At 43.4% G+C, this 127,046-nt stretch overlaps 2 protein-coding genes and 1 pseudogene across 8 annotated transcripts; 1 reads left to right on the top strand and 2 right to left on the bottom strand.

Moving 5' to 3' along the window:
- Positions 1 to 38,264: 38,264 nt before the first annotated feature.
- NFE2L2 (NFE2 like bZIP transcription factor 2) lies at positions 38,265 to 68,045 on the top strand. The gene is made up of 5 exons (XM_066612317.1): positions 38,265 to 38,504; positions 63,615 to 63,884; positions 64,021 to 64,116; positions 64,318 to 64,512; positions 66,199 to 68,045. Exons 1-5 carry the CDS (start codon positions 38,484 to 38,486, stop codon positions 67,387 to 67,389), a joined length of 1,773 nt encoding a protein of 590 aa, XP_066468414.1. The 5' UTR covers positions 38,265 to 38,483; the 3' UTR covers positions 67,390 to 68,045.
- A 1,140-nt stretch (positions 68,046 to 69,185) lies between these two features.
- HNRNPA3 (heterogeneous nuclear ribonucleoprotein A3) lies at positions 69,186 to 84,661 on the bottom strand. 7 transcript variants are annotated; one of them, XM_066612308.1, is made up of 16 exons: positions 84,481 to 84,661; positions 81,559 to 81,657; positions 79,193 to 79,315; positions 78,947 to 79,093; positions 78,632 to 78,842; positions 77,933 to 78,022; positions 77,750 to 77,851; positions 77,578 to 77,664; positions 76,692 to 76,829; positions 75,422 to 75,547; positions 74,491 to 74,592; positions 71,787 to 74,404; positions 71,641 to 71,703; positions 70,004 to 70,072; positions 69,578 to 69,686; positions 69,186 to 69,317 (listed from the first exon to the last, which is right to left on the bottom strand). In XM_066612308.1, exons 2-11 carry the CDS (start codon positions 81,619 to 81,621, stop codon positions 74,510 to 74,512), a joined length of 1,170 nt encoding a protein of 389 aa, XP_066468405.1. In that variant the 5' UTR covers positions 81,622 to 81,657; positions 84,481 to 84,661; the 3' UTR covers positions 69,186 to 69,317; positions 69,578 to 69,686; positions 70,004 to 70,072; positions 71,641 to 71,703; positions 71,787 to 74,404; positions 74,491 to 74,509. The 7 variants fall into 7 exon arrangements, with proteins under 7 accessions (XP_066468405.1, XP_066468404.1, XP_066468410.1 ...); XM_066612307.1 differs by having other exon boundaries at positions 71,645 to 71,703; XM_066612313.1 differs by having other exon boundaries at positions 71,645 to 71,703; positions 74,491 to 74,571.
- A 965-nt stretch (positions 84,662 to 85,626) lies between these two features.
- LOC136637186 (5S ribosomal RNA) lies at positions 85,627 to 85,743 on the bottom strand (annotated as a pseudogene).
- Between the last annotated feature and the right edge of the window lie 41,303 nt (positions 85,744 to 127,046).

The following is a 127,046-nucleotide window of genomic DNA, read 5'->3' as shown; positions in this document are numbered from 1 at the left end:
CCCCCTCGCTTACCTGGGGTCCCCATAACACTTGGAAAGCCTTCTGAGCCTCCAAAGGGCCCTTAAACAGTACTTCTGGGTATCTGAAGTACAGTTTAAGGGCCCTTTGGAAGCTCAGAAGGCTTTCCAAGTGCCCTAGGACACTGCGCAACACCTCACAGCCCAGTATCACATCCCGCCCCCCTTGCAATGCCAGGGATGCTGCAGTTCAGACCTGTATATATAATAAGGGACTTCATTTACCTCAGCAAGTGATCCAAGGATCCCATCCTAAACTTGCTTTACTTGCTTTACTGTTCTTTTCTGTCCGACCTCTATCTGAGGGTGAGGAATTTCCTGTGGAGACAAGCTTTAAAATGCCTGTGGCTCCTGAATCTCGATTCTCTGTAACTCCCAGATGGGCTTGTAAAGCATGGCCTTTATTTTGGATGGAGAAAACCTTATGTGTAGGGACGCTGTCACGAAGGCGCTGGCAAACCACGCCACCCGTGATTCAGCCTCCTTGCCTCAAACCTAATCAACAAAAGGCAGACGTGGTGTGAGAGGATTAGCTTGTTTGATTAGGCAAAGAGAGTGTCTGGAATGAGGGGGAAGAGGGGATAAAAATAAAGAGCTCTGGAAAAAGAGCAAGAGATCTTGCACCAAGCCCAGCCCTCGTCTCTCTTATTCATCTCTATTTGAGATCCCATATTCTGTATTCATCTCTATTGAGATCCCACATCTGGTGACCCCGACGTGATCCCAGAACCCAACTTACCTCGACTGGAACAGTCTTCGGTATACCTCAGCTTCGGCTCCCTGGTAAGTATGGGGGATTCCTTGTCAAAGGAACAGAGCGAGCATGCTCAAGAATTATATATATTGGTCAAACAGACCGGCGAGGGCTCGGCTTCAGTGCAAGATCTTCAAGATCTTGTCAGGGAATTGGACACCTCTTGTTCATGGTATCCGAAACGAGGCAGTCTTCTGACTGCGGATTGGGGGAGGCTGGGGAAAAATCTGCAGGCAGAACCCCGGATCCCCATTGCTCTAATTTTAACCTGGAAAAAGGTATATAAAGCTCTGTGCCAACTTAATCCACCTGATAATATGCTTCTGAAAGGTACTCTCCCCTCTGCTACAGGGCCACCCCTATATCCAATACTCCTTCCAGCAGCGCCAACCCTCGAAATAATTAAATCGCCTCCCGTGCCTAGTGCTCCTTCGGAGCCGCCGCGGTGGTCTCAAATAGCCGCCCGCACAGCAGGCACCCTGGATCTGGCCGACCACTGGGAATCTCCTGCCTTTTTTCCTCTAGAAAAGAAAGAACCTCCAGAAACTACCCCTCACAGGCAGGCTTCAGTCATGGAAGGCATGGCCAGAGAGACCCTGAAATCAGGAGATTTAAAAGCAGGAAAAAAATTCAATGATCTGCCCTGCAGGGGCTGGCCAGAACACACAGGGACAAGCCATCCGAGTAGATCAGTTTCTGAATGAAACAGACAAGCAAGTGCAATTAGGAAACCCTTAACCCACTATCCCATTCCATGTTAATTAATAAATATCCAAAACTCATAATGCATCATTTTATGGAAGATATATTGATAGCAGGTCCCCAATTAAATTCTTCTCTCCTGCAAGACCTATCTAAAAATTTACAACAGTTTGGTCTTCACATAGCACCAGAAAAGGTACAGCAACAAGTTCCTTATTTGTATCTAGGGCATAAAGTATTAACAACTTATGCTGCGCCTGCAACCCCAGAATTAAAAATCTCCCAATGCCTGACTTTAGTACAATTGCAGCAGTTACTGGGACATATTCATTAGGTACGTATTTTAAGCTTTCCACACAGCTGTTAAAGCTAGTATTTGACCACCTTAAAGAGGGCCAAGACCCCGCAAAGCAAATCACCCTCTCTCCAGAAGCTTGTAATTCCATACAAGAAATATAACAAATCATGAGACACTAATTTGTAGATTGGCTCCCATCTTTTGTGGCTAGTAATTCTACTCTCTGACCCATACACCCACCTTTGTAGCTTAAAACAGAAACTCAGATATACATTCTTGAATGGCTTTGTCAGTCAGCCAACCCATCCAGGAATGTGTTATCTTATCAGAAGGCTATCACTGCTCTCATTCACAAGGGGCCAGAAAGAGCAGTGAGGCTCCAAGGCAAGGCTGTAGTAAAAATTAAATTGCCTTTTACCAAAAAATGAAAACCTTCATTTGTGGGAAATTTCCACTTCTTATCAGATTATCGTGTTGGAGCAAAGACTAAACCATGTATATGTTTAAGGCATTTTAAAACCTATTAAAAGGTCTTAATAACATTTTTGTTTCCTTGATGCTAGGTTAATAGATCCTGCTGGCCAATGGAACTCCCTGCCACTGTAGCCAGCAACAGAAGTTTGAATAATAACTTAGTGTTTCCTTAAAACTTTCTAGGTTTCTCATGTATGCAAGGCAAAAAGCCAATGCATGGTTCCTAAGGGAAAAAAAAAGCAGAAGGACCTCTCCTAATCTTTGTGCCTCAGAGCATGCACAGAGTGCAAAATATCAGCAATCTTTTGTTTTAACCCTTTTTGTTTCAACAAGAAAGAACAGGAAAAGAAAACATTTGCTCTCAAGAGAAGGACTAAAGATTACTAAACCTTGTTTCTTTTACAGGACATATGTACACATTTTATTTTGCTTGATATAGCAACTTTTTGTTTCAGCAGCAAGTAAGGACAAAGAAAAGAAAAAAGCATTTGTCCTCCAGAGGACAAATTTACTTAATCTCAATTTCCTTTACAGGAATAAGCAGTGATCCTATATCTGTATTTTTAATACTAATGAAGTATTTCTTTTCTAATGGAAAAATTGTCATGACAAATTCTTTTAATTCTACTTATGTTCTCTGCTTATATACATATAAATACTAAAATGTTCTATATGTTCTTTGGATGTGTGTGTGTGGTATGAAAGAAGCGCTTTGTCTGTCTTTGTTCTTGTTTGTCTTTGACTTATAGTGAAGTCTATCTGAAGTCCACATGACTTCCTTTCTGTAATAGGCCTGATATTCGTTGCAACAATTTTTTATTATTTTTGTATATTGAGCTCATTATCATTTTTGGTACCATGATTTTTTTTCTATCTGCTTTTAAAACCAATGTGTTTTCTTTTCACACACACCCCCATCACCAAAGATGGAAGAAACATGCAGAATTTGCTTCAAGACTGGACCCAACCTTATTTTGTAGCCCACATCGTAATCACAACCCCCTTCCAAGGCTCTTATCTAAAGGACAAAGCTGATCAGACTCTCAGGAGCCTCCCTTTTTCATCAGTGAACTCCCTCCCTGTTCTCTGATCCAATAGCTAGTCACTCAGGGAAGATGGTAAACAATTTTCCATCCCTTTTTCACAAGTGCAAACACAAATTATTAAAACCTTTTTATTAAAACAAAAAAGGGAGATATGATATGAGACTATTTGGGCTAACACATATTTAGGAAACACTCTATACTTTATCATATTCTATACTTTATTATATACTTAAAATTTTTAACATTAAATGCAGAAAGATTTACTCCTAATGAAAGACATGAAGGAGTCAGGAAACCATTACCCAGCCCCATTGGTAACTTGGGGGCGAGGCTATGCTGTTATGCTTACTCCTACAGGAATGCTTTAGGTACCAGCGCAGTGTGTGCAGCCAGCCAAAGATGTCACCAGGGCCTGGAGAATCCGATCCCCAATTTCCAGATGACCTACCCCCAATTTCCAGATGAGTCCAGCTGGGACTACAGGAGCAGCCAAGGAACAGACAGCCAGCCAAAAGACCCAGACAGGAAGCTCATCCCCTAACCTGGGGAGATCTGAAGGCGCTGACACTCTAACACTCCACAGTGATTGTGATACAAATGTAAAATTGTTAAGCAAAGCTGAGTATGTTTCACTGGCAGCCTCCCTAGTAGTAATCCTAGCATTGGTGGTGGACAACTCAAGACAATTGCACAAATACAACAAGATGTAAACTTTGGTGGATTTTGGGATTGGCTTACAGGATGGCTGCCGGACTTTGCATGGCTTGGACAGACTTTTGGACATGGGATTTTTTGGGATGGTTGTTCTGATCATTATCTGTTGTTTTATTCAATGTATCCCCTCCTTGTGTCAATGTATCCCCTCAGTTGTGTCTTTAGCAGCCAGTTTAGTAGGCGTCCCTGGCCTTGCAGTGAATAATGCAAAAACTATAGGCCAGATGGCCTGTTTGTTAGCAAAAACCATCAACGCCACTTCTACAGCCATTGGTCTCTTAGCAAAAGAACAGCACGAACTTCACCATGCTATTCTAGATAACCGAGCTGCTATTGTGAAGCAGTAAAAGATATGTGTTGTTTTAACCTAACAGACAATAGCAACCGAATTCAACAACAAATTAACAAACTTAAGAGCTATGCGCAGAGCATACATCAAGACCTGCATCCCTGCATGGTAGGATGCCCTTTGGTCTTGGCTTCCCACTGGCCTGCTTCGTACCTTAGTACAATATGGTGCACTAATTTGTATTGTTTTAATCATAGGATGTTGTTTTGTACAATGTATTCCTAATTTGTTAGCCCTCTGTATCCCTTATTGTCGGCCGAAAGCCTTAGTGTCCACTCAACGACAGATGTATTATGCATATCAATGCCTTAAAACAAGAAAGGGGGAGATGTAGGGACGCTGTCACGAAGGCGCTGGCAAACCACGCCACCCGTGATTCAGCCTCCTTGCCTCAAACCTAATCAACAAAAGGCAGACGTGGTGTGAGAGGATTAGCTTGTTTGATTAGGCAAAGAGAGTGTCTGGAATGAGGGGGAAGAGGGGATAAAAATAAAGAGCTCTGGAAAAAGAGCAAGAGATCTTGCACCAAGCCCAGCCCTCGTCTCTCTTATTCATCTCTATTTGAGATCCCATATTCTGTATTCATCTCTATTGAGATCCCACACTTATGTTAATGCAGAAGTCTCTGTCCAGGAAGCATAAAGTGAGAACATTAAAGTAAACGGAGCCAGCCTGATGATTCTGGGGGCCTTTGGCAAGCTGTCCTCAATGGGCTTTCACTCTCTTACAAGGGTGGACCCAGACAGAGTAGCTGTCACAAAACCTGCATGCAGGTTGTCTCAGGGGTCAGCAGTAGACTCTTCAGAGAATCCTGGGGCCTTGGCAGCTGCCCAACAATATCATCCCTGACACTCGCCCCAGTGCTAGCACTAGGTTGCTGGGGACCATGGGGCAAAGCCCTGCCCTGGTGCCCCTCATTCATTCCCTGATGACACATTAGGAGCAACCATTGCCATCAGTGCTGAAGACTCAGGGGTCTGTCTGGCCAAGTGGGCCCTCTGGCAGACATGGGTCAGGACTATAGCCAGCATGAGTCCACTGAGTGCGTTATTCTGCCTACAGCACTACTTTGCCAAACCTATAGTGTTTTGAGGAAAGTGGCCAATTAATTTGTGATATAACTGCTCCTATTTAAAGAATCAGAACTTGTTTTAAGAACAGAAACAATTTTAGTTTTATATATGGCACTTGGGTGTTCCCTCTTAAAGTGCAGTTGTGCTCCAAATTTCAACCATCTGAACTGCATAGCTCTGCTAATTCAAGATTTCCCCCAGCTCAGGGTGGATTTTTCATTATCACAATCATCCTTATACAAGAGATCCTAAAGCAGCAAAAAACCAAAAACACCATGTTAGCCATTATGATAGTGAATGGAACAGGGTGCTTGGAGTAAGAGGCAGCAAGGGGATCTTGAAAAATGTCTACCCTAAATTACTCATTATAAGTACCCTGCCGTACTCACAATCGTAGCGGCTAAAAGGGTGCTGTTTTCAGGAGCATTTAAGGATAGTAAAAGAAGAAACACATACAAATACACGTATAAATGCTAGGCTCTCCCCAAACACACACAAAACTACATTCCACATCATAGATACCTCCTCTCTACATAAACAAACATGCACATAGTACACAGCTCCCCCTCCCCCCAAACCATCATCCTGTTGTAAGCCAATATAGCTGGTGACAGCAACTGCTTCGCTTTCTTCTTACTCCTGGAAAATTGTACTGCTCCCGTTCCCCTCCCACATTGAGGGCCCTTTCCAGTCCAGGTGCAGCTGCAATGCAACCCTGAGGCAAGGGAACAAATGTTTCCTTACCTTGTAGAGGCCTCTGTAACTACCCTCCCACCATAGGATGCAGCACACACCCCATTGGCATGGCTACACCAGGGCTGGAAAGTTGGATAGGACTGGGGCCCTAAGTCACCACTTCTGCTGCACCTTGCCATGCCCCACCACTCCACCACCTCTTCCCACTCCTATAATTTTAAAAAGCGGAATTGTTTGGGGGAGAGGGAGAATCATGGAACTACATGGTAAGTCTAGTTCCTCTCTCTGAAGCACCAGTACAGTACAGTGTTTCCAATTTGATGGCATGCATTTCTTTATGCATGGAGTTGCATTGGAGTTCAAGGAACATTGAGGCACATCTAGAGGATTTTTTAAAAAACAGGGGAAAGCAGAGGGTATAGGCAGCATGGATTTACTTGTTGCCAGTGCTGTTACTGCCACATTGCTAAAACTGAATAACTAAGGGTGCAATCCTACCCTGGCTGGAACAGGCAAGCCAAGAGGCTTGTGCTATATCCAGCGCAGGATAGGGGCTGAGCCAACGCAGAACTGGCTGAGCCAGAAGCGCCTTGGCCCCTATAGGTCTCCTCGGATCCGTGCCACCTCTAGAAGTGGCGCAAGTCAGAGGAGAGCGGAGCGACTTCAAGCCACTTTGAACTCCCTGGGAACAAGAGGTGCTTTGTGCCCCGCTTTTAGTGAACATTCCAAGCCTCGGGGAGTGCTATGCAGGGCTGCGCAGTGCTCCCTGCACCTCTTGCAGCCTGCTGCAGCCCTGCCTTCTTGAAGTAAGTGCAAAGCCCCCCCTCACCTCCCTTAGCGACGTGATCCTGGGGATCGCATCACTGCCCTAGCCCTTCCTCCGCAAGAATTTACTGAAGGAGTAAAGCTCCCTCAAAATTTGAGAACCTCTGCTATACACACTTTCCTGAGAGTAAACCCCAGTGAATACCATGGCCATGGAACTTACTTCTGAGTAAGCATGTATAGGATTGCACTGACGAGCATGTAGCATTTTCTCTCCTGTACTTGTTTAGCTTCATGCTATCAGACATCCACAGCCTCACTTCCCGCTATGGTCATGAAAATCGCCATCCAAAATTGCCAGTTTCTTTTCCCACATAGTCTGTTGTTTGCATCTTGCACTCTCTGTCTTCCAGAACTCTGTTTAAATTTTTTATTTTTCCAGCGTTCAGCAGAGTCACCTGGTTGGACTGTGGAACTCATTGCCACAGGATGTGGTGATGGCATCTGGCCTAGATGCCTTTAAAAGGGGACTGGACAAATTTCTGGAGGAAAAATCAATTACAGGTTACAAGACATGATGTGTATGTGCAACCTCCTGATTTTAGAAATGGGCTATGTCAGATGCAAGGGAGAGCACCAGGATGCAGGTCTCTTGTTATCAGGTATGCTCCCTGGGGCATTTGGTGGGCCGCTGGGAGATACAGGAAGCTGGACTAGATGGGCCTATGGCCTGATCCAGTGGGGCTGTTCTTATCAGAGTTTTAGCTCTTGGGGCCTTTTTAAATGCTCCCTCTCCTTAGCAATTTCCTATCCTCTTCTTCTTTTCTTTGGACCGCTCTCCTGGTACCATGCACTGTTCTTCAAAAAAGAGAGTCAGGACTGCAGATTATAAACAATCCTTTGATATTTATTCAACATAATGTTAACAGTGCCAGGAAGCCTCTCACCACAGCCAAGTCCCATCTCCCCACCCCCCACTAGCTGTCTCAACATGTTCTTGTTATCTTCAACACCAAACATTGCTCAAATCTTAAAGAGACAAGGTACTACTCCCACACCATTTCACTTAACTCATGGCTCAAAAATGGTCTCCTAAAGCAGTGGTTCTCAAACTCTCTGGGAGTTGAGCCCTGCCAGACGTTGCACCGGGCTCCCTGCATCCCAGGGAGGCTGCAGGAGGCTTGGGTAAGTGCACCCAAGCCCCTGCAGCCCCTTGAGCCGAACAATCCTGGGGATTGCACTGCTGCCTCCCCCCCCCCCCGCTTCTAGGCTGCCCCCGCCCCTTAAGGGGGCAGAGACCAGGGCCCTCAGGCTGGGGCATCACGACGCCCCAGTTGAACAGCACTGTCCTAAAGGTTGGAGGCACTGGGGTGAGTTCAGAGAGGGGTTGCATGATGGCATCTAAAAAAACAATAAGAGGCAAGCTGAGGCATCTACTGAGTTCTGGCTGATATACTGTGCACAATGATTGATTTGGTCAGTGGGCTGTAGCAGCCTAAGAGGGAAGCTCCCGCCCTGTTTGCTACAAGGGCTCCTACAGAGTCAGGAAGTCTGCCAGAGGTTGACTGGCAGTGCAGGAAAAAGGACTAACATGGCTTTCATGATGATGAAAGCCCTGGATTGCAGAGAGTGTTCTTCTCTTGTTTGCTTCCTTGCCCCTTGTCAGGGGCTCCCTAGCTGAAAATGCTGTGCCTGCCACAACCGAGAAAAGATGTGCACAGGTATGACCAGGGTCATTGCTCTCATTAGGACTGCCTAAGGCACAGACCTCAGGGGGCACTGTACTGACCTTTGAGGGGTATCAGTTTTATACAGATTAGATTTTTTAACCCATATAAAAAATGCAGTCGCCATAAATGCAACTGCAAAAAATGCAATAAAAATATTTTTAAAATTTTAAGACCAATAGCACAACATACATAAAACGTAAGTGTGACTTCACTAGAGAGGTCAAGGGTGTTAGGAATTGTTAGTGGAACAAGAAGAAGGGGCAGGCAAAGAATGCACTAGCTTGATACCATAAAAACAGGTGCAAAGATGAACATCCAACAACTGAAAGAAGCCGTGCTTGACAGGATAGCATGGAGAGTTCTCACCTATAAAGATGTCAAGAGTCAGATATGACTAAATGGATAAAACAGGCAGGCAGGCAGGCAGGCAAACACACACATACAAATACAAGCTGGTCTCTGTATCTGCAGATACAGATCTGGGGAGGCCCTGCGCCCCCTGCCCCATTCAATTACCTTAGTTTTTGTGTACTAATGTTGGAAACGCTGGTGTCTCTTTATTAAACAAAGCAAAACTGTTGCTGAAATGAAGAGCGACTGAAACAGCCTGCATGCTAGATGGTGCTTAACTGAACATTAACAGGAAGTTTCTCCTGTTAATACACTGCAGGGCAGTGATGTTACGATGTCACTTGACATTGTTGCACATCATGTCACTTCTGGATTTTCCTCAGAGGAGGGGCTCTTGCTGCAGTGGCTGCACACCTCCATTCTTTCTCCACAGGAAAAAGAATGGGGGTGCAAAGCTATCAATATAACTATGGTGGAGACCGAGGGCAGTCATGTGCCACCCCTTGGCATAGCGGCCAGGGTGAGTGCCCCTCTGCCCTAGTTATGCCTATGGTCTCCTGCCTATAGTGTGCAGGCTTGTTGACTGTATATCAATCTTCAGTTCAGCAAAGACTTCACTTTGTTTAAGAAAGAAACCCTAAAACTAAAGCAATGGAATGGGTGTGGGGGCATGTGGGAACTGTTTCAGTATTTGACTAGCGCCCCCCATATCCACAGTTTCAGTAGCCATGGTGTATGTGTGTGTAAGTAGTTAGCCTTGCATGGGGCACAAAATAGCCTGGCACCAGCTCTGGGTGTTCCTCAATTATGCCTGTTGGCTGGACAAATGGCAGATCTTCTCTTCCTGGGAGTCTTTCTCAGAGGTTGGGCATATGCACAAGCCTTTGAGATGTTTCTTTCTAATATTAAATTTGATAGTGTGGTGGGTCATGACTTCATGGCGTTTATCTCAGCTCCAGGGGGGTCTGGGAAGGTGACTCAGACATCCAGCTGCATCTTCAATTGGGGCTTCCTGACAGGCTTGAGATTTCATCACCTGCCAAAGACAAAGTCCTGCTGAAAAAGCAGAGTGAGTCCAAGGATATTTTTGACAAACGAGATTGGCACCTAGTGGACACAGAGATATACCGGGCATTAGAACTCCAACTCAGTGATGAGCAGAAATGAAGCAGAGCTGAGCAACTTCCCTCTTGCAGCCCTTCTTCTTTCTCAGTATATCTTGCAGAACATGTTGCTGTAGTTTATGATGGAGTAGATCAATTATGCAGCAAAGATGAGACAAAGGATCATGTGCACTGATGTGAGAAAGCAAAAAAATCAGAGAACCTTCCACTTTCCATTAGGTCCCTGCCTAAGAGAGAGGCTGCTCACCAGTCCATATCTCTTTTGAGTGCCTGATTGTGGGGCCACAAGCCTGTTTCACAAATGGGAAAAGAATAAAACATTGAGGACATGTGGGAAAGCAGGACATCTGGTCATCAAATTCATGTGTTCTTTATGAACAAGAGGCATATTTCTATGGAATCTGATTAATCTTAACACCTTATTTTTATGATTAAGGCTGCAGTCTTATACACACTTTGCTGGGAGTAACCCTCAGTGAGACTTACTTCTCAATAGACAGTCATAGGATTGTGCAATATGTTCATTTATGATAGGACATATATATAATCAGTGCTTTTTTTGTAAAAAAAAAAAAAAAGAAGGTGCAGGAACTCACAACTTGTTAATCTTTTATTTATTATTTTATTTATTTTTATTTCTATTAGAAAAAAAGCCCTGCATATATACATACGTGTACATATATATGTATACACACACGCAAACACACACATAAATATACACACACATACATGAACATGCAAACATACACCTCCAAACACATACAAACAACCCAACCAGCCCCCCAGACGTCCACCAGCCCCCCCAAAGGAGACGGCTCACACCCTGCTCGTCTCCCGGGGCAGCTGGCGCTGAGGGCAGGGCTGCCCCTGCCCCCCGCAGGTAGACTGCTGCTGCCCAAGGAGGCTCCATTCTGGCCTCGGTGGCTAAGCGCTTCCCCTCAGCAGGACGCGGTGTGCCTGCCCCGGTCTGAGGCAGCCCATGAGCCACCGCCCTTCTCACCGTCGTGCCACGGCTCCTTCGCGGCCCTGAGGCAAGACCCGGGCCTGGAGGTCGCCATGGTCCTCTCCGGGAGCGTTTAGCAACCAACGCGTGCCACCGATTGGCTCCCTGGTTGCCATGGGCAGGGCTCCCAGCCCGGTCCGACTGCCCGACCGCAGAGGTAGGAAGGCGGCTACACTCACCCCTCCGCTCTGGTCATGGCCTGATCAAGAGCTTTCACGGTGACATTCAGGTTAGGTCGAGACTGGTCCTGGCTGGCAGGTGGCAAAAGCCTGGAGAAGGTTGTTGTCCTTGGCACTGCTCCTGCTCATCCCCATGGCTGCTGGCTTATTTATCGAAAAAGGTGCCGGACCGCCATTCTGGTGCGTTCCATTAGGAAAAAAGCCCTGTATATAATGTTTTTTTCCATCTTCCAGCTGCGTCAAGTATTGTGAAATACCTTTATATTCTATCTGTACATTGACAATATCTTTACACTGAAGTATCTTTACATTCTATTATGTGTAGGATGACATTTTATTAAATAATCCACACAGGGTGGATCCACACAGGGTGGATTAAACCAGGGTGTGCCGTGGGGTTGGAAGATTGCTGTATGCCTCTCTCCCTTTCACTTGCAACATGGAATGCACACAGGGCCTTTTATTTGACTTGGCAAGCAGCTTAACGCATTTCTGCCCAACGTTGCATAAACGCTACAGGGACCAAATGTTTACACCTGTGGGCTGGGCAAAAATGGCTTAACTGAACTTTCTGTATTACAGTCTGTCTGATACTGCCTTGGGTGCCTTTTTTTTTCCAGAAGGGGAAAAGCTGCATATAAATGTTTTAAAATAAAAAATAGGACGTTAATGAATTCCATGCAGAACTTTACTTTCTGCCTCCTCCTAACCAGACCCAAAGGCAGGGAGGCCTCAGGTAGCCAGGTAAACACTCCTCAGTCTGATTTGGTTCTCAGCCCTGATCCAGGGACAAGTAACTGGCATCCAGAATAGTCCCTGTCACGGGTTGATCCCCAGTCCTGACATGTAATTTACTGGCTGCATAGTGGCAGGCCTGAAGCCTTGGCCAGAGCAAGCCAGCACAGCACCCTGGGAACTTGGAGCTGATGCAACATCGGGTGATGTGCATCAGGTGACATAATGTGAGTGTGTGTGCGTGTGACTGCACCTGCATAGTCAGCATGACTGTGCAGTATTTCCTGCACTCTGATTGGTCACAAGAAGTATAAGTTCCAGCAGGGGCAAGCAAAGTTGTGGGAGATGCAGAGTAGTGTTGAGCTGGAGGCTACGTCCGTTGAATTGAGAATCGTGTACTGTATGTACTATCTGGACTGTAAATATTTGTATATAGTAAAGAAGGAGTGTGGTGGAGAACTTCTGCCTTTGAGTCCTTCTTTCTCGCCGGGAGCAGAGAGCGCTCCGACCTTGGGAGATAGGCACAATAACAACTGGGCAGCTATCTGCGTGCCACGCCATCGGCGGAGCTCCAGCGGCAGATATCGGAGTCCCAGTGGCCTGAGCACAGCAGCTCGCAACAGTCCCATAGGTCCAGACTGGGGGCATCAGCATTTCCCAGATCTCTGGCTCCTTAGGGAGAATATTCATAGAAGTGTTGAATTTTGGTGGTCTTTTAAGAACAGGTTATCAGTGCCAGAGTCCTGCTTTTTCTCTAGGCCAGCCATTTTCAACCACTGTGCCGTGGCACATTGGTGAGCCACAAATGGTCCCCACGTATGCCGCTGGAATTTGGGAGAGGGTCATTTATTAGTAGGGCTATTGGGGGATTTGAGCTCCCATTGACAGCACAGTGTGCCTTGTCAATTGTCAAAAAACTGATGGTGTGGGGGGGCGGAGTTAACACTCAGTGAAGTAGCAGGGAACCTTGGAGGGCTTGGGGGGGAATTGCTAAATAGATGTGTCTTCCAAGGACCTCAACAATGAGGTACTCTTCGTTGCCAAGAAGAAGGAACGAAGGCTGAGAGCTTGAACGGGGCAGTCTCCTGAAATAGCGGTTTCAGAGATATTTCCTCGATTGCTCTGTGCTGAATCACATCGTATCCCGGACGCCATCTTCGGAGATGATTTGGACAGCTGAGGACTCCCCCCCCACGGCCTAGATAAAACATGATAGCGAACAAAGCCTTTAAATGTGAGTAACCAGTTCATTAAAAGGTTATAAAAAGAATTGCCATCAAGAGTTTGGAAGGAGGGAAAGACAACTTTAAGATTATTTACGTTGGCTTGCAGCCACCCAGAGGGGAAAAAGAGCGAATGTGGATTTAAAAAGCCCCTGTTGGAAAAGTTTTTTTTTTCCTTCTTATTTGTAACAAGGATGATTGGAAGAAAAGAGATAAAGGATCACCCTGTTGGAATGGTATGCATGAAAAAGAAATTAACAATTAATCTTTAAAGTATGGAACAATTTTCACTTTTGTTTTTTTGCGGCAAAAGGCTTGACTCAGGCCTGAACAATTAAAAGTATACTAACTTAATTTGACAGTGCTATTAACTTGAATTGGATTACTGACCCACCCCTGTTGGGTATAAAAACTTAAAGTCTATCTTTGACAAGAAGGGATGCAAGACAATAAGAATTGGATGACTCTTTAATTGTGGGAATCTGCTTGATTTGATACTGATAAAAATGATATCAAAAAATTTAAAGGATGTTAGCAAAAGCCAGACCTCATTAATGGGGATGTTGCGAGAATTCAGAAATGAACTGAAGCAAGAGGTTGGAAAACTATCTGAACAAATGAGGCAAATAAACTCCTCCCTGACAAACTTACAAAGAAAAGTATGGAGGGGATGGAAAAAAGAATGGACCAAATGTCAGATGAAACTAAAGAATTGGAGATTTTTGTAATGAGACAGGAGATGGAAAAAGCAGCATTTATTATTAGAACTCAGAATTTTCAGGAAGAAAAAAGAGGGAACTCTCAGAGAAAGAGAGTGTGTCCTTTCAAGAAGAAGAAGAATTTTTGGATTAAATTCAAAAAGAATAAAATGGAGAAAATGGAAGAAGAAAAGAGAGGGATCAAGAAATATAAGGGAGTTAAGAGGATGAAGAAGGAGTGGAAGGAGCAGTGGGAGGAGCAAGAAGGGAAATATCAACAAGACAGAGAACAAAGAAAATACTAAGACAGGAAGTGAAAATGGTTGACTAACAAGTGGAAATTTTTTTGCAGATATTAATGGATTGAATTTTCTTCAGAAGTGAGGAGTATTCCATTAATTATGTCAAATTAAGTAGATGTAAATGAAAACAAAGTTGGAACACAAATATTAAGATAATTAAAGTGGTATTAAGATAATTAAAGCAGTATCTTCTAAAAAGAATTTATATAAATTGTTTTATAATGATATTTAATGCCAGAGGAAGTAGCAAAAATATACCCTGGATCATCAAATAATTGTTAGATATGCAGAGAATGAGGGAATTCTTTATTATATGTGGTGGTTATGTGGAAAGTAAAGAAATATTGGAAAATGATATATATTGTTACAAGAGATATTGAATTGTTAGTAACATTCAAACTGGAAATACTCCTTTTAAATGTGGTATCAGAAATTGAAGACCAATATAAGAAACATTTTATTGTACATATCAGTATAGCAGCAAGAAGTGAAATTCTATGTGCAAAATTTGAAGCCTTTTTATGATTGGATAAATAATTTTAGTTAAACAATAGTGATTATTTAGTTAAATCATTAATTAGTATAATGACAAATAAGATAATTTTTGTATCAAGGATTTTTTTCCCCAGTCGTCGTTGATTTCTTTTTTTGGATTAAGACATGTTGTAATCCAGGGGTGCTCACACTTTTTTGGCTCGAGAGCTACTTTGAAACCCAGCAAGGCCCGGAGATCTACCAGGGGGGAAGGAAGCGTCTGACAGACACCCCCTTTGATGTATGGAGCCCCTGCTGGACCAGGTCAGAGGAGGCCCACCAAGTCCAGCTTCCTGTGCCCCACAGTGGCCCACCAGATGCTTCAGGAAGCACACAGGAGGCCTCTCCTCTCTCCCCACCCCACATACTGGGGGCAGCCACAGGTCCCCCCAAGAGGCACATGCCCAGCCTTGCTGCACTACGGGGGGGGGGAGGAGCTCCTCACTCCCCACCCCCCCAAACTCTTTGTGGCTGCGCCCCGAGACCAGCAGGGAGAGGGAGGCGTCGCAGGTCCTCCTTGGAAGGGGCGGGGGGCTTCCCCGTTTCCATGGAGAGGGGCTGCGCATGCAGGCGGCAGGGGGTCATCTCACCTGTCAGCCCCGAACGAGGGACTGGAAGGAAAGGGGATGGTCACTCGGGGCCTCCCACGGCAACCGCCATCAGAGCGACTCCATCTCGAACTCCCGCCCCCTGAAGAGCAGCTAAAGTGTCAGTTTCAGTGTCAGTTTAGTGTCAGCTAAATAGTCACTAGACAAAACTGACATATTAACAGTTTGGAGAGACAGGCCTCCGTGATCTACTCATTTTGCCTCGCGATCTACTGGTAGATCGCGATCTACCTATTGAGCACCCCTGTTGTAATCTATGGCCAATATTCTCACGTGTAACCTATCTAGTCCCAGCCCTAAGTTTAACCCAGTTTCCTTACCTGTATCTGTAATAAATAAATAAACTTTGCACCAAAAAAAAAAACTTGATGGTGTGCCTTGACCATTTTAGTGCCTTGCCAGTGTGCCCTCAGATGAAAAAGGTTGAAAATCACTGCTCTAGCCCAGGGGTGTCCAAAGTTTTTGGCAGGAGGGCCACATCATCTCTCTGACAGTGTCGGGGGCCAGGGAAAAAAAGAATTAATTTACATTTAAAATTTGAATAAATTTACATAAGTTTACATAAATGAATATATTAAAGATGAACTTATATGAATGAATGAAAGTCTTGCAATAGCTCAAGGCCTATAAAAGGCCTTGCACAAAGCAAGGCTGGCCTTTCCTTTGCTGCTGCATCACAGACGTGAAACAGCAAGCAGCAGAGGGAGCCCTCATCCCACAGCTCATGCGAGAGGTCAAACAGTTGCCCTCATGCTGAGAGCAGTTGCATTGGGGTAGTGTGGGCTCCAACAAATCTCTGGAGGGCCAGAGGCTCATTGGAGACTGGGGGCTCCTTGAGGGCCACATTGAGAGGCCTCTAGGGCCGCAAGTGACCCCAGGGCCGGGGTTTGGGCACCCCTGCTCTAGGCCTATCTTGGTCTGACACCAGGAGACTGTTGTTGCCCAAAGGGGAAGCCTTGTATAGATCTTCCTGCTTGAGAGGGATCAAAGGTCATCAGGGGTAGATGGGGCCATTCCCAAACTATGGGAACACTTTACCACCAGTCAAAATGATACAAACTACAGTTCTGGTACTTCACTACCTGAGGCAGCTGAACACAGAAACAAGGGCCCTGGTTCTAGTTTCCAGTGGCTCCTGACAATTCTGAGCTACATGGAGGATTAATTCTCTTAATAAGGATTAATTCTTATAATGGGATCAGTAATTCACACCCTACATGTACAGACTAGGAGTGATACGAGGTAAGAGATGCTCACCTGTCGCTTTTGCAGCATCCTTTTGGTCCATCTCTCTCTGTATGTTAAGTTAGAGTAAAGAGAAAAAAATGAAAGCCAAGCAGTAGGCTGGGACTTGGCCACATGCCAAGTTCTCTGCAGAACAATGTTGATACATTTGCATCAATAGGTCTTTGTTTTAACCAGAAGAAGAAAAAATTGTTGTTTGTGCTTTTAAAATCAGTCTGTCCTGCTTTTTTTAACACACAGGCTCAGTATCATTGCTTTAAGCTCAGAGACTTCATATATAGGCATATAGGTATGTAGCTATATGACTATCTCATATAGAAAACACTAGTCAACTTAGTTTTTCTTAGTTTTTTTCTTATTCTTCATTTTAAAACCAGTTTTGGTGCATAAACAAGTGTAACTAACATATAGCACATTATTTTAAGTAAGTTTTAGTGGTCTAACTGCATTAGAAGGGTTTAAGAAGACATCACAGCCATTTCCGGTTCACATCAAAGCTATTTCCGGTTAACATTGCAAAGGTCAGGTTCCCAGAGAAAATGCAGAAGGTTGTAATTTTTTTTAGCTGAGCCCGCATATCTTTCCAGCGGCAAGAAAGTTGCATTTCACAGCTACAAACAGAGGCCAAAGTAAGTCATGAGATGGTTATGAGATGAGGTCAGTAAATGAGCAAAATTGAAAGTGCAGTACCACTTACTGACTGCTAAAATCTGTAAATTGTATATGATGTAGGAATGGGATCGCTTTTTGAAGAACTGGTGATTTGTAACCGACCAATGAAATGTCTCCAATGAGAAATGTATGTGTTTCAAGGAGGGACCCCATTTTGTAATAAAAGTGAGCTGAAGAGGACGCTCTGGGTTCTTCTCTGCTTCCCACTTCTGACTCTGACACTCTCTCAATGCTTGGAAATGTATCCCTTGAGAGGCTAGTCGATGGATTTTACAATAAACCTTTGGCTTTGATCACTACTGCCTACAGAGTTTGCTTTTGAACCTTGGAATTATCTTGCAACATCTGGGATTACTCTGCAACATTTGGGATTACCTTGCAACAGGAGCAACAGGGCTGCAACCAGGGAAGAAGACTAGGAGCCCAATCTTATTCAACAGCCTAACCATTGCAGCCATGCCAAACTGGCAACACTGCATTCCATAGTGGGGGGGGGGGGGTGTAGAAGCTTCAGCAGGGAAAAGGAATTTTAAATCCCTTACCCCTACATAAACCCCTGACCTGCAATGGGTCTCTTCAGATCTGTGCCAGCAAATTTGCCAGTTCAAGTCCAAAGAGAGAAAGGTGGCAGGGAGGCTTCTGCTAAAGGGGTTGAGATCTGGCATGGGCCATCCATGATGGATCCTCTTCCTCCCGTGGCCTCCCCACCTCTGTTATGCCCCTTCCCACCTGGTTTCCCCCCCTCTTGCCACCTCCCTCCTGTTTCTCCTGATGTTTTATGTGCTGTGGCAAATGGTGACCTCAGCAATGGCATGGACAGGAAGGCGCAGGCCTTCCTGCTGGTGGTCCCAACAGCATGTTAACTCTTGTGCTGTTATTTTCACTTTAACAGCATTCACCACCATTGGGTGGCAAGGGAAAGATTGGGCTATAGGTGTAGCAGCTGGCCCCAAACAAGGTACAAATAGTTCTCAGCACTAGGGTTGTCAAACTGTTTTTCCCAGCATGACACAATGACATTATGAAAGGGGATACTCTTTGAAATCTCCAGATTGCTTTTAGGATACACCTGGATGCTTTCCAGGAAGCATTTCCTGTATTAGATTTATTACAGTCCATTATGCTATATGTATGCAGGCCCTTGCGTGGGAAGTGCAAAGCCCCTGGCCAAGTGACAGCCCTTCTGAGATCTGACCCTCCTATAACACCTTGCTATCAGGTACCTGTACTCATTCGCACTTGGTGGTCCTGTTACAGATACCTGTACTACAGGAAGTTAAATGAGGGTAGTGTGATACAATCAAATATCCATTAAAAAGAATTACTGAATGGCCTTACTTATATTTCTGTCTTTCTAATAATTGTTTATTGAGGTTTGTGCTTGTGTTTCAGCTATTTGCCTTAGGATCAATGCAGCACTAATTGACCCATAATTACTTGAGTCTGTCCTGTTGGCAAGAAAATATGAGCTAATTTCTTCCATATTCCATGATTAATGTCAGCAGACCAGATCCTTCCTAAGGAAGTTCTCGGAGAACCCCTGAGTGCAAGATACACTGATTGAAAATGTTTCTTAGTGGGCACTGCTAAGTATCCTCCCTAATTACTGTTGGATCACAAAGTAGTTCATCATCATTATAAGGCATTATGAATGCATTATTTTCCTTCTTTCCAAATGAGAACGGAAGTATTCATCAAACCTTCCTTCCTTCTCTGCAACATAATTTAAAATTCACATGCCTATTCAGTAATGACCCTATATATAATTATTAAGATTTCATTTGTACTTTGAAAAAATGTCACAGGTCATTTTTATTGTAGAAAGCTGTTGGGTTATTTCAAAATGAATGAGGTGGGTTTTTCTGTTTTGTTTTTTAAAAGATAATTTTAACACAATGTACACCAGGGCTCTCCAAACTATGGCCCTTGGACTGGATCCAGAATTTGGAGAAAGCCCTCCCCTTCATGAGCAGCGCTTACTGTTCCACTGCGCTGCTCATAACCTCCATTCCCAGTCTGGACAAAGCAACATTCTGGGCAGTCACACCTTCCCAGAAATTCAGCTGCAAAGCCTGCTGGGGCAATGGGCAACAAATGCAACTGCCCACAGCATTGCTTTGTCCAGATCGGGAAGGGAAATTACAAGCAGCGAAGCAGAGCGGTAAGCACCACTCCGAATGGGGTTGGCTTCTTCACTGCACAACAGTCCCAAGTTTGGTATACACCACAGCCTATTTGGCTGACAAAAATAACAAGAGAACATCACCTGCTGGTATTGTAAAAGAAGATAATTATTTGATCCAGTAATGTCCGGGACATTAACTAAAACTGCAAGGAAGTGAGAAAATCCTCTCAAAGGAGCATCCTATTTTATACACACTGGAGAGGAAGAAACAAGTTTGCAACTGAAGGCCAAATCAGAGAGTAAGGAGATCCCATGATCTCATGCTTGTTTCAATTTTGTTAAAAACCAGAGCAGAGGGAGCGGACTTACATCAGACTGCAGTACTGTACTGCGGCTGGAGGTTTTTACTCCTGAGCTGTTTTCCTGATGCAAGTCATCTCTCCCCCTACCCAACCCAATAGCTATCATCTGCAAGTCCCTTGCACCAGCCTGGTCATCTGGGTCTGCACAAAGACACGCACCAGCCCGCGGAAGCCAAATGCAGACTGGTGAGTTCGTGCCAGCCTCCAGCGTTCCAGGGCAAGGGGAGGGAGGGCAGTGGGCAGTCCAGTCCTAGGAGGTGGGTGGTGACAGGATCCGACACTTAGACTGCAGCTGGCCTTACATCGATTTTGGTGGTGCAGATCCAAATAGCCCTGTTGGGGCAGCTGCCATGTGACATGGAGTAAGGAGAATTAATTCCCCTTACTCTGCGTTGTGTGGCTCCCAGCCCTAGCTCTGGGCTGGATACGGAGCAGGCCAGCTGGCCTGCCTGTTCCAGTGCAAATTAGGATTGGGTTGTAATACATTTATTGTGGCACAAGCTTTGTGAACTAGAATCCACTTCATCAGGCATGCACACATGTACATTGAAAAACCATGTAAAAAGTTTTTTTCTGCACCATGGGTGTGTGCATGTGTAGCTATATCTATTTCTTTTTAAAAAATATTTTTATACTGTCCTTTCTCCAAGTTGCTCAGGGTTTCTTTCCTCCTTATATCCTCACATCCACCCTGTGAGATAGATTATGCTGAGAGATAGTGACTGGCCCAAGATCACCCAGGAAGCTTTGTGAGGATTTGATTCCGGAATCTTCCAGGTCTAAGTCCAACACCAGAACTACTACACCATCCTGGCTATATCTGTACATAGTGAGGCTGAAATGTGATTTTGGCTTTGGCAGAAAAATAGCACATACTTTCATAAAACACAAATGCCTGCCAGTGGAGAATAACACTTCATGAACTGTACAACAGTGGGCTCCAGACTACAAAATTGTGAGCCACCGTACACTTGCTAAAGAGCTTTAAAGGGCTCTTGGCTGTTTGTGTTGCAACACACTAATTTGGTTACCCTACTGCTATCCGTTTTAACTGTACGTTTAGAAAATCTTAGGTGCTTACGTTTTAAAAACTGAATGAGCAGTCTCCACATTTTCCCTCAAGGTGGCGCTTTTGAAGCAAATTTATTTCATTTTCTGAGAACTCAATCCATAATGTTTAACACCTGGAACAATTCAGTATCTCCCCCAGATTGAATTTTCATTGCTTGCTGCACTCACAATAACCTGTGGTTGGGCAAATGTCACAGGCAATACAACCTCCTCATCCATACCAGTGCCACTTTGGGAATCTTTTGTTTTATGTTTAATCATTTTTCAGGTTTGTTTGTTTTTAATGCTTTGGAGCCTGTGCATAGGAGCACATCTAGCAAGGTGTGTGTGTGTGTGTGTGAAATATGCTGGTAGCAAGATTATCTCCCTCATGTCTTACATGCAGGCAGAACATGGTCACTTAGAAGATCTTGTGGAATATCACCCCACAGCTAAAATGCATTTGTGATACCTTTTGAGTGATCATGCAGAACTACCCTAAAGGCAGAGAAGCAACACAAGCTTCCCATTATTTTGATAGGGAGACAGTCTTGATCACATGTATGGACAAATCTCACTTCAGACAATGCTAGCTCCTTCCTAAAGCATGTGACAAGATTTGCCTTCACACAAAAAGCAAACAGCCAGTGTATTACTAAAACCAAGGAGATAGATAGCAATGCTGAAACAGATAAACTTACTGGCTATTCAGAATTTGAACCCAAATCACTAACAGTCCCTTCATTTTGTTGGGAAGGCAATTTACTGTTCCATATCGTGCGGTGACATTACACAGTGACAGTGGGGTGGGGAAAGAGTTAAAACAGAAATCCTTATATTGAGCATCAATACTATTGTATTTATAGACTGCAAACGAAACAGTTCCTTTTGTGTGCACAGATTCCTAACACTAAGAACATAAGAACAGCCCCACTGGATCAGGCCATAGGCCCATCTAGTCCAGCTTCCTGTATCTCACAGCGGCCCACCAAATGCCCCAGGGAGCACACCAGATAACAAGAGACCTCATCCTGGTGCCCTCCCTTGCATCTGGCATTCTGACATAACCCATTTCTAAAATCAGGAGGTTGCGCATACACATCATGGCTTGTACCCCATAATGGATTTTTCCTCCAGAAACTTGTCCAATCCCCAACACTGCAGTACTGGACAACAAGCAAGGAATACTTATGGGGGGGGGAAATAAAGCAGAAAACTACACAAGTACTGGATTTTAGATATTTCAAGAGAAACAGCATTACAGCTCTATCAGCCCAATCCTATCCCCACCATCTTCCTCCATGCACTGACAGTGTGCACTGCATGCTCTAGTGCAGGGGTGTCCAATGTTTTTAGCAGGAGGGCCACATCATCTCTCTGACACTGTGTTGGGGGCCAGGAGGGGGAAGAATTAATTTACATTTTAAATTTGAATAAATTTACATATGTTTACATAAATGAATATATTAAAGATGAACTTATATGAATGAATGAAGATATTGCAATAGCTCAAGGCCTATAAAAGGCCCTGCACAAAGCAAGTCCGGCCTTTTCTTTGCTGCTGCTACTGCATCACAGACGTGAAACAACAAGCAGTGGAGGAAGCCCACAGCTCATGCAAGAGGTCAAACAGTTGCCCTCATGCTGAGAGCAGTTGCATTGGGCCAGTGCAGGCTCCAACAAATCTCCAGAGGGCCAGAGACTCATTGGAGACTGGGGACTCCCTGAGGGCCGCATTGAGAGGCCTCGAGGGCCGCAAGTGGCCCCAGGGCCGGGGTTTGGGCACCCCTGCTCTAGTGAGAAGGGACAATCAATCAGACAGTCAGTGGGAGGAAAGTAAAAATCCTTTTTATTAACTTCCTGGTAGGCCACCTCATTGCCTATGTGTCTCCTTGGACCTATGCCAGCTTTTTTGCTGGCCCAAGTCTGAGAAGAGGAAGGAGTGGGTTATAAATTGAGGCATGGATTCAGCAGGCAGCTTTGCTGCAGAGATCCACCTCTTCCAGCCTACTCCCTGCCCCATGGCCTTCCCCCTCCCTACCCAAAACCTCCCCAAAACCACCCCCTCCACCACCTAACCTGGGCTGGCAGACTCTGGGCAAGTCTGGTGCACATACAGCATACAACAGCAAAATATTAAGGCAGGGGTCCTTCACCCAAGGAGATACATGAGGTGCTCCCAAAACTCAGAAACATTTTGGTCTTGATATACAGTACATTCATCTATGATTGAAATATAATCATATTTCCGCATCTCAAAAAAGACATAGTGGAAATGGAAAAGGTGCAAAAGAGAGCGACGAAGATGATTACGGGGCTGGGGCACCTTCCTTATGAGGAAAGGCTATGGTGTTTGGGCCTCTTCAGCCTAGAAAAGAGACGCTTGAGGGGGGACATGATTGAGACATACAAAATTATGCAGGGAATGGACAGAGTGGATAGGGAGATGCTCTTTACACTCTCACATAATACCAGAACCAGGGGACATCCACTAAAATTGAGTGTTGGGCGGGTTAGGACAGACAAAAGAAAATATTTCTTTACTCAGCGTGTGGTCGGTCTGTGGAACTCCTTGCCACAGGATGTGCTGCTGGCGTCTAGCCTAGACGCCTTTAAAAGGGGATTGGACAGGGGATTTTTCTGGAGGAAAAATCCATTATGGGGTACAAGCCATGATGTGTATGCACAACCTCCTGATTTTAGAAATGGGTTAAGTCAGAATGCCAGATGTAGGGGAGGGCACCAGGATGGGGTCTCTTGTTATCTAGTGTGCTCCCTGGGGCATTTGGTGGGCCGCTGTGAGATACAGGAAGCTGGACTAGATGGGCCTATGGCCTGATCCAGTGGGGCTGTTCTTATGTTCTTAATTTAAGTTCCATATTTTTGCCATATAATTTGGATAAATCATAACAAAATAAATGAACAAAAAATATTGGGGGCATATTATCAGTAGTTCAAAATTCTTCTGGGTATGCATGAGGCACATAGAATCTCTTCATTCAGGTTATTAATATGGCCATTATTAATATACCCTTTTAGAGAAGGGTAGCTCATATAAATTTTGCTACTCTGCTTGAAAATTCTAGTATCAGTTTGCTAGCAAAAGAGCTATACAGTTGTCCTGTTTCACCTTAGACCTGAGTAGTACAGCTGCTCAGATCTAGCAAAGTTTATATTTTCAAAAGAGCCAGAAGGACCTTGTGCATAGTCTTTTTTTGGTTCTAGCAGCCTAAATATTGCAAAATGTTTTAACTACTGTAGCTTGTAGAAGAGTTGACCAGGAAGGTGTTTCAGAATTGAGCTCTAGAAGCCTCAGTTCCCACATGATGTTATTGTAATAGCAAACAACAGGGTTTGAGGAAGCCTCTGAGAAGGTGAGGCTGATCAAAGGACAAAATCAAGAGATCAGAGTTCAAAGCAAAAAACAAAAAAACTTTTCACTTAGGTGGGTGCCTCCTGCTGTGTGAGAATCAGAGCAGAGAATTCAGCAGGCTTGTGTGGGCCAGCTGAAAACTGTGACATTGTATCTTTTAAAGCTGACTACAGCTTTTCAAAGGTGGGGGAAAAAAATCACAGTACTTCTTTTATCTATCCAAAAGCCTACTGATCCTGATAACAAGACAATAAAATATAAGCAGAGGCTTGCTAGCTGTTTATGGCCCTGCAGATGGGAATAAGAGAGACCGTTTGTTTACAAAACTCTCCTAATTTGAATTCTAAAAACTAATTTCTTTTGTACTCAGGGAATATATTCTCCTTCCCATGGGGAAACTTCTGTTTAACTTAAAAACAAACAAACAAAAAACAACAAAAATGACAAACCAGTGAGGGATCATTTCAGTAAAAAGCATTTCAGGCTGTGTTTGTATTACAAATCAGGAGGTTGCACATACACATCATGATTTGTAACCCGTAATGGATTTTTCCTCCAGAAACTTGTTCAATCCCCTTTTAAAAGCATCCAGGCCAGATACCGTCACCACATCCTGCAGCAAGGAGTTCCACAGACTGACCACACGCTGAGTAAAGAAATATTTTCTTTTGTCAGTGCCAGCTTAAAAATGTGCACTTGCCTGCCAGTGCCAAATCCATTCCCCGTGCTGGCCCGCACAGGTACCCATCAGTGCGGAGGAGTTGGAGAGGGTGGCAGGAGGGAGTTTTCGAAGGTGGGGAGGGGTGTTTTGGGCAGGGGAGGGTGGAATAGGAAGCATCTATTTTGTGCAGCTGGTGATTTGCTGGATTCAGTTATGAATGGGAAATGAATGCATTTATGATTATATAAGACACTCAGTTAATTCATAATGGACATGATTTGTCATGATGCAAGCCCATCACTAACCATTTGTAGTTAGGAAGAACAGCTCCTGTCTGGTCTTAGGATGATAGTGAGTTTTTATTTCATTCAAGGAATTGTTCTGTTTATGCCTTTGCTCTTCCATCACAGATTTCTAGACTCTTTTCATTCAGTTGAACTGAGGCTGCAATCCTAAGCAAACTTACCTGAGAGTAAGCCCCACTGAACAAAATAGGACTTACTTCTGAGTAGACCTGGTTAGGATTGTGCCCTGAGTTTTACTTTACTCTCTCTCCTGAGCTCCCCCACCACCCATAAACTCACTTGAACTTGATTGAGTTTACAGTGAAAATGTTTCCAAGGAAACACAGTCAACATTCCAGAAAACAGACTTACGGTCAATGACATTTTCAGAGTAAACCTAACTTTGTTAACCAAAGAGGGGGCAATGAGCCTGGAGTTGGTTCCCGCTTCTTTCACAGAAATCAGGTTGCCAGTACATGCTAAAACTTGAATGGCTGCATATTGCATAGGGACTGGTAGATACATAAGACAAAAACATATGCTGAATGCACTGTCGGACATAGGGCGGGGCAAATGGGCAGATGCCCCAGCACTGGGGCGCCTCACCCCCCTTGTCCTTTTCTTAAAGGAGAAGAGGCACTCATTATCACTGCTGGAAATGCTCGAAGGCCCTCTAAGCACCCCCTGGACTCTTCCCCTCCTCCTCCTCCAGCCTTGACCAATCCCAGGATGCCCAGGGCGAGGTGTGAGCTGGGAAATGTAGCCCTTGGGGCGAGGTTGCACATGGAGAGACAGGAGGGGAAAGGGGAAGCAGGTGCTGGTTGTGTGAGGTGGATGAGGGAGGGAGGCTGTACAGAATGGCCCATCACTGGGGGGGGGGGATTGTTCCGAAGGACTCTCCAGTGGCTGAGTATCAGCCAAGCAGCTGATCTGCTTCTGCAGCCCTGCCCCCCTCAGCCAATTTCTGTCTACTCAGAAGTAAGTCCCATTGTGTCCAATGCATCTTACTCCCAGATAACTACATAGAGCCGAGGTATTCAATTTGTGCGTGGGGCCTCCCTAGGGAGGTGTGGCTAGCTCCCAGGGGCGTCCTGAGGCATCTGGGGGAGAGATGTGGCTGCAGCTGCTCAGCTGCACCTGTTGCCTCCCTACTTGCTGCTTTTCTGTGAAACTATGCTTTTGACATGAGAGAATCCCAGTCTCTCCAACCTTGAACTTAGATTCCCATAGCTTCTCCCTGGTGCAAAAAGAACAACTGAATTCTTGCCTGTCGTAGAATGTCACTTGTTAAAGGCATAGGAGACATGTGGGGATGGGACCCAAAGCAGGCTCCCACAGTAACTGGTATGGCCTTGCTGGAGAAGCAGAAATCTGGCTAAATGATCCTGTTTGCCTCCTAACCTGGGCTAGCCCCGGAGTTTCCTGCCAATTTCATGAGTGCTGTGAACATTTTAGGAAGCATGGCCACTCTGCCAATCAAAGCTGTTTGAGTGATTAGCTGCACCTTTGTTTTGTGTCTGATTTAAATATCATATGAGGGCACAGTCATTTTTCTGGGCATATTTGCTTAGGAGAGATATGTGTATTGTCAAATGCAAAACTAGAAACATAGGAAACTATGCCCCACAAAAAAAGGTTGTGTTTTATGACAGGCTTGCAGGATTAGATGCACTGATTTTAGTCCCTGAAAAATATTCTGTGCAAATGCACCATTCTGAGCACTACAGATTTCATATTATAATGATAACAAATGGTATACCTATGGACCCAAATACCTTTACCTTGTAAGTAAATTTAATTTATTTCAGTGTTTCCAAATAAATGTGCTCAGGATTATGATTTATGGGCAACTTCTTACATTGCATTTTAAAGAGACAGAATACTTTAGGATGCAGTTGTCTCTGCGAGAATGCTTTTGCTCAGATATTTTCAGAGTTCATAATGCTACTTAAGACATAACTGTATGTGTGGGAGATGTGCCAAGATTGTAAAATATTCATGACCCTGTGACAACTTAGGGCCCAATCCTATCCAATTTTCCAGTGCCAGTGCAGCTATGCCAGTGGGGCATGCACTTCATCCTGTGGTGGGGAGGCAGACACAGAGGCCTCCTCAAAGTATGGGAACATTTGTTCCCTTACTTTGGGACTGCACTGCAGCTGCACTGGTGCTGGAAAGTTGGATAGGATTGGGCTCTAAGGCTGCAATCCTAACCTCACTTTCCTGGGAGTCGGAGCAATTGAACACAATAGGACTTACTTCTGAGTACACTTGCTTAGGATTGTGCCCTAACAAAGTAATGTGGCACAAGTTTTTGTAAGCTAAAGTTATTTCATCTACCATTTTCACGTTGCTATCTTCTATAATACAGTAATAATAATAATAAATTTAATTAATTAAATCATGGGGGGGGGCAAAATGTTAGTTTGCCCCGGGTGCAGATGGGCTAGATACACCACTGGCTGAATGAGACTAGAATTCACCTTCTGTCTTTAGCAGTGACCCAGGAAGCTCATGAGCAGGCTATTTTGCTGGAGCAAGCTGTTGGTCTTTCTCTGTCATTTGGCAACCATAAGTGATCTGCTAGCCCTGAGAAGAGGGCTTCTTCCAGAAGCCACAGCCAACAGCCATTGATAGACCTATTTTTAATGACTGCATTTAATGTGTTTACTTTCTAATGTATTCATTTACAACTTGTAAAACGGTATGAAGCTACACTTTTAAAAAAAGTCCAGATTTCCTTCCCAGAATATCTATAATCCAGTGGTTCTCACATATTTTGCAGCAGGACCCACTTTTTAGAATGAGAATCTGTCAGGAGTCACCAGAAGTAATGCCATGACCGAACGTGACACCATCCATCAGGAACATTTTTAACAATTCTAGGCTGTCATCCTACCCACACTTACCCAGGAGTAAGTCCCATTGACTATCATTGTTAAAAGCATATACAGAGTAGCTTGTTAAAAGTATAGGTCTGTAACATTTCCCCAAATGCAGTCACATACCATGGTAGCATCAAGTCTAATATATTAAAAATAAAATTGAAATGAATGGGGACCCACCTGAAATTGGCTCGCAACCCACCTAGTGGGTCCTGACTCACAGTTTGAGAAACACTGCCATATGGGAAAATAAAGCTGGTGTATGCTAGTGTCTACCATCATCTGGATAAGCCTTGACAGGGTTAAGAAGCAATATTTACCTTAGATTGGGAGCAAGAAGTAACAAGCTGGAAGTTACCGGATCAGATGAACACAACCTTAAATGCAGTTCCATATCTACAATACACAGCCACCAGGGCTTCTCAGTTTGTGATGTATTTCCACACAGACATAAATTTCACTTAGTCATGCGCAACTGCAGTAGGTACAGATAAATATTTTAAAGATATTTCTAGCAGACTCTGTAGACTGTGGAATGTATGTCCAGAGGGTCATGCTCTGAGATAATCCATGGTAACACTCTCATATATACCCAGTGCAAACAAAATTAGGATTCTAGTCAGCTCAGAACCACAGACCAGGTCATATATTACCTGCAGACACTGGGTTATTAAAACATTCAAGCTATTTTTTTCGCCACCAACCAGTGAATGAAGTAATTCTTTAATACAATTACCTTTGTATAATTGAAAGTTAAATCAAGGATGACTGTATGACTTGAATATTAACTTAAATAATTTCATCCTTATTACACTATTTCGTTAGTTCACTGTACTGCCAGGCAGGTTATTCATTTTCCAGTTGATTTTGATTTGCACATGCACAGTTAAACAAAGGAAGACATACCAAGCCCCTTCCAATCTTCTAGAGCAGGGGTGCCCAAACCCCGACCCTGGGGCCACTTGTGGCCCTCGAGGCCTCTCAATGTGGCCCTCAGGGAGCCCCCAGTCTCCAATGAGCCTCTGGCCCTCAGGAGATTTGTTGGAGCCCACACTGGCCTGATGCAACTGCTCTCAGCTGAAGGCAACTGTCTGACCTCTTGCATGAGCTGTGGGATGAGGTCTCCCTCCACTGCTTGTTGTTTCACATCTGTGATGCAGTAGTGGCAGCAAAGGAAAGGCCAACCTTGCTTTGTGCAAGGCCTTTTTTAGGCCTTGAGCTATTGCAGGACCATTCATTCATTCATGTAAGTTCTTTAAAATATTCATTTATGAAAACTTATGTAAATTTATTCAAATTTTAAATGTAAATTAATTCTTCCCCCCCCCGGCCCCCGATACAGTGTCAGAGAGACAATGTGGCCCTCCTGCCAAAACCTTTGGACACCCCTGTTCTAGAGGGCCAGTGGCAACCTTTTAATTACTTGGGCCACAGTTCACGAATGACTTCTTCATACCCATCAGGTGACACCTGTCTGTGTAATAAGCAGAGGTGTGATTTTTCAGTGATAATAAACATAACTGCTTTCTGCACTTGTCATTGTTGTAAAAAAAACAAACACCTTAAAAATCTGTAAAAAAAAAATGTCTGGGGGGGTGCATGAATAATGTCTGTGGTTGCATCTGCTGACACTAAGCCACCTGCCAACACCTACCTAGTACACTTTTAAAGCAATTATAACTTATGTAATTATAATAATTATATAATTTATCAGTCTCACAATTTTCAGCTTACCAGAGGCTTGGGGAGCTCTGCAGAGGCGTCTGCAGGCCTCCCCTACACCCCCCTGGAGACTGGCGCTGGCTAAGGAAAGTGGAAACCCCCCCCCATCCCCAGCAGTGACCCTGGAGATTATGTTGCTGCCATTCTCTCTGCCCCTTAAGGTTATGACCCACCAGTCTGGGAACCACTGTTGTAGAATCAGGGTTCCCTTTTACAGACTCACAAGTGGATATTTCTAAAAAAGTAAAAACCAACAACTATCTATGGAGCATTCACCTGCTATTAAACATGCTGATGGGAAAAGTTTAATTGAAAGGAGTCTATGCTTCCCAACACCACAGGGTGAGAGCTGGAACTGAAGTACACAGGATGTTGGCAAACTCCTCCCCTCCCACAAGAATATTGTTTATGCTTAAAATTAGAAAAATGTGCTCCATCCAGTTTGTTAGTAGGTTTGTGCACTCCTTTTCAGTTCCAATAGAAATGGATACCAATGGGCTCTTTTTTGTCCCATTTTCATTTGTTCTGAACTGAACACACCTCCAGAATAAGCTGAGAAATAGGGGTCTCACTTTTGGAATCTCCATGGGAATCCCCAATCGCCATGATGGAATACTCATCATTTTCAGTTTTTTTAAATTAAAGAAACAATTTTTATTACTTGTACCAAGTTGCTCCCAGATGGAGGTCCACCACACTACTGGGTTCTTGTATGTCTACGTTAATAATCCACCTGCCCTGGAACACAATGTCAGAGCAACAGAATGTGGGTAAAATATGCTGCTATCATAAAAACCATGTGCCAATCAAATGAAAATAAAATAAAAACAAACATCCCGTTACCTGGAGGTCTCTGTGACTGCCCCCCCCCCCAGAATGTAATGTGTCCCTCGTTGGCATGGCTGTATCAGTGCTAGAATGCTGGACAGGAGTGGGCTGTAAGTGTGTGAGGTAGATTAAGCAACCAGCAATCTGTACCACAAAGACCACATGGCATTTTTGTTTATGCTGGGACCTTATACTTGTTGCCATCTTTCTAGTCTTTCATCTGGTATCAAAAAACACAAACATGATTCCTCTGCAATCTTCTGAAAATCTTTGCAGCTGTTTTCATCACAGTATTTCTGTATGGTAGCTGAAGAGTCCCAGAAAGCTGCTTCAAAGTCTTGCTCAGATAGGAGGTGATGAACATGAGACAACCAGGGACTATAAATGGGACTATAAGTGAGAGTGATGAGCCACTGTTCTTGTTGTATACCATTAGGTGGCAGAATTGAGGAGAAAGCCAACCCCCCAAAAATGCACAATTAACAAGTCTTGTTTTCAGGTCATCAGGAAAAAGGCAGACTTAAGCCTATGCTACATAACATGAGGAAGTAAATCTTTACTGTAAGTCCCATGAACCACGTACTAAAAGGGTATAACACAGGAAGTAAACAGCATTTCCCATTACAAAATCCTAGTAGCCTGGGTTTTAGTACAGTCCAACTGATTTCCACACTTCCCAATTTCATATGGCTCATATCCGATCAGTTTTGCAAGAGTCTCAGTTCCTTTTATCCAAGTTCCTTACTTTTATGTTTACATTTTCTCAGTCTGGTGGCTTAATTCTGCCCACATATTTTCTGCCAATTGATTTATTTATATTTTTAAACTGTCAGATGCACATGACAATGAAATATTTCCACTTGATATACACTGGCTCCTTGAGTTACAAACATTTGGATTATGGGTGGCTGCACTGCTGCTTTTGCTTGGGCATGGTCCATCATTTAGAGGTGCTTTTGTACAGGCTTGATAGTGCTGGGGGGGGGGGAGAAAGCTGAGTGTTTCAAGATACTTACATTTCAACTTTCATACAGACCTCCAGAACCAAGCTGGTTTGTACATAGGAGACTTAGGCCCCAATTCTATCCCCCCCCCACCAGCACCAATGCAGCAGTGCCAAAAAGAATGGCTGTATCCAAAGGTGGGGGGAGCTACCTGAGGGCAAAAATGGGATAATGCTTATGGGTCTCCTTGGATATACACCACCTCTTTTGATGGCATATGCCCAAAGACGGAAAGGGGAGGTTTTAAAAAGAGGAGATATGATCTGGCATGCACCTATGCTGTGGATCCATCCCCTCTAGCCCCTGCCATGGTTTCTTCCACAGAATGCCCTGATCTCATCCCCACCCATGATCTATGTTGGAGGTTCCAGGAAGGCTGCTGCCTCATGGCTGAAGCTGCTTGCCATTTCTGCACACTGTACTGTGCCAAATTCTATGGTGCTGAGTTAGGCTGCACTTCTGGAATGTGAGTTCCAGCAACACAGTCCATTGATAGGATTGGGCTGTTCATGTATACACCATAGTAAATGAGAAGCATTATGGTGCCCTAGTATGCGCACTCACATAAGATACAAATGCCTTTCCAGTCACTCTGATCCACCACTATCCCACAGGCCTCTCATCACTTCTACTGTTGTGAACACGTGATTGTCTCTCTCCTCACTCCACAGGTCCATCAGAAATAGCTCTTTATATACTGACCTTTTTAGAAACATCTCAGGACATCTAACCTGCATGGCTGTATACTAAGTATAATGAATCCTTTCCTAACTGACAGAACATAACATTTCTGTGTTTGCTCCCCCATTTCCCTGTCTCCTTCACACAGCACCCCCTCCACTTTCAATAAAATACTGATCCCTATAAAAAATGCACCCAGAAATCAACACAAACACACTTTATGGCCTCAATACCCTAGCAGCAATTTCAGTTAAATAACCTAATTCATGCTATTTGTTCCTGTATATATTATGGTACTCAGCTGAACCGTCTTTGACAGAACTACATGTAGTTACATGTAGTTTTAGAATTGTTTTCCCCAAGGACTCTCTTTTATCATGAAAAGCAGTGCTGGTGGGTGGCTTCCGATAAAGACTAGGGGTAGGAGGAGCTGTTTCACTTCTCAGAAGTGCCTATGAGCTAAAGTGTGACCCTAAGACTATGCTGTTTGGATATACTAAAAGCTAAATATTATTAAACAATGTAACTAGTTAATCTAGTGGTCAATGTTCTTCTACACTACTTAACAAAAAAGCTGTCTGCACCTTCTCTGTCCCAGGCTCTGGGCCTATTCATACAAACTGTATTAGCAAAATGAGAATGCAGATTGAGAGGATATGTGCAGAATTTTGGCATGACCTGAAGCTGTCTTTTGATTGTTTCACTGTGTACCCACCTTGCAACTCAGTTCACATTTACTGTGCTGCTGCTTAACCCAGCAGTAACATGGTAGACATAGGCTAAGAGAGAGGGTTGGACACACCATAAATCAATCACAGGATGACTCCTCCATGATTCCACTCAACCTGTATTTGTAGCATGCCAATTAAATAATCAAAGGTAAACTACACATTACACAAATGTGTAAGTAATGAAGCTCTGTAGGCCTGGAGACTGTAAAAACTCACCATGGCCTTAAGGTCTCTGAACTTAAACAGAGTTTTAGCATGTTTCAAACAGGGTAAAAGGCCAAAGGGCTTGTTTCTCTCAGCTGGCTAGCAGCCCACATTCCAGTCCCAACACTGCCTGCCACGAAGAAGCTTTTATCAGCAAAGTAATCTAACCATGTTCAAGAGTTTAGTTCAGTCTTTTGTTGCCTAGTTATCTTTGTTTGCTAGTTTTGCCAGGCTACTGCTTTTGTTACATTTTCATGTAAATAACTTGCAGCCCAAACCTAATCTACACTGGTGCAGCCCCCAGTGGAGGTTAAGAGGCAGTTGCAAGTCTCCTTGGGGTAAGGAAATATTTTCCCTTACCCCAAGGAAAGCTGCCTGACCCAGGAGGGAGGATTGGATACAGTAGAGGAGGCATCTGCTTCACCTTCCTTAAAAATGGATCCCATTGAAATCTATGGGAATGTTCTCATTTGTAAACACAAAACACTCATTTGTAAACACTAAAATATTACTTCATCCCAAGTTGTATCGTTTTAGTTATTACTGCTCTAAGTAGTATTGCAGCACATGACTGACTGACTATGGGTGCAATCCTACCCCTTATGTCAGTGCTTTCCAGCACTGGTATAGTGGTGCCAATGGGACATGTGCTGCATCCTGCAGCTCTGTGTCACCCACAGAGGCCTCCTCAAAGTAAGGGAATGTTTGTTCCCTTACCTCAGAGCTGCATTGCCCTTATGTCAGTGCTGGAAAGCACTGACAAAAGGGGTTAGGATTGAGCCCTATAAAGCTTACAAGCTCCAACTGCTTTCATAACATACATGAAACCTCCTGCTGATTTGAAGGGGATTTCAATGTTCTAAAAACAGCATGGCTGAGTCACATGGCATGTGAAAAATCAGCTTGAGCCAGACACTTGCATACTGTGGTTAAAGCAGAAGTGTTTGAAACTACTGTATACTAAACCAATCATACAGTTTTGTCCCATTTTATCATTAAACTATTACATACTTAATTACTGATAGCTAATCCTAATGAATTTTTTTTTAATAGTTCCTATCTCTTAAGCTAAAATTCATCATCAGAACATCAGAAATCTGGAAAATGCTTGAAAAATCCTTTATGAGAACATGATGACTTTGGCTGCAATCTTATTCATACTTTCCTGGGACTAAGCCCCATTGACTATAATGGAAGTTACTTCTGAGTAGCCATGCATAGGATTGTGCATGTATGATATGGAACCAGAACATTATATTCTCCACTCTTCTATAATAATCAGCCATGTGAAGAAAGGCCTCTACTTTTAACTTGTGACATTAAATTGTTAAGTTCAACATTCCATTTGAGTTTGTTTGCCTCTACAAAAGCTTGCTTGAAAACCAAAATATAGGCTTTGAACAAAAAATCCATGCCCACATTCAGGGCCAGGGTGACCAGATGTCATAACTGCAAAAAAGGACAAGGCAGCCCAAAATGTAGAACATCCAAGAAAAATGTAGGAAATGACAGAATAAAAGCTAAAAAAATGCTTGTTTATTGATTTCATTTGGTTAATTTAAACACTATTACTTACCATTAAACTACACATAATTTATTAATTACAAGAAGGTATGTGCTGCCCACAGGGGCCTGCTCACAGGGAAAAGGAGGACATTTAAATTATTTTCCAGAACAGGAGGCTAAAAAAGAGGTCCTGGACTAGTTAAGAGCCCAATCCTATTATGCACATCTTCTCCCATTATAGTCAATGGGGCTTACTCCCAGGAAAGTGTGGATAGTTTGGAGCTCAAGACTGCAACCCTATGCACATTTCCCTGAGAGTAAGCTCCACTTCCCAGCATCAAGATCACACGCAGTTATCAGGGTGCTGCCTGTGACACTGACCACTCCCTGGTGTGCAGCAGAGTGAAACTGCAAACAAAGCTACTGTATCACACGAAAAGGGAAGGAAGACCTCGCATTGATACGAGCAAGACCCGGGATCAGAGAAAAGTGGAGGAATTTGCATGAGCGCTTGAGGAATCTCTTCCAGGCCCGGTCGATGCAAACGCATCCAACAGATGGGAACATTTCAAGAATGCCGTTTACAACACCGCCTTGTCCATATTTGGCAAGAAGACCAACAAGACAGCAGACTGGTTTGAAGCCCACTCTGAGGAGTTGACACCAGTCATTGAGGAAAAGAGGAGAGCTCAAGCAGCATACAAGGCCTGTCCCAGTGAGCGCAACCTGCAGGTCCTCCGAGGTGCTCGCAGCAAAGTCCAGCAGACTGCCAGGAGATGTGCTAACGACTACTGGCTCCAGCTCTGTTCCGAGATACAGATAGCAGCTGACACGGGCAACATCAAGGGAATGCATGATGGTATCAAGCAGGCCCTAGGTCCAACACAGAAGAAAATTGCCCCTCTGAAGTCTGCAACAGGCGAGGTCATCCAGGATCGGGCGCAGCAGATGGAACGCTGGGTACAGCACTACTCTGAGCTATATTCCAGAGAAAATGTAGTCACCGAAGAAGCGCTGAACAACATTGAGTGCCTGCCTGTGCTGGAGGAGCTTGACAGTGAACCAACCCTAGAAGAACTTCACGTGGCCCTGGACTCCCTTGCCTTTGGCAAGGCACCTGGAAAAGACAGCATCCCTGCTGAAGTCCTAAAGTGCTGCAAAGAGATCATCATCACTGAGCTGCATGAAATCCTTTGTCTCTGCTGGAGAGAAGGTGGAGTACCTCAAGACATGAGGGATGCAAACATCATCACGCTGTACAAGAACAAAGGCGACAGGGGTGACTGCAACAACTACCGTGGCATCTCTCTCCTTAGCGTTGTAGGAAAGTTGTTTGCCCGAGTTGCACTAAAGAGGCTCCAGGTACTTGCAGAGAGCGTTTATCCAGAATCACAGTGTGGATTCCGAGCCAACAGGTCCACCACTGATATGGTATTCTCCCTTAGACAACTGCAGGAGAAATGCAGGGAACAACGACAGCCACTCTTTATAGCCTTCATAGATCTCACGAAGGCTTTTGACCTGGTCAGCAGGGATGGCCTCTTCAAGATTCTCCCCAAGATCGGATGTCCACCCAGGCTCCTCAGCATCATCAGATCCTTCCACAAGGACATGAAGGGCACTGTTGTCTTTGATGGCTCCACATCACACCCCTTTGACATCCGAAGCAGCGTGAAGCAGGGCTGTGTTCTTGCACCAACCTTGTTTGGGATCTTCTTCGCTGTCCTGCTGAAGCAGGCCTTTGGAACTACAACAGAAGGCATCTATCTCCGGACCAGATCAGATGGAAAGCTCTTCAACCTCTCCAGACTGAGAGCAAAGTCCAAAGTCCAGCTGAAATGTCTGCGTGACTTCCTCTTTGCCGACGATGCAGCTATCACTACCCACTCTGCCAAAGATCTCCAGCAGCTCATGGATCGTTTTAGCAAGGCCTGCCAAGATTTTGGACTGACAATCAGCCTGAAGAAAACACAGGTCATGGTTCAGGATGTGGACTTACCTCCCTGCATTACAATCTCTGCACATGAACTGGAGGTTGTCCATGACTTTGTGTACCTTGGCTCAACGATCTCCGACACTCTTTCTCTCGATACCGAGCTAAACAAACGCATCGGTAAAGCAGCTACCACGTTTTCCAGACTCACAAAGAGAGTCTGGTCCAACAAGAAGCTGACGGAACATACCAAGATCCAGGTCTACAGAGCTTGCGTCCTGAGTACACTTCTGTACTGCAGCGAGTCATGGACTCTTCACTCACAACAGGAGAGGAAACTGAATGCTTTCCACATGCGCTGCCTCCGACGTATTCTCGGCATCACCTGGCAGGACAAAGTTTCAAACAACACAGTCCTGGAACGTGCTGGAATCCCTAGCATGTATGCACTACTGAAACAGAGACGCCTGCGTTGGCTCGGTCATGTCGTGAGAATGGATGATGGCCGGATCCCAAAGGATCTCCTCTATGGAGAACTCGTGCAAGGAAAGCGCCCTACAGGTAGACCACAGCTGCGATACAAGGACATCTGCAAGAGGGATCTGAAGGCCTTAGGAGTGGACCTCAACAAGTGGGAAACCCTGGCCTCTGAGCGGCCCGCTTGGAGGCAGGCTGTGCAACATGGCCTTTCCCAGTTTGAAGAGACACTTGGCCAACAGTCTGAGGCTAAGAGGCAAAGAAGGAAGGCCCATAGCCAGGGAGACAGGCCAGGGTCAGACTGCACTTGCTCCTGGTGTGGAAGGGATTGTCACTCCCGAATCGGCCTTTTCAGCCACACTAGACGCTGTTCCAGAACCACCTTTCAGAGCGCGATACCATAGTCTTTCGAGACTGAAGGTTGCCAACGCTGGAAGCTCCACTAAAGACAATGGGACTTACATCTGAGTAGACAAGCTCAGGATTGTGTTTTTAGGCTGCAACTCTGTCCATGATTGTGGGAGTAAGGCTGCAATCCTAACCACACTTCCCTGAGAGTAAGCCCCATTGAACAAAATAGGACTTACTTCTGAGTAGACCTGGTTAGGATTGTGCCCTAAGTCACGTGCCCTTTTGTCTGAGTAGACAAGCATAGGACTGTGTTCTTAGGCAGCAATCCTAGCCACACTTACCTGGGAGTAAGCCACACTGACTACCATGGGACTTACTTGATTTTAGAAATGGGTTATGTCAGAACGCCAGATGCAAGGGAGGGCACCAGGATGAGGTCTCTTGTTATCTGGTGTGCTCCCTGGGGCATTTGGTGGGCCGCTGTGAGATACAGGAAGCTGGACTAGATGGGCCTATGGCCTGATCCAGTGGGGCTGTTCTTACGTTCTGAGTAGACGTGCACAGGGCTGAAGCCCTACTCAGGGGAATGGCACAGAGGAACAGAGCCTGCCTGAGGAAGGAACAGTTTGGCGAGCAGGCTGGCACTGGAGGCCGACACCCCCACCAGGCGCCTCCGGGCCGGCCTGCACCACTCAGGTTTCCCCAAGGCTGGAGCCGGCCCCGCGAGGGGCTGCCCCGTTCTGCTGCTCCGGCCCCTCCCTCCTCCCCCGCCAGGGGCCTGTGAGTGGCTCGGGAGAAGGCGGAGCGAGGCGGGGAGGCGGCGGCCGCTTGCTCGCTTGCTTCCTGGCCGGGGAGCGCGTAGGCAGGCGGGCAGAGGCGCCGGCGACAACCAGGGAAGCGAGGTGCGCGCCCGCCAGAGACCTCGGCGCCCTGCCTGAGCGCACCCAGCGGCTCCGCGCTGCTGCTGCTCCCTGCCCGCCGCTGTCGCCGTCGTCACCGCGCCAACCGCCGCCATGGCCGTCGAGGTGCCTCAGGTGAGACCCGCGGAGGGGGAGGGGTGGCCCCTCCTCGCTCCCCACAGCTGGGTGGGGGTGGGGCGGAGCAGCCTCCTTGCCCCGCCCACACCCCCGCAGGTCTAAGCCCCGCCCCCGCGCGGTGTGACGTCACGCAGCCAAGCGCTCAGCCTCAGTGGGGGTGCTGCCGGCTGAGGAGCTTGGGGAGGCCCGAGGTTGTGTGGCGCCGCCGCCGTGTGTGCAGCGCCTTCGTCATGTGGGCAGGGGAGGCGCGGGGGTGCGCTGCCCGAGAGCACAGTGGAGCCTTTGACGGCTCCAGCTTATACCTGTCTACTCAGAAGTAAGCCCTATTGTGTTCAGTGGAGCTTACTCCCAGCAAAGTGTGTGTGGGATTACAGCCTCAGAGCCCAATCCTATGCCTGTCTACTCAGAAGTAAGTCCCATTTAGAGTCAGTGGAACTTGCAGCTCAATCCTGTGCCTGTCTACTCAGAAGTTAGCCCCATTGTGTTCAATGGATCTTACTCCCAGGAAAGTGTGTGTGGGCTTGCAGCCTTACTCCCATGTATGTGTGGATAGGATTGCAGCCTCAGAGCCCAATCCTATGCATGTCTACTCAGAAGTAAGTCCCATTGTAGTCAGTAGGGCTTACTTCCAGGTAAATGTGGATTGCAGCAAAAGAGCCCAATCCTGAGCTGGATGTGCTGGCTCACTGCCAGTGGTAGCCCAGTGCTGGCCAGCACTGGGCGAGCGCCAGAGTTCAGCTGCTTGCAGTTGCGTGGGCCGCTGAACAGTGGAGAGGTGGGGAGGAGGCATTCTGGGGTGGAGGGAATGGCAGGGAGGAGGTGTGCCAGAGGGAGGGAGTGGGACGGACCGGTGGAGTTTTGCTCCACCAGATCCTGAGTCTCTGATTTGGGCTGCTGGCCTGACACAGAGGATCAAAATTCTACACTGACCTTGGGTTGGCATGGAATCAAGTAACTCTATTGCAGGGGGCTTACCCCGGGGGAAGGGAAGGAAAGTCCCCTTCTCCCAAGGAGCCACCAGCAGTGCCAGCAAAGCGCACAGGATGCAGTGGCAGCCATTTTCAGCGCTGCTGCAGCGATGCATGTGGGCAGCTCAGGATTGGGCTGTAAACCCTGGGTAACTTGTTTTTGGCTGCAATCCTTGTCATCTTTTCCTGGGAGTAAATCTCATTGAACACAGTGGGACTTGCTTCTGAGTAGACATGCACCGGGTTGGGCTGCTTGGGCTCCAACAAATTGGGCTCCACAGTTAGAGGGAGGAGCATGTAAAGAACTGATCATGTGCAGAGCTCTGCTCCTCTTTAAATAGTCAAAATCTTTCCCACAAGTTTGGGATCAAGAGACGGGACTCCTTGTACAGCTTCTACAGAGATCTGAGCACTGGCCTTTATTTAAGTCTGTTTTAATCCTTTGAGGATTTCTGGCAAAGAAAGTGAAAGCAGAGCAATTGCATGGCGCCTCTGCAAAACTGGAAGTGGAGCGCAATTACTCCACTTTCACATTTTGAAGGCTGGGGAGCCCTGTGGAGGTCACACAGGGCTCCCTGCACCCTCAGGAGGCTACTGCAGGGGCTGGTAAGTAAATGCCAGTCATTGCAGCCCCCTTAGTGATGCAATCTCCCCCCTGCCCCGCCCCTTAAGGGGAATGAGTCCAGGGTCCTTGGGTTGGGGTGTCACAACGCCTCAGTTTGAGAAGCCCTGACCTAACCTCTTGCTGGTGTCAACATGTGAAGGAGGGGCCAGAACATACATTTTGTGCATGCTAACCACCACACATACAGGAAAGGATTTATGAGATTAACGTAAACTTGAAGCCGCCCTGATATAATGTATTGTAGACTTTGTCTCCGAGTTTAAGGATCTCTTTGTAGTGACAAAAGGAGACTTGTTTTACCCTATTTTTGTAGGCACACACTTCATGAATTATTTCTCTCTGTACCTCTGAGTGATGTTGTAGCAGGTTTGGACTAAAAAATGTCCCCAGATCCTAAATCTGACAGGAATGTTAGGTCTCTGTCCTGTGGGTTTCTGTACCCAGACAAACTGCAGGCTGCCACTTTGTACTATTATAGACAACTGCTGCTCTTTGTTTTTAGATTCTGTGTTCCTTCTTTTATGTCTTATATCCTCATAGTGGGAACAAGTGGTGTTCATGGTGAGAAACAGCACTTTACTATGGTCTTCATGAATACCAGGTGTGGTACTCTTATGACCTGGATACCATTAATTGGTATACCACAAACTTCCATCACAACACTGGGGTGCAAGACTTGGAGCATAACAAAAGTCCCTTGCCATCTCCTGATGTCTGTTTCATAATCACACTTTTTTCCTTCTGTTCTGATCTCTCAGGGCTTGGCTCTGTACATAAAAGGTGACCACAATATAGCAACAGAATCAATAAAAATTGGTGGCACCTAGATAGGACTAACACTACTTACTTTTATCTGCAAGTCCAAAGGTTGCCAGTTTCATTTGCTGTATGGGAAACTGAAGGGTGAAGGGGAAAGAGGGGCATATCTTAGATTTCTTGTGAGTTTGGAGCACTACTGCATGGGCAAGGACTGATCACAGTCAATATTTCTATGTAAAGTGAAAGTCAGTGCCAATGAAAAAGACACAATTGATCGAGCTTTCATCCAAACTATTTACTAGGCTGTATGCCAAGTGGGGAGGAACAGATGTTGCTGGGCATGATGGAAAGCCCAAATCTACAGTTTGTAATTGTTTATGATGCAGTGAAGGTAGTGTTGTGTACACTAAATACAGTTAGGCCATTCTTGGTGCAAAAAGATGCCAAGTGGGTTTAAAAAGAAAAGTTTTTTTTTTCTTTGCCTTCAAGGAGGCACACGATGACTGCAGCTTTGGAGAGCTTGACTGTGTAAATGACTTGTGTTCCAAAAAAAATTGTGTGCACATTTCCAGTGGTTTGAGAAAGTTTGTAAAATTGCAACTGTGAATAATGGCAGGAGTTCACAGCACTCAACATTGCAGGATATTCATTCCAGTGGAGATCATACATTCTTTTGCGGGGTTTAATGAAAGGTGGCAGTTGTCTGTCAGTATTTCCCTCAAAGGGCCCTTTTCGTTCTTTAGCGTGCAAACTCTGGTGCTCTGAAAGTCAGAAAGAAGTTGGGAGTTGTGTAATGATTTATTTTTCCCCAGGGCTGCTTTGTTTTTGTAACTGGCCTCAGAGCATAGTTCTAGCAGTCAAGATATAGTGGTTATTATGGGTAAGAAATTAGAGGATCTAACCTATAGTTACTGAAAATTACGTTGTGTGACAAAAATGGGACTTTCCTCTAAATTTTTGCCTCTCCTAACAGTGTAACTGTAAATCTTAGTATTCTCTCCAAAAGATGCCCCTTCCAAAACACAGAAGTACAAAAATGTGTCAATATATTTTGTTATCAGAAGAAAGTGGAACAAGGGAAGTGAATGTAATTCCCTTCCCCCTCTTTTGAAGACTGCATATTTTTTCAAGGTCTTGATGGTCTGTGTTTTTTTTTAATTTTAAAAAAATCTGTGTTCAATATTAACATTTAGTTGAAGTACACATATATGCACCATTTAGCGATGAGGATACATTCTCCGATCCCTGTTGTTATGTGATCAGGTCATTAAGTGAATGTTCAGTCCAATCTATTGCCTTGTTGTGTAAACAGACACTCCCTGTCAGACACTAGCTGGCTGCACAGGTTACTGAAGTTAGATTGCCTCTTCTTTGCATTAAGAGCCTCTCTGTTGTGTAAACAGACACTTTGCTGTAGGCTATAGGAGACAGGATTGCCTCATTAAGTGCATCTTGGTTGTGCTTTGGTTACTGTCATATATATGATCTGTCATTAAGCGAACTGTTGTTAAGCGGCAGACCCCTGCATTGTTATTCAGTTGTGAAGGATTTCTTATTTGGATATGTATAACCATTTAGATATTGTGGCAAATGTCTTGCATTTTATTTGATTAGCATTAAGATATTACCCTGACACATACAATCACCTAGGTCAGTGGTGGCGAACCTATGGCACATGTGCCAGAGGGGGCACTCAGAGCCATCTCTGTGGGCACTCACTGAGCCAGGCAGCCTGGAGAGGGGCGCTGAAGCTGTGTGTGTCATTTTAAGAAAAGGGAGGCTTTTTCCCAGCCTGTGTGGGGAGGGCAGGCTGCTTCCCTCTGCCCCCTGAGCTCACTGCCCTCCTCTCCCTTGGCTCTGTTGCTGCCCCCACCTGCCCTGCCTTTGTTTCCCTTTTAAATTTTGCCCACTCTGCAAGCTTAAGGTCCCTGTTTTTTCCTTTCCCCAAGTCTCCAGCAGGCTCCTGGCTTTTTCTGTTGGAATGACTCAGGGCCCTTCACTGGCTGACCACCAGCCAATCCTGAGCCGCCCTCCTTCTCAGCCATTGCTAGCCTCTGCAGCCCACCTTTCCTGAGCAGCTCCCCACAGCTCCAGGAGAGGCTTCTCCTCCACAGTACAGCTGGGGTGAGTAATGCAGCCAGAGACAAGTCCTGTGTATCTACTCAGAAGTTAGCCCCATTACAGTGGATGAGGCTTACTCCCAGGAAGGAGTGGCTGGGATTGCAGCCTTGGAGCCTGCTCCTCTGCGTGTCTGCTCAGAAGTAAGCCCCATTACAGTGGATGAGGCTTACTCCCAGGAAAGAGTGGCTGGGATTGCAGCCTTGGAGCCTGCTCCTGTGTGTGTCTACTCAGAAGTAAGCTCCATTAGAGTCAATGAGGCTTACTCCTAGGAAAGAGTGGCTGGGATTGCAGCCTTAGAGCCCACTTCTGTGGGTGAGGCTTTTAAAAAAAAAATATTTTCTTGTTTGAGAAAATGAGCAGTGGCAAGGTCTTGCAGCCACCCGCTCCCTGCCAATATTTCTTTCCCCAGCATGCAATTAGTCTGTGGAACTCTTTGCCACAGGAAGCAGTGATGACAACAGTGATGATAGCAGTGATGGGCAGGAGGTCTGGTCTAGAGGGTAGAGCCTCCATTTGCCTGAAGATTAACATCCACAAGGTCGGCAGTTCGAGGCCACCGGCACCGTGCGACCTTGAAGCAGCTGGCAAGCTGCAGCTGAGCTGTTCCATCTGCTCGGAGCGTGGGAGGATGGAGGCCAGAATGTTAAACCAGATCGGAGTGTAACATCTTGAATGTGGTGGTTCTTGAAAGAGAGAACCTTCTTTCAATTTGTAAAAATCCCTGCGTGGATTTAATAAGCCTGCCTGTGTAAACCGCCTTGAATAAAGTCTTGAATAAAGACCAAGAAAGGCGGTATATAAATACTGTATATTATTATATTATTATTAACTTGCCTGGATGCCTTTAAGAAGGGATTGGACAAATTTCTAGAGGAAAAGTTCATTACTGGTTACAAGTAATAGTAGGTAAAAGATGTTAATGTGTGAGTTATTTCTAAACTAAAACATCAGTATTCAGGTTAAATTGCCATGTTGGCACTCTGCAATAAATAAGTGGGTTTTGGGTTGCAATTTGGGTTGCAATTTCGCCATCACTGACCTAGGTGATAACAAGAACAATCCAAACAGATTTCCTCTGTGTCTGTGAACAAAAGCAAGAAAATCTTGAAGAGTAGCCATGCTACAGGTCTGTTGAGGTGTGAGGTTTATAAGATCAATGGACAGTGCAAATGGTGGATGTGATATGTGCTCATGGGTCTGTTATGCACAGTAAGATTAGGAGCCGAATCCTATGCATGTCTTCTCAGAAGTCCCATGATAGCCAATGCAGCTTACACCCAAATAAATGTGGATTGGGTTGCAGCCTAAAAGATCCATGCTCTAAAAGTGGAATCACTTGAAAATCCCATGGTCTTTACATATGTTAAATATCTCGTCACTTTTCTATATTTAGTTATAACTACTCGCACAAGTTTGATTTTTCTTATTTTATAACTAACTTATCTATCTATATTATATGATTTAATTTCAAGTTTCACTGAGGATGCAGTCCTAACCTGCAAGCTCATATAGCCAGGCTGCAGTGGACATCCTGTGCAGGTTGTGAGGCTGGTGGAGGTCATCTTGGGGTAAGGGAATATTTTTCCCTTTACCCTGAGTCAAACCCCAGCCTTCCTTATGGGGCTACTCAGATCTGTGCCAGCTACTTAGTTGACCTAAATTAAACATTGATCTGTGGTATGTGTGATTTTTCAGCCAAACTGAAAAATAGACCACAGTTTAACAGCCTAGTTAAACTTTATTTTGGCCCCAATTACCACATTCCATTCCAAAACAACCTTCAAAAACATAAAACACTCTGAAAACTTGTAATAATTACATTTTAATATTTCTTTCATTTTTATGACTAAAACTTGCTTTGGAAAATATTTGACTCATTACAAGAAAGTATACTGCAAAGTACAAATTTTAGGTAAAAGAATAAACATACACTAAGATTAATGATCTATGGAAACAGTTTCCCTGCTGCTTGTGCAACTGACCAATTTTGTACAGAGAAAAGTCAGGCAAAAGAAAACTATAGTGGAAACCTGATTCCAAGGTCCTGATACTGAGAAATTGGATTTGGTCAACCCAATAGCTTTATTATATGCTTGTTTTAAGAAGATAAGCAATGTAATTGGCTAATAAGAGAATTAAGGTAGAGAAAAATATATCATGCTGTAAAATTGCACTCTGACACTGTTCAGGGTGCAAAGGTATTTGCTGTGTACTTTAATCCTTTGGTATCCAGAGCCAGATTGCACCATATCAAGTAAAACAAAAACAACTCACTAAAGTGAGTTTTTAAAATAATTGCTAAGACCCCAGGTGAGAAATCAAAAGTAGGCTTGGGCAGTGCATGACCTATTCATCCTGAACAGCTTGCTACTGGTCCCATACTTCTTTCCCATCCCTATATAATCGTCATGCCCGTCTGGTTCCTCTACTTGGCTTTTACCTTCCAAGTCTTTGCTTTGATTGTCCTCATTCTGGCAAAACCAAATAAATCAAAATATCAATTAACAGATCAATTCAGATTAGTAATAGTGGCATTATTTTCAGTAGAACATTTTTTCCCCGTTTGTATACTCGAGGGATATCCAGGTCTGATCTTAATTCTAAAAATCACTTTGCCATTTTTGTCCTGATCAGTGTATTTGTGCAGTGAGTTTGTGCAGGCAAATGTTCTGGATGCCACTATCTGCAAGTAAAATGGACATAGTGTTCCAGTGTGGATGTGCTTTGTTAACTGAAATGAGGGTTTCTTCAGTGTCAGACATGCTGATTCTGTAGGGCCATGCCATGCCTATGCTGTTGAGTGCTTTTAGTCCGAATGAGAAGCTGGGTTGTAGCAGCATCAAAACAGGTATCACTGCCTGAAAGAATAACTGTTTTCACTGTAGTGAAAAGACCCTATACAACCTAATACTTTTCCTTGCACTTTTAAATGATCACTGCCCTTGCATCATCTTGTGGGAAGCTGCTATCTTAATTCAGCCAGTGTGTGTAGCTGAGGTAGAGAATAGTTTTTAAGAGAGTGACAGGGATTTGGTTGCATTGCTCCTTGCCCATGGATTAGATACTACTTTTGTGCATGTACAAAATTGTAAGACTGATTTAGACTGATTCTGCACATTTTTTAAGCACTTTAGAGGAGCCTAGCAAGGGCATGAAAGGTTATATATAAGTGTATGAAGAAGAGGAAGGCTCAGCAGCAAATATAGTTAATCTCCCCTAATAATAATTTAAGGACATAGTTAATGTCTTTAAATGAGTAATACTGTATTATAATTTCCTTTCTAATAATCAGTTCTAATTATTAATGTAATTGCAAGGGTAGAGGAGTGAATTTACAGCAGAGGTGTGTTTTAGATTATCCCTAAATTTCAAGAGAAAACCAGTGTGAATTTGCTGAATATTATCTGGCTGCTCTAGCAGTTTGGTCTTGTTGGCACCAATTCTTATGCAGTGTTTGTTCATGAGTTGTTTTTTTTTTTAAGTGAGCCTGGAACATGTAAGATGTTGCTAACTGCATAATTTTTTCAAAATTACATCTGTGCCCAAAACCAGGCTGAAATGTAGGATCTTGTTCTGCTCTGGAGATATTTTGTGGATAACCAAAGTGGTTTAGTGTAAACAAGGTCAAGGCCAAATATGAATTAACCACTTCCATTGAACAGAACAACTTCAGTAATCATTATTGACATTTTTGTAATGCTGTTGAACAAAATATGTGTTTATATGAAAGTAGGGGCTGATTTTCCTGTGAAATACAATTTCTGAAAAACACATTGAAAAAGAGGGGGAGGAGGACATTTAATTTATTGTCTCTGGTGCAGGATTACCCTGTATAAAGATAACATCAAACAGAAATATGTTCAACTTTGAAATGTTGACTTTTAGGCACATGCAAAAGAAGCACAATTATTCTCTACCTAGTCTAAGTTTGAATAGGATGGCCCATATGCTGATTGTATAGGGTCTAGGATTGTGGCAAATGGTTGACCCCCAGCTACCCAAATAAGATCAGTTGCCTACTTCTCATGTCTAAAGGTATGTGGAATTCAGATGAGAAGAAACCTCTACTCTTGAACAGAATGGTACTGGAATTGCTTGCTATGAAAGTATTTTTTTTTAAAGATAAACGGAGCACTGCAGGCCCTGAGCATCTAGTAAGGTTGCCGAGAGTTCCCAAATCTCTGGCATCCATACTCATAGAGAAAGAAGACTGTAGGAGGTGACAGGACTAGTGGGTTATTTTCATTTATACAGAATATTTTAGCAATCAAAGTGTATTACAGCACTGTTTGCCATCTACTATAGCTGGACTTACTTGGACTGCCTACCCAGATCAAAGAAGAGCTAAACTTTGATATATGAAATTTTGATTGGGCAGCTCTTACTATACTCTGTTCTTGACCTGACCTCCCCCAACTTCTGAGGAAGTTAAAAAAATTTTTTTTTAAAGGCAATGTTTACCTGATTTTAGTGGAACACCTAAGTAAATTTTCCTGCTACATGCACAAGGTTGAACTGGTTGCCTTTGAAGGATCCTTCAACACTATGATTCTATCAAATTTGCTTAGGATTGAAGTCTTCGCCTTCAGTACTGGTAAGGGAGTACTGACTAAGTACTGCTCTTTCATAGTACTAGTCAAACTGAAGAGATTCCCACATGCTTTAAAAATTTCTTCAACATGTCTGGTGCATGCTCAAAGAACTTTTTCGGGCCATGATATATCCTGTTGTCCAAAGAAGTTGAAAAGCACTGCTTTGCAATCTCATATACTAGTGGTTCTCAAACCGTTAGCACCAGGACCCACTTTTTAGAATGAGAATCTATCAGGACCCACTGAAAGTGATGTCATGACTGCAAATGGCATCATCAAACAGGAACATTTTTAACAATCCTAGGCTGAAATCCTACCCACACTTACCTAGGAGTAAGTCCCATTGACTATCATTATTAAAAGCATATACAGAGTAACCTGTTAAAAGTACAGATCTGTAACATTTCCCCAAATGCAGTCACATACCATGGTAGCATCAAGTCTAATATGTTAAAAATTAAATTTTGAAATGAATGGAGCCTTCCTGAAGCTGGCATGTGACCCACCTAGTGATTTCCCACCCGTAGTTTGAGAAACACTGTCACATCAATCATGATTATTTCCTCTACAGGTGATAGAAATGAAACTGAGAGAGGGTGACTTGTTTAAGAATTGAATCAACCCATTAAATGCTCAAAGAGTTGCTATCTGGTTTTAGTGAAGAAAAATGGCAGTTTAAGAAATGCTGAAGAAAATAAAAGTTGTAGTGAAACTTTTCACTTATAGAATTGATGTGCATGAGTTTTGAAACAACACTCTGATCTGGAACAGCAGATTCAGATCCCAATAAGGTAGCAGCACTCATTTGCTGTAAATAGCACGCACAATTGTACTTTTTGGGGAGTACTTGAACAAGTACAAAGGCCATCTTTCTGAATGTTTTTTTGCATGCTGGTGAAACTCAACTAATATATCTCTGCTGTTGCACTAAAGCTTTGAACCTCACTGTTTCACTGAGCTAGGCCTAAAATGGGCTTACTGCAAACTTTTATGCAGTTGTAGTGTTCTAACACCTCAATCCTATGTATGTGAACTTGGAGGTAAATCCCATTGTTTTTAATGGTGCTTACTCCCAGGAAAGTGTGTATCGGATTGCAGCCTAAGTGTTGATGAAGGCTAATCACAAAGGCTTCTCAGTACAAGATAGTATGATTAATTTACTAACATTAAGACAGCATTTATGCGAAGCTTCCTGAGTGTTCCAAGTCCTTTAAATATAGTTCATTTCCTTGTAATCCTTGCAACACCTCTGTAGGGCAGCGGCTCTCAAACTTTTAGCACTGGGACCCACTTTTTAGAATGAGAATCTGTCAGGGCCCACCGGATGTGAAGTCATGACCGGAAGTGACAACATTAAGCAGGAACAATCCTAGGCTGCAATCCTACTCACACTTACCCAGAAGGAAGTCCCATTTGCTATCATTATTAAAAGATATACATAGTAGCCTGTTAAAAGTACAAATGTGTAACATTTCCCCAAATGCAGTCACATACCATGCTAGCATCAATAATATATTAAAAATAAAATAAAATATTGAAATGAATGGGGACCCAACTGAAATTGGCTTGTGACCCACCTAGTGGGTCCCAACCCACAGTTTGAGAAATACTACTGTCGGGTATACCAGTATTATTGACTCTGTGTGGTGGATGAAAACTCTGCTTGCTTGAGGCACCTACTGTACTGAGTTTGTGGCACAAGTGATATTCTAACTAGGGACTTTCTTTCCGATTGTAAAGCAGAGACTGCAATCCTAGCCATGCTTATCTGGGAGTAAGCCCCATTGACTATAATAAGACTTACTTCTGAGTAGACAGGCATAGGATTGGGTTCTAAATCTCTTATCAGTTCCAGTATCTCTATTAGTTGCATTATGTATTTTGTTTGACATTTGGTTAAGTGTAGTAATTCTTTGCATAGTTTGAACTTTCCTTATGCTTACCTTTCAAGTTCAGAGTCTATAATGCAGAATGTGGCGGCCCATGTGGTTACTGGAGGTAGGCGGTTCAACCCTGTCAGTCCGTTTCTCCAGCGGCTGCATTGGCTGCCCATTCGTTTCCTGGCCCACTTCAAGGTGCTGGTTTTGACCTTTAAAGCCCTATACCGCTCTGGGCCAGGGTATCTTAGAGATCGCCTACTCCCGTACAATCTGGCTCGTCCTCTTTAGGTCATTAGAGAAGGCCTTTTTACAAGTGCCGCCGCCTACGTGGGGCGGCGGCAAGAAATAGGGCCTTCTCAGTAGTGGCACCAACGCTATGGAACTCCCTTCCCCTTGACTTAAGAATGGCTCCCTCTCTTGAGCTTTTTCGGCGAGGCCTGAAAATCCTTATGTTTAAACAAGCCTTCTGAGTTCTTGACCTTTTTAACATCTTTTTAACATCTTTAATATTTTTACAGGCCTGATTCTTTTATGATTTGTTGCTGCTCTATGCTCTTTTTACCGGACTATTTTTTATCTGATTGCTGTCTTTATGATATGTGTTAATGTTTTTATTTGTTTTAAATTATGTTTTTAATCTGTTTTAACCTGTTGTAAGCCACCTTGAGTCCCTCAGGGAGAAAGGCGGGGTAAAAATAAAGTTGTTGTTATTATTAATGTGTTCAAGTTGAAGTGAGAGGACAAAGTCACCTGACTACTGTGTTCACTTCAGTGTAAGAATACAGCAATACCTTCACTTTCATCACTTTGCTCTTTCAGCTGTTTTCAGTTATCACCACATTCCAAATTTTGTCCATGTGCTTTCCTCTTTCCTGTGATTTCATCCAACCTTCTGTGACTAATTGATGTTCTTATGTTTTTCTTTTATTTATGTTTATTTTGGTTTCACATGCATTTGTATGTGTTATGTCGTTATTTACATTTTTTGCCAACCAAACTAAATTTGCAAGCTAAATACGGCTATGCTTTGACTTTCATCCATTTTTTGACTTTCATTCATGCTGTGGTCCCTAATCAAGTGAAAGTGCAAGGTATTGCTGTACATAATTGTCATGGTTTGTTTTAGCTGCAGCATTTTATTTACACAGGAGTTTGGAATCTTTGGGGTATAAAAGATGAGGATGGATATTGAGTGCGGGCAGGATATGCATCTGTGCAGGGCCATGTCTCTCCATCTGCTGTAATTCTTGTTTAAAGCTTTATAAACACTTTTTATTTCTTTGGCTGAAATCCTGTTTTATTTAAGTCCCTTTGGAATTAATGGGATAAAAACATTGGACTTCAATGGACGCTACCCCTCCATTTTTTACACCATCATCTTGAGGGCTATTATCAACTTTCTTTTCACTGTTAGCACAAAATTATAATTTCAAACAAGTCATGCTCTCTGCAGTGTGTTGTGCTGTATGGTGTGCATGAAGATACATAGAACATGCACAATTCTGGAAGTAAGCTTGCAGTAAACACCAGTTCTCTAGGTAGACTTCCTTTCTCTAATGTTCAAACTAGTACTATCAATCAATTGTAATGTATACAAAGCTTTAATCATGTTTAAATTTTTAAATTATTATCTGCCGTTCTTCCATTTGAGATGATAACGTGAGATTCTACTTGTTTTTAGTGATTGAAAAAAATAACTGTATTTTGTACAGTTTGGAATCTTGTTAGAACTACAGGACCTTAGATGCTGATCCAGTGTGATCAGTAGAACAGAGCAAGTTCCAGTGTGTTTTTGCCTGTGGGTTGATGGCAGTTGGGCTATGGCTAAGTTCAAGGTATTTCATTATTGCATTTCCTTGCCCTACAGGTTTTGCTTGTTGTTAATAGTGCTAACAGCAGCAGATGAGATCAGCCTAAGTGATAGATAATGCATATACTTCTAGAACCTACCCAAATCCACCTTTGGAGAGTAATAGGGCTGCAAAAAGCCATCCACATATATGTATTTATACATAAACTGGATTTATATCTTGCTTTTCCATGGGCCTGTTCAAGCAGCTAACAGAATTATCATTGCATGATCCCGTTATGATAATTAAGTATAAAAGAATAAAACTATAAACATAATACTGATTCCTGATGGAAACTTGGGATGTGGGATTTGGCCCCTCCCTTGACTGCTATCACTTAAAAGTGATAGGAGAAATTATGGAAAATGAGGGCTGAGTTTTGTCTTTGCTGCTGGGGGGAGGGGGGAGAATGGCACTTAAAACATTGGACCTAACAATTGTCACCTGTTTTGCTGTGATGACAGGATCAGGGATGAATGTGTTCAGTACCCATCTGGTCATGTTATTATGGGTTCATTTCAACTGGTATTGCCAGGAGGACATTGACAGGTTTCTTCTAGCTCTGCCCCCCTGCTGTACCCTCGCCCTTCCTGGCTAATTAACTCTGCCAGAGCAGGACTGAACATATCACAGGTAGTGAGTGCTTCCCTTAGGGAGATGGTTTGTACACCATGAAGTGGTTCATCCTTTTGGGGGGGGGGAGGCATTCCTGGATCAGGAATTTGAACAGTTATTGCTCAGACTCAAATTTGCCATTCCTTGGCCATGACCTGGAATTGGTGGTCGTATCTCAGCTCCACGTGATTCAAGATGAGGTAGATCATTTGGATTCATTCCACTCTGGTTCCAGACCTGGCTGTGGGATAGAAGCTGCCTTGGTTGTCCTCGTGGATGACCTGCACTGGAAACATGCTGGAGGAATGCAATCCTCATGATTCTCTGGAACTTCTCAGGGACTTTCGATACCATCAGTACCTTCTGGACTGACTCTTGAACTGACAGTAAGGAGCACTACAGGTACTCCCTGACTTATGCAAGCCTCAATTTGCGTAATTTTGATTTCAGTAAAGTTTGGGCAGTGCAAGAGGAACCATCCATGCTCTCTGCTCTTTAAAGCTTGTCTCTCCCTTTGCCTTGTAAATTGGGATTGTTCCCAGCATTTCCGCTTTTATTTAAAGAGGCAGCACAGAGGAAGGGGTGAGATTGCTTTGTTCCAATCCTCAGAGCAGAGCAATCTGACCCTTAGTCTTCCCATTGGAAGAAAGAGCAGACAAGGAACTGGGAGTGCCTACACATCATAGTGGCTCTGGTTTTATCTTGAAGGTTAGTGTGGGTGTTTGGAGACTATTCTTCCCCATGACCCTTGACATCCAGAGGGTTCCATTCTGACCCCATGCTTCTAAACATCTACATGGAACCACTGGAAGAAGACATCTGGAGATTTGTGCTGAAGTGTCTGCAGAGGATTAAGTATCGCCACTCCACTGTACATTTCCACTCCCAGTTACTCTCTCTTAATGCTTACCCCAAGGAATTGGTCCATTAAGCTTTTCTTACACATGACATGGTTGCATGTAACATGTACATTTGTATTTACTATAACATTTCTTCAAAAATGTGTAACTGAATCCTCAAAGTAACTAGAAGATAAAGAAAGTAGCTTGAATGTAATATGTTAACCTTCAACTTGCTATATAGCTGCAATATCCTTTGTAGTCTCTTGTTCCTTTATGGAAATGCCTTAGCTGTATATTCACAGGATGCAGTTTGGTGTGTTCTTTTTCCCACTCTTATTACACTTTTAGGTGGCATTTTTATTTCTGACTTTGTCTCAAAATTTCACAGATGAAAACGGACATACTTTTAATATCCTGTTCTTTTACCAAAGATCACTTTGCACACCCCATTCCCATCACTGTTATGTATTGTTGACCACTGCTAGCCCACCCATGAAGCCACCTAAAACAGCTTGCGTCAGAAATCTTGCCTTGCTCTTAGGGCAGGGAAGAGGCAGTCATTGGTGCCCAGTCAAAGCTATGCTAACATTTTGAATTTCTCCATTATATTTTATGGACAGGACACACTTCCTCCCCAGGGCAGAAAAAATCCCTTCCAATAATTCCAAACAGGAACCAGGAAGTTCTGTCCTGAGACAATTGAGGAACAAAATGTGAGGATTCCTTCTGGCTTGATGAGCTGAGGTGGCCCAGTGGAGTTATTTTTGCGTTGTTTCAAAATAAGTGATTTAGAGAGGGAATATTTTAGACCAAGGTCCACCATGCCTCTTTTCAGAATTGAGGCCTGATCTGGACATACAGCAGAATTTGAGATGGAGGAATTCTGAGATGGATGAATCTCAGAATGGACTGATTCAATGAATGATCCAGTAAGTGGACTGATTCATTGTATTGGGCTGTGGGTGTGGGAATCATTTTGATTGCTCCTCTAGGTTTAAAAAAATGTTCTGCAGTCAGAGAACTAGCATAGAGAGGAGTGGGCAAGCTTCCTTCCTATAACCTTCCTTCCTGACGAGTTAGCTTGTTTTCTTGTTGGAAGCTTGGTACATAGAAAGCAGTCCAAAATAGGATCCCCCTACTTGCAGTCTGGTGATACAGTCCACTCTACGCACTCATGATTCTGCCTGTCCCTCCTGCTTCGTGTGTGGACCAGTTGTGAGCTAAGGGTCACTTAATTTTCCATTCTCAGATTTGAAGGTGCTTCTTCCCCAGTTAGACCAAAGACTGCCTCATGTCTCTCAGTTGAATAACTGAGTTTGCCTTGGGGGCAGCAGAGTGGAGTTTGATTTTGTTTTGTTAATAAGCATGGGAGGGTGGGGAGGACACAAGGGGGGGTCATTAGTGGTCCACTTGAGAGAGTCTGTTCTCCCAACTTTTTATTCCATACATTCACATAAAGATAATATAAGAATCTAAATATGGGGCTGCTGCCTTTCTCCTTTGTTTATCCTAATGCAAATATATTTGCTAAAGAGCAATCAGAGTTAATAGTCAAACTTTACAATGCACGCAGAGAGTTTCACATAAAATGTAGAACTGACTACACAGATGGCAAATGTTGATATGTAAATCTAAAACATGAAATTTTCCATTGGGGTCCAGATGGCGGCTTAATGTGCATTGTCTAACATTTATGTTTATCTTATTAAAACTGCCTTTATAAGTCCAGACTAAGCTAGCAATGTGGTTTGGAACAGATTCTGGAAGAGCATATCAGTAAATGAGGAAAAGCACCAAATGACAGTCAGCGAGTTGTTTCTAAAGGGAGAGGTGATGTGGCCCAAGCATGCTGGGAATCCATGTTATTTGCCCTGGAAGCCCTCTGGAACTGTGGGGATGCCGACAGGTACTGATTCTTCATTGGTGAGGCACAGGCACTCTCTACATGCCCAGACAGATCTTTCTTTGCTTTTTTCAGATTCTAAAACTCAGTCCTGGTGCTGAAAATGCATTCCTTAAGATTTATTGAAGCCCTCTATGATTTAAGTCCTGATGTCAATGAAAATACTGTCCCTGAATTTTTGCATTTGCCAGAATAGTTAGTTATAGCTACCTTCAATACATTTATATTCATGCTTGGATTGGTCTTTTTTAAAAAAAACAAATGGGCACACCCAGCTCCTAGTCCTGAACAAATAACTAGGATTAAATCCCTGCTCAGCCTTGAGGCTCACTGATTGACCTTGGAAAAGTCATTCTCTCAGTCTAGCGTACCTCACAGGGTCAATCAGGATAAAATGAGGGGAGAAACCACTGATACCACCCTGAGTACCTTGTAGAAAACGCAATAAAAATGTAATCAGTAATAGCAATTAATGCATTGAGACTTGCAATCTGATGCGATAGTATTTAATAACAAAAAGGTTTTATCACAGGGATTTGTTTTGGCTCATCAACATTAAAGCAATGTTTTTTCTCTTGGCTTTGATTGGCCCAGTAGTTCTATTCCTGAGCTGAAGAAACATGTGTTGGTTGAAACCTCCTCTTGAGCAAAAGATTAACTTTTACAGGTGTGGAAAGCCTTAGGCTGTTTCTTTGGGTATTCCCCTTTCTTGGATTTGCTTCCTCTGACCTAATGTGGGAACCTGTTGAACTAAAAGGAGAACAAAAGACTTTTTGCGGGCCGAGTCACATGATAGAGTAACACCATGTCTTTATTAGCAGTAAATGGTTCTTAAGGATGTGGTAAGGAGTGCTCTGAAAAGCAGACATGTGGAATGTGCTATGTACCATTTTGCACTGTTATCAACACATTCAGCCTCTCTTTGATGTTAATATGGACTTGCAGTTGGTATCAACATTTTATGTAATCTTTAAAAATGTCTAACCAACATATTTGTAGAAAATGGTCTGCATGGAAATTCACACATTAAACATCTTGTGAAAGAAGGAAAAATATCACAACTATTGGTAATTCAGTGGTTAGCATGCCTGCAAGCTGTCATATGAGACATATTTCAATGAATGGAAAAAAGTCATTAGTTTGTTACATTAAAATACTAGGTGTTTTAAAGGGTGTTGCTCCCAAATATTTCAAATATTGACTTTGCTTATTTTTTTCACTATTCTGCACAGGTTGTATAACAATTTTTATGCCAACAAGCACCTTACAGTTGGAAAAAAAAATAGCTGTACAGTAGTGCCTCGCAAGACGAAATTAATTCGTTCCGCGAGTTGTTTCGTATTGCAAAATTTTTGTCTTACGAAGCGCGATTTAAAACAAACCAAAACAAAAAAATGCAAAAAAATTTGTCTTGTGAAGCACGGCCATAGAAAAATTCGTCTTGCGAGTTTTTCGTTGCGCGAGGCATTCGTCTTGCGAGGCATATTTCTGCCATAAAGTGTTTCTATTTTAAACCAGGCTGCTTCTTGCCTGGCCTTTTAGAGTTGATTTTTACTTTCTATTTATTTCTGTTGCAATTCAAAACTACAAGTTAGAGAAGACCTGTAGTTGTCTAGCATGTGAAGGACTATAGAGAAAGCACTTAACTAGGTAATCACCTTTTTGTAGCAGGAAAACCCTTAGTAATGACACCCTGAAAATAAATAATTTAGAAATGGAATCTAAAATCCAGATCCTGCAGTTTTATCCAGAACATATTGTAAATGCTCAGAGATGAAGCAGCCATTTCAAATCTGCTATGAGAGAAGGGGGTGAGCAGCTGGTAAACTACTGGCCCTTAATGAAGAAGCCTTGCCATATTGCAGTAACTTCAATTACTGCCAGACGTAATTAGTTCATCTTACCTTGCCAATCTGTAGGGACCAAATTCTTGTCGTGGGCAACCATAGTGACTGTTTTAATTCTTTATTGTTGCCCAATATAGTGAAATTTGGCATCTCAGTTCAAGAGATTTTAAATATACTTTAATTGGAGATATAACGTTAATTCCTGAATTTTGGTGAACACAGGCATGCACATAAAAAAACACATAAGAATTAGCTTGATTGGATGAGACTAGAGATTCACTAGGTTCAGCAGTTATGTTTCCAGAAGTGACCACATATACCTCTGGAAAGCATAACAGGGCAGGAAGATACCAACCCTTCCCTGTTGTTTGATCCCACTACCTGCATGCTGCCTCTGAGCATGGAACTTCCATGTAGCAGTTATGACTAATAGCTGTTGACAGATGGTTCTTCTAGGAATTTGTCTCAGAGCCCAGTACTACCCAGGTTTCCAGCATTGATGCAGCTGTGCCATTGGGTGAGAACTTCATCCTGGAGGAGGCAGTCATGGAGGCTTCCTCACAGAAAGGGAATGTTGTTCCTGTACTTTGGGGCTGCATCGCAGCTGCATCAGTGCTGGAAAGCTGGATAGGGTTGGGCCTTAAGCTGCCTAAGCCAGCATTCATCACAGTATGTAGTGGTAACAAATTACATTCATTAATGATACATTTTGCAACAAAGTTCTTTTGGTCCCTCTCAGACTTACTAGCAATCAATTTCATTGGGTGATTTTAATCACTAGAGGGACCATCGGTGACCACACACTGATCCAGGGCGGTGGCACTTAGTGCTTAGCTCACACTCCCTTCCCTTGTTTGGATACACAGCTTGCCAGGGTAAGCCTTGGTAGCTTGAATCTGCTGTCACTAGCCCAAGTGATCAGGGGCTCCCCAGGCAGAATGCTTCTCCTACAATATTGAACCTCAAGGATTTCTATCAAAATCACTCTTGCACTAGTGCCTGCATAGCGAAAAGCCATGACAACCCACTGATTTTTCCTTAAAAAAAGACTTGGAATAATATGCAAAAAGTTTATTAAAATACTGATAAAAGAAAAAGGAAATAACAAAATCAAGTGAGCAAGAGAAAAAGGTAAAAAGAATGGACTTTTAGAATTCTGTCATCATACTAGATACCAGCTGATGGTGCTGAGGCACTGTGGAATCTCACACATGTGTGATTTAACTTGTCTTTGCCGGGAATTTTAAAAGAGCTTGTAAAGCAACAGCATGGTGTAAAGAAGACAACATTAAAATCCACATAAAATTAACAATTCTGATTAATAACTGGCCCATCATTGCACCTGGATGGAACTGCCAGCCCTTGTCCTCACCTCCACAAGGATGGTAGGCTGTCCCTGCTGCTTTTCTCAATGGCCAGAGGAAAGAAAAGGAGAGTCCCCATTTGGTCAGGGTTTTACCCCTATGGCTGAAGTGACACAGGGAGCAATCCTAACCCACTTTCCAGCACTGCATAAGGGCAACGCAGCTCCGAGGTAAGGGAACAAACATTCCCTTGTTTTGAGGATGCTTCCGTGAGTGGCACCCAACTATAGGATGCAGCACATGTCCCATTGGCACAGCTGTGCCAGTGCTGGAAAGTTTGTTAGTGTTTGGGCATAATCTGTTATCTGATCTCCACATTTACCCTTCCTGGAGAGCAGCCAATCCAGGCACTGGCTTTTCTTGGAACTCCTCAGAACCAGTTTTGCTGGTTTGCAATTTACACTTCTTTTCCTTTACAGGCAAGGAATGCATTCCTTTTCATGCAAATTGTCTGTAAATAGCATTCCAGCTCTGGATCAGATTTGCATATCTCCCCCCACTCTTTCCTAGCAGCTTCTGCAAGGTTTATCAGAAAAGCTGCAGAGGGAGGGGTAACTGCACCAAACCATGAGGAACACACAGAGAAACAGGCAAAAGAGGACTTGTAAACTCAAAGAAATATAGCTACTTCATAAGTAGAGGTGTTTGAAAATGGTGTTACTTTGTTTACTCAGAAGTAATCCCATTGTGTTCAGTAAGACTTAGCCATACTTCTATCTTACCAGAACTTCTCCCTGTGATTTTTAAACCCTGGCTGCCCATGGTTTTACAATATGGAAAGTCTCCCCATGTTCCATACAGCCCCCCCCCAATCCATGGATCTCATATCTGTAGTTTCACTAATCCTCTGTTCTCAAATTCCCCCTTTGCACTCATGACACATCTGTCTTCACAGCAAGAACCTAGACTTATAGAGGGACTCTACAGGAGGTGATAATGAAAATGTTAATAGGAAGTCCTCTGCTGTCCACTGCCTGTAAGTGTTCTCACCATCACATCCTGTAGTGTTCCTCGCAGCCTGCTTCATGTTCCAAAGCGAAAGGAAGAGAAATCTTCCTTTTGCAAACAAAATAAGGTGAGTGATGAGTGTGAAAGGGGGAATTTGAAAAGGTTTCATTGCTATTGGTGGTTTTGGGTATCTGTGGTAGCAGCAGGAACCTATCACCCTTGGATATGGGGTGGGGAACACCTCCACTTGTCTCTGCAGACAATCACTCAATACAGGGATGCGTAGGGAACATGGCTAAAATGTATGCCATCACAGGCTAGTTGGCACACTCTCCATTTTACCCAGCACAAGTCCATTGTATTTATTTTTTTATTTAATAAATGTGTGCCCAGGTTTAGAATACTTGAATAAAATTTTTAAAATTAAACATTTTTTTGCCTTCTCTGTAGCCACATATATTTATACCTGTCTATTGAGGCTTTCACTTAATTCCCGATATGACTGTAGCCCCAAAAAGCTTTTTCTGGATTTTTTTTTTAAGTCTTTAAGGTATTACAAGACTCTTTGTTGTTTTTGAATAGGATTAGAAACTTTTCTCCATCTAGCCTTTCCCTGTAAATGCTGACACTCCCAGATGATCTTAGCAAATATCCAAAAACTCAGGTAATATTCGTGAATGTTGACAAGGATCTCAACGTGATGGTGAGCATTCATCCATGGATACCTGAAAAATGGGGAAGTATCTATATTTTGGTAGTCACAAAATTAACCCAAGTCAGCTTCCATGTGTGAATGTCAACACTCACTGTGACCCTGTTTTGTTCTTGCCTATTTTGCCTTATTTTTGAACTCTACTAACTCCTCCAAAGCTTGAGTAGGTTCAGCAGCCTAAGAGCTGCTGGGACAGCCTTCTGCTATAATAGGGCTCCATGCACTTGGTGGTGGTGGGAGACTTTAGAGGGAACACTGGTCCTCTGTAGACTACGTGTTGGACGACTCCATGCAGTTGTGCACTGCCAGACCAGAAACAGAGAATAAGAAAGGCAAGTGTAAATTGTTCAGAAAGGGGCAATAAAGAGGTCGCTGCTTGGCCTCCTCAGTTAAAATAAGCTAATAAAATAATTACTTTTAAAATGGGAAATTTAATTATTCTTAGTTCCAAGTATTGGCGCTATGACACAGGGGAGCATTTAATGACCTTGAATCTAAAACAGTGGTTCCCAAAGTTCTACTTGGACATTGGGACCACAGATAATGTGTGTCCCAACAACACTGCAGTGATCATGGAACTGTGGGAATCTGGGTGTTTTTGCCTTACCTGGAGGGTTGAGCTGGCCTCAGGGAGGGTCCAGAAGTTCCACAGCCCCCTCTGCGGGACTCTCTGATGCTAGAAATCGCTCCATTTGAGTTTTTGCACAAAAACTGGAAGTGTGCTCAGAACCCTAAATGGAGCGATTTCTAGCATTAGGGAGATCTGCAGAGGGAGCTGCGGAACTTCCAGACTTTCCCTGAGGTCAGCATGGCTCCCCCAGGTAAGGCGAAAAGCCCTTGGGTTCCCACGGTGTAGCAATTGCTGCAGCACCTTTGGAACACCTGTTAGAGATAATTGGGCAAAACACAGAGATAGCAGAAGCGCAAACCGGCAGCTGCAGTGTGTGGTGCTCAGAGCACAGGGAAGAACGCCAAAAAAAGGAGGCAAGACCCAGGGAAGTACCAACACCAGAGTCTATTTACAGGCAGTATTTACAGGTAGAAGGCAGTTCCAAAAATCAGCAAGCAGAGGCAGTCCAGCAAACAGTCCAAGTAGTCAGTAAATCAGGTATCCATCCAGCAGAGATTCATTCAGCAACTCACTCCTACAACTCACCCAGTGGAGTGTGCTTGTTGGCCATTTATACTCCTGTCAGCCAATGGGAAAGGCCATGACCTCATCCCTGAGGAATGTCATTGCATCATCCTGGGTGGGGATTGCATTAGTTTTTCCCATCTCTCCTTGTTCTGTGCAATGACTCAGCACTTTGCCCTGATTGGTCCTTGCCCCATTGTCTGACAGGTATGCTTACATTTGCTTATACACAGCAGCAGTCTGGTAGGCCTGCCTTATCCAGCCACCAAATTGCCTTGCTGTATGGGGCACATACTGTAACACACCCCTTACTGGGCCACTCTCCTTAAGGGGGAATGGACCAGTTCTGCTTTCTTATAGTGGAAAATTTCGGAACCACTGGTCTAAAACATTGTCTTCACATTGGATACTGCAGGAAATTAGGTAACTTTTTTCAAAGTTGTCCAGTGAATTGAAGGCAGAAGTGGGATTTGAACCTAGCCACTCTGTTGTATTGTACTTGAACACTCCTGTTACAGTTGAACTCTGATTTCAGTGGGATAGAGCAAAATATGTACTTAAATGATTGGATTGTACCCCAAGTTAATAGACTTTAGCTACAAGTAATTTCTTGGAGTGCAAGAAAAATATTAAGATATCTTCTAATGCGTGCAGCTGCTTTGTAGCTTCCATGGATCATGGGCAGTTTAATTCTGTGGGGAAAGTAATGCCTATATAGGATGAATAATATTGTAAAAGTGAGCTTCCGTTTTTAATAAGGTAATTAGAAAGTTCCAAATGATGAGTTAGGAGCATTTTATGATCTTTGGTTTTGGTCATATTTCAGCCCTGGAATCCATTGAGTAGGAGAATAATTTTTTTTAACAATTATGAAATAAGAGTACTTATAAGATAATCAAGAGGCAGTTTGTGAATAATTAGCTGAGATAAATCTGATTTTTACAAATTAGCTGAACTTAGAGAAGAATATCTGATCTCAGACTATTTGTTCTTTGTGAAGATCACTGAACGGTTATGACTTATGAGTTAGAAATATGAAGATCTATTATCCTGTTTATTTTTTAACTAAAAGCATTTGGGAACATTATCTGTAATAGAATTGCATTTAAAACTATGTATTGGTGCTAATTACTACATCTCATTAGTACATTCCTTGGAAGCTGTAATGTACATGGAAATTAATCCTATTCATGCTCACTCATAAGTGAACCCCACTAAATTTAATGTTTAGGATTACAGTCATGCGACCCAATTTAAGCTATATTAGTCTGATGCAGAAAAAACAGTTTTGTGGCACATTAAAGATTAACAAATTGATTGGAACATAGCTTTTGTGGACTATAGTCCATTTCATCATATGTATGAAGCCTTGTCCTGGTTGGTAGGTCATAATTTTTATTTGTACACACGGAGGACAAATTACACAGGACAGTCAATGACCATGATTTCATTTTATTTCATGGCTGTCTGACCCAAGTATTTTATATTGTTGTTCTTTTTCTCTACTGCAGTGGTTCTCAAAACTTTTAAGCAACAGAACTCAATATTTTAGAATGACTATCTGTTGGGACCCACCAGAAATGATGCCATGGCCAGAAGTGACATCATCAAGCAGGAAAATTAATGCCCCCATACAACAAAATCAAAACTAAGTAAATTAAAAATTTACAGTAAATATAAATAAAAATTTATTTAAAATAAGAAGAATCCTCCTAACTCCTCCAAGCAGTTGCTGATCTTTTTAATTTCCCAAACATCCCAAAGGCTGCAATCCTATCCATGCTTACCCAGGAGTAAATTCCATTGACTATCATTGTTAAATCCATATACATAGTAGCCTGCTAAAAGTACAGATCTGTAACCTTTCCCCAAATGCAGTCACATACCACTGTTGGCAACCTTCAGTCTCGGAAGACTATGGTGTCACGCTCTGAATGGTGGTTCTGGAACAGAGTGTCCTCTCCAGTGCGCGAAGCCTGGGTAAAGTAGGTATGGAGGATAGGCTGTTACCCATGCAGCAAATCCCCCTTCTCCACATCGCTGAAATGGTCCAATGGAAAGGCAGAGGCCAATACGGTTGGTTCCAGCGGCGTCGCAGGAGTTGCCAGAACATGACTGTGTTCAGCCATGAACTGCCTCAGGGACTCCGGCTCCAGATTTTGCCTTGAGGTTGACTCCTGAAGCCTTTTCCATAACTGGATGTAGCCACAAGGCAGTGGAGGTTTGGGATCAGAGTTTTCCTTCTCTCAGATGAGCTGCCTTCCCAGGCTGACAAGTCCCATCTACCTGGTGGCTGTTTAGTCGCCTCTTACGACAGGTACAGGCAAACTGAGGGCCTATTCTTATCCCCAGCCCGCAGGGGTAATACCATGGCAGCATCAAGTCTAATAGATTAAAAATAGAATACACATGGAAATGAATGGGGGCCCACCTGAAATTGGCTTGTGACTAATCCAGTGGTTCCCAACCCACAATTTGAGAAACACTGAATACATTCCAGGTTTTGTGAGGGTGTGTGCTTAACCACCTTTTTTAATTCTTAGGGTACCACAAGACTCTGTTGTTTTTGAGTTTAACAGTGCTTTAGCTATGGAAGCTGCAATGCTAAAGTCACTAGGAAGTAACAAATTCCTTTGAATTCAATGCAACTAGTTTTCTGGATAAACATGCTTATTGTGACACAAGTGTTCAAGCTTGCAGCCTTGATGACGTTTCCTTAGTTACTAGCTGCCCAGTGTTGTACTTAAAACGTATTTTTCATTAAATAGAGATTTAAGGTATGCTTTGGGCTGAGACTACAATTTCTAGTAATAGCTTCTGGTCCAACAGGATGCCACTGCTCATGGATCTTGTACTTTTAATTGTAATTGGCTTAGACAAGATGGCAACTCTTCAAAAAAATGAAAAGTTCAAACATCTAACTTTTTTTCTGTTTTATACACACAGGATATGAGTCTGATTGACATTCTCTGGAGGCAAGATATAGATCTTGGAGCAAGGCGTGAAGTTTTTGATTTCAACCAAAGACAAAAGGAATATGAGTTTGAGAAGCAAAAGAAACTTGAAAGAGAGAGACAAGAACAGCTCCAGAAAGAGGAAGAAAAAGCCTTCCTAGCTCAGCTGCAGCTTGATGAAGAAACAGGGGAATTTGTTCCTATCCAGCATGCTCAAGCCCTTGAACCAGGGAATGCAGGCATAGCCAGTAAATATTCACAGGTGACATTCCCCACTCTTCTTTTCTGCATGTGGTGCATTTTTCTTGTTTTAATAAGGATAGAAAAGTTCCGATTTACTGAAGCAGAGTACTGTATACTTTAAGAAAAATCTAATTGTTTTAATGTTTCCTATACAGGATGTACAAGTTTCCATACAAGATGCAGATGATTTGTCCTTTGATGACTGCATGCAATTTTTGGCAGAACCTTTCTTGTTTGTAGATGACAATGAGGTAAACCATCAAATTGAGCTTTGATCTAAATATAGTGTCCTCAGCTGCAGTGTCCTTTTTGCTGTTAATATGCCCATGCTCTAAGCCACTGACTCATTGAATGCTGTGAATATGTTTTGAAAGACCAATGGCAGGGTTATAGGTTAAGAACCTACTGGGCTTCAAGCATAACTGATAAAGATCTGTTTCATTACATTCCAGTCTTCCTCAGTGGAATTTCAGCAAGTGTCACCTGAGATTGATAGCAACCAAGCCTTTGTTGATGCTAACCAGATGCAGACACTTGATTCTTCTGTCCTTCAGTCCACCATTCCAGAGGCAATGGTTGCTGATGTTGAGTGTACACAAGACATAGAACAAGTGTGGGAAGAACTCTTGTCTATTCCAGAGCTACAGGTAATAGCTACAGTTCAAGTATTTTGGACAGATGCTTATTGAAAAAAAATGACAATCCAAAGTTTTCACATTTCTGACGTTAGGTTTGAGAAGCCCTCAAGTAGTGTTCACACAGCAATTCACTAAAACAGATTGTCAAAACTATCTTTTAAAGATAGAATTTGAGAATGTTCAGGCAACTATGAGAATTACTAAAAATAATGGATAAATGCATTTTCCAAGTTTGTTTAGGGTTGTTTATTTACTTAAGACTAAGCCCCACTGAACTTACATTTCTGCCACAGGTGTACACATTTGGTTCCTGCTGCGTATATGCAATGTTGGGCAGAAATAGTGTAATGGGATTTCTGTGTAATCATGCTTAGAATTGTACTGTACATCTTGCTTTCTTTTCCTAAATATTTCTTGGGGCCTATTAAAGACAATGCACTGGATATTTAAGGAAAAAAAATCTACATTTAAAGCACTTACTAGATGTTGAACAGAAACTCAGATTTGATATGTAGTTCTATTCTCGCAGTACGCCCAAGATAGACCCAATAGGCTGTCCAGTCCCTGCATAAAATTAGTAGGGTGAATAACCTTTCACTTTAATCCAGGTGAGGCAATTTTTTGGTAGCAAGAAAAGCAGAACTCTTGACACACCACTATTAACTGAGTGCAGTTAATAGTTTTATTAACTGAGATGCAGTGACATTCATTCTCTAAAGCAGGGGTTTCCAAACTTTTTGGCAAGATTGCCACATGAAATATCTGGCGCAGTGCAGAGGGCTGGGAAAAAAATGTGAATAAATAAATTGAAGATGGAACTTAGATGAATGAATAAATGGGCTCACTCACTCAGCCTCTCCAGCCTTCAGAACACCCTCCAGATACAAGAGTACAGCTCTGGTCATGTTTAGTTGAGTGGGCCAGAGGCTTTCAGGGGACAAGAGGCTTGCTGTGGGCCGCATCTGGCTCCTGGGCCGGGGTTTGGAGACCCCTGCTCTAAAGAGTAGTTTTTAAAAGCCTAAAAAGATGGCATGAAAGTGGAAAATTGTCACTTATTAGCAGGCAGTGTCCATGACAATTGTATTCTGCTGGTTTTCAGTATGAATGAGCATAGTAATTAGAGAAATACTATTTTCCTAAAAGGCACAATATTCTTATATGCAGGGAAAATGCAAATTGTAAGACACATATGCTCTCTTTCAGGAAGCTGTATTGAGTGCTTGGAAGAACTTTCTCTTTAGGGATCACATACTGTATATTGTGTTTGCATTCAATCCCACTAAAGCTCTAGGCCACTATTTCTCTTACACAAAAACTGACAGTTTGTTTTCACTGTGCCAGAACCCCATTGGCTATTTTCATTGCAGTGTCCTGGGCAATTTGTTTACTAAAGTGCAGGTAAATGAAAAAGCAGAATACTGAAATACTTTGCAACTCTCCCGCTCCCCTCTACCAATTCACACTCTTCATAGAAGATTCTAGAGGGTAAAAGGAGCACTGAAATTACCAAAATCCCTCCCCTGCTTTGCCTAGACAGGTCCTTTAGCCTCAGCAAGCTATAAAGGGAGAAGACTTGAACAGCATCCCAGGCCCACATATCTAGAGCACTAGTGTTGCATGGATAGAACAATTGTACTGTATGTAGCAATGTAAGCTTGTATGGTATTGAACTTCTTTATTAAACTTTCTTTATAGTGTCTTAAAATTCAAAATGACAACCTGGCTGAAATAACTTCAAACATATGCTCAGAAACCACACCATCAGAGGCCGATATTAACTTTACATTCTATGATTCGTTACCCACTATGGAAAAAGTAGCTAACTGCAATTCAGAGTTCCTCAGCCCCTTGGAAGTTTCCTATGCCAACATTTTACTTCCTGATCATAGTCAAAGTAATAGTTCACCTCCAAGTACAGATTTTTGTGAAGATTTTTACTCTTTTATGGATGAAAAGATGAACAGCAGCATGTCTCCACCAACAGATTTTATGGAGCAGGTATTTAGCGGCTTTTTAAATGAACCAATTGACCTCTCTGATTTTGCTCAGTGCAAAGCATTTAAGCATGATCTTGAAGAAAATGCCCCAGAATGCAATGATTCCAACTCTGGCATTTCACTCAACACAAGTCCCAGGATAACATCTCCAGCTCATTCTGTTACATCCTCCTCCTTCTATACAGATACAGGTTTTGGATACAGTGATTCTGAAATGGAAGACACAGAGAGTGCCCCTGGAAGTGTGCAACAGAGCAGTGCTAAAATGCATCCATTTCAGTTACTTGGTTCAGCTTTTCCAACTCCTGGCCTAAATCCTCAGCAGGATGACTTGCAACTCAGCCATGCACCCAAAAAAGAGTTGCCTGCAAGCCCAGGTCATGTCAAAGCTCCATTTATGAAAGACAAATTCTACAGCAATCCTGATGCCCATTTCACCAGAGATGAGCTTAAAGCAAAAGCTCTGCATATCCCTTTCTCTGTTGAAAAAATTATCAACCTCCCTGTGGATGACTTCAATGAAATGATGTCTAAGGAGCATTTTAATGAAGCCCAGCTTACTCTTATCCGTGATATACGCAGAAGAGGCAAAAACAAAGTGGCTGCTCAAAACTGCCGTAAAAGAAAACTGGAAAATATAGCAGAGTTGGAGTATGACTTGGACCATCTTAAGGATGAGAGAGAGAAGCTCCTTAAAGAGAAAGGAGAGAATGACAAAAGCCTGTGCCTGCTGAAAAAACAGTTGAGCACTCTCTATCTTGAGGTCTTCAGCATGCTCCGGGATGAAAATGGGAAGCCTTACTCACCCAATGATTACTCACTGCAGCAAACAAGAGATGGCAGCATCTTTCTCATTCCAAAGAGCAAGAAGTCAGAGACTAAGTTTTGAAGCTCAGGGAGATGTTTCTCAGAATTATTTTTCTAGTAGTAGGTCTTCCAGAGTGCAAAATGCAGAATTTGTCCTATTTTCCAAGTGATCATATCGAACCATTTCTTTAGAGTTAAGTATATGTATACAGTTAATCATTACTGCAAGAGAAATGTATGCGCAATGGGCAACACTTTTATAAGACACTTTTATACAAATACAACCCAACTTCTTTCTGCTCTAGTGTAAATATTTAAAGATCTTATTTATATAGTTATATAGAGTTTCTTATAGTCAGATATGTATCATTGATTTAAGATTTGTAATCCTACTTTATCTACAAGACCAATGTTTCCAGTTATACCATTTTATAAATATGAATGAAGTTTGCTGTTTCTTATAAATTTCTATTTTCTTTGCTTTAATATAAAAGCTTGAACGTAGTGTAAACACACATAGTTAAAATTATGGCACAATCCAGCCAATGTTTAGCACTTTGAAGGCCCAGTATTTTCAAGGGAAAAATTAAACACTCCTGTTGAAAGTAGTGGAGCTCCAAGGTGCAAAACTTTGGCAATTCAGTGCCCTTAAAGTTTAGTTTTGCATACACATGTATGCTGCAAGTAATGCTAATCTTTTGATTTCATACTTTTAAAATAAAAGTGTGTATACTTCTAGTACAATTTGTTTCATTAGAATATAGTATCTCTTTGGTTTATCCTTAAACAGACTAAAGCAGCGGTTCACACATTTAGCACTGGGACCCATTTTTTAGAATGAGAATCTGTCAGGACCCACCTAAGTGATGTCATGACCAGAAGTGACATCATCAAGCAATCCTATCCACACTTACCCAGGAGTAAGTTCTATTTACTATCATTGTTAAAAGCATATACATAGTAGCCTGTTAAAAATTCAGATCTGTAACATTTTCCCAAATGCAGTCACATACCATGGTAGCATCAAGTCTAACAGATTAAAAATAAAATATTGAAATGAATGGGGAACCACCTGAAATTGCCTCCCAACCCACAGTTTGAGAAATACTGTTCTAAGATCTTTGACTATGTTACATGTTTAAACAAGTTCTCTAGGCAACTAATGGAAAAAGGGCAAGTCAACATTATCTAAAACACAAGAACCCCCCTGCCGAATCAGGACATAGGCTTAGATCAGGCCTCCTGGGTCCCACAGTGCTCCACCATTGGCTTCTAGGAAGTCTACAGGCAGGAGAGAAAGGCAGACTTTTCTCCTGCCATTGCTTCTCTATCTTATTATTCAAAGGTATACTGTTGCTGAACCTGAACCACAGTAGCCACTGATCTATCCTCCACAAATTTGTTCAATCCACTCTTCAAGGCATCCAAGTGAATAAACATCGCTACTTACAGCAACAACTTGCAAAGACTAACTATGCACTGTGTGAAGTATCTTTTTATCTGTCCTAAATCTTTTGCCAGTTTCTAATTCCAGTTGCCAACTGAATGACCCCGAGTTCTAGTAGTGTCCGAGAGGAAGAAAAACTTTACTCTCTCCACACCAGACATAATTTTATAAGCTTCAATCATGTCCCTTTTCCTGCCTTTTTTGGACTTTTTCTAGCTCTACAATATTCCTGGTGTGGCAATCAGAACTGAACACAGTATTCCAAATGTGGCTGCACTATACATTTGCATAGGGGCAATATTAACTCTTATCTTAAAATAAGACACTCTTTATACTCCAACGAATAAATTCTGGAAGCTGAAGGCCATAGTGAAAAATCAGCCAAAGCAAAAACCTAATAGCCAAACTATTAGAAAGATTCATAACTCATGTCAAATTATGACACTTTTATTGTGCTTGAAGACAGGTTTGCAATTACAGACTTCAATAATTTCATCTGTGAAAACGCAGTATTCACCAACTGTTATGGAGAGGGTAATGTTTGCTTATTCAGGATTATCATCCTAGAAGAGAAACAATTAAAAACATTAGCATATTAGTTTAGTATTATCAAGGAATAACCCAAACTTGTCAAGTTAGAGAGGGCACTCATTCCCTGTTCTGAACCCTACAACTCTCCCCAAACATGCACTCAACTAAGCCCCATTTAACAATGGACGGTACTTAGCCAAGTGCACAAATGACTTTGGTTCCCTTTCCTTGTCAAAAAGGGCCAACAGTTTTGATGTTTGGTGAAGGAAAAACTAGATGTACGTGCACTCACCCCACTTTTGTCTTCTGTTGGAAAGTGCCAAGATGAGCACATATATAGCTTGACTTTGTCCCTGTTTCAGAGAGGGCCAGCAAGCATAGGTGTTGTTTGCCTTAGATGCCTAGGGATAACAGCAAACCACAATCCATAAATATACTCAAGCAATGTTTTAGAATATTAAGGATATTTGCAGGGAAAGCCTGCAACTACCTCCCCTGTGCAAATTCATGGTTGAGCAGAAATGAGTGTGTGATGCTCACATGGACAGATAATCTGGAACCATGATCCTACCTTTTCAAGCATGCAGAGCTAGGACATATATAGAAGGCAGACATGCATTTTTTTTTCTTGGATTAACATTCAGTTAAGAACACAACTATCAAAGAACCTTTACAGTTGTAACCAGCAGGAAATCTTTCTCAAAGGAATGTGTATTACCTGAACAACAGCCAATGATCTGGATGGGGATCACACATTCAAGTTCCTGAGGAGTAAATCTGGAGTTCCCTGAAATTCAGTAAAGCAAGTTAGATTATCTGCAGAGCAAAACTGAGTTCTTCCATTCCACCCAATCCATCACTTAACTTGATTGAAAACCACGTGTGCTTAAGAGCATGGCTGAAGGGCATAGTCACACTACTCACTATTACCATAATTTAGACAAAGCCAGTACAGTCAGTTCTCTTTACAGGCAAGCATTGCTTAGTGAACGTTGTAGTGAACGCCACTTTCCAGGTGAACATCATGATGCCTCTGAAGCCCAGGAGAGCTGTGCTCTCCTCACCTCTGTCGGCTTTTCTGAACTGCTTCTGCGAAGCTCAGAATGGCTGTTTTGGCCAAAAAGATGCAGCTTTCCTTGAGAAACCAGAAGCGTTTTCTGGGCTTCGGAATGCCTTGCAAGGTGAAAAACGTCCCTTTTCAGCCAAAACAGTCATTCTGAGCCTTGCACAGGCAGCACACGGATGCTTGCAGAGGCAGCAAAGTCCCCGAAGGCAACTCCCCTTAGCTTTGGAGGCTTTGTTTAATGTCAGGGGAGCAGGAACACATCCTTCTCATTAAGCAATGCATGACTGTATATGCAAATTTGCTTATTTGCGAGGGGTAGAATTGCCACCTACCTCTCTATCTACCAATACTGGGCTGGTGTTGCATCAAATGTGCATTGGTATTGGCCCACTGAAGATTGTCAGACACATTTGTGTCTGCTTCCAGACTTGCACCACCTTGGGGAACTCCAGCTGAACCTTCACAAACCTGGTATGATGGGAGGTTTCTGGAAGGCTACCTGAGGATGCCTCAGGGGCAGGGGCAACCCCAGGGAAGAAGCCAAGAGAGGAGGGCGACAGGTGAAGCAACCTCCTCCCCCCTGCTGAACTCTGAGGCCTCCATGTTGGGTCAGCAACCCAACAAGTTGAGGGATAGCCAGCATGGAAGAGGAATCATCAGATGTTGAGATGTAGATGAGCACTTGCTATCACCCAGCCTCACACTTCAAGTTTAGATTCAGATTCATGAAGTTCATAGTGTATATAGTAAAGAGGGTCCTCTGGAACCTAACCCTATTCTCCTCATAAGCTAAATGATTCAGAATCTGTTAATTCAGTATCTATTAGGTTTTCCAGAATCCTAACCCTAGTGGATAACGAGAACTGACTCTACTTGATTACATTCAGGAACACGGTATTTTTACTTTTTGAAAGCCTAATCTTCATGGCTACAAATGAACGAAAACCTCAGTTTGCCTCATGCCTAAGCAAAGAACTCACTAGAAAGCCTCAGTTAAGATTTTCCACACCAATCTGCAATACAGGATTCTCACAGTTGTGCTTTCCAGGGTGGTTGCAAAGTCTGAAGCACTCTAAAGTGGTATAATTGCTAAATATTATTGCCAGTTACAGGTAATTTCTCCATAAACCAGCAGACGAAAACTTCAGTCTTAAAACCAGGTCATAGCTTGGACATAGCATAAGTCAAATATAAGCACTTATTAAATATTTGCATTTTGTTCTTGGCATGGACAGTGGATTTTTCTTACAGAATACAGAAAATTTTTTTTTTTACTGCACAAGTCTTACCAACCCAGGTTTTATAGCATGTGAGAAATCCACATCTTGTCAAGCAGATGTTTCTTCAACAATCTAGAAGTCAAAGAGATTTTTCTTATCTTGTTCAGATAATTGCTACTCTTTAATTCATGAAAAGTGTTAGAGACAAACCTTACCTATTCTTATTCCCCTTCCTTTCAGGTCTAAATGCTAGACCTATGACTTTGGGTCAACTGAAGTAGCTATGACTCAGGGAGGTTCCAATTGGTGAAGAACTCTTGCTAGACTTTCTTCGATATTTCAGCAGTGATAGGCAGATTTAACTAGCTTTTGGAAAGCTGCTCACTATCAGCACAGTACAGTATCTTATGCTTTCACTTTTCTGGAAGTTGAAGCTGGTGCTGTCGCTGCCTTGTCATTCTTTAATTTATGCTGACTCGTCCACATACACAATAGGCTGCTGAAGTCCTGTCTGAGTGTCCTTTGATCCACACTTTGGCTAAGAAATACATCTAGAGTCTTCAAAGCTGGTTAATCACAGTCCTCTGAGGCTTACATTTTTCCACATTCACAGAGAACTACATCTAAGTCACTGGCACTAACAACTGGCAACTTACGGATTTTATATCAAGGATTGCAAGGTAAGTGACACTATAAAATTCAGTTGCTATACAGCTGTTAATTTCTTGATGGAGTACGCTGTCAAGTCTCCTTCCCCCCCATTAAAAAAATTCCATCATCCAGTTCAGCCCCTGGAATAAACAGTAGGCCTGAAGGGATGCTTGAGGTCTACTTTATCCTTGAATGAAATTTGCCCAACTGTGTTCTATCACAATACAAAACTGATGCCCCTTCAACAGTTCTGCCAACCGTCCTAAAGATAGAAGCAATATGCTGAAAGGCCAGACCCCCAATTTCAGCCTCAATACATCCCAACAGGACATTATGGAGCTTCAGCAGTATACTATGCCATGACCAAAATTGAGATTGAAACATAATTCTATACCCAACAACCTTGAGTGGGCTTTATCAGGCCAGAATCTAAACGTTCAGATTTCAGACATCTTCTACAACCAAACTTGTAGATTGATTGGTTAACGTTACAACAGATCGAGAGCAACATGTTGTAATGTTTGACAATCCATTCCTATACTGGAATTGTGTTTTACCTTATACTGTTCATTGGCCTAGAGAAGTAGTACAGGTGAGAAATTCCAGCATCATACTGGTAAGTGTCTGAGTTTCTTCTACTCACTGTGCCCTACTCTTCTGGATGTGTATTGACAGAAAGCACTGCTCTGGCAATAGTTAAAAGAGAAGTCTGATCAGATTGAGCAATTATTAGGGAATATGGTTGTATGCAAATTTGGGTAAGTGAAGGAGTAAACACACCCACTCATGTGAATCTTATCACATTTGATCACATTGTTCTGATGCATAAAAGTCTTAATTATATCCAAAGCCACAAGACTGCTATTAGTGACAAACACATCATATTTTCAACCCTGATATTTCCTATAATTAGACCAGTTCATTTTCACTTTACCTTCAAGGCCTAAGCTGAGGGCATTAGAAGGCATGTGAAAAGTGTTGGTTTATTCATGGACAGAAAGTGTACCCTGCAACTTCCTCCAGGTAAGGAGGGTGTCTTGAAGTACCCACAGTAAAATATTAACCATTACATTCAATGGTTATGTATATCCTCTACAATAAACCCATGTTTTTAGGACAGAACAAGATACAAATGAAGCAATACAATTATATGCTAAGCAACAAACGCAGGCTATTTGCTCTAAAGTTTTAATTTAATGGGGTATGTGTGTGCACTTAATCTTTTCCCTTTGGGAGATTAACAGCACAATCCTATACATGCTTATGCAAAAGTAAATCCCACTATGTTCAGGGGGTCTGACTCCCAGGTAAGTATATATAGGACTGCAGCCTAAGGCTTGATAGAAAAAAGGCAGAAGACACTTCTGCCAGAACATAAAAGTTTGATGCATCTCCTGCATATATCAGTGAAACGGGAAGCAAACTGAAAAAACTTTAACAATCTTTCAATGCTCTTTTACTTAGCAGGCTTAAGAAACTAAGAAACAAATGCAACAAATAAGATATGCACAAGCCAGAAATAGCTAGAATTTTGATTTGAAAGTAAAGCTTATCATTCACAAGCACTAGTTGAAATGACTCAGTCCTAGTCATACTGCTAAACAAGCTTTAATGCAAGCATCTCTTCTCTCCCTATGCATGTGCAACTGATTTCATTTGGTTACAGATGCAGAAAACCTAAGGTCCTTAAATGATTCAGCAGTTCTATAGTTTAAATTAATACAGATTGTAATGCACTATTTTTCCCCTAACCAGAATATACCCTACTACATTTTTTTTATTTAAAGAAGTTTCAGTAAGAAAAAACTGAACTACACAAGTATTGAAAAATTGAAAGTTCCTTAATTATTTTTAATTCCTGGTACCACTACCACAAATTTACAGGGCAATATACCTGATTTTATAAAGAAAAGACAAAGCTACAACAACAAATAAAAAAGTCAGGAATGTACATCTAAACACTACATTGCATTAAATCAATAGCTGCACTCTTTCCAATCTGTGGCTATGACAGTCTTTAAGAAGGGCTTCCTGTTTAAGCTGCAGTAACTTTTCTGACTATGGTTCATCGTTCCTTCTGTGGCAGATTTTACAGTTCCTCTAATGCATTTGGGACGACTGTCTCAAAGTAACCTGCAGCTTTCCTGACAACTCCTCGCTCTCTCCTGCTAAGAACAGTAGCCTGTTGAATACAGGATAAGAAAAGGATTACTCTCAATGAAAAGTTGTATAGTCTTCATGTACAAAATTTATTTGTAGCATACCTACCTGTACGTTGCTACACTCTTTAGAATCTTCTTCCACCATAGCCACCACCACCACCACCACCTCCTCCTCCTGATCCATAGCCTCCTGTGGAACAGAACAGAGCTTTTCCATTTTCCTTTGGCAAGTATCACATTTTGCAAGTACCATCACTGCCACCAGCTGTGCATAGGAATGGGTGGTTTGTCTCACAGTTGGCGATTTCTTCTTTATCTTCCTTCCCCAAACCACCCATCTTAGCCAAGTGCCAGGCAGCTGCACATCCACAACTTGTTCTCTGCCCCAGTCATCTCCACTTCCAGTAATGTCAGGCCATGCAGGGAAGTACAGGCCCCTCCCAATCTGTGGATCCTGTATCTGCAGTTTCAGTTAACTGTGGATATGACTGGGCCCCCCATGCGTCCCCTCACTCTCCAGAGGTGAGGGAGTGCAGATTCGTCTGCAGCCTCTGGGGCCTTGGAATGTCTATTACAAGTTAAAAATCCGTAATTTCCAGTTTTGCAGAAGAGCTTCTGCAGCTCTCATAATGCCTTTTAAAGGCATAAAAATGTCACTTCTGATTTTGCCAAAAAGCCGGAAGTAACATTTTTCCTCACTTGTGATAGTCATTTCGAGGTCTGCAGAAGCTGCGTGCAGCCTCTGCGGGGCTATGAAGATTCTCCAAAAGCTTCCCTTGCCTTCAGAGAGTGCAGGGGGTGTTGCTCATATCTGTGGAGTCAGGCATCTGCGGGAGGTTCTGGAACAGAACCTCCTGTGGATATCGAGGCATGTCTGTACCATGTGGTTAACCTGGCAGTGGAGCCCTAGGCACCACCTACCATAGTGGAAAGTACCATTTGTGGTATTGGTACCACTAGCTAAAAAGGCACTAAAGTAGAATATTTTGTCTTTACATTTATCTAGGTCAAGTACAATTGTAATAAACTGCACTTACCACCATAGGGACTGCTGGAGCTTCTGCCACCAAAACTGCCACCTCCTTTCATGGGTCCATAGTTTGATGCCTGCTGTCCACTGTAATTACCAAAGTCATTGTAGCTTCCATTGCCACCATAGCTGCCTGAGGAATATGTCAGAGTTGATTCAACATTATTCCAGAACTAGACTACAAAAGCACTATAACTCAGGTTATTCCTTTCAATCAACCTAACTGCAATTCTGACCTCTTTCGAACACTTTAAATGGAGGAACACTAAGAATTCTAATCTAGTTCAACTTCTTGGAGTGTGAACAAACCACCACCAAGTAATTTATGAATGCTTATCAGATAGTTGTCTAGCTCCTCAAAATTAGAATTCCAGATCAATTCATTGCAAGAAATGTACTGGCACAAGTCCTCCATATTTCCCAGATCTATGCACTGCACACAAACCACTACAGAGATAACTGGCACTCTTCTCCCTGTCATCCCACTACAGGGAGAAAATAGCAAGGTATTAATCCAAAAGATCCTCCGATCCAGGGCTGACAAACTCATTTCATACAGTGGGATGAATAGCATTCATGATGCCTGCTGAAGGTCAAAAGTGATGACATTAGACAGAAAGTGGTGTTATTAAACAGGTCATAACCAGAAACAAACTTTTTCCTCACTTAAACTCATTAGCTACAAATGACAAAAAATATGCAAATATTTTCAAGATGTGGGAGTGCCCAATTATTGTGTAGGCTGCGCTTTCTGCAGTGACACCTCAGAACTGTTCAGCAACTGAGAGTTCGAGAGCTGGCTAAAGAGCTTCCACGGGCTACATCTGGCCCCCAGGCCTTTGACACCCTTGCTCTCCGGTTAGTTCTCTCAGTATAACTGCAAATCTTAAACCTGTTGCAGTAAAAATAAAGAGTCTTGTGGTATTTTAAAGGCTAAAGTACATTTCATAGCATTTGTAAGGTTAATACTTCCCAAGTTAATGACTTGACTTGTTATAAAGTGATAACATTAACATTTTAAAATTGCAGCCCATGTTTGCCAAGATATTTATTACAGCACAATTCTATGGGTTCAGTAAAACAATCCATAGACCTCGTCTTAATTTTGCGAGTCCATAGGAATTGGAATTGTGCGGTTTAACCTACTTTATTGTTGGCCTGAGCGTACATTGCATAACATAACATTCTCAAAAGGCTGTTAAAGTGATAGATTGAATACTTGAGATTTTATCTGCCTTCCTCATATTAAAGTTATAGGATGTATTCAAGATTCTTACCTCCGAAGTTTCCTCCTTCATTATAACCATCATAGCCTCCACCTCCTCCACCATATCCACCACCTGAGTTCCCGTAGCTTGGACTACCACCATAACCACTTCTGCCACCATAACCAGGACTACTTCCATAGCTTCCACCTTATGACAGATCGAATGAGGTTAACACCACAAAAATTACTATATTTCTAACATCTAATTCCCCCCCCCCCCAAATGTTTATCAGTAATGTATCTGGAAAATGTTACAAACACTGCACAAACACTTTGACTACTATAAAAAGTATTACAATATAATGGCTCCCAATCATCAGTATTAAGGAGAAATTGCAATAAAGCCAATGAGTTATCTGGACAAACCTATGACAGTTTCTCATGTCGTCATTAATATACCATATTGACAAAAATTAAGACAAAGTTTGTGTGGATAATTAAGGGTTGATTCTCACTAAGCTGTACATCACTAGTACAAGCTGTATGTCACTATTGGCTGCATGAACTGACTCAGCTGGAAAATACTGCACTTGAGATGACCAAAATTATGTGATAATTCATTCATACATTTCACTTACTACACAATGTTAATGAAAGAACATTCAGAAAATCCACATGTTTCAAGGCCTCAAACATGTTGACTATTCCAGAAAAAGCAGAAACACTCATGTTTTGGTTAATCAATCTGATCTGGCGACATTTTGTGCCAGTATTTTGGCTGCAGTTAATCATATGCTCAGAACAGCTCTCACTTTATGCACATTCAATACAAGTAAGGATACACTTTGTCAGCTATCTTTTCCTGTTATAGAATACATTTATCAGACTCAGGTCCAAAAGAACTTTTTGCCATTGCAGGTTCAGGTAATGTATGATAGTCACACCACTGTGCTTACCATCACCAAAGCCATTGTAACCATCCCCACTGCTGAAACTTCCTCTGCTGCTACCACCGCCGCCACCTCCACCACCTCCATAGCCTCCTAAATCAAAACAAAATATAGAATAAGAATCTGCAGAAATTCAAAGTAGTAATGCAAGAAGGGAAGGTGCTAAAATGACATTTACCTCTGCTACCAAAGCTGCCACTTCTGCCAAAACCTCCACCACCACCACCACCACCTCCAAAGCCCCCTCGACCCATGAAGTTGCCTGAGCTACTTCCGCGACCTGAAAGAAAACAGAACTGCCTTGTAATGCTTGCAAGACACAATCAGCACTACCAGTGCTGTTACTATGTAGCATACTCACTTCTCTGAGCAGTTGCTGTTTGCATTTCTTGCTTGGAGAGAGCTTTTTTCACTTCGCAATTATGTCCATTTATAGTGTGGTATTTCTGAACTACAAAAGTGTTAAAATAGCAATTATTAAAAAAAAAGATTCAAATGTTAGTTAACTATGCAAAATTGCCCTAAAAATGATTTTCATAGCAGCAATATTTAAAGCAGTCATTTTTCTATAGAAAAGAATTAATATTCCAGACAACTCACAAAACAATTATGTAACAAAAATTAAATACAATGCATAAAAGAACTATGCAACAGCCAAATGGTAGAAAAGCTCGGGGGGAAAAGGTAGGTTGTCATTTGTTTGCAGCAAGAAACTAAGGATGTTCCCTGGTGGATTTCCCTAGGCAGTATTCAGTGATATTCACTTAACAATGGATAGAGCCCTGTTCCATATCTGTTTATTTCACCTCTCTGAAAGAAGTGACATTGAGCAAGGTAATATCTCCAGGTTCCTAGAAGTCAGAACAAAACTATGCAAGACAGACCTCCCTCAGGTATGCACAGTCCAGGCCAGGTAGAGTTTTAAAGACAACTGTCAGCATCTTAAACAAGAATCATTTTTCCTACAGTAAATTTCTTGTTACTAGGAACAGGTTCCATGCATCCGGAACATTAAGCAATGTACAAGTCTGCCCAGTGTGAGACTGAGTGTAATACATACCAACAATTTTGTCAACTGTATCATGATCATCAAATGTTACAAAAGCAAATCCTCTTTTCCTCCTACACTGCCTGTCTTCCATTACTTCTATGGTTTCAATCTTGCCATATTTTTCAAAATATTCTCTTAAGTTATATTCTTCTGTGTCTTCTTTAATTCCCCCAACAAATATTTTCTTCACTGTTAAATGGGCACCAGGTTTCACAGAATCCTACAAAATTGCATGTTATGTTTAGTATTTCAGCCTTAATTTTTACGACACATTTAAAATTTACATATGAATAGTCAATTAAGTGCATTTAAATATTTACTGACTTCTCTTGAAACTGCTCTCTTTGGTTCCACCACACGCCCATCAACCTTATGTGGCCGAGCTGCCATTGCATCATCCACTTCTTCCACACAAGAGTAGGTCACAAAGCCAAAACCTCGAGAACGTTTTGTCTGTGGGTCTCTCATCACCTAGAAAACATTTGGTGTACAATGCTTATTTAGGTGGGGGGAGGTAAAACTGTAAAAAAAACTGAGTTACAGAGTGAACAGGCAGTCATGACTACTTACCACACAGTCTGTAAGAGTACCCCATTTTTCAAAGTGTTCTCTTAAACTATCATCTGTTGTTTCAAAGCTCAGTCCACCGATAAATAGTTTTCTCAGTTGTTCTGGTTCCTTAGGATCGTGGCCCTGCAAGAAGAAAAGTCTCAATATGCTGCACCATACATTGTTTAATCTGCTTCTTACACTATTAGAAATAGTAATTTATTTACAAACACACTAAAGCTTTCGTGGCTGGATGAGTAAGACATAATTTAATAAGTTGCTCGAATCTTCAAGCCATGGATTAAAACACATTGTGGGATCTACTTCCGTTTCACTTTCAAATGTGGAAAGCATCTTCAGGGAGTTACAAAGAATTTTGTATCTTCTGTTTGATGTCCTGGTCAACATTCCTTTTTGTAGGTAGCCCGAATAAGCAAGTATCTAATTGGTCTCATCTGGCCAGCTAGAAGGCAACCTTATGCAACTCTTCTAAATACAAAGCTGGGATGCTCCTCTTCATTTAAAGAGCCAGCAGGGATGAAGGGGTGAGATCGACAAGTGACCAAATCTTGCACCTTCCTCTGGGCAAGCTCTTTAAACACAGAGGAGTTTACAACTGTATTTATATAGCAGCAACCACTTGCACAGCCTCTGCAAAAAAGCCCAAAAATACCTGCTCTGTTGTATGTCATTTACAGCCTGAGCTTGCACCTTCTATAAGAAGCATCCACCACTGCCAGACAAGCAACAGAAGTGCTGCTTGTGATTGCCCCCCCCCCACAGACTGCACCTTCAGCACATCTGCCCTAGTCCAGCTGATGAGAAGGCATGGTCTGGCTCAAAAGCAATCTTCGCCGCCTCCTCCTCATTACACAGAGGTTGGGACATCCAACTCTGCAGAAAGTCAAAATTACCTAAGTTGAAGACCTGCTGTATTTTGTTAAGGTCCTATACCAGCTACTGATCTGTGAAAGAGTGATTTTTGTCATACCTTACAAAAAGATGCTGCGGTCCATTATTATTCTACATAAACCTCAAATCAGAATATATTATTTGCTGCAGGAAAAAAGCCACCCTGCAAGGAAATTCAGTAAGTGCATTACAGCTTAACAGTGAGCCATGAAGCAAGGGGAAAAGGAAGCATAGCCACCCCCCCTTCATGACTGTGAAACAAACCCAGTATATTTCACTTCAGTTAGTGGAACTTGTATGTTTATTATTATTAGAGAAATTTATATCCTGCCTTTCTCATTCCAATGTGGCTTACAAAGATGCCCAATGCAGCTTACAAAGTTCCGTAAAGTTCAAAGTATCACAACAGGTAAAAAAGAAAATGCATTAAAAACATTAATTTTAATATTAAACAGTGAAACGTAAGGCACCACAGAGCAAAATCTAACACATACCGTTGAGCCATTTGGGGAACAAAATTAGTCCAGGGAATCTCAGATCTAGGTAGCTGTTATTTATATTAGCTTACTGCTGACTAATTATATCTACCATTATATATTGACCGTCACTTGCTTTAGCACCAGATACAGTTCCACATAAGTTTGTCACTTTAACAGCTGCAATTGTTGCATCCTAGTTAATGTTTCAACAGATAACTGTGTGTTAAGAGTTGTTATCAAAAAAACACACACCACTGTATAAGTGGTTTAAAAATTTAACTAATTGAAATTGATCATTCCATTCACAACAGTATATAGTCTCAATGGGGTGGTAAACTTGGGCAGTGGTTGTATCAACACGTGAGGCTACATGACTGAACACTCCTTACACAGAACTACAAAATGCTAGTTTCTATATGAAGAATTTTTCATCACAAGCTCTCCACCCCCATTCTTGTGGCATAGCTCATACACACTTTTAACACTTCAGTGAAACTGAAGTCAGCATTGCCAACATGACACTGTAGTCAATATTATTTGAACTGCTCATGCAAAAATCCAGGTCCTGAAAGTGTCATGTTTGTCTTCCTCCTCATTTTAATAATGTATGTTTCATCTTGCTCAATCTCTACAATAAAATTTATAAAATTTGATATCTACATAATTTCAGATGTTTTACCACTAATTTTCAAATTATAGCTTTTATGAGGATAAAATTATATACATAATAGGGTAACTTAGAAACTTATCTCTAAGATCTTAGATAAGATCTTATCTTATCTTAGATCTCTAAGATCTTATCTTACTAAGATATGTGTTATCTTAGTAACACATATCTCAAGTTAATGCCAAAAAATATAAAGCTGAATACACTCAAAAACCAAGTGGAAGAGAGTATAATGAAGTTTCAAGCTCCACAAGTGACCAGACAGAACATGAGACAGAGTGCGCAAAGAGAATTATCTGTAAGAAAACTAGAAAAGTAAGGTATTCCACCTGTGAAGATCTTCTTCCCCTCCTCTTGTAATCTTCAGCCTCTCTCTCTTCTGTACACGCCATTTTCAAAGGTGTTCTGACTCAGTTGCTTCTCTTAACCTAGGTAACAAATAGTACAAGTAATGACTCTGAAAAGGTATTTTTCTTACTCTTACAATGGAAAAGTCTCTTTAAATTTACTATAGCAAACGGAGCTACTTTGGTTTAAGAGATGACACTATATGAGAAAATGAAACAAGGAAGAGAGTCTTTCTTCTTACTACTTTTTCTAAAAGCTGAAATTGAAGAATTTATGCACCAAGTTGCAAGCAGTAGCCAGCAAAAAATGCAACATTTGAATAAGTCAACCAAGCAAATAGTCCAACAGCATACTTTTTAAAAAAACATTTCATGATTAAAAGAATACAGGTCTGTAGAAAAGTATTTCCTCTATTAAAGGATACTAAACTGAACTAAGGAGGAGCATCCAAATTTTTTGGCAGTAGGGCCATATTATCTCTCTGACACTGCGTTGGGGGCTGGGGAAAAAGAAATAATTTACATTTTAAATTTGAATAAATTTACATAAACAAATATATTAGAGATGGAACTTATATGAATGAATGAAATGAGTCTTGCAATAACTCAAGGCCTATAAAAAGTCTTGCACAAAGCAAGGCCAGCCTTTCCATTGCTGCCGCTTATGCATCACAGACATGAAACAGCAAGCAGTGCAGGGAGCCCTTGTCCCACAGCTCACGTGAGAGGTCAAACAGTCACCCTCATACTGAGAACAGTTTCATAGGGCCAGTGCGGGCTCCAGCAAATCTCTAGAGGCTCACTGGAGACTGGAGGCTCCCCACAGGCCAAACTGGGAGTCCCTGACAGCTGGAAGTGGTCCCCCTGGTTGCGGTTTGGGCACTCCTGTGCTAGTGACTAGTCATTAATCAGCTGCGTACTATTCTAACATGTTTATCTAATATCTGATTGAAGTGGAAGCAATTTTAGACTAGCATAGTCATATTTGCCCACTTATTCACTGATCGCATAAACTGCAGGAGCAAAGCTTAGCTTATATAAGCAAAGATTTAGAGATGCAAACCTTGAAGCACTGCACAAGAGCAAGCCCAATAGGTACCACATGGCTGACTCCAAGTATCTCAACTACAGCCTCAGGGTCACTACCACAAATATTACCATTTAGAGCAGGGCTGGCAACCTTCTTTGGCATAAGGGCCAGAAGCCATGCCTGCGAGTGGATAGCAGGCCACTGCAATGCGATGTAACTTCCGGATATTTGGCAATAATGTCACTGCCGAACTTACAGAGTGCCAAGCTTTGCACAGTGTGGAGCCTGGTATGGAGGTGCGTGGCCACTTGGATGTGCATGTTAGAGGGGGAACAGTGATGGTGAGCAGGTCGAGGCTGAGCAGCACGTGGCAGCTCAGCTTGCCAAAGTACCAGTCCTATGCTGCTAAAATGCCCACGATGAAGGGGATGAAGCACAGGTACAGCAAGTGGGTCAGTGCCACAGCCTGAGACAGGCACGCCATGGGCAACCTGTCATGTCCATCACATATATGACCAACAGTCCCACACCAAAAAGCCCACAAGGCCACTGCCTCTCACAGCTGCTGACTATGCCCAGCATGGTGTTCACGTTGCATTCCATCGCAAGTGTGGGTGGCAATACCACTCATCCAATTTGCCATGCACTGGACAATGGTGAAACCACCTGCCAAGTCTCATCAAGTCCTGGTGCCATTTCCTGGGGAAAAGTGCTAAAAAAAAGTCTGATAGCCATAAAGACCTGGTTGTTTGCACGCATAAAGAAAAAAAATCACTGGATTTATTGACAAGTGATAAAAGGCATACCACCTAGAAAAAGGTAGAATCAAAACACACTACATTTTGATTCAAAAAAGGAAGCATGACAGCAAAACAGCTTATCAGTTTAGAAGTGTTTCAAGAAAAAGTCAATTTGTTTCCACCATAACTAGCACCAAGCCAAGATGGTTCCCAAAACATCATAACCCAGCTGTCTCCTGCTGTAACACTTTGCATGGTCTACCTCTTGGTCCACCATTTAGAGCAGGGCTGGCAACCTTCTTTGACATAAGGGCCAGAAGCCATGTCTGTGAGTGGATAGCAGGCCACTGCATTGCGATATCATCGCCAGTTACTTTTGGATCGGGAGGCCAGACACAACACAACAAAAACTGGTAAAGAGGCTCAGGGTGGATGGGAGGGATTTTTCCAAGTATGCAAAAATTATTAATATTCACATTCTTACACTGCTCTTTCTCCAAAGAGCTCAGGATGGTGTACACAGCCGCTCCCCTCCTTTGTCCTCACAACAATCCTGTGAGGTAGGTGAGGCTGAGAGAAAGTGACTGGCCCAAGGTCACCCAGGAAGCTTCGTGGCTGAGGGGGTATTTGAACCTGGATCTTCCAGGTCTAAGTCCCGCTCCCAAACCACTACACCAGCCTGGCTCTCTGCACGCTGGAGTTGTGCCTGCCAAGCCACCTACCACTGTTTATTGTGTTGTTGGTCTCACTGCCAGGCAGCAAGGCTTTGGGGAGTGCCACAAGCAGCACTGGTGGTACACGTGCCACTGGCTGAAGGCCTTGCGGGACCACTGCTTGTAAAAAAGATAGTTAATTTCAGCCTCCTGCTGCTATGGAGGAGGCAGGTAGTTCCTACTCATAAGGAGCACCCTACTAACTTCCTACTCATAAGGCGTCTCCCCATGACTGGTGAGGAGGCAGGTGGCCTCGGCAGCGGGTCCTGATGCTCCTCCCTGCGAGTCCAGCGCGCAGAAGGCTGCAGCAGACCCAGTCAGGCCAGGCCCCTCCCTGCCGACTGAGGGGGGCTCCGCTGCACCAGGGCGCGCAGACCCCCCGACCTTCCACGCTGCGGGAGCGGCGCCTGCCCGGACTTACAGCAGAAGAACCCGGCAGAGCCACGAGGCCGTCCTCTCTACTGCGGCTGCTCTCGCTCAAGCGCAGCCTCGCTTCCTACGCAGGGGACACAACAATGGCGCCCGCGCTCCGAAGCCGTCCCGCCTCACTCGCTCCCTCACTTCCTTCCTTCCTTCGGCCTCACGCAACCAGCAGGCTGCGACTGCCCGCGCACGCGCGCGCGGCCGGCGGAGGGGGGAGGCAGGACCGAGCCAGCCAATCAGGCGCTGTCGAACTCTCCACGCGCCTCCCCCCCAGCCGCCGTTGCGCTCTCTGCCTCCTTCCCCCCCCCCCGGGGGTCACGAGCATTGTTACCTCCATTTTGTGACTGGGATTTACCTTCTTCAGCCTCAATATGGAGCCGGGAGGAAAAGCGGGGGCGGCGCGCGGAGGATATCGGCACGTGAGAGGAAGGCGGGCTCGAGCGCAAGGCAGAGCGTGTAGCCAATGAACGACGTCTTCGTGCCCCCCAGCGGGACCTGACTGGCTGTGGCGCTTGTGAACCGCGCTGGGAATATGAGGCGTTGGCTGGGAGGCTCATCAGGCGGCTGCAGTCCTAGCCACCTTCCTGGGAGTAAGCCCCGTTGACTTTAATGGGGCTTACTTCTGAGTAGACATGCATAGGCTGGGGCTCCGAGGCTGCAATCCTAGCCACACTTTCCTGGGAGTAAGCCCCATTGACTCTAATGAGACCTACTTCTGAGTAGACATGCCTAGGATTGGGCTCCCAAGCTGGTGCACATGGAAAAGCGGAAAAAGTAGCCAAGACTAATTACAGCATTGAAGCACCATTCAGACCCACAACCATAAATACGCAACACACTTGAAGAGAACAGCTTACATCAGTGGTTCCCAAACTTTTTAGCACCAAGACCCACTTTTGGAAAAGAGGACACTATCCGCTTTATCCAGCTCCCATTACACCCACTGAGGTTACACCAACTTTATTATAAATTACATTACACCAACTTTAAATAAATCCCATTAAATTAAATGTAAATTAAATCCCATTACACCAACTTTAAATAAAATGAGATCTAGAAAGAAACAATATTTGTTTATTTAAGAGTAATAATAACCAGGGAAAAAAAACCCGTGGACATTTGGTTGGCAACCTTCAGTCTCTAAAGACTACAACACCCGGAATTCCCAGGTGGTCTCCCATCCAAGTACTAACCAGGTCTGACCTTGCTTAGCTTCTGAGATCAGATGAGATCAGGCATCTGCAAGGTAACAGTTGCTGTTTATCTCCCAGTATTTGCACATGCTTGCAGACTGCAGAAGCTGAGCTCTTTGCGGGATATTAGCAGCTATTTGGTTTTTGAATTGCTTCAGGGCCTGAGGCAATGAGTTGCCTGATCTTTCCATCACCTTTATGCAACCCACCAAAAATCAGGTCAAGACCTACCAGTGGGTGCCAATCCACAGTTTGGGAACCACTGGCTTAGGTAATGCTGAACCCACAGTGCTTATGCAATTTACAGCAAGTGGAGGAGACTCAGGGCCAGCTCAGCACCTGTGAGGCTACGGTGGTGGTCTCTGGTGGGTTGGCAGGGGCACCTACCTCAGTCTGTCTGCTTCTGCTGTTTCTCCTCCTACTATCTAGATCAGGGAGTCAAACTCATTTCATATACCTGTTGTGACAGGGCAGAGTTGCTGTTGAGCTGATTAGCCACATAGTGAAAGAAGCATTGGAGTGTGCAAGAAGGCCAGCAGATGGAGAACGACCTTGAGGACCTGTCCAGGCTTGATTTATGATTGCTCACTGAAGCTTGATGGCATGCAGCCAGAGGAGTTAACCGCACTGTGAAGGCAACACCTGATGTCTGAGGATTCTGTGATTCACAGAATACAGTATATTTTAAAACTCCATTGAAAAATGGTAGTTTAGACCAGCTTGCCCATGTAAATCACCTTGAATGCTGTCTAAATAAGAAAGGCGGTATATAACTTCTGAAATAAATAAAAAATATTGGGTCAAATAGCATTCATGGCACCTGCTGAGGGCCCAAAGTTACATTATTAAGCAGGAAGTGCTGTCATTAAGCAGATGATGACCAGAAATAAGCACTTTGTTCTCACGCAGAAACTCATTAGCTGCAAATGAGAAAATGAGCAAATCTTAAAACATATCTGCAAGATATGAGAGCCCAATTATCACATTGGAAGCAGCCTTTCAGCAGTGCCACTTCTGTTGTGGTGCCACTTCTGCAGCTCAGCAGTTGCAGTCTTTGAAGTGACACCTCAGTAGAAGCAGTGCCATTGAAAGAGTGGCCCACTCTTATAATTGGCATTTTGGCAGTGAGAGAGACACTCTCTCACCCCTCTTGGTCTTCCTTCTTCCCCATAGTGTTCCTCGCCTTCTAAGTTCTCCTTCTGTCTCTCCCTCCCAAAGCCTTGGCAGAAGTGGACTGCTGAAAGGGTAGCTCTGGGAGACCCCAATTGTAATGGGAGCTAGATAAAGAGCTTCCAGGGACGCATCTAACCTACAGGACTCATATTTGAAACTTCTGCTCAAAACTCAAAAAGGAAGAAGACTGTTATATAGTGGGTCCATGCGAATAAAGGAAGGCATAGTGATAACAGCTCAATACATTTATTCCATCTTCAGAACAGAACATTGCTGAATACAAGGCAAACCCTTGGCTTTTTATAGCCTTTAACTCTGCCCAGACTTCCTGTGATTGGTGCAATTGAAACCTTACTAGAGGGCCAATCAGACGGTAGGATTTCGATCCATCACCCGATTGGCCAGCCATAAGTCTGGGCCAATCAGTTATGCAGGATTTCAATCCTGCATAACTTACATACATAACACCAATTGTAATGGGAGCTGGATAAAGTGGATAAAATCTAACTTGCAGGACTTATATTTGAAACCTCTGCTCTAAACTCAAAAAGGAAGAAGACAATAAAGCAAAAGTAGAAATGTGAAGGAGAAGGGAATGATACTCTGGCCCATCACTCTCCTTCACATTTTCTCTTCTATTCCCCCTTTCCGCTTTGAAACCGGGAAGAGGGAAGAGGAGCAGTGGTAGCTGGTGTATTGCTGAGGAAGGAGTGGGGCATTTGATGTATTGCCTCAGGTCATGGCCCTGATGGGTGTTCTTGCTGGGTAAGAGTGCACAGGATTGCAACCATTTCAATTTAAATCATTATGGTGTGAGCTTGCGGATTATTAACAGCCTTGGAGAAAATAATGCCATAAAAGTGCCAGTGGCCGTGTAAGGTTTTACACTACTTTTTTCCTTTGTGAATCAATTGGGGCAGAACTGCTACTAATATGCAGAGAAAAAAATATCAAAAGTCATCTTGAGCTTCTGTCAATGGGGAGGGGAGAGGCAGGATATAAATATTTTAAATAAGCATAGTAAACCTAATTTGTGCACAACATGGGCCAAGAGGGAGGTACACAGCTGTGCCAAAATCAAACTAACAAGATAAGAAGGTGGCACAGTCGTAAAATGCATGTATACCCATCACCTTATCTATCTAGTTCATGCATAAACAACTTACCATGAAAGCCTTAAAAAGTCTGCTATTCTACACTTACTTATTTGGAAGTAACTTCCACTTAAATCAATGGACTATATAAATGAAGACAGATGCAAGCATAAGAATATAAGAACAGTCCCACTGGATCAGGCCATGGGCCCATCCAGTCCAGCTTCCTGTATCTCACAGTGGCCCACCAAATGCCCCAGGGAAAACACCAGATAGCAAGAGACCAGCATCCTGGTGCCCTCCCTTGCATCTGGCATTCTGACATAGCCCATTTCTAAAATCAGGAGGTTGCACATACACATCATGGCTTGTAACCCGTAATGGATTTTTCCTCCAGAAATTGGTCCAATCCAGTGGTGGGATTCAAATAAATTAACAACAGGTTCTATGTCCTAATGAGCAATGAGCAACTCAGCTTCAATTGTTTGCCGCAAAGGAAGTTGAAAGACTACGGCTGCACTCCTATACTGTACAGTACACACTTTCCTGGGACTAAGTCCCATTGAACATAATGGGACTTACTTCTGAGTAGACAGTCATAGGATTGCACTGTAACTTTAACCAAGTTACTGTAACCCAATGTCTAAATCCAAATTGCAAGGCTGCAATTCTGTCCTCTATAGTCATACTTACAGGCCTCTGGCCACTAGTTTCCAAGGAGGATAAACATGCGGCTGACATGCACACTTCACATGGACATTTTTTTCTTGAATTCTCAAGGCAGTTGTATAATGAAATCAGGAAGGCACCAAGAAGAGGAGGTGGGAACTGCCAGGGCTCCAGGTTACCAACCTCTGGAGACACCACAGCAGCATAGCACCTTCACATCTGCACAAACCAACTTGCTGCACTGGGCTTTGAGCTGGGCCACCTTCCTTCTCAGTGGGAACTTGGTGATTTTTACCAGAGCAGTCAATCCTCTCAAGGATCTGGTTCACTTTTAGTGGTGAACATCTGGTCAGCAAAAGTGCACTGAGCACATAGTCTGACACCTCATCATCAACCAAAAGCAACAACAGCATAGTAACATCTTTATATCTCCCCTTCTTTTTTGTTCTATTACAGCATTCCTCAGCATCTGCCTCTTACCCGCTGTACCATTTTGCATGGCCCACCTCTGGGAAGTACAACTGGAAGTAACTGGAATGACTTTATCACCAGTTATTTCCATACTAAGAGGCCAGACATGATGCAACAAACCACGGTAAGAGAGAGGCTCAGGCTACAATCCTATCCACTTTTTCCTGGTAGTAAGTCCCATTGACTATAATGGAACTTACTTCTGAGTAGACATGCATAGGATTGGGCTCCCAGGGTAGATGGGAATGCTTTTTTGAGTGCAAGAAAAGCAGAACTGAGCCTCTTTATGCACTGTTTGTTGCATCATATTGCTGGTCTCACTGCCAGGCAGTGGAGGTCTGGGGGGGTCCTGCCATGAGTACCACTGGGCACCACCTCAAGTACCACTGGTGGTATGAGTACTACTGGTTGAGAAATGCTGCTCTATTGCTTTTACCACCCAGCCCCAAAAAGAATTCCAGTGAACTCTAAAGCTTCCCCCTCCAACTTCCAACTCTGCAATCCAATGCACGTCTACTCAGAAGCCCAACAAGTTCAAGGGGAGTTGTTGACTTCCAGGGTTTGAGAGAGAATGGCAGCCTTGAAGGACAGTTTCACTAATGAGCAAAAAGGTACTATGAGGGGACTATTCTTCTAGGTTGCTTTCCGACAGGCAACAGCAGATACCCATCACTTTGGTCTACTCTAGTGGCGAGTCTCCCACAAGTTTGAGGGCTGCTACTGACCAGGGAGTGCAAAGCAGGGGCCTGCAGTGGGTGGGGAGGCAGGTGAGGCAGAACCTCCCCACCACAGTCCTTTGAAAGTGTTGCAGCTGTGTAGGTGTCCAGCACCCACAACCCAGCCTAAAAATGAAAATTAGGAGCACATGTAACAAGCCTTGCAGGTTTTGAGGTTCACCCTGATCACAAGTTCTTCCCAGTGCTTCTCCAGTTCTTTTTCATTAGGTGATAAGACCTAAACCCAATTTGCAAACTTGTTCAAAAAATCTTCAATTTCTAGTCAGCCTGGCATTTCACTTGCATGGGGGGAGGGAGAATAACCTAAAGGAACTTTTCTTCGAGAGAAGGAGCAATGCTAACTGTACCATCCTCAGCACACTGGGAATAGCAGCCCAATCCTATGCAAGCCTACACAGGAGCAAATCACATTCTATAGTCAATTGGGCTTGCTTCCCAGATGTGAGTAGGATTGCAGCCTAAGGGTTATCCAACTTTCCAGGGCCAATGCAGCCCGGAGGTAAGGGAACAAACATTTCCTTGCCACAAGGAGACCTCCAGGACTTGGTGCTGGAAAGATACAGTTAAGAGCACTTAGGACCTAATCCTATACAATTTTCCAGTGCCAGTGCAGCTGTACCAATAGGGCATGCACTGCATCCTGTGGTGGGGGCAGGGAACATTTGTTCCCTGAAATTATAGAATAAAGAGTAGGCAATAATTACTGTTAAAATAGGGGAGGGGGTCAGGGTTGCATAAGAACATAAGAACAGCCCCACTGGATCAGGTCATAGGCCTATCTAGTCTAGCTTCCTGTATCTCACAGCAGCCCACCAAATGCCCCAGGGAGCACACCAGATAACAAGAGACCTCATCCAGGTGTCCTCCCTTGCATCTGGCATTCTGACGTAGCCCATTTTTAAAATCAGGAGGTTGCAACATACGTGTCATGGCTTATAACCTGTGATGGACTTTAGAAATTTGTCCAATCCCCTTTTAAAAGTATCTAGGCCATCACCACATCCTGTGGCAAGGAGTTCCACAGACCAGCCACATGCTGAGTAAAGACATATTTTCTTTTGTCTGTCCTAACTCTCCCAACACTCAATTTTAGTGGATGCCCCCTGCTTCTGGTGTTGTGTGAGACAGAAAATAGCATCTCTCTACCCTTCCCTTGCATAATTTTGTATGTCTCAATCATGTCCCCCCTGAGACGCCTCTTTTCTAGGCTGAAGAGGCCCAAACGCCTGGCCTTTCCTCATAAGGAAGGTGCCCCAGCCCAGTGTTTTGCCAAATCCCAATCCACTGGGCCTTGCAAGCCAGTCCAATCAATCAGAGTTGCCAATAAGCCAAGTTCCAGTCCAAAGTCAGGTTCCAGGTAGGTCAGTCCAATCAATCAGGGTATCCAAATCAAAGTCCAAAGCCAAAGTCCAGTCACAATCCAATTCCATAAACCCAGTCAGTCTCCTCTCCTGCACTCCTTCGAAACCCATCAAACCCTTTCTGCCTCAGGTACTCCCTATATACCTGAGGGATCTCCTTATGCTCTAGTGGTTGCAGCTGTGCAGCACACCTCCAGCTACCACCTTAATCCTGCATTTACTCAGAGCAAGGGGCACTGTGGACACCACACCCTATCTCCTCGGTAATATCTTCCACAATTCCCATACACCCAGTAATTAGCTTAGTCCAGGGGTTGGAAACCCATCTGCTCTGGGCAACAGCAGTAGGAGGCGCGGAGCTGCACCTGCACTTCACAGGGGAAGGCAAGTCTTCCCTTGGCTCCTCTCACTGCGGACCTTGAGCCCATCCAAGCTGGAGAAGTGTGCTGGGGAGACATAAGCGATCTTCAGTCCCTTCCTGTGTGAGAGATGGGGGGGGGTTTTGATGTCTCTTAGGGGCAAAAAGTCTTCTGGGGAAAGCCACTGGTGGGGTGAGACACTGGGAGACTGACCCTCTTACCTGGATCAAAGGTGGAGGGGGGGCTCCAAAAACTTCTGCAGTCTGGAGCTGGAAGGAGGAGGTGCCCCTTGGAGGTCCCGGGGCTGCGTTTCATTCTCCTCCAGACTGACAATGCAATGCTAGGCATGTCTACTCAGAAGTAAGCCCCATTGTGTTCAATGGAGCTTACTCCCAGGAAAGTGTGGATAGGATCGCAGCCTCAGTGACGGAGATGAGATGCTTCCTTCTTCGCCTTCTGACTGACAGTGTCTACTCAGAGGTAAGTCCCACTGTATTCAATGGGGCTTACTCCCAGGAAAGTGTGGCAGAGTTTGCCACACTTTCCTGGGAGTAAGCCCCATTGAACACAATGGAACTTACCTCTATGTAGGCACTGAGCACAATCCTAACCAGGTTTACTCAGAAGTAACTCCTATTTTGTTCAATGGGGCTTACTCTCAGGAAAGTGTGGTTAGGATTGCAGCCACTGTCAATCAGAATGTGAAGAAGGAAGCATCTCATCTTCGCCACTGAGGGTGCAATCCTCAGGGCGCTGGACGGGCAGCTGAACTGCTCCTTGTCAGCGAGGCAGCATGCTGGCACTGAACTGAAGTCCTCCGCGAGGCTGCATGCTGACTGCTCCTGTTGCCCTCGTTAGCGGGAGGGGACACATGGCGGCAGCGGGGGCTCGCCCTCGGGGGCAGCGGGGGCTCTTTGAGCGGGAGCGGCTCCAGCGTCCCCCTCTTCCTCCCGCACCCCGGACCCACCTGCTAGCTCAGCTGGGGAGGACAGGTGCGGGGCGGACAGCTGCTCCTGTTGCCCTCGTTAGCGGGTGGGGACACATGGCGGCCGGGGGGGGGCCTCACCCTGGGGGGGGCAGCGGGGGCTCTTTGGGCTCCAGCGCCCTCCTCTTCCTCCCGTGCCCCCGACTCACCGGGAGTGCTGAGCCTAGTGAGCCTAGCCGGGGAGGAGAGGTGTGTGGCGAGCAGCTGAACTGCTCCTCATCAGCGAGGCTGCACGCTGGCCGTTCCGACCTCTCCTGCATTCTCCGCACAGTTGCAGGAGGGTCATAGCTGCACGTGCGCTCCCCAGCCAGCAACTGGTTCTCCGAACCAAGAGGTGAACTAGGAAGCGGTACTATAGAACCGGTGCGAACCGGCTCAATCCCATCACTGGTCCAATCCCCTTTTAAAGGCATCTGGGCCTAATGCCATCACCACATCCTGTGGCAAGGAATTCCACAGACCAACCACACGCTGAGTAAAGAAATATTTTCTTTTGTCTGTCCTAACTCTCCCAACACTCAATTTTAGTGGATTTCCCCTGCTTCTGCTGTTATGTGAGATTGTAAAGAGCATATCTCTATCCACTCTATCCTTCCTGTGCATAATTTTGTATGTCTCAGGCTGCAATCCTAACCACACTTTCCTGAGAGCAAGCCCCATTGAACAAAATAGGACTTACTTCTCAGTAGACCTGGTTAGGATTGTGCCCTTTATCATGTCCCCCCTTAGGTGCCTTTTTTCTAGGCTGAAGAGGCCCAAATGCCATAGCCTCTCCTCATAAGGAAGGGACCCCAGCCCAGTAATCATTTTAGGGCACAATCCTAAGCCCTTATGTCAGTACTTTCCAGCACTGGCATAGCGGTGTCAATGGGACATGTGTTGCATCCTGCAGTTGGATGTCACGGAGGCCTCCTCAAAGTAAGGGAATGTTTGTTCTCTTACCTCAGAGCTGCATTGCCCTTATGTCAGTGTTGGAAAGCACTGACATGAAGGATTAGGATTGCACCCATTGTCGCTCTCTTGCACCTTTTCCATTTCCACTATGTCCTTTTTGAGATGTGGTGTCAAGAATGGGACACAATACTTCAGGTGTGGCCTTACCATAGATTTGTACAATGGCATTAAAATATTAACCGTTTTGTTCTCAATATCTTTTCTAATTATCCCAAGCATAGAATTGGCCTTCTTTACTGCTGCCGCACATTGGGTCAACACTGTCATCGAGCTGTCTACCACCACCCCAAGATCTTTCTCCTGATCTGTCACAGACAGCTCAGAACCCATTAGCCTATTTGTGAAGTTTTGATTTTTTGCCTCAGTGTACATTACTTTACACTTACTTACATTGAAGTGCATCTGCCATTTTGCTGCCGATTCTGCCAGTTTGGAGAGTTCCTTCTGAAGCTCCTCACAATTGCTTCTGGTCTTCACCACTCAGAAAACTTTGGTGTTGTCTGCAAACTTAGCCACCTCACTGCTCAACCCTTTCTCCAGGTCATTTATGAACAGGTTGAAAAGCACAGGTCCCAGGACAGATCCTTGGGGCACACCGCTTTTCACCTCTCTCCATTGTGAAAATTGCCCATTGACACTCACTCTCTGTTTCCTAGTGTTCAACCTGTTCCCAATCCATGAGAGGACCTGCCCTCTAATTCCCTGATTGTGGAGTTTTCTCAGTAGCCTTTGGTGAGGAACCATGTCAAACACCTTCTGAAAGTCCAGCTATATAATATCCACAGGTTCTCTCGCATCCACATGCCTGTTGACCTTTTCAAAGAATTCTAAAAGGTTTGTGAAGCAAGACCTACCCTTACAGAAGCCATGCTGATTCTCCCTCAGCAAGGCCTGTTCGTCTATGTGTTTTGAGATCCTATCTTTGATGAGGCATTCCACCATCTTACCCAGTATAGATGTTAGGCTGACTGACCTATAGTTTCCTGGGTCCCCTCTCCTTCCCTTTTTAAAGATTGGTGTGACATTTGCTATCCTCTAATCCTCTGGCACTGTGGCTGTTTTAAGGGACAAGTTGCATATTTTAGTGAAGAGATCAGCAACTTCATTCTTCAATTCCTTAATAACTCTTGGGTGGATGCCATCTGGGCCCGGTGACTTATTGATCTTTAATTTATCAATGAGGTCTGAAACATCTTCTCTTTTCACCTCTATCTGACTTAATTCCTTGGTCAGGAGGGGCCGTTCGGGCAGTGGTATCTGCCCGAGTTCTTCTGCTGTGAAGACAGATGCAAAGAACTCATGTAATTTCTCTGCCATATCTAAGTCTCCTTTTATCTCCCCTTTCCCTCCCTCACCATCGAGAGGGCCAACTGCTTCTCTGGCGGGTTTCCTGCTTCTAACATATTTGAAGAAGTTTTTATTATTCCCCTTAATGTTGCTGGCCATGTGTTCCTCTTAGGCCACAATCCTAACCAATTTTCCAGCACTGACATGAGGGCAATGCAACTCCGAGGTAAGGGAACAAACATTGCCTTACCTTGAGAAGGACTCCATGACTGCTCCCCAACTGCAGGATGCAGCACAAGCCCCACTGGCACAGTGCTGGAAAGTTGGTTAGGATTGTGCCTATAGTCTCTCTTGGCCTCTCTATCACTTTCTTACATTTCTTTGCAGAGTTCACAGCTAATTTTTCAGTTGTTCCTCAATTGCAATTGAAATGTCAGACATGCACACCAGCACATGTTAGACATGCACACCAGCACATCAAACACTGGCTCAACCATGAGAGTTGCCCTTTCCACCATACTTCCACCACTCTTTTATTAATTAAAAAATACAATGTGAAAACATTTATGTATTATTCTATTCATTACCTTATTAACTGAAAAGGATTTAAAAACCTATAAAACCGCTCTGGGGTAGTGGGGAGGTTTCTTAGTGGTTCCAAAGGGGGAGTAGTTCAGCAATGTCCACAGCCTGCTTCTGCTTCAGACTTGCAGTACTTGTTTTCCAGAGCTCAGCCTTTTATAGAGAAAAAGGACTTTGGACAGAATACAGCAAGGGCATTTTCATACTCTAAGAAAAACAGTGTGACTTCAGTATCATAAGGTTCACATAAACCCTGGCATTTGAATGCTGCAAGGGTGGTTTCAAATCAGGTGGCCATATGGTAGGACTTATTCAATTTACTTCAATCTCATAATGCTATTTCACCTGCAGCACAAAAGCATTGGGGGCTTGTGAAAACCCAGCAGGAGAATCATGAAATTGACCTAGCTCCTCAGTCCTGGAGTGCCCAGCTGTACTTGTGAAAGGAATGCTGCTCAAATTACAGTGGAGGCAGAGGGAACCTCGACCGCTTACTATTCTAAGCCAGTGGTTCCCAAACTTTTTAGCACCAGCACCCATTTTTAAAATGACACTCTGTCAGGACCCACTTAGGTTTACCAGACTTTTTAAAAAGGAGATCTAGAAAAAAACCTTTTTATGTATTTATAAGTAATAATAACCAGAAAGACCTACAAACATTCGCTCAGCTCCTTGCAGGGCAGCTAGCAGCTTTAGGGCATAATCCTAACCCCTAATGTCAGTACTTTCCAGCACTGGCATAGCGGTGCCAATGGGATGTGTGCTGCATCCTGCAGTTGGGTGTCACTCAGGGAGACTTTAAAGTAAGGGAATGTTTGTTCCCTTACCTTAAAGCTGTATTGCCCTTATGTCAGTGCTGGAAAGTGCTCAAACAGGGCTCTGTCATCCTACTCCCCCTCCTACTCCGATTCCTCCCCTGCCCTGGAAAGCACTGACATAAGGGGTTAGGATTGCGCCCTAAGTATCTGATTTTTGAATAGCTTCAAGGCTTGAGGCAATTAATTAGATGATCTTTCCATCACTCTTTCGCAACCCAACAAAAATCAGGTTACAACCCACCAGTGAGTCCTGACCCATAGTTAGAGAAACACTGATCTAGCACGTTCTTTTCATTTTCCAGGTCTCGGATCCCTTTGCACATTCAGTGACGGTCAGGAAATGGTGGATGATCTCAGCTCAGAGACAGTGCTATATCACTCATAGCAGAATGTACACTGAATCCAAAGGCGGTTTCTGATAAGCAATTATTAACTTACCCTTTTGAAGGCTGAACTAGATGTTATCCATAAACACATGTAACTCATTTGCACTACTCTTTTTTCCTGTAAAGGGGGGGGGGGGAGAAAAGAGAACAGCTTTGGGAAATACAGAAGGAAAAAAGTGCAAGGAGTGCTCCATCTTTTCCTCAACAGGCAAGGAAAGGGTTAAGCACTCCCCTCTATAGGTGTCCCCCAGTATCTGTGGGAGTGCATTCCTACTGTTACCTCACATACCCGAAACCAACAGAGAGTAGTGTACTAGTACTACTAGTAGTGAACCCGGAGGTTTCCTTGGGGAAAGGGCATCTCCTTCCCCCAGGGAAAGCCCCAAACCCTGCAATGGGGCTTCTCAAATCTGCACCAGCTATTTGCCGGCACAGATGGGAGAGCCTCAAACAGGGCTCTGTCATCCTACCCCCCCTCCTACTCCGATTCCTCCCCTGCCCTGCCCTTCCCCTGCCTCGGAATGCCTCCTCCCTGCCCCCAAGGCCCTCACTACCACCAGAGCTCTTACTACCACCCGGAGCTCCGTGCTCCGGGCAGCATCCAACTGCCGCTGGACACCACTGGTGGCCCCTACACGGAGGGTGCCATAAACATGCTCTGCAGCATGTTTACAACACCCGGGGCTGGCGCTGGAACATAATAGGATTGGGTCCCAAGTGCTGTTGAGTTCAGTGAAGCTTATTCCTAGGTGCAACTGTGCATAGGATTGCAGCCTGTCTCATTCATTGGTTCCTTTTTTTAAAATGAATTCCTGCAATGTGAACATAATTTCCCATTATTATTGTGAAGGCTTCAATAAGGCATCATTATATTATTTGAGATACACTGAAACTTAACATATTTATTCAAAACCAGGAGATGGGTCTGACTCTTCATAGCTCTGCTGATGAGCAGGGTAGGGAAAACAAATTGTATTCATGACTGTAATGCAGATCCGACTGTGGGAGTGATTCTCAGCAAAAGCCATGGAGTCAATGTTCGTCCAATAACAGCTGACCCTCTGGGGTTATATTTAAATATGTGATTGTGGTTAGAGATGCCATTTCCTGCTCTTAAACACAAAATAACCTTTTACATTTTTCACTTGCACTGGCAATTTCTAAAGCACACAGGCAGGTATTATATAAACAATGAACAAATAATTTGGAAGCTGATCAAATTTGACAAAAGCAGGCCATGCCTGAATCCATCATCTTAAACAGAGGCACTAGGATTGAGGTTGCAATCTTACTCGCTCGTTTCTGGGAGTAAGTCCCATTGAGCACCATGTGACTTAATTCTGTAATTGGGCTGCTAAACTATTTAGTCCAATTTGACTGCTAGAAGTTACTGGGTTGGAATTTTGTTTATCCCAATACAGTAGAACATCTTTAACATCTTTAAGTTGACCACTCAAGGGACTGGAGGAATTGGTCAACATAGGGAGGTGGTCAACATATGGGGACAGTGGCTTCACTATGCACAAGCAACCTCATGTCCCTCACAACTTGGTACAAGTCCAGGTACAATCGGCAGCCGGCGCAGGTCTGTCGGCTATGTGCAGTGTGCCCACCTATAAAAACCCTTTCGCACATGCGCTAGCAGGTGTAGGGGAGGGATTGTCGCGTGGCTTCTTGCTTTTCCAAGATGGGACAAACCAGACAAGACACAGGCCCACAGTATCGCCTTCAGTGGGCAACTTACGGAGGGTAAATTAATACTCTGTGCAATGGTCGACGTAGTCAAGACACAACTTACGGACGTGGTCAATATAGAGAGGTTGGTCTCCCATAGCGTAATACAGTGTCTGTCCATACTGTGAAAATTTGGTCAACTTAAGGAGGTGGTCATTATAGAGAGTTGGTCAAATTTGGAGGTTCTACTGTATTAACTTTATATTTTAAGCAAAACACTCTTTAGAATATTGTTGCAACAGCTATAGTTACACAACCTTTTTCTCTTACAACATACTTTCTCTTTTTCTTCTAACCTGTGTTACAATCGCTCTTTGCCTGTTTATCTCAAAAGGTGAATGTTACCTCTATAAGAGATTTCCAATTTGAAAGCTATTTCACTTTCATGAAATCACATGTCTGAAAATTAATCACTCAGATATTATTCCATTTTGTGTATTATACAGTTGACCTTAACTTAGATTTTTGTTTGTGTAAACTGTTTATATTACTATCCTTCTTATTAATGTAAGAATATGATTAATCATGTGGTCTATGAAAGCAGGAGAATTCAAATCATGTGTGTCCTGAAGGCAGGAAATGTCATCAGGTTATATATTGCATAAATATTTGTAGCACTCAGCAGTTTCCAACTCTGTGTATTGCAATGTGACCTACAATATAAAACCCCCAGATGCATATTATTGAGGAAAAACATGAACATACCAATGACACACAAATTAATGTCTCTTTTAATGTGTACATCACTGAGTGAATATGCACATTAATGAATTTAGACTGCAGTCCTTTCCACACTTTCCTGGGAGTAATCCCTATTGAACACAGTGGAATTTGCTTCTGCATAGACATGCTTGGGTTTGCACTGATGAAAATGGATTGCACCATTCATTTAACACTAGAAAGAAATTTTATTTTCTGCTAACAGTTTCCATCATATTTGACCCTTGATTCTTAAGTAAAGTTAAGACCATATATGAGTGAGGCATGTAGTGCAGTGTTTCTCAGTGGTACAGATACTACCAGTGGTACTTGAGGCAGTGTCTAGTCATGGGACCCCTGGGCACCTGCTGTCCAGCAGCAAGTCCAAGAATGCAACACAAGAAGCAGCAGTAGGAGGCTCAGCTCGGCAGGCAGAGCACCAAAGCATGCTTTTCTGCACTTAAAAAAGCCCTCCGATCCACTCTGAGCCTCTTACTGGTGTTGATTATGTTGCATCTGACCTCCAAACCCAGAAGTAACTGGTGATGATGTCATTGCCAGTTACTTCCGATGTTACCACGAATATGTGGACCATGTGAAGACATATGTTGAGAAACGCTGATGTTGTGCATTTGTGACATATACCTTCAGTTGAAAGATGGTGGAAGGAGCTCATTTGGCAGATCAGCTATAATACAGTACCTCATAACTCTCTTGCAGCCACATGATCAACAAGCACTGACTGCTGAGATCCCATACCTCTCCCACCATAGAGCGACATACCTATGGAGCTCAGTATTGATATTAGCATTACATCATATAAGAGTCCAACAATGAAGAACGCTGACAAGTTTTCATAAGAACGTTACTGGATCAGGCCAAAGGCCTATCTAGTCCACCTTCCTGTATTGCACAGTGGCCCACCAAATTCCTCTGGGAGCACTCAAGGTAGTAAGATAAAGTGCCAGTACCTTGCCACTCCCTTGAATCTGGCATTACCAGATGTAAAAACCAAGCACTGCATCATGGCGTGTAACCTGTGATGGAGTGTTCCTTCACAAATTTGTCCAATATATTTTTAAAGGCATCTAGGCCAGGTATCTTTATTACATCCTGTGGCAAAGAGTTCCACAGATTAATTATGCAGTGGGTAAAGAAATGTTTCTTTTTTCCTCCCACCAGTCACTTTTAGTGAATGTCCCTTGGCTCTGTCCTGTCTCAATGACAGTAAACATTATATCTACAAAAGAGTGGCAGAAATTAAAACAACTGATAGGTGGTCCCATACAGTTGGTAGGAATTCTGTGGGAATGGTCATCATAGCTCTTATATTGCCTTTTTTCCCCTGATGCTATTATTATATATTGATAATGCTGTTGGGATATCTTATAAACAGGATCCTAATTAATAATGCAAATGAACGCTTCAGTGTAAGAGATGCACCTTAGCTGGACCATAGGATTGCCTTGCCCAAAGTGGGACCACTAGAAACACAGGTTGCCAACTTTTGAATGGGCCCTTATGACTGTGCTTTTTCTGGAAGTTTCATCTACACAAATTAGTAGGCATAACTTTAAACCGCATGGAGAAAAACATAATCTGCTAACTGCTGTCATTCCAGTTGCTATTACTGATAGACACTGTGGTGAAAATCCCTGGCTTTTCTGTATTTAGTGCCTATTTTGGACCCTCCAACCCCTGAGAAGCTTCTCAGATAACTCAGTATCCTAAAAAGGTTACAGTGTCATCAGTGGCGTCACTAGGGTTCGCATCACCCAGTGTGAGAGACCAGCGCGTCACCCCCATGCAGTGGGTGGGGAAACACTCCAGATGGTGGTTGTGGTGATCTATCATTGCCCCACCCCCACTGGTTTTTTGGCTGTACCTTTTGATAGAATAAAGATATTTCAACGCAGTTTGTTTCATTGCATTCTGCATGAAATTACACATTGATTGATATATAACATCATTGTATTATTTTTACAAACTGTGATTTTAGTGATTTTGGTCATTAGTGGTGTCACCTCCCCCCAGGGTGTCAACTTACTAACAACTTATTGGAGCAGTTCTCAAACTTTTAGCACTGGGACCCACTTTTTAGAATGACAATCTGTCCAGGACCCATCATAAAGCAAATAAAATAAATAATTATAAATAATTAAAGTAAAACAAATAATTTAATAAGGGGAAGCCAGTCCTGTTCCACCAAGTGAATTTTCTCTGTAGCCTACCTGCAATAAACCCCCTCCCCAAAAAGAATCAGTAAGATTTTCACCCCTACCCAGTACCCATTTCAATTTAAGTTCTTATATTTCACGCAATCACTATCAGAAAAAAATTCACCTTACCCTGTCAAGCCTCTGTTTCATTCTTTTTATTGGGGGGGGGGGGCTGCCTTCTGGAGCATTTGTTGAGCGCCATTTGCATCAAATCAGGATCATTCTGGTGGCCTCACATTTCCCTTTGCCTGACCTGCCCAGGAGCCAAGGCATGTTTGCTTACTCACGAGTAAACATTAGCATGTGGCTCAGTTTCAGTTTCCATAGTGCTTAATACATTCTCCAGCTTGGAGGGAGGGACCTCCTTCTCGGGTGTTTTTTTGGGGGGCTACATTCATTGGATCAGGACCATTCTGATGTTGTTGGATTCCTCTCAGCCTGCCCTTTCCGATGGACGAAGGCAAGTTCGCCTACTCACGAGGAAACGCACGATATGGCTCGGTTTCACTTTCCATTGGGCTCCATGCATTTCCGGCTTTTTGCCAATAACTTTGGATAGAAATGAGATATTTCACTCCTGTTTTTTCATTGCATTCCGCTGGAAATTCCATATCCAATGGTATATAACATGATGGGGTTACTCCTAACCACCACGATTTTAGCGCGTCATCCCCCTTGCGCGTCACCCGGTACAGCCGCACCACTGAGTGTCATCCTGATGTAGTAGCCATTGTTCTGGAATACTGCCCTGAAACACTTTGAAATCAGTGCTATGCCAAAAAGCCCACATGGCCAAGGAGACAGGTTGTTTTGTGGATTTGCAGTCTTACCTGGCCTCTCCAACAATAGGTTCAACCAGTCCACCTGCTAGTATTTGCATGTTCCAATCAATTGGGCATCCAAGCCCACCTGATCAGGTAATAGGGGAGATAAGAATGATCAGATAGGTGTAACCCAGCCAATAAAATAGGCCTAAGCCAACCTAGGTTTTTTAAGATAACACACTTTAAAATGCTTAAGTGTGCTGCACCTGTTTTTTTTTACTGTTTTACTTGCTTGGTCTAAGTTCACTTTGGAGGGAGTGGGTTTGCTATGACTCTCAAATCATCACATTCCTTTACTGGCTAGATATTAAGGAAAATCCCTTGGATTTGGTGTCTCTCTGGGAAAAGGAGCTTTCTGAAGCAACCTCTTTTTGTGTGGACTTCCTAGTCTTGGGTGGCGGCAGCAAAGAGACTTCCATTTTCCCAGTAAATCCCAGTATATCTAGAAGGGTGAGCAGTGGCGATCCTAGGGGAGTCGGGAGCTGGTAAAAGCCCCAGGTGCCACACCTGTGTGCCCTGTGGAGGCAGCACCGCTGAGCCACTGATACCCACCCTCCGGAGCTGTTTCGGGAACAGGTGAAGCCCTGCACTGTGTCTGCAGGTGCTCCAAAAGCCTTGAGGCCTCCACAGCGCCTTTAAATAGTATTATTGTTAATGTTATTAATTGTATTTATATACTGCTTTTCAACAAGAAGTTCACAAAGCAGTTTACAGAGAAAAATCAAATAACTACTGGCTCCCTGTCCCCAAAGGGCTCACAGTCTAAAAGATGCAAAAGAACACCAGCAGACAGCCACTTGAAAAGACAGTGCTGGGGTGAGGAGGGCCAGTTACTCTCCCCCTGCTAAATAAAAGAGGAGCACCCACTAGAGCAGGGGTCTCCAAACTTTTTGGCTAGAGGGCCGCATCAAATATCTGGCGTGGTGTGGAGGGCTGGAAAAAAATTTAAATATAAAATTTAAATAAATAAATTAGAGATGGAACTTAGATGAGTGAATAAATGAATGAATGGGCTCATTCATTCAATCTCTCTGGCCCTCAGAATACCCTCCAGGCACAATCAGAGCACAGTTCTGGTCATGTTCAGTTGAGTGGGCCAGAGGCTTTCAGAGGACAAGAGGTTGGCTGTGGGCCAGAAAGAGGCTTGCTGTGGGCCGCATCTGGCCCCCAGGCCAGGGTTTGGAGACCCCTGCACTAGAAAAAGTGCCTCTTACCCCAGTGAGCAGGGTTTTCATCAGAAAACCGGAAGTATAGTTTAATGGTACTCTGGAGGCTTTTGGAATGCTCAGTCAGGAATGCTGCATGAGACTCTGTTATGGCTGGGTAAATATCCTGGGGTGGGGTGGTGTGTTGCAGGGGGGCAGCATGTTGTGGTCCTGTGCCCCAGGGTGGCACAGGGGCCAGGTCTGCAACTGAGAGTGAGTGGACAGCAGAGAGTGAGGTGCAAGTCAATATGACTATTTTGCCTTCTGTCCCTTTCCTTCCAGAATATAATAGAGGCTGTACAGAGATTAAAAATTAAGCAGCTTCTCCCCTGGAGGGTCATCTTCTAAATATATAGCCATTATTTCTCCTCCTAACGTCCCTCACAGGGTAACCATGAGGATAACTGTGCTAAAGATTTATTGAAACTTACCTTGAGCCTTCTCACTGGGAAGCAAATATAAACTAAGGAGAACATATACCAAACTAGATCCATATACAGTAGAACCTCCAGAGTTGACCACCTCTCTATAATGATCACCTCCTTAAGCTGACCTAATTTTCACAGTATGGACAGACATTGCATACACACTATGGGAGACCAACCTCTCTATATTGACCACGTCCGTAAGTTGTGTCTTGACTACGTCGACCATTGCACAGAGTATTAATTTACCCTCCGTAAGTTGCCCACTGAAGGCGATACTGTGGGCCTGTGTTTTGTCTGGTTTGTCCCATCTTGGAAAAGCAAGAAGCCACGCTACAATCCCTCCCCTACGCCTGCTAGCGTGCGTGCGAAAGGGTTTTTATAGGTGGGCACACTCCACATAGCTGACAGACCTGTGCCGGCTGCCGACTGTACCAGGACATGTACCAAGTTGTGAGGGACATGAGGTTGCTTGTGCATAGTGAAGCCACTGTCCTTTCACTTTGGTTCCCATCACCAGTGCATTACTTTACACTTATATTGAAACACAACTGCTATTTTGCTGCCTATTCTTCCAGTTTGGAGAGAGCATTCTGGAGCACCTTACAATCCCTTCTGGTCTTCACCACTCAGAAAAGTTTAGTGTCGTCCACAAACTTGTTCACCTCCCTGCTTATACCTGTGTGGGACCATATCAAACACCTTCTGGCATTTAGTGAATCTGAGGAGGCCAGGCAGCCTAAGTAAAAAAGTGTGTTTTTTTGGGGGGGGGAGGGGTTTAGCTGTTGGGGCTATGTAACATGCTACATGCTATGGGCTGGCAAAGGATAGCATTGGTCTGCCTGTCTGCTATGAAACCAAGTATTTTTTTTAACTTACAATTTTTTTATGCTTATGAATTTTCAGGGGTTTTTAAAACACTGATTGTGGGCTGTTTATTCTCTGTCTCTTGATATAGATATAGATGATATAATTAGTAAGCATCACAAGAGGATCAATTCTCATTGATATTTGCAATAAAACGTTTAAAAAATCCAATCTAAATAATAACTTGGCCTTGCATTTGTTGTCCTGGGAGCTAAACATGATAATATTTAAATGCCTTTTTTCCCCATATGTTGACCACCTCCCTATGTTGACCAATTCCTCCAGTCCCTTGGGTGGTCAACTTAAAGAGGTTCTACTGTATCTAGAATGGTCACAGGCATCCTCTGGTATTCTCGGAGGATACGATCCTCGCCCCCAGCGGATATCAGAAACTGAGGATAAGGAAGAACCCTAGCCCCACCGCGCCTGCACCCCATTACTTTTGTCTATGTTGGTTACATTTCCCCAAAGTGATAAGGTATCTTGCTTGAACAAACACTGTTAGCAAAAGGTTATAGACAGATGAGCCGGCAAGCAGCCTGCAGCCTAAAAGGGAGTCTAAGAGCAAACGTTCACTTCCTGCTGCCCTTCCAGCCCAATCCTAAGATCTGGGGCTGCCGTGAGAAACAGTGGTGCTGAAATGGAGACTGCTGTATCCTGTGGGGCCAGCCCAGCCCCTGGAGCCTCCTCGGTGTAAAGGAACAAGTTCTGCTGTTGTCATTGGGTCTCCTTGGATCTGCACCAGCTATTTAGTGGGTGCCGAACCGAAGAGGCCCCTGTCAGGCAGAACAGTTCAGGAGGGGGCTTTGGGTTCAGCAGCAGTCTCTGCTGCCATCACCACCCCCCTCCTGGAACCAATCCTTCCTCCAGTCTTCCCTAACCTCCACCCTGTTCTGCCCTCCCCTGCCTTCCCCGTCCCAAAAAACCTCTCTGTCAGCCAGCAGGAGAATTTACTGCCGGCCACTGCAATGATGTGTCATCTTGGTGCTGACAGCCAGCGCAGACTCCGTCGCACATCTGCCATCCGGTAACCTTACCACCAGCAGCAATGTGCCACATTTGTGACAGCTGTTGCCTGGGAAGTGTACTGGCTGCTGGCGCTGACCCAATTTAGGATTGGGCCCTTAGGGACTAGGGATCCTAGTGACGAGGCATCAGGCTGCGCTGGCAGAAGGACACTTGCTAGCCTGCTCCCACTGGATCCAGCTCGGACCCAGTATGTAAAGGCTGGCCTGGGAAGGCTGGCACAGAGGCTTGGGGGGCAGGGCAGAAAGAAGGCATTTCGGGGCAGGGGAGGGTGGTTGGTGGTGGTGCCCATGGGTGGGCTGTGGCCAAGAGGGTGGTGGGACCAAGATCTGGCACTTGTGCCAGATCCTAACCCCAGTCCTGGGTGACCTGGCGCAGCTCCATTCTGCTCAGATCTGTGCCACCTCTTTAGGGAGTAAGGGGAATCAATTCCCCTTGTCCTGGGTTGAGCCACAGGCAGCCCCAACACTGTTCTGGATACGGAGCAGGCCAGCCGGCCTCCCCATTCTAGTGTAGGGTTTAGGATTGGGCTGTTAATCTCCTTTCTAGGCTGCACGCTGCTTACCTGCTCATCTGGCTATAAGCTTCTTGCTTATAGCATTTGTTCAAGCCAGACACCTGATCACTCCAGGGGAATGTAATAATATAATCAAAGGTAATGGGGCATGGGGGACAGTGGGAAAGTGTTGATAATCAGATCCTTGGATACCAGGGGATGCCTGTATAATTCAGGACTCATCCAGTAGTTAGAGTTTTTTAATTTATGAAACATCTTTAGTGTTTTTTTTTTTTAGCAGAGCATATAATTAAAGCTAAATGTTCCAGCTGAAATCAATGTGACTGAAGAGCTAGCTGAATATGTTAATTGTTTGGACTGGGAATCATAATCAACTCAATTAACTCAGTCCAAGACATCTCAATGCAGCATATCAAAAATATGTGGAAAATACTATGGTTTCAACTGTTTCCACCCAAACTCCGCAGTGTTAGAAATCTTACTTAGTTGTGGTTTAGTAACACTAGGGCCCAAACAAAGATGGGGAGAATGGTAAACTTTACCACAACCTGGAAATCCAGGGTAACTTGACCCATTAGCAAGTGGGGAAAAAAAGAAGTTAAATTGTAGATTACGTTTGAGAATATGGAAGTTTGTTTATCTATTTAATGAATTTTTATCCCACCTTCTCCCAGTGAGAGCACTCTTATGAGGTGTGCTGGAGCAAATCAGAAGCTGTGTTAGTTCAGAACAAGCAACATTCTGAACAGAGGCCCTTCTGTAGAACATAGAGCAGGGGTGTCAAACTCATTTCATGCAGAGGGCCACATAGCATTCATGAAGCCTGCTGAGGGCCAGAAGTGATGTCATTAGGCAAGAAGTGATGTCATTCAACAGGTCATAACCAAAAATAAACACTTTTTTTTCTCACTTAGGAATTCATTAGCTGCAAATAACAAAAGAGAAAACATACAAATCTTGATCATATTTCAAGATATGGGAGAGCTCAATTTTCGTGTGGGCTGCCATTTTAACAGTAACACCTCAGCACTACTCAGCAGCTGAAAGCCTGAGGGCTGTATATAAAGCCTCCACAGGCCACATCTGGCCCCTGGGCCTTATGTTTGACATCCCTGACATAGAGAGTGCATTTGTGCGTCAGTTGAACTAGGACTTGCAGTTTGAGAGATAGAGGGTGCAATCCTAACCAACTTTCCAGCACTGGCCTAGTCACAATGCAGCCCCAAGGTAAGGTAACAAACATGCCCTTACCGTGAGGAGGCCCCCTTGACTGCCTCCCCATTGCAGGATGCAGTGCATGCCACATTAACACAGCTATGTCAGTGCCAGAAAGGTGGTTAGGATTGCGCCCAGAGAGAATTATGCTTTCCTATGTAAACATTCTCTTTTAGAAATGATCAGCCCCAGAGTTCCTTGTTCAGAGGTGAGAGAGACAGCTGATGGAAGGGATAAAGCACTAATCAGGGACATAGATCCCAGTGATCATGGGAGCAGGTGCTGCTGCTAGGATTTGCAGGTCCAAAATGTGAATAAATGTCTAGGTCACACGCATGCACAACATACACCAGGCTGCCATGTCTGGCCGTGGGTGTTGTCTATCAATACAAATCAGGCAGAAACTCCAGGAGGTTAAACAGAGAGAACTAAAGAAGCCAAAGGACACACTCAGTCTTTCAATTTTTCAAAGCAGACAAGGTCTTTCTGTAGTCTTATTCAGGCAATATGCTAACTAGGGAAGGAGATGAATAAAAACAAGATGAAAATGGTATAAATCTAGAAATGGTGTCTGGGGCAAATGATAATACTGTAGATCAGGGGTGCCCAAACCCAGGCCCGGGGGCCACTTGAGGCCTGCAGAGAGCCTCACAATCCGGCCTGCAGAGAGCCCCCAGTCAACAATGAGCATCTGGCCCTCAGGAGACTTGCTGGAGCCCAGGCTGGCCTAATGCAACTGCTCTTAGCGTTAACCTCTTGCATGAACTGTGGGACAAGGGTTCTCTCCACTGCTTGCTGTTTCATGTCTGTGATGCAGCAGTGGCAGTGAAGGAAAGGCCAGTCTTGCTTTGTGCAAGGACTTTTATAAGCCTTGAGCTATTGCAAGACCTTCATTCATTCATACAAGTTCAATCTCTAATATATTCATTTATGTAAATTTATTCAAATTTGAAATGTAAATTAATCCCCCCCCCCCCGACACAGTGTCAGAGAGATGATGCCTTCCTGCCAAAAAGCTTGGACACCCCTGCTGTAGATGGTGCTGATAGAAAAGTTCCTTTTATGACTCATGAGACTGTATGTGAGTGGGATGAGATTGTGATATGTATGTGAAAGGGAGTCCATTTTATAAGTTTGTAGCAGACCCCCCCAAATAATGCTTAGGTTCTGTTCAGCACCATTTTTCCCATTGTATGAGGCATGGCTGGAACGCTCCTCCTGAGTTCTCCCTAAATCCAGATTTGGAGAGATTATTATTGTTCAGATTATTAAGATTTCTTTGGCTATTCTCCTTTGCAGCATTTACTGAATTGGTGAAACTGAATCTTAACAAGACACCACCCTTACTTTTCAAGGCTGAATGTTTCAGGAATAGGGCCATAGCTTAATGGAAGAGCACTTGTTTGTATGCCAAAGGTATCAAACTCAACTCCTGGCATCTGTAGGTAGGACCAGGAAAACCCCTATCTGAAATTCTGGAGTGTCATTGCCAGTCAGTATTGACAGTGCTGAGGTAGATGGGACAAAGGTTTGACTTAGTACCAGTCAGCTTCATATCTTTCCCTAGGTCCTTCCACCATAGCTTAGGTACACGCTAAGCTTCGAGGAGCTGCACGGTCCTCACTCAGTCACCTTTCCAGACCAATCCTAACTAATGTTCCAGTGCTGATGCAGCCGTGCCAATGGGTTGCACCCTGGGATGAGCGGGAGGAATCACAGAGGCTTTCTCAAGGTAAGGGAATGTTTGTTCACTTACTTCAGGGCTGCGTTGTGTCTGCATCAACAGTCCTGGAAAGTTGATTAGGTTTGGGCTGTTTTGTCTTAGATATCTGGGAAGAAGCAATGGTTGGGGAAGGAAGTAGGAGTGACACTGCTTGGTAAATTGCCCCTTGGACCAAGCATCTTGTTTTCCTGTTATTGGAATGTTGGGTGTGCGGAAATGAAAATAACTCAAGTTGTTTCTCTCTGTTTTCTCAACTGTAATTTTTTTTTTTTTTACAGCTAGGTCACAGAAACAAAGTATTTTCTTAAGAGGTTTGCAAATGATGGCAAGACCTCTTTTTCCAAAAGAATAGTTTTTAAACTTAACTTTGTCTTTTACCTTGTCAGTAGGGGTTTCTTGAAGTTGTTTAACACCCTTTCATTATTCAACTTCATTATTTAAAATATCTCAGAAACTCTGATATGTGTTGTTGAATCATGCTTATAGAGGAAAATGAACACGTTATTTGTATATCAGTTCGGTGCAGCACAATCCTATCTTGTGCTGGAACACCACCAGTAAGCCACCACAGCCCCAATGGATCTCCTTGGACTTGCATCACCTCAGGAGGTGGCATAAGTCCAAGGAGAGCAGAGTGGTTTGCAGCCGCTCTGCGCTGCTTGGAGACCAGGGCTGGGATCCGGCATAACCGCTGGGTCCCAGCCCCGCCTCCTGCTCACTACCCACCTGCCCCGGGACCACCCTCCACCCACCCTCCCCCTGTCCAGAATGCCTCCCTCCCGCTTCTTCCCCTTTTTCCCACCCTCCCCAGACCCTTGTGTCAGTTGAGCTCGGCTGACGCAACCCTTCCTGCCTGAGTTGGCATGGAGGCTGGATTTAGCCTCCACAAGATGGCACACGTCCCTGCGCTGGCCCAGCCGACTCTCAAGGAGGCGCAAACATGCCTTACGGCACTTTTGTGGCCCTCCTGGGCCAGCACAAGGGACTTGCACCGACCCAAGATGCAGTCAGGATTGTGTCCTTAGAGACAAAAAGTTTGGCTAATCAATTTCAGGTTTGGTTTCATAATAATAAGAGTGTTGTCGCCAAACAGAATGGTGTTTTAGTTTTGTTCATTGCCCATTTAATTGGCAACAACATTAAAATGTACTCAGTACAAAAGGAAGAAAAGGAAAGCTAAGAAGCCTAAAGAGGAAGAACCCATATACTGAAACAGATGACAGATAATGACATGATATATGCACACAGCTATATTAATATATACAGTTGGTTTTGCACAAAATAGTGCTGTGAAAATGGTCATTTTTATACACAGAAGAAAGGAAGATTTTGCTGTCTTTGCTTTGTGTGAGTTCCCCACCCCCTTTGCACCTACACTATATAAATACTGAGATGCTTCCTATAAAGAATGCAGCCTGGGGCATATGCCTCATAAAACGTACAGTGCAATTAAATGAGCAGTTTCTGTTGGAAATGAGATGGGTATGTTGCCTGGAATCTGAATTACACCAAGCAAAAGCAGACAGTTGCATGCACGAGTGTGAGTCATGAAGTGATCCCTTGGGCCACAGTATTCAAGGCAGCTGAGAGGTCAAGGTCAGTCAGTAAAGAAGGCTACCCACTATTTGCACTGGACAGCAGATTTTCAAATGTTGATTCATGTAATCTCAGTGATGAGGGTTAACAATATAAAGATAGGTAGCAGAGCATCATTTTGTTATTATACAGTAGTTATGAAACTGCCTTACACTGAATCAGTCCATCTGGCACAGCTGATGAATACCTTCTAGGATCTCAGGCAGGGACCTTTCCTGGTCATGCTGTCACAGATCCTACACTGTTGCCACTTGAAGGGTCCTTGCTACTTGTGCTCTAATATGAGTTAATGATCAAATGCACCTACACATTGCTGTGAGAGGCACAGTGCTGTTGGATGAACCAACATATATACCTGATAACCCCTCATCACCACTGGCATTCATGGAGGGGGGCAAAATGCTGAGTTTTTCAGGCACCTGAATTCTGGTGTAAAGTGGCCCCTCCCCCTCACCTACAGAGCCATTCTGAGCAGCGAGAACGAAGCAGAGGCAGAGCGAAGAGCGAAGAGCGAAGCAGAGACGTCTCTGCTTCACTCTTGCTGCTCCAAATGGCTTTACAGGTGAGAAGGAGGGGCCACTTTACACCAGTGTTCATGCATTTGAATCCACTGTCTCCCATTGCATTGAGAGAACAGTGGGTTGATTTTCAAGTGGATTATATGTTAATATTTATGCCTCTAAACCAGGGGTGCCACTCGTTTCATACAGTAAGCCAAATAGCATTCATGGTGCTGGCTGAGGGCTAGAAGCGACAGGGTGGCTTAGTAGCAGTTGGCTCTCTCTTGGAGATAGCATGAGATATTCCTCTTTTCCTTGTGTTTTTGATTCGTGGTAGGAGTGACATGTTGCAAGCAGCTCTTTACAGCAATGTGAGGGAGAAAGAGGAGGACCAGCATTCTCAGTACATGTTGATAGCTGTCAGGTCTTTTACAAAAATTCCCCAGAATAAAGATGTTCTCATGTCTTCTGATGCAATTATTTGACATATTATATTACATCTATATATCAATTCATGGTTATACTACTGTTGAAGTGGAAGAACACGCATAGAACACAAATGTAACGTAGATCACAACATAGAACAGAAATGTAAAATAATTGTGATGCTTGCTGGATGAGGCCAAAGGCCAGCTTCCTGTATTTTACAGTGGTCCTCCAGATGCTTCTGGAAGTGCACAAGACAAGATACCTGTATCTTGTTGCCACTGCCTTGCATCTGGCATTCAGAGAGAGGCTATATCTAAAACCCGAAGGTTACATATAGTCATTGTGACTTGTAACTTGTGATGGCCTTTCCCTCCATTGATTTGTCCCATCTCCTTTTAAAGACATCTAGGTCAGGTGCCATCACAACATCCTGTGGCAAGGAGCTCCAAACATTATGTATTGGGAAAAGAAATATGTGTTCTTCTGTTCTGACTCTTCTGCTAGTCAATTTTAGTGGATGTCCTCTGGTTCTGGTGTTGCGTGAGAGGGAAAAAATTTCCCTTTATCCATCCCATGCATAGTTTTATATGTCCCACTCATGTCCTTCTTCAGATACCTTATTTTTAGACTGAAGAGCCCCAAGTTTGTAGCCTTCCTTCATATGGGAGGTGCTGCAGCCCACTAACCACTTTGATCACTGCACCTGCAATCGTTTTGCACCTGAACAAATGTTTATGTGAAAATATTAACTAAACCAATATACTAAGCCGGTATAAAAATCTTAAAACTATTACATGGGAAAACATTGCTGAAAATATTGGATTGTTTTGCAAATGCCAAATTGTATTGGTTCTCAAACGTTTTAGCACTGGGACCCACTTTTTAGAATGACAATCTGTTTGGACCCACCGGAAGTGGTGTCATTAACCTGGAAGTGATGTCATGACTGGAAGTGACATCATCAAGCAGGAAATTTTTAACACCCCCACACTACAAAATCAAATCAAATCAATTAAGTAAGTGAGGATGCAATCCTATACACACTTTCCTGGGAATAAGACTCATTGAACATAATGGGACTTACTTCTGAGTAAACATGAAAAGGATTGTGCTGTGTGTAAATTAAAAGTTTACAATAAGTTTAAAAACTTATTTAAAATAAAAAGAGCCCTCGTAGCCCTCCCAAGCAACTGTTTAAAAACCTGTTTTAAAAGGATCTGTTTAAAAAAAATTCTCCAAACATCCCAAAGGCTGCAATCTTATCTGTACTTACCTAGGAGTAAGTCCCATTGACTACCATTGTTAAAAGCATATACATAGTAACATGTTAAAAGTACTGTTCTGTATAACATTTCCCCAAATGCAGTCTCACACCATGGTAGCATCAAATCTAATCGAATATATTAAAAAGAAAATACTTATTGGAATGAATGGGGACCCACCTGAAATTGGCTCCTGACCCACCTAGTGGGTCCCAACCCACAATTTGAAAAACACTGTGCTACAGCATGCACAGCACAGAAACTTGGAAAATTAAGTTATCCTCTTTGTGCTAGGGCTTTCAGATTTGTAGTCATTTCTTATTCCTCATGCTTGTGGAAATCCATGCTGTGTTGCCATTGCATTAATATTTGTAATGCAATAGTGGAACAGTAATCTGGATGCCACCCATTGTCTCTTACTGCAGTTTTCAGCACTAATGGTTATGGCACAGTGTCTCCTCCCACTGCTGCTACTATAGTTTTGCATGACTTGCATTCAGTATTTATTCCACAACGCTTCAGGCAATGGCTAGTTGCAGTATCACCTTGAATACAGTAGTCTGAGTGAGTCCAAAGACACACTGAGGAAAGATCTAAGATAGATGTTTGTTGTTATACTGTGCCAATATAAGTTTCTGCTCTGGATCCTTCTAGAGAGTGTTGTAATTAATAAGTAGCTCCTGGTTTACTACAGCAGTTTCTCAAGGTATATTGCTGTTCTCAGAACATAAAAGCTTGCCTATAAATAATTCTTCATGTGGCACAAAACAATTTTGCCTTAAATATACACAATTTAGTACCAGTATCTCATAGTGGTATTTGTCTATAATATGTTGCAGTTTTATTGCATGAACAAAGACAAAAGACTGTTCATTATGATTCTAATATATTTTGTGATCAGCTCTTTAAGAAAAGCTTATGCACCTGATTTGGCTGACTTCTTGAATTCTATATAGGATGTGAGAGAACATTCTGGAACAAAGCACAGCTGTATAGTCAGAAGGATTACAGCTGGCTGTGTTAGGTAGCAGGGATCAATTAATAAAAGTAACAAAGACTGTATTAGGTAGCAGGCAGCAACTGACAAAGAAAAATCTGTAAGAAATAAAAAAACATGTTTGTTACTTTGGCTAGCTCAATGAGGCTGTTTTTCAGTGAGCATAAATCCATCCATCCAGTCTTTTCTTGTGGTATATACACTGCTCCTTTCCTCTCTACCAATGGTTTGGTGTTCATATTTGGAACAATCTAATTCTGATTAATAGACAAGGACCCAGAATCCATCAAACACTAGACATCTTTCCTTAACAGTGAACACTGAGAATATAATGTTTTGGCCTGTTTTAACCTCAGATGTTTCTATGACTGTCTATTGTCATCTCCCCCCCCCCCCCATGGCGCTGGGCTTCCTAATTAAAATCCAAATGCGGTACATATATGACTGGTATTTTTAAAGCTATGGTGCCAGCTAGTGGTGGAGAAATGATATACAGAGCTACAATCACTGACTTGACATTTATGTAAGGATACAGTACATTTTTATTTGCATCATGATAATGTGACATTAAGTTTTATTTGTCAGTTATCACTACATTGTAACAGAGGGTAGGGGGGATAGCAAAATAAAATGTGGCAGCTGCCATCCTTTTTTTTGCAGTAGGATTTAATTGGGGATTATTTATTTGAAATCTTCTTGCCATTATTGATGGAGAGATTGCCTCATACATCAGACCATTTACTGGTGAGGTATCTTCATCTCTGGTTTTACGTCTGTGGACGTTGCTTGCTGTATATTCCAAACATGTTACTACTGTTGCACTTCACTAGATATATGACATTTCTTGAAAAATGCAGTAAGTTTTAACATGGTGCTTTTTAAAAAGTCATTGAGAATATTTCCTCTGTGAGAGTGTATCCATCCCATCTCTCGAACTGATTCACTTGTGAACATAAGGAGAGCTATAAAATGGCTAATAAAATGGAAATGTCTGCAGTGGCTATTTTTTTAAAGATAGTACACAGTGGAAATAAGGATTCTATGCTTCAGAAGCATGCAGGAAAAATATACTCTTCTTCCATCTACCTGATGTTTGTTTACAGATCAGTCTTTGGGCTGCTTATATGAAAACATGCAGGAAGATTGAAACTACACTGCAGGATTTTTTTTCCTAAAGAACCAAGAGTCATCGGCAGGTCATCTTTTCTAGTTTAATTAAGCAATAACTGATCTTAGAGGAGCTATGGAAAGGCCTCAAATACTAATAAATAAAGCTAGGGACGGAGGCATTTCTTTCGTTAAATAGTGGAAGCTGTTTATAACTCTATTACTTACTGGCTGAAAATCAATTATTATTACTGATACTCTGCAAATAATTTATAACCAAATGCACAGGGAAGGTTGTAAAGCAGAACTTAAAAAACAGTCACATGTACGTATGAAGGTGAATAAGGACACCCCAGATGAACACACACGCAATAACATTTTGTCAAAACAGATTAGTGACAGCTCTCACCAGCAAGCAGAACAGTCGCAGTCTTCTTGCTAGTGACTAGTCCAATGAAGAGAAGGTGGCAGTAGAGTGAAAAATATAATTGAATCAAGAAAATAATTGTTTTGTGTTGGGTTTTTTAACCACTGGAAACTATAGGTTTACTTATCTGAAGGCACAGCTGAGAGAATGGAAGAAAGTTCAGTCTTTTATGGTTTGTGATGCATTTGTATTGTTTTCATTTGTAAAACTCACACAGATATACATTTATGCTAGACCACTAGGAGTGAGATTGGTACAGAAAGATAAATAATGAGCCAGAGTATTGTCTGTCCTAATTGCAGTATCAACAGCGCTTTCAAGTGCAAAATGCCCATTCTACAGCCATCAGAATTATTATTTGTATCATTGGTCTCTGTGGGATGTGTTCTGGTTTAAGAGTTTTCCACACCGTATTGTTTTTATATTCACAACAACCCTGTGTTGATAGTCAGAGGGAAAATTTCACAGAGTGAGGTTGATGATTTGCTCAAGGCCACCCTGTTCACCGTTTAGCAGCATTTCCTAGATCAGAACTTTGTTCATTGTACTACTGTGGTTCTATAATAGAATCCATTTCAGTCAGTGAAAGTTAGGTTTGGTACCACACACATTCAGAAGGCATGGCCTCTTATTCTTCAGCCATTCAATGAGTGGCATCCATGGAGCAATCAGATGGCATTCTGTGTGGGAAGACTTAATGGCAGAAGCAACTGATGAGCTGTGTGTTACAAAAACTGCCACATCAAATGGCTAAGCAGCCTGCTCTTTATTTGGAGTGTTGTTGCCGGAGCTTTCTGAGGATCTCTCCATTAAAAGATGCATCTCAGTATGGTGGTTTGCCACATCTGTTAGGAAATAGTTGCAGATGGTTTGACTCATTAGCTGACAGAATTCCTGGAGCATAGCACCAGAGACTACTGGGACCTCACTTAACTAAACGTGAAGTCTGTCTCCAGCATCGTTACATGTTCTCCAGAGTAAGATCCTTAACGGGTTCTATGGCACCCAAGATGTACTTTTAAATGCAGCCATAATGTAGCCCTGCTTCATATGACTAGCAGACATGGCAAAGTTAAACAGCATGAATTTGTTACCTATGTAAGTGTCCAGATATAGCTTGCAATGTATCTTAATTCTTTTCTTTTTAAAGCTACTGTAATTTGCCCTCATGGTAGTGGAATCATTATTATAAGGTTATGTTGAAGCAGCATTATAACTGTAAGCAAAGGGATACAGTTTGACATTTTGCTGCAAGCTTCGACAGTGGCAGGTTCTTTTTTACCATCGCACCCTGCTTCACATTTGTGATGAACAGGCAAGTCAAAACTGCATGTGATTTGTTGGTTAACTTCTTCAGGGAGTCCAGAAGAGGGAGCTCACATGTTATTTTATAACTGCAGGTTTGGGTCAAATGTTCATGCTTTGGGTTTCAATACAGTTTTGGAGACTGTGATTGTTGCATTTTAGAAATTCTGTCTCTTAAATATCTACATGTAGTATCTTTACAACCTTTACTTAAAGCAAAAGCATGCCTTGAACTTCGGCCCTGATTGTATTATTAAAAATTATGCAGGCGATCCTTTAATTAGTTTCAGTGAGGCCATAGAAATAGACGTTTATCAGAAAGAGCTGATTCAAACAAATAGTGAATTATTTATTTTTCTTTTACAGTATCTTAATCATAGCTTTAAAGACTTTAACGTAGTGATTCTATGCATGCTTGCTTAGAAATAAATTGGTTTATATCCTAATTGGTTTGTATCTCATTGGTTTGTATCCTAAGATCTTCTTCTATTCACATAAAAAGCTCCATTTTCATAAGAGGAGTGCATGTGGGGGAGGGTAACCAGGTGATTTTCACCAATCCCTCTACTTTTGTAGCCTCCTGAGCTCATTCATCAAGAGCAGATTTTTGGGAGGCACAGATTGCACAGGAGGCTGCAACAGGAAGATGGATAAGCAAAAATTTCCCTCCCCTTTTGTATGAACAGAACTTCTTTTGTGATTGCAAGAAGGACTTTGGATTCAACCTCTTGCGTTTGATGAGCTTATTTCATCTAGTGTGTACATGATTGCAGCCTCAACATATATCATGTCCTTCTGTGCAGGAGCTCAGTGTTGCTCATGGGGACCTCCATAGCCTTTTTCATGCTCTCCTCAAACTATTCAGTCAATGACTCAGGCTGTAAGGACCTATCTCCTTTTCATGTTTCAAGGAACATAAGCTTTAAGCTTGCAATTCTTGACCGAATAGAGGGGTGGAGAGGTTCGATAGGAATATGGGAGGCATTTCTTCCAGGCCTTCCAGTGTGATGAGGTGAGGAGAGATGAGAAAACAAGGTTTTTAATGTCCTATTGGAATCTCTTTATGTGGGCACAATGCCCACGTGGGGAAGGATACATACAGCCGCCTTACATTGGAAGAGAATAAGATTGATTTCACATGTGTCTCCTAGGGCAAACTTGACATGATGGTGAGCCCACATATTTCAATTTGTGTGTGTGTCTTAAGATAGCTGCAGGGGAGCTCATCTGGATTGGGTATACAAGGGAGAGATTTTAGCATTTCATGCTGTGGTACAATCCTGATGAATTTTTCCCCAGAACCTGTTATTTGCACCTAGAGGAAAGTTGCCATTGGTATCAAGTACTTGTTTACATTTCCAAGTACTATTTTCACTGTTCACTGTATTTAAGGATCTCTATAATTACTGTTAAGAGGCACGGCACAGCTCCCTTACCTGATTCCTTCCCAATGCTACAATAGTGGCAGAGATTTATCTTTTACTGTCTCTTCCTTCTCCATCCAGATGGACAAAATTTGAGCAACCTTTGTCAGTTGCACCATTTAAGATACCCCTAATTCCTTCTCTCCATCTTGGAACACTAATGAAACTGAGAATCATAGACAATTTTGCAATGGAGCTGGTGAAAGTGATGTGTCTCCTGAGTTTGTCAGTTTCACCAGAGAGGCCATTTCTATGAAAGTAACTAGAATTTTCTGTTTCAGAAGAGACAAGAGAGGAGAACAATGAAGGATATGGTGGTGCAACCAGTGAGCTGGTAATGCAAAGGATGCCAAATTGTCACTGATTTTTGACAATTTTGACTAATTTTGACAATTGACTGTCAAAGTATCACTAATCACAAAAAAAGCAATTGCATCCAACTTTGCAGGATAGTATTGGCCATTATCCAAGGTAGGCAAGTGGGGAGTGTCTTCTCCGGTACTAATTGAACAGGATGCGCTACATTTGTGATGTTGTGGCATTCCCAGAGGCAGGCACAGCACTAAATTTTGCAGGACACCTCAACATGCCATGTAAGCTGTCCCTCCCCCTCGCTATTCTGGGACAATTCTGGGCTGCGAGAGCAAAGTGGAGGGATCTCCTCTGTTTTGCTCACACTGCCCAGAATGGCTCTGATGGCGAGGGAAAGGGACAACTTACATGGTGCACTGAGGTGCCCTGCAAAACTTAGTGCTGTGCCCTCCCTCTGGGAACACTGTTGCATTTGTGACATTTAGAAAAAGCATCATAACTTGTGAATGATAATAAAATTAGCCAAAGCAAGGGAAGGTTCCCAAGTCATTAAAGATCATTAAAGGGCTTAAAAATACACTTGTGATTTCAATCTAAAATATTAAATAAAAGCTTGTCAGATTAATGCAACTGCACTCATAAAAATTACTTGTTTCAAGTAATTAATTTAAGGAATCAGCACTTCTTATGGGCTCAGAGGGCATTTAGCTGGTAAACTCTCCTCATAGTGATTTCAGTGCTTATTTTTAGTTTCATATTTGGATAAATTTAAATTCAGAAAAAGTGTTGAATGAAAAAGCTCTAAATGATTTGGGACCTGGGTGTTTAAAAGACTGCTTCAATCTGTCTGAACCTGTCCATTCACCTATTCCATGGTGTATGGACACCATACACCTAGTCTTGCTCCATGTTTCACCATCATCTGAATTCTAATCGGTAGGGATAGGGCACCATCATGACAATGGTGGCCAGGCTGTGGAACTGTCTGCCATGGGAGCTTTGGCTGACTCTGTCCTTAAGTGCCAGCCAAAAACAATCCTATTTAGATATGAGTTTCAGTAAGGTGTTAGTTCTGTTTATTACTGCTGTTACTGTTTCTTCTTGTTTTAGTTTCTCATTCATCTGTCTTTATGGTGGTTGTTAGCTACCACTTTTTAGGATGGAGAGTCAAGATTTTAATATTTAATAAATAAACAACATTAATCATGAACTCTATACAATGTGCTGCACTAAAAATCGAGTGACCTTAGGGCCCAATCCTGAACCCCCCAGCGCTGAGCACTGGCACCAGTGTTGGGTGCCATAAACATGACATAAAGCATGTTTATGGCACCAGGAGAGGAGGGAGCACTGGCACTGGGCCTGTGCCAGTCACGTGCTGGGGCCTGTGCCCACAGGAGGAGGATGTGCCACTGCTGGGGGTGAGTAAAACCACTGGGCAGCAGTGTGGCTTCTGAGGAGCGGGGAGATAGTGGGACAAGCACAGGTTGGGGGGAGGAACTGGGGCAGGAGGGGGTGGACCAGCAGAACTATGCTCCACCACATCCTAAACTTTGTGTTGGACTGAAAAGCCTGACATAGAGTCTCTCAAATCTATGCAAAATAGCCGGTGCAGACTTGAGAAGCCTCATTGCAGAGCTTGGGGCTTCTCACAAGGAAACTCCTGGTAGCTTCCCAATGCCTGATGGATACAGCAGTAGCTGCTATGGCGCTGCTGCCCCAGCAGGCACTGGAAAGCTTAGGCAGTGGTGTTGCTATGGGGGTGTGGGGGGTGCAGGCCGCACCGGGTGACGCGCCGGAGAGGTGACGCGCCCTGGGGGGATGACGCGCTAAAATTGCGGCATTAGGAGCTACCCTGTCTTGCCATATACTGTTGGATGCAGAATGTCCAGTGGAATGCAATGCAAAAAACAGAATTGAAATAGCTCCTTGCCTTCAAAGGTTATGGCCAAAAAACCGGAAAGAAAAAAATGCATGGAGCCCTATGAAAAGTGAAAGTGAGTCATATCGCGCGTTTACTCACAGGTATACTTACCATAGTCTGTCGGAAAGGGCAGGCTGACAGGAATCCAACGACACCTGAATGGTCCTGATCCAATGAATCCAGCCCCCCAAAAACACCCGAGAAGGAGGACTCATCCCTCCCAGTTGCGAGTCTATTGACCCTGAAACAAAGCCACGTGGCCATGTTTACTCGTGAGTAGGTGAACCTGCCTTAGTCTGTTGGAAAGGACAGGATGAGAGGACTCCAAGTACATCAGAATGGTCCTGATCCAATGAATGCAGCCCCCAAAAACACCCGAGAAGGAGGTCCCTCCCTCCCAGCTGCAGTCTATTGAGTCCTATGGAAAGCGAAGCAGCCTCACGGTCGCATTTACTCACAAGTAATCAGACATGCCTTGGCTGGTGGTCAGGCCAGGCAAAGGGGAATGTGAGGACACCAGAATGGTCCCGATCCGATGGAGCTGGAGCACAACAAATGCTCCAGAAGGCAGCCTCCCTCCCCATTAAAAAGGACAAAAAAAGAGGCTTGAACTGGTAAGGGGAAATTTTCTATTTTGCACTTGCAAAGCCAGGTAGGTCTTTATCTTGATATGCCTGAAACAGAAGAACTTTAAACTGGGCGCTGGGGAGGGCTGGAAATCTCACTGATTCTTTTTGGGGGAGTGTTATTGCAGGCAGACTACAGTGAAAATTCACTTGGTGGAACAGGACTGGCTTCCCCTTATTTACGTAATAATTGCTTTTATTTCAATTTAATTATTTATAATTATTTATTTTAATTTGCTTGATGATGTCACTTCTGGCCATGACATCACTTCCAATGGGTCCTGGACAGATTGTCATTCTAAAAAGTGGGTCCCAGTGCTAAAAGTTTGAGAACTGCCGCAATAAGGTGTTAGTAAGTTGACACGGGTGTGTGTGTGTGACTCTACAAGTTTTCAAAATCACTAAAATCAGAATTTGGAGGAATAAGACCATCATGTTATATATCAATCAATGTGTAATTTTATGCAGAATGCAATGCAACAAACCACATTGAAATATCTGTGTTCTAACAAAAGGTACAGCCAATAAACCAGTGGGGGTGGGGTGATGGTACATCACCACGCCCACCATCTGGGATGTTGCCCCGCCCACTGCATGGGGTGATGCACAGGCCTCCCGCACTGGGTGATGCGAATCCTAGTGACGTCACTGGCTTAGGGCTGGGCTGTTAAAGTTCTTTTAAAAAAAAGCTTACCAACATGTTGCTGGAGTGTGTCATTGGTAAATACTGTTTTTCTTCTTCTGAACTCTGATTCAAATATTTTTATTGTGGAAAACGCTTTAGCACATTTTTGTTTCAATCAATTCTGTTACTTACTTGTAGATTAGAGTTTTGTAACTTCAATGCATGTTGCTCCTGAAGTTGGAAGACATTGAGACTTGTTAATATTATATTCGAAAGGTTGTTCTGTGCGAAGATATACATAATTTAATGATTTAAGTACAATTCTGAACTCGGTACTTCATGATTTTGTGTGTGTATGTGTGTGTGTCATGGCTTTAAACTTCATTTAAATGTGTATCAGTAGGTTGTTTTCAGCATTATTACACTCTGTGCTTGGTTAAGTCAGGCTCCTTGATTATCATTAAAGTGTTATTTATTTCTCTTTTATTAAACCCCTTTTTACATTCATGTTACAGGTTAATTTATACTTTTATTTCATGCACTACTTGGCTTTACTGATTAATATGCCCCATGGCATTCAATAAAGCCAGGCTGTGGCGGAAATCAGAGTGGTATTAATTTCTAACATTGTTATAAATTTGCCTTAATAAAACTAGCTCAATAACACTGCAGTAGTAATATAATGGATGCTTCCAAATTGTTAACAAAGTCACAACTGAAAGAACAACACATTTTCTTGCCTGGAATTTCATACTGTCCTGAAACCGGCTGAACAATGTTAATACAGGATGGACAATTAAGAAATGGAGGCTGCAATCCTAACCACACTTTCCTGAGAGTAAGCCCCATTGAACAAAATAGGACTTACTTCTGAGCAGACCTGGTTAGGATTGTGCCCTGAATGCTGAACAACTGACAGTCCAGTTCACAATCCATGAAGCTGAAGTGCTTGGGTTTTAACCAATTGAAGTCTATTGACTTTAATAGAGCTAAATCAGTTGGTATTCTGCTCAAGTGAGTGTGCTGTCCAGTGGTATCATTTATTTACTTCATCAAAAGTGGAAACTACAAGATTTTCCTTTTGGACATCCTGAATTTTATCAGAAAGAATACATGGCAATCTTCTGTGAGGCCACTGGGATTCAGAAGGGTTTCTGATCTTGGCATAATCAGACTACTGTGCCATTTGCATCTTGGCTTCAAAGCATGGTTAGAATCAGAGTTCATTTTACTGAAATGGAGTTGCATATAGGAGTCATTGCAGTATGTCTGAAAATGCCAGAAGGAATATTTTACTTTTTTTTGGTGTCCCAAAGTGAGATAAATGTATTTTTAAACAGACCCTGCTTGATGAAATATGATCTTTAATATGACAATACCTGTTCCTAAGAAATGAAGTGCACATGATGTGCACTCACAGTGCACATGAAGATCTCACATATAACCCCAATGACACCTAGTACTTCTCATTGATCACTGATGTTAGGAATAGTGGGTTTATCTGTTAGGAGTTGATGTTCAGGATATCCTGCTTTATGATTCAATTTTTACTGACTTGAAGGGCAAGCCCAGTCCTAAAGGTGGCACTGTTATCAGGTGCAGTGACGCCAAAGCAGTTACCACTGCATACTGCAGCAACTGCCAGAGGTCTCCTCAGGGGAAGGGGACTTCCATCAGGGATGGAAACTCAAATCAGGTGACTCAAGTCCAAGTTGGGAAAATCAGTGTTTTTTCCCTGACTCATGTACAGCTGTGCCAATGACAAAGAAATTGACTCAAGTCTGAGGCCACTGACTTGGCACTCGGTCCCCACACATGCAGACTCAACTCTGTCTGTGCATGGGTGTGCTTGCTTACTTTTTTCACTGCGTGGAAGACCTCATGGGGCCATCATACAGACCGGGAGAGCAGCAGGGAGGTTCTAGTCAGCCAGAAGGCAGGGAAGGGTTAATGTTTGCTTTTGCATCTTCGCAGGAGGAGGGGAGGTGGGAGTGGGCTCTCTTGCCCATCTCTGAAGGAACTAATGATCATTGGACAAAGGATGGGCAGTGTGATTTGTTTCTTTAGATGAGGGAGGGCAGAAGGAGAAGTCCAGGGGGTTCTTGCCTTGGAATTGGCTGGACAAGTCCAGGGAAAAAGGAAGCGGGGACAGGGGACAGGTTTGTAGCAATCATGCTGTCCAACTGCACGGCTGCTGTGAGCTCTGTTGTTACTTGGGAAGAGGTAGCCCTTTTGAATGACCAGTGCAAATGGGACTACTTCTAAGTAGAGCTGCAAAGGATTGGGTTGTGCTAGTAAGCCTTGCAGCTGCTGCATGTGCCCCTCTTCTCTCTTGCAGCTTCTGCCCTTACTCCTATGCTGTTTGTCCCACCCCCTTCTGCCTTGTTTACAGATGGGATGGGGCAGCAGGGGGGTGGTTAAAGAGAACTCTCTCTCTCTCTCTCTCTCTCTCGCTCTCTCTCGCTCTCACACACACACACACACACACCAGCAGCATCTCCGGTTTTTTCCCATGGAATTGAAGTTTGCTTGTTAAAGGGAAAGACTCGTGACTTGAGTCTTTTTGAGTTGCAGAAACGCTCCAGGTGAAAGTGCTCCTGTTATGACTTATCTTTGTGCAGACCAGGATGCTCACCACTTGACACGGTGGCTAGGCCTCACGTACTGGCCTAATCACATTTGCGAAGGCTGTAAAGCTGTTTATGCTGGTGGAATGCACGTTTTTCCTAGCTCTCCCTTAAATTTTTTTTTTATTTATTTTAGAAATTGATGTTCTGGTCCTCCAGTAGGGAGGTTGATTTTAGTGACATGCTATGCATGTTTGTACGAACATCATTATATTAGAATTCTTTGAGAATTCTTGGTGTCTTTGAACTTCCCAGACTACAGTTGGACCTCGGTATCCACAGGGGATCCGTTTCCTGACCCCCCACAGATACTGAAGCCTGCAGATAAAGAAATCAGCAGGTCCTGGTCCATAGGACCTCCAGATGTGACTGAAGTTGTTCTCTGGTTGCCATCTGGAGTTGTTCTGCCTCTGTGGGACTCAGAAGGGCTTCCAGTGTTGCCAGAAAGGCATTTCCAGTTTTAGGAAAAAACGGAAATGACTTTCTGGCACCTCAGGAGGCCCTTCTGAGTCCCACAGAGGCTGCATGCAGACTAAATTCTTTGGACTAAAGCAGAAGTCTCCAAACCCCGGCCCGGGGGCCGGATGCGGCTCACAACAAGCCTCTTTCCAGCCCACGGCCAACCTCTTGTCCCCTGAAAGCCTCTGGCCCACTCAACTGAACATGACCAGAACTGTGCTCTGATTGTGCCTGGAGGGTGTTCTGAGGGCCAGAGAGGTTGAATGAATGAGCCCATGCATTCATTTATTCACTCATTCTAAGTTCCATCTCTAATTTATTTATTTAAATTTTATATTTAAATTTTTTTCCGGCCCTCCATACCACACCAGATATTAGATGCGGCCCTCTGGTCAAAAAGTTTGGAGACCCCTGGACTAAATAGCTGGCCAGATGCGAGTAGCTCCATAGGGCAGGTTGGGAAGTTAGGGAAAGGGGAAAAATATCACCTTAGGTTACCTTGGGTTACCTCCAGCCCAAGGTGACCTCAAACCATGCAGCCTGGCTGTGTCCGATGCAGGTTAGGATTTCGCCCTAATGTGAATACCCCTTTGGAAGGTGGAATCTTATACAGGTGGTGCCTTGGTATCTGTGAAGGATCCATTCAATGGACCCCGGTTTCAACCCCTTTAATGCCTCCAAAGGCAACTGAAGCACAGTTGAGGCCTCCCGGGCCTCTCAGTGTCTTATAAGGCATTAAAAACGCCACTCTCAATATCTTATAAGGCTGCGGTTTTCAAACTCTCTAGGAGTTTGAATGCCGCAGTAAGTGCTTGGAGGGGAGGGGAGAGAGGTAGCGGGGGGAAAAGGCAGCAACGTGATCTGCAGGATCGCATCGCTCAGGGGGGCTGCAGGAACTGGGATGCACTCACTAGTTCCTGCAGCAGCCGTCCTGAGATGCAGGGAGCCCTGCGCCAGCATTTGCAGGGCTCCCCAGCCTGCAGAACTTGAAAGTGGAGCGCAAGTGGAGAGATCACTGAAGTGGCCAACCACTTTCTGGACTGTACCACTTCTGACTGTAGAGTTCATGTGATTGAACATTCTTTTATGCCTCTCACAAATTCCTTCCACATTAGCCTTGTCTTCCCCCTCACATGCTAGTTTTCTATATGTAAGATGTGTGTGTATGTGGGAAGTAGTGTCGCTAGGGGTGTGTGGCCCACACTGGGTGATGCGCACGGGGGGTGTGAAACTCACAGGGGTGTGTGACACCACTAGTGACCAAAATAGGTAAAATTGCTGTTTGTAGGAATAATACCATCATGTTACCCTGCACATGCCCGATCTCATCTGATCTCAGAAGCTAAGCAGGGTCAGGCCTGGTTAGTACTTGGATGGGAGACTGCCTGGCAATAGCTGTCGGCTTATACCATAGTCTTTCGAGACTGAAGGTTGCCAACCATATACCACTTGATGTGTAATGTATAGCAGAATGCAATGAAAAAAAACCTGGAGTGAAATATCTCTATTCTAGCAAAAGTTATGGCTGAAAAACCATAAAACAAAAATGCAACTATCTTATGTAACTCAAAAGTAATTTCCTTAATTCAAAATGGACCAATGAGACTGATTTTTTTCAAAGAATCAATGAGATATTATTATGACACAGCATGGAACCAATAAGATGTCAGTAAGGTGATACCCTCGGGGGGCTGACACCACTAGTGACCAAAATGGCTAAAATCTCAGTTTATAGGAATACTGCCATCATGTTATATGCCCTTTGATGTGTAATTTACAGCAGAATGCAATGAATATAAAATATCTCTATTCTATCAAAAGGTATGACTAAAAAACCAGCGGGGTGGGGCGATCATCACTATGCCCACCACCCAGGTTGTTGCCCCGCCCACTGCATGGGAGGAGGTCCATCATGGGGGTGACACCAGGTGATACAAGCCCTAGTGAATACCACTATATGTGTGTGGGGGGGGAGAGCGTTCCATTATGTGAGCCCTGCAGCCTGATGTGGTACAGACCAGACACAGCTTTACCGCCTCAGTGACAGTTTCTTCATTGGCTGGAAGTTGTCATGAAATTGAAAAACCACATCTTGTTTATAACTTTCCTCCCAATATTTGGTGCTGTTTTTAGGCGGGTGATCATATGCTTCAGCTTGTATGCATTTGCGCAAGATACTGGCTGACAGTACCAGAGTAAGCGTAAACATCTGTTCAGTGCTGGCCTCCTGTCCTGCCTTGGAAGGGTGGGCATGCAAACAGTTGCTGCCGTGCCTGGCGCTGGTGGTTGGTGCAGCCGTTCTTGGCACCAGGCCCCGAGTTCTCTTTTTCCAGGCCTGCATTTTCAGTAACTTCTTGTTTCGAGAGGAGTAGATCACTTTAGCGATGACATTTTCTGGGAACCGAAGCCCCCGACTGTAAA

Source organism: Tiliqua scincoides, chromosome 1 (assembly GCF_035046505.1).
Source record: "Tiliqua scincoides isolate rTilSci1 chromosome 1, rTilSci1.hap2, whole genome shotgun sequence".
Lineage (NCBI taxonomy): Eukaryota > Metazoa > Chordata > Lepidosauria > Squamata > Scincidae > Tiliqua > Tiliqua scincoides.
Note: the sequence above shows the minus strand (reverse complement) of the source record. Positions and strands in the feature narration are given on the sequence as shown.

Bases quoted from the DNA above. Each gene is read 5' to 3' on its own strand.
- NFE2L2 (XM_066612317.1), top strand. From the start codon at position 38,484: ATGGCCGTCGAGGTGCCTCAG. The intron at 38,505-63,614 runs GTGAGACCCGCG...TTATACACACAG, and splicing joins TGGCCGTCGAGGTGCCTCAG to GATATGAGTCTGATTGACAT. The intron at 64,513-66,198 runs GTAATAGCTACA...CTTTCTTTATAG, and splicing joins TGTCTATTCCAGAGCTACAG to TGTCTTAAAATTCAAAATGA.
- HNRNPA3 (XM_066612308.1), bottom strand. From the start codon at position 81,621: ATGGCGTGTACAGAAGAGAGAGAGGCTGAAGATTACAAGAGGAGGGGA. The intron at 79,094-79,192 runs GTAAGTAGTCAT...AATGTTTTCTAG, and splicing joins GTACTCTTACAGACTGTGTG to GTGATGAGAGACCCACAGAC. The intron at 78,023-78,631 runs GTATGTATTACA...ACACTTTTGTAG, and splicing joins TACAGTTGACAAAATTGTTG to TTCAGAAATACCACACTATA.